The sequence below is a fragment of the Leucoraja erinacea genome, chromosome 7 (assembly GCF_028641065.1).
Source record: "Leucoraja erinacea ecotype New England chromosome 7, Leri_hhj_1, whole genome shotgun sequence".
In the NCBI taxonomy this organism is placed as follows: Eukaryota; Metazoa; Chordata; class Chondrichthyes; order Rajiformes; family Rajidae; genus Leucoraja; species Leucoraja erinaceus.
Window position 1 is genome coordinate 33,640,471 of NC_073383.1, and position 121,621 is coordinate 33,762,091.

At 44.1% G+C, this 121,621-nt stretch overlaps 3 protein-coding genes across 3 annotated transcripts; all 3 read right to left on the bottom strand.

Moving 5' to 3' along the window:
- Positions 1 to 3,437: 3,437 nt before the first annotated feature.
- On the bottom strand, positions 3,438 to 33,630 carry ftcd (formimidoyltransferase cyclodeaminase). Its single transcript, XM_055638185.1, has 14 exons — positions 33,378 to 33,630; positions 30,612 to 30,795; positions 29,878 to 30,006; positions 27,785 to 27,873; positions 26,543 to 26,722; positions 21,127 to 21,264; positions 19,287 to 19,418; positions 17,586 to 17,647; positions 16,804 to 16,933; positions 15,036 to 15,197; positions 12,012 to 12,055; positions 10,552 to 10,690; positions 5,596 to 5,691; positions 3,438 to 3,696 (listed from the first exon to the last, which is right to left on the bottom strand). The coding sequence occupies exons 1-14, from the start codon at positions 33,429 to 33,431 to the stop codon at positions 3,598 to 3,600; spliced, it is 1,638 nt and encodes a 545-aa protein (XP_055494160.1). The 5' UTR covers positions 33,432 to 33,630; the 3' UTR covers positions 3,438 to 3,597.
- Positions 33,631 to 36,920: 3,290 nt separating this feature from the next.
- Positions 36,921 to 49,178, bottom strand: LOC129698859 (speriolin-like protein). Its single transcript, XM_055638188.1, has 4 exons — positions 46,841 to 49,178; positions 42,320 to 42,694; positions 39,267 to 39,418; positions 36,921 to 38,202 (listed from the first exon to the last, which is right to left on the bottom strand). The coding sequence occupies exons 1-4, from the start codon at positions 47,031 to 47,033 to the stop codon at positions 37,879 to 37,881; spliced, it is 1,044 nt and encodes a 347-aa protein (XP_055494163.1). The 5' UTR covers positions 47,034 to 49,178; the 3' UTR covers positions 36,921 to 37,878.
- Positions 49,179 to 50,748: 1,570 nt separating this feature from the next.
- Positions 50,749 to 121,108, bottom strand: lss (lanosterol synthase (2,3-oxidosqualene-lanosterol cyclase)). The gene is made up of 22 exons (XM_055638189.1): positions 120,955 to 121,108; positions 110,413 to 110,581; positions 108,472 to 108,610; positions 107,072 to 107,180; positions 100,089 to 100,210; positions 95,491 to 95,587; positions 91,210 to 91,345; positions 90,446 to 90,554; positions 86,940 to 87,058; positions 83,865 to 83,962; positions 82,738 to 82,765; positions 80,450 to 80,506; positions 76,128 to 76,199; positions 72,922 to 72,972; positions 71,677 to 71,826; positions 69,201 to 69,297; positions 63,937 to 64,042; positions 63,742 to 63,807; positions 58,050 to 58,130; positions 57,214 to 57,384; positions 56,322 to 56,400; positions 50,749 to 52,839 (listed from the first exon to the last, which is right to left on the bottom strand). Exons 1-22 carry the CDS (start codon positions 120,972 to 120,974, stop codon positions 52,702 to 52,704), a joined length of 2,214 nt encoding a protein of 737 aa, XP_055494164.1. The 5' UTR covers positions 120,975 to 121,108; the 3' UTR covers positions 50,749 to 52,701.
- Between the last annotated feature and the right edge of the window lie 513 nt (positions 121,109 to 121,621).

The window sequence follows — 121,621 nt, forward strand, 5'->3', positions numbered from 1 at the left end:
TGAAAGAAATTATCAGTTATTTTAGATTGAAGCATTCTGAAACAAATATGAAACAATCTTACTTGGATGACCTGAAATTAAAGCATATAATTAGTTAGTTACCCAATTGTAGCTAATTACGCAATTCAATTACTAGATCTAAACATCTATCCATTTCTTAAGAAAAGATCAACATTTTTAAATAGCCTAAGTGTCCAAATAACATACACACAAGAATTCACAATATAACATGATTTTTAAATCTCATTGTCATGGATTTATAGGTCAAATGGAAGCAATTTAATGTTTAATACCTGCAAATTAATGGCCATTTAAATCATCTTGCGAGTGGGTTTTTCTGGAACGCGATCATTTGGAAGGTTGCGGTTGCAGTGGATTTGAACCCCATGTCGGCATGAAAAATACTGCCGGTTCGGATGGGCTCCAAGTCAACTTCTCGCAACTTAAAATTTTAATTAAAGGGATCTTAAGAAGCACTTTTTAATGTAAAAATAAACAGCGTACCTTGCCTTGTCCCCTACGCGAGATCCATCCCGTTGTCGGCGTTCGCGGCTTAGAAGATGATTTTTAATTTACTATAGCAATTAAATGATCCAACTTAGTTTAAAAATAACTGCAGAGAACGAATGTCGCAACGATTTTTCGTCAGCAACTAAACATCGATTTCAACGGCCTGGAGGAAACGCCGTTTTAAACCCGCCCCCCTCTCAAAGGCGCCAAAGTCGCGCACATGGGCAGTGACAGAACTGCAGCGCCGCTGAAGATAAGTTTTGCAACATACCTAGATTTAGCTAGACAAAAGTGCTGGAGAAACACAGCGGGTGCAGCAGCATCTGGAGTTTCTCCAGCACTTTTGTCTACCTTTGATTTTTCAGCATCTGCAGTTCCTTCTTAAACAGTTAGATTTAGCTCGCGGCTACGGAATCAAGGGATATAGGGAAAAAGCAGGAACGGGGCACTGATTTTCGATGATCAGACATGATCATATTGAATGGTGCTGGCTCCATTCAAGGGCCGAATGGTCTACTCCTGCACCTATTTTCTATGTTTCTATGTAAACCATTGAAACATTAGCTGGGCATCTGTGTGTGTGGATCTACGACAAATGGATTGTAACAAGCTTCTCAGTTGTACTAATAATCATCCAGGCAAATGGAAAGTATTCAAACATACTATTAACTTAAGACACACAAAAAGCTGGAATAATGCAGCGGGTCAGGCAGCATCTCTGGAGAAAAGGAATAGGTACATTTCAGGTCAAGACCCTTCTTCAGACTGAGAGTCAGGGGAGAGGGGAACAAGAGATATAAGACAGAACTTAGGAGAAATTAATGGAAGATATGCAAAAACCATAGGTGCAGGATATCCACTAGGTGGCGCTTCGATGGCAGTCGGTCCTTTTCGTCTTTTTTTGTTATTTTAAATGTTTAAAATGTATGTGTTAATGTTCTCTGGTGTGTTTTATGTGGGCGGGGGAGGGGGGGGGAAACGCTTTTCCAACTTTGCCGGAGATGCGATTGTTTTCCGGATCGTATCTCTGGTCGCTCTGCGGCCTAACATCGAGACCGACGTCAGGAAGCTCCAAAAGCCGCACGACGTTCGACTAGCCCTGACCCGAGGTAGATCGCCCGGTGCAGGGAGCTGAGATTTCCCCCCGGTGCAGGAGCTTGATCGCCCCGATGCAGAGTCCCACCGCCGGCTATGGGAGTAAGATCGTCCCGTCAATGGAAGGTTAGAGGCCCCCGACCTCAAGAGGACAAATAAGGGAGAGATTGAACTTTTGTTCGCCTTCCATCACAGAGGAATATGGAGGAGTCACTGTGATGAAGTTTATGTTAAAATGTATTTTGTGTGTTCTGTTGCTTTTTATTGGTATGACTGTATGGCAAATCAAATTCCTTGTATCTTGCAAAACATACTTGGCTAATAAAGTGTGATTATGATTATGAAATGTGGGACTTTTAGTTTTAAAGATACAAACAGATCATTCAGCCCACCGTCCACGACATCCAACGGTCTGAAGAAGGGTTTCGGCCCGAAACGTTGCCTATTTCCTTCGCTCCATAGATGCTGCTGCACCCGCTGAGTTTCTCCAGCACTTTTGTCAACCAACGATCATCATGCACTAGTTCTATCCAACACCCTGGGGACAATTTACAGAAGCCAATTAACCTACAAACTATCAAGTATTTGGAATGTGGGAAGAGCCCCTGGAGAAAACTCATGTGGTCACAGGGATCGAACTTGGGTCTCTGGTGCCTTAAGGCAGCAACTCTACCGCTGTGACACTTCCTCATCCTTCTGTCCATTGCTTCAAATTTACATCCCCGAGAATGAAGTTCCTGCTCTGGTAATATGTAGTGGCTTTACCAGCCGCACCACTGTGCCACCCATAATTATGGGCCTGCCACATCCCCTAAGATCCAGGCTTTAGATTCCATGACTAATCTACATTAGCACTTTGACAATTGCCTGGCTGAAATCCACATAAATACCGCAAACACTCCACCCTCGTGGGTACACCTTTATTTATCTTCAAAACTTAAAGGTGCTCCCTTAACAAATCCCTGCTTTCTTACACTTCATACACTTGAGTAATCCTTGGTTTTTGAAGGGTAGATTTTTGGCCACCATCCAGGGGCAGAGGACTGTTAAGAGTTTGAATGTAAACAACCAAGAGCATTTATTTTTGGCAACATGAATTTGAGGGACTTGAGAAAGGCCCATGAAGAAGATGGGCAGAAGTCATTTTACACAATTAGTGATTTCCATCTAAATTGCAGTGCTTGTGAATGCAATTGGGGAAGATTCATGGGTGATTTTCCAGAGGGAATAGAAAGTGAAAAATGACAAAGCTATGAGGACTGATTGGATAGCTCTACTGAAGAGACAGCACAGGTACAACAAGGTGGAGTTTCCTATGATATTGCATTAATCTACCTGATGGAAGTGTATGAAATTACGAGGGACCGTGATAGGATGGATATCATATTTCTCCCAGGGCAGAAATGCCAAAAATTAGACGGCATTGATTAAAGGCAAGCGGGGAAAGTAAAGGAGATTTGCAAGGCAATTTTGTTTTTGCAGAGCTGTGGTCAGGAAAGGAGGTAGAAGCAGATATGAAAGCAATGTTTAAGAGATGTTTAGACAAACATTTGAACATTAGAGAATGGCGGGATATAGACCATGTGAAAGCAGATGGGATTAATTTAAACTAGTGTGATTGGTAAATCCTTTTCCTATGTGTGTGCTATGAATGTGTGACCATGATTAGTGGAGCAGGTTATTGAGGATGTATGGACGCTCTAACACTGTGCCTCAGCAAAGAATCAAACCTTTTGAGTAAGTAGAGTATGTACGTACAAAAAGGAAGCTTCTTTGGACCCCTCCTGCATATTCTGCAGAATATTTTAAGTTGATCAATTTTTCAAGGCCAAGCACAATTCACACATGTAATGAACAATATTATTCTTTATTCACCTCTGCTGATGCACATAAACACTTGAATTGGGGACACATCCCTGACGAGCTTCCGAAGAAAGCTGTAAAGGAGTATCTGTCATCAGTAGTGTCAGTCAGTAGCAGCTGTCTGGTTCCTCACTCTTTTCCTGATTCTTGCCGTTTATCGATCAGATCCAAAATCTGCACTGTGTTCAATTTAGCCTGTTCCAGGAGGTCACAAGCCCTCTTCCGAGTCTGTGAACCAGCAGAGAGAAACTTAACTCCTGACCTGTAAGGAAATGTAATTGCCCTAGATTTGTATATACGTGGTCTTCAAGGCTGAGAGAGCTTCAAGAGCTGAGAGAGCATGGTTTGTAAGCCCACAAGGAAATTAAATAGCATGAAAGATCCATTCAGCTTCCTTCACAATGATTCTATTTATGAAACAGCAGATTATCACATCTAACTAAAAAAGACACAGTGTGAGAGTAACTCAGTGTGAGTCAGACAGCATTTCTGGAGAACATGAATAAGTAACGGAGGTACACAAAAATGCTGGAGAAACTCAGCGGGTGCAGCAGCATCTATGGAGCGAAGGAAATAGGTAACGTTTCGGGCCGAAATCCTTCTTCATAGATGCTGCTGCACCCGCTGAGTTTCTCCAGCATTTTTATGTACCTTCGATTTTCCAGCATCTGCAGTTCCTTCTTGAACACATGAATAAGTAACGTTTTGGGTTGGGATCTTTCCCCATTCTCCAGGGGATGTTGTCTGACTTGCTGAGTTATTCCAGCACTCTGCGTCTGTGTCTTTGTTTTGTAAACCAGCATCAGCAGTTTCTTATTTCTAGAGAGGCAGAACAAAGCCTGGCAAGTATTAGGTGAATACAAGTGGGGGGGGGGGGGGGGGGGGGGGGGGGGGGGGGGACTTGATAGGCAGACAAAGACCAGAGATGTGGACTAGAGATGGCGACAGAAGGTATGGGACAAGAGTTGCAAATTGTGAAGCTTGAGCAAAGGATGTGGGTGTAAGGGGAGGGAGAAGGGAAAAATAGGTGCAAGTCCAAGTGGGTCAGGAGAATTGGGGAGGGGGGGGGGGGAGGAGGGGTTTATTACCTAAAATTTGAGAATTTAGTGTTCATACCCGTTGGGTTGCAAGCTGAATAAGAGGTGTTGTTACTCCAGTTTGCGTGTGACCTCACTCTGATAATGGAGGAGGTCCAGGACAGATAGGTCAGTCTGGGAATGGGAAGAGGAGGAAGATGTAGTAGGCCTTGGCAGTCGCCTGTGCCAATGCTCTGCCACGCTGATGTACAACAGGCCACATCGGGAACACCGGATGCATATAATTGTTGGGTATCCTACATGAGAACACATCATTGCTGTACCTGTGTAGTGTATCATATTAATCCTTGGTGCAGAAGAAGACAATTTTTTCTTGGGTGCGGTACAGGAGCCCAACCATCAAGAATACATGCAATCCTTTTTGAGTGTTACTATTGAAACTGCTGTCCCTATTCTTCCACATAATGTATTCAGACCGCAACTCATTAGTAAAACACAAGATCAAGTTCAATCTGGTAGTTGGCAACTGTCTCATATGTGATTTGTGTATTTACAACATTTTAGCCATTGGAAATAGTCATATTATTGATATAAAATCATGCATAATTTTTGAACATTTGAATCTCCTGACCTCTAGTCCAGGAAGATCTTGTGTCCCAGATCCTTGGTACATTCTGCTTTGAGGTTTTAGACCTCCAGAAATATTTTCCTTCCCTCCGTCTATCATCTGCTCAGCACCACCACTGTCTAATGCTGGACTTTTGTTAATATGTGCTCCATAGTGATGACCCAGTCTCAGTTTCCAATGTCACAAGCTCAGGAAATCCCTGTGTGAATCCTTCCATCTCTCTCTACCTCTTTCTCCTAATTCAAGACACTCCTTAAATCCTACAACTTTCACCATTTTTTTTTGTTCGATGCCCTCGTGTGGATTCGTTAATTTAGTTAATGTACTTGTTGCAATTCACTTTGGGATGATGTTAAAGGTGAAAAACAGACAGACTGTCCATGTTCTCTTGCACTCCTTGTTTTCCTCCACCCTTCTCAAACAGCTCACATGCCAGACCTGTAACCTCAGCTTAGTCAATACCTTGGTATTGAAGTCTTCCTCTTTGATGTCCTTCAGGTTTGTGATTATGTTGTAAAACGCCCCAAATATGCCCAGTTCCAAAGCTTTGGCAGCAACCTAGAAACAGACAGTCCTCTTAGAATGGAGCAGTACCAAATCTGATTCAAATGGTCCGAATGAGTAACATTTGTTACTGGTAACTAAATTTTCACAATAGCCAACCAAATTAAAAGTAAGTAGCCCAGCCAGGGAAGGGACCAAACTAGATCTTCTGCTGTGAAATAAACCTGACCAGGTCTTTCAGTGGGAGAGCATTTTGGGAATAGTGACATAACCCACTAAGTTTTCAGATAGTTATGGATGAGGGTAAGACTGGTCCTGGGGTAAAAGTATTAAATGGATGAAGGCTAGTTGCAACAGTATTAGGCAGAAACTGGGTAAAGTTGTTTGGGAGCAGCTGTTTGATTGGGAACATCTGACATGTGGAACTCTTAAAGGCCAGCTGATTTGAGTTCAGGACCAGCATGTTCCTGTGAGGAGGAAGATAAGGATGGAAAGGTTCAAGAACAAGAGATAAAGGAAGCATGACAGGTATAGGAAGCTGAAATTGGAGAAGGCTCTAAGAATATGAATTGTGCTGGAAAGAAATTAACAAACAATTAGGATGACTAAAAGGGGATATGAATGTCTTTAGTAAGTAGGATTAAGGAGAATCTCAAAGCAAGTATACGTATATTAAAAACAAGGGGGTTGCTGGGGAAAGGGTCAACTGCAGGACACGAGAAGGAATCGAGGTCTGGAGCCAGAGGAAGGGGGCAAGGTCCTAAATGAATATTTTGTATCAGTATTAACCAAGGAAAAGGGCATGGATAATGGTGAGATGTGGGAGTATGTTGATATTCTTGGACATATGTTGATATTCTTGGGCATTAAGGAGGAGATGGTGAATGATAGCCTGAAAAACATTAAAGTGGATGAATCCCCAGAGCCTGACAGAATCCAGCTCAGGATTTTGAGGATAGCAATGGATGAGATTGCAGGGGGCCTGACTAAGATCTTTGTATGTTGTTTAGGCAGTGTCCCAGATGAGTGGAGCAGAACCAATGTGGTTCATTTGTTTACCAAATCCTGGAAATTATACGCCAGTGAGCATCTGTGGTATGGAAATCATTGGAGAACATTTTTAGGGATAGGATTTATGTTCATTATTTCATCCATACAAGAAGGCATCACACCACCACCTTCTCAATTTCCCATGAGAAGGTGCTTTGCTGCCTTACTGAACTACTGCAGTTCTTGTGGTGTGGGGAAGTAGTTGGAGAATCTTGACCTGGCTGAGGTTTATTATTGTCGCAAGTACTGAAGCACAGTGTTTTGCATGTTATACAACAAATCAAATACACTATAAATGAATATAATCGTCAAACTCAAGGACAATAGTTAGAGCAAAGGGGAAGATACAGAGTGCAGAATATAGTTCACAGCATTGTAGTACACCAGTTCCAGAGAGCAAAGTCCGATGTCCACAATGGATAAAGGTGAATTGTACAGTACCCTAGCTTATGGAAAGACCATTCAGAAGCCTGATAACAGAGGGACGGAAGCTGTTCCTTAGTCTAGTAGTGCGCACTTTCAAGCTTCTGTACCTTCTGCAGGACAGGAGCAGGGAGAGGAAGGAATGACATGGGTGGGAAAGAACTGCAGATGCTGGTTTAAATCGAAGGTAGACACAAAATGCTGGAGTAACTCAGTGGGACAGGCAGCATCTCTGGAGAGAATGATTGGATGACATTTTGGATCAAGACACTTCTTCAGACATGGGTGGGATTATGTTGGCTGCTTTTCCGTGGCAGTGTGAAATGTAGATGGAGTCAATGATGGGTTGTCAGGTTTGGTCTGTGTGATGGACTGGGCTACATATATAACTCCGTGCAATTTCTTGCAATCTTGGGCAGAGCTGTTCCCAAACCAAGCTCTGATGCCACCCAACAGAATGTTTTCTAAGGTGCATCTGTAACCTGGTGACAGTGAAAGAACAGCAATATATTTACAAGGCAAGATGGTATGCAGATGGCAGGGCAACCTTCAGGTGGTGGTGTTCCCACACTTTTGCTGCCCTTATAGTTGTTAGTGGGGAAATAGCCCTATAGATGATATAATTTGCTGCTGTAGTGCATTGGTGATAGTGGATGGGATGCTGATTATCTGGGCTGCAATGTCCTGTATGGTGTTCAGCAACTTGAATGTAGTTAAAGCTGCAGTGATCCAGGGAAGTGGAGAAAATTCAATCACACCGTTGAGTTGAACATTATAGATGGTAGACAAGCTTTCAGGCATCAGGGGGCGAGTTACTTGCTGCAACTTCCCCATCCTGAGACCTGCTCTTGTAGCACATTGTTTATATGCTTATCCTATTCAGTTTCTAGTCAATGGTAACACCCATGACATTGATAGTGGGGGATTCAGTGATTGTAATGTCATTGAATGTCAGGGAGTGAAAGCCATATTTTCTCTTGTTGGATATTGTCATTGCCTAGCCCTTCTCTGATGTGAATGTTACTTGCTGCTTATCTGCCCTGCCCTGGATATTTAGAAAAACATAGATTTAGAATCATAGTCATACAGCATGGAAATAGGCCCTTCGGTACAACTTGTTCAATGAATAACAAGATATCCAATCTAAGCTAGTCCCATGTAGCCCATTTCCCTTTAAACCTTTCCTATCCATGTACCTGTAATCGTGGCTCTGTGCAGAGGAAATCCTATCCCAGAAATGTGTGAATGTTTTGGAGGATAGGCCAATGATGTTGTCTACATGGACTTTGATCATGGATAACATAACAAGGTCCCTCATGGTAGGATGGTCAAGAACATTAAATTACCAGGTGAGTTAGTAGGTTGGATGCAAAATTGGCTTGTTGTAATCGGCGGATGGAGGGATATTTGCTAAGCGGAAGTCTGAGACAAGTGGTGCTCCTCAAGGATCAATGTTGGCATCTCTGTTGTTTGTAACGTATTAATGATTTGGATGTAGGTAATCTGATTTGCAGACAACTATGTTTGGAGCCAACACAAAAATTGATGGAATTACAGATAGTGAGGAAGATTGTAAAAGGATATATATCAATAGTTGTAAATGCAGGCAAAGATAGAGCAAATAGAGTTTAATGAAAACAAATGTGAGGTGTTACATTTTGGAAGATTAAATGCAAGAGGAAAGTATACAGTAAATGGTGGGACTCTCAGACAAATTTATATACAGTTAAATCTCGGGGTGCAATTCCATGGTTTCTTGAAAATGACAACATGGTTGGATAGAGTGGTAAATAGTCTTCATTGGTCAGGGACTTCAGTATAATCTTTGGGAAGTCAGGTTACAACTCCGTAAAACTTTAGTTGGCCATATTTAGATTATTATATGCAGTCTTGTTCACCAACTACAGGAAGAATGTGAAGTTTTGCAGAAGAGGATATAGCCTAGATTGGAGAATATTAGCTCTAAGAAGAAGTTGGACAAGTTGGATCATTTTTTTCTGCAGCATTAGAGGTTGAAGGAACTATATAACACTTGAGAGGCATAGATAGAAATCTTTTTCCCCTAGAGTAGAAATGTCAAAGACAAGTGGGCAGAGCTTTAAGGTCAGAGGAGCAAAGTTTAAGGAAATATGTGGGGTAAGTTTTATTTACACAGTGTAATGGGTACCTTGAATGCACTGCCAGAGAAGTGGTGGCCGCAGATATCATTGTGGCGTTTAAGAGGCTTTCAGATAGGTACACAAATATGCAGGGAATTAAGAGATATGGATCACTAGCAGACAGAATAAATTAGTTTCATCATGTCTGGCCTAGACACGACAGACGGAATAGCTGTTCCTGTACTATATTGTACAATGTTCTATGGAAGACATAGATAGGGAGATGGTCTTTTTCCCAGGGTGGAAATGTCAAATAGTAGAAGGAATCGATTTAAGGTGAGAGGGGAAAAGTTTAAAGGAGATGTGTAAGGCAAGTATTTTTTTGGTAGATGAGATGGTAGATTGACATCATGGTCAGCACAAGTTGGACCGAAGGGTCTGTTCCTATGCTGTACTGCTTGCTCTATGTTCCACATTCTAAAACGTCATAGAATTGGTTCTCCCAGTTGTAGTTGCTCTACTCGACAGCCAAAAATCTGTAACTTCCCTTTGATCTGGTATTTTGTTGGTTCACATGCTTGATCAATGGTGTTTTATCATTTATGTTTTATTATTATTAATGTTTAATGTTTTCTGAGTCATTAGTAACTGTCACTGTATGACATGTTGTTACTTGTGGGCGGAGCACCAAGGCAAATTCCTTGTATGTGAATACTTGGCCAATAAACTTACTTACTTACAGTACATTTTATGCATGTTTCAAGAATGTGAACACTAACTGCTTTAGACTTTAGAGATTCAGCACAGAAACAGGCCCTTCGGCTCACCAAGTCCACTATTTGACCAGCGATCACCCCGTCCACTATTTCTATCCTACACACTAGGGACAATTTCCAATTTTTACCAAAGCCAATTACCCTACAAACCTGTTCAAGAAGGAACTGCAGATGCTGGAAAATCGAAGGTACACAAAAATGCTGGAGAAACTCAGCAGGTGCAGCAGCATCTATGGAGCGAAGGAAATAGGTGACGTTTCGGCCCGAAACCCTTCTTCAGCTACAAACCTGTCTGTCTTTGGAATGTGGTAGGAAACCGGAGCACCCGGAGAAAACCCATGTGGTCACGGGGAGAACGTACAAACTCCGTACAGACGGCAGCCATAGTCAGGATCGAACCCAGGTCTCTGGCAGTGTAAGACAGCAACTCTACCGTTGCGCCACTATGCAAAGGGGCATGGGACACAAGTCGTGAATAGCAGCTCTAGCTGCTATCCATTACCTGCTGAGAAATAATGCTCCATTCATAGTTTTGGTCCGCTGTGCCCACCCAAGACCACATCTACCTGCAGATCAGATTTGCAACCAAAATTTCCAAACATTGCCATCTCTCGTAGGAATGGCCATAGGCTGGTTACTCTCTCTGCCAAGGCCAGTGGAACCAGGACAGCCTTTTTCAAACCATCCTGCATTGCTGCTTCACGCCTGCAATAGGGAAAAAAAAAAGATGAAGTTCTTATCACTTGGAATTGTGTTGAACAACCAGAATACCTAAATTATTAACTTTCAGCACAGTGGTGGTGGATGTGGGTAGTGGACATTGTCTGGGTGTTTAGCCCTGGTTGCTATCTCAACATTTCTCACCCATCTGACTCAATTAACACCTCTTCAGCGCGTCGTCCATAGAGCGCAGAAGATTATTGGGACATAGCTACCAGCCTTGGAGGGCAACTATTACACACGGTGCCTCAGGAAGGCCATCAGCATCCACACCCTTGTAATGGACTGTTCGAACTACTTCCCTCCGGCAGACGTTAGAAGGCCTTCTACGCCCGAACCTCCAGACTCAGGAATAGCTTCATCCCCAGAGCTATCGCTGCTTTGAACCGGCCCTGCTGGGTGTCCCCCACCCCCATGAACTGTCTCCCTCGGATGGTCACGTCGCACATCGACCCGGCACAGACACATTTGCACTTTAGACTGTTTTGACTGTTTTGATTGTTTTACTGTTCTTTTTATAAATCATGTTTCTTGGGGTATCTAAATCTAAATTTTATTAGTTGTTTAAGTTATGACATCGGATGGAAGCTGCATACCAAATCATGTTGCGCAATGACAATAAAAGATATTATTATTATTATTATTACCTCCTCACCTGGATCCACCTCTCACTTGCCAGCATTTTCTCACCTCTTTCTATCTTCCCTCCACGATTTCAGTCCAAATAAGCAAAGTGTTCCAACCTGAAACAGCCTGAGCTGCTGAGTATTTTGCTTCAGGTTCCAGCCTCTTTCTTGCATTTCTCTTTTCCTTATTCCTCTGCCGAACATTTGCACTTCCACTATTTGTATTAAATTCTACTTGCATGTGGGCTCCCTCCACCAGTTTATGTCCCCCCCCACCCCCGTTCCAATACCATATTTTTCACAGCTGACCACAGCCAAAGCAAGCAGCCTGCTGCGAAGGTGCAGCAATGCAAGGCACCATGAGGGCACAAAGGTGCAGAATGCTGCGAAGGCAACAATGCATAGCCCCAAAATACTGAGGCACAGAGTGTTGTAGCACCAATGTCCAGGATACCACAGGAAAACAATGCAGCTCCGCACAAGCATCACTACAATGTGTCCTTGTTGGCTTTCCCGTGCCGTTCACCTCACGTTTCATTGTCAGTTAAGGGACCACAAAGTCAACAGTGTAGGAAAATGCAAGGGCAATACGACAGAACACAAATAAGCAAGAGCCAGGGCTGTTGGGAGCACTAATAGTCAGGACTGTATGTAGTGTGACACTGGCAGCTAAAGATCACCTTTCTCTTTCCACTGATGTCAATTTGGGCATCTTGAGGGCAGCCTGAAGGAAATATAGAAAAAACACGTCTGAGAATGACAACATATTTTTTCAGTGGATGAAAGCCCAGCATATGGAGAGATGCAGTAGTAATCCATCAACAATACAATGAGGTCAAACATTTTTTGAAAGTTTTAAGAATGTAGTTTCAGCTCCAACACTCTGTTCGTCCTTCCATTCCCTCTTACACCTATTAATGTTCAGCCCATGCTGTGAAAGATGCTACTTGCACAAAGATTGCCTCTCATTTTATAGCATGGAGTGACATAGGTTAGAGCAAAGAGATAGGCCATTGCCTGCTGATGGTCTCTGACCCTGTCTGTGCTCCATCCCAACTTGTCTCTTCAGAGCTGAACAGCATATCCTCTGTCCTTCGTCAGATGTCTGTAAATAATTCCTTGCTGGATTTATTCATGATTGCCTTATATTTATAGCAACTAAATTTACTGGCAACTTTCCCTCTGGACAGGAAGGCCGTCAGCATCCACACCCTTGTAATGGACTGTTCAAACTACTTCCCTCCGGCAGACGTTACAAGGCCTTCTACGCCCGAACCTCCAGACTCAGGAACAGCTTCATTCCCAGAGCTATAGCGGCTCTGAACCGGCCCGACTGAGTGCCCCCCCATCCCCCTGGACTGTCTCCCTCGGATGGTCACGTCGCACAGACACATCTGCACTTTAGTCTGTTTGAACTATTTTGACTATTTTACTGTTCTTTTTACAATCCATGTTCTCGGGGTATCTAAATCTAAATGTTATTAGTTATTTATGTTATGACATCGGATGAAAGTTGCATACCAAATCTCGTTGCGCTTATGTGCAATGACAATAAAATATATTATTATTATTATTAATAATTATAATTATTAATAGATTATTATAATATGATAATTATAATTATAAAATGATAATTATAATTAGAAAGTGGCGAGCATTGCCACTTTCATTTCACTGCACATCTCGTATGTGTATGTGACAAATAAACTTGACTTGACTTGACTTGACTTATTATTATTTTGGTCATCCCCTCAGAGTAAAGACCTTTAAGACTACTCATCCTTTCCTGATACCTTTCAATTCCAATGTTATCTCATATTTTTTGTATCTTCTCCAATGTTTCTATCCATTGTATGATAAATCACAACTGTTCGCTATTGCTTGTAAAAATAGTAAGATTGAGCAGGTTGGCTCAACATTCCTTTGAATTGAGAAGAATGAGAGGTGATCTTATTGAAACATCAATTGTTTTATAATTCTTCTCGGAGGGTGCAGAGTTGAAAGAGAGTGGTAGATTCTCAATAAATAAGTGAGTGAAAGATCTCATACCTTATCTACTTCTACTGCTGCCTTCAGGGATCCTTGGACATTAATAGCAAGGTCTCTCTGTCCTCAGTACTTTAGAGGGTTCTGCCATATCTCCTAGACCACCGTTTCTCAACCGGGATTCCACGGAACGCTAGGGGTTCCGAGAGAAATAGTGATAAATAGACTAATTATATGTAAATGCATTTTTGAGTCATTTTTGTGTTTAATTTCATGTTTGTAATTTTATTATACACGTACGGAATATTTAGCGACGTCTATTTAGCGATGTCATATTTAGCAACGTCTATACAGCGCCAGTGTGAAATGGCCTTTAGTGGTCAGTGGACAGGAGCTGCACGTGATGGATGTGTGTATCATCAAGTGACTCACTCGAGTACAGACGCATGCACGGTCTCCATCAGTCCTGTCTGTGCCTCCTGGCGTGCAGGTACAGTCCCTCATTCACCCACGTTATTTAGTCATTTTTACCCATCATTTAGGGATGTTATATGAATTTTTAAAATGTAAGTATGTTTATGTTTATTTGTGTTAGTTTATCAAAAGTTTATTCATGTATGTTTTTGTTAGTTTATGAAAAGTTTGTGTGTTGTTCTCTCTCTCTCTTCCAAGGTTAGTTCTGTTTGCCTTTATTTGCTTCAGTTTTGAACAAGCAGTTTGATTTCAGTTTTTTTTTGCATTGTCAATAAACTTGAGAAAAACGTAAGTTATTTTTTGTTTAAACCAGTTATCGGAATAATATATTATGTTTGCCTTATGAATAAGTTTATGAAAGAGAAAGAGATTAATAAAGATATATAATAATTTTTATGCAGGGGTTCCCTGAGACATGAAAATTATTTCAAGGGTTGTGGAAGGGTAAAAAGGTTGAGAAACGCTGTCCTTGACTAACTATTTCTCCCAAAATTAATCGCCGTACGTTTAGCAGGATTAAATTCCCGATGAATTTTGTTTGCCCATCATACCAATTCATCAATGTTGTTTTGTAGCTGAAGACAACTCTTTCCACCAGAAACAAAACCACCAATTATCTTGTCACCCGAGAACTTATGAATCATATCTTCTACATTCACATTCAGATCGTCATGTACTTTATATGAACAAACAGTAAGGATCTTAGTTAGTCACAAAAGGTTGGAATAACTCAGCGGGTCAGACAGCATCTATGGAGAAAAGGAATAGGTGACGTTTCAGTCTGAAGAAGGGTCTCGACCCGAAATGCCACCTTTTCCTTTTCTCTAGAGATGCTGTCTCTGACTCGCTGAGTTACTCCAGCTTTTCGTGTCTATTTTAAGTTTAAACCAGCATCTGCAGTTCCTTCCTACACAGTAAGAATCTTAGTGATCCCGGAGATAGACTAGGATCAAAGGCTTCCAAAAAAACATCTACAATCACAATCTGCCTCTCATCATCATGCCCATTTTGGATCTTATGGCTTAATTTGGACCAATCTCCCAAGTGGAATCTCAACCGCACTGCTCTGATAAATACACCTGATTACCTTTTAAAAAATATTCAGTCAAATTGTCAGATAGGATTTCTCCTTCAGAAACTATGCTGACTATTCGGGCTTAATCCCTGGCTTTCCAAATTCAAATTAACCATGTCCTGAGGTTGTGAAATTGACAAATTTTTCATCACTTTACTGACTCACTCACCATGTAGCTGTTAAAAGCGTTGGAGTCATCATCCACCATAGCAATAAGGTCATTCATGACCTGATGGAATGGAGTAATCAGCCTCCTCATTGTTCCATCCAGATGTTCATATTGTCGTTTCCCGTAGGACATCAGCCCAACCATTGAGCCTAATGCTGCACCCTGGTGAACCAGATGACATCAAGGAGTAGGGAGTGAAGGACATACACATGCAGACATGCCGCTGTCACAGGGAATCTCTGGGGTCATACAGCTGGTCAGGTATTTTCACAGCCTGGCACTGGTGCGGAACAGAGACCCTCATTTGCAGTGAGGAAGGTTGGTAAGGGTTGTCTGAAGAAGGGTCACAACCTGAAACGTCACCCACTCCTCTCCAGAGATGCTGCCTGTCCCGCTGAGCTACTCCAGCTTTTTGTGTCTATCTTTGTTGTTAAGTATTCTTGTGCAATGGAATGACAGCACCAGAAAAAGGCAGAAAGCAGCTATTCTGGTTGAATCAAGTAATTTGAAGGGAATATTGGTTCATGATTTAACATCACAGAAGGTTCCAGAACCAGGGGCCACAGTCTTAGAATAAAGGGCAGGCCATTTAGGACTGAGGTGAGAAAACACTTTTTCACCCAGAGAGTTGTGAATTTGTGGAATTCCCTGCCACAGAGGGCAGTGGAGGCCAAATCACTGGATGGATTTAAGAGAGAGTTAGATAGAGCTCTAGGGGCTGGTGGAATCAAGGGATATGGGGCGAAGGCAGGCACGGGTTATTGATAGGGGATGATCAGCCATGATCACAATGAATAGCGGTGCTGGCTCGAAGGGCCGAATGGCCTCCTCCTGCACCTATTTTCTATGTTTCTATGTCTCTATGTATCTAAGGTAACGTTCGCAGGCATGATCTCAGTTACTCAGTGAAATTAGCTTTAGAATTAAAAACACTTAGTCTAAAAATTGGATCTTTTGGGGGTTTTTTAATGCAGAAATCACATATGGGTTGGATCTAACTATTACTTTCGGATGAAATCACACTCATTCAGCCACTGTCCCAGGCACTTCCATGTACGATTCACCTGAGAATGCCGGACATTTGTCTTGTGTAATTGCACCTCATGTTATCACACATTAGGCAGCATTACTGGAGCCTTTGAGTACAACTGACAAACCACCGAATACCCATGAGAAAACCACGAGCACATTGTGCTAAAATTTGCTATGATCAACAATTCTGGGTCTCTGTCTGGCACACACTATCCACCACCATCATCACTGGATGCTCTGCCACTGATTACAGTCTTTCCATGCTGCACAGTAACGTGCGGCATGGCACTCCAGCAGAATAATCACCTGGGGGTCTTCCGCACATTAAGGCATTCTGTCCCTTCCCCAACCTTCAGCCACCCTGATTCCCCGTAACTCTGGACACTTTAAGGTCCAATATCCTTCCCAGGGACCAAGGTGGAAAAATATCAGCAACTAGGAACTGCTGTCCCATTCCAGCACATTACTTGGGATGTGAACCACCATCAGGATGTGTTCAATGTATTTTTGGTCTGTTTCATGACTTTTCCTCTCTATAGGGGTGCTGACTGGGGCTAAACACTGTTCACAGCCCATTCATTAATGGAACAGCTAAACTCTCATCAAATAAATAGGTCATAAAAATTACATTGCCATTTGGAGGCACATAACCAAAAATTATAATCCGGGACCAAGAACATGAGCCACTGGATTATGATGTTGATTCTCAGCCCTTCTCAAACTTTGCTATACAAACCATGGCAGCCACGGCAGCAGCAACGGAACCTCCCCCTGGGGCTGCGGTCCGTGCTCCAACGCTCTGGATAAATTTCCGCAAGGGTAAAGAAATTAGGCAGCCCTCTTCCTTCTCATCCCTGATCATGTACCTGATAAAGATAAGATAAATAACAAAACAGAAACTGCAGGAAAGACAGCAGTTCAGGCAGTAACTGGGGAAAGAGAAACAGGGTTAACGTTTCAGCTCATTTTTCTGTCTCTGTCCCTTAGCTGCCAAATATTTTGAACATTCTCTTTCTTTTTGCTTTCCATCAGAACTAGAAACAGGCATTCAGCCCCTTGCATGCTGCTGTTCAAGATCAAAGGTGATATTTTCCCTAGGCACCACTTTCCTGCCCTAACCTCATATCCCATGATCTCCTTAATATTTAAAAATCTCTCAATCTTGAATATACTTGGCAAATGAGATCCCACAGACTTCCCACTGGAAGATTCCAACAATTCCCCACTCTCTGGATTAAAACAATTCTTATCATCTCTGCCCTGAATGGCCAGCCCCTTATTTTGACAGTAAACAACGTACATGGAGATGGAGATATACAAGTGTCATGGAGATATACAGCACAGAAACAGGTCCTTCGGCCCAACTCAACCCTGCAAATCAATTTGACTATCTGAGTTAGACCCATTTACCTGCATTTGTTCCCTCCACTTCTTTTCTATAAATGTCTTTTACACATTGAATTCGTGAAGAAACCTGAGAATCAGAAGTATATCAATGATTTTCTGTTCAATACTTACTCAATTATTCTTTCTTTAGCATTGAAAGGAGCAAGAGAATCCAGCCCCAGGCGATTTACTACCTACAGTAAAGTAGATGAAGCAATATTAATATATCACAGGCATTCAGTCCAAACCTATTCTGACTATTAAGTAAATCATAGCTCTTCCATACTTGACCTCAATCTTACTGCCGTAATGGTGTGACCTTTAATACTTTGGTCTAATAACAAATTTCTGTAAATTTTAAATAGTTCCTAGTGTGTAGGATAGTCTTAGTGTAAGGGGTGATCAATACAATAACGTTTATTTGTCATTTGAACCTCACATGAAGTTCGCTGATCTATGCGGATTCAGTGAGCCAAATGGTCTGTTTCCATGCTGTATCTCTAAAGTTTGAAATCAAGGCTAGATATTGGAAGTGCTGATGTCACCTCTATTACAAGTTACAAACTGATTTAAGGCCATCATGGAGTAAATTAGTTGACTATTGCGTGTGACACTCTAGATATTTTCTGGAAGACAGGCATTGGATAATTAAAAAATCTGAAAAAAGGTTTCGGCCCGAAACGTTGCCCATTTCCTTCGCTCCATGGATGCTGCTGCACCCGCTGAATTTCTCCAGCATTTTTGTGTACCATCAGATAATTAAAGTCATACAGTGTAGGACCAGGCCTTTGAGCCCATCCTACCCATGCTGGCCATTATGAACATCCAATCTAATCCCATTTTCTACGCAATCAGCCCATAACTAACTACGCCTTGGTGCTGCAAGTCAAAATATTACATGGAACATAGTACAGTTCAACACAGGACAAGCGCTTCGACTCACAATGTTTGTACCAAACATGATGCCAAAGTTAAACTGACATCATCTGCCTCTACATAATCCATAGCTCTCTATTCCTTGCACTACCATGTGTCCACCTAAAACCTCGTAAATGCCACTATTGTATCAGTCCAGCACCTCCCCTGACCATGTGCTCCAGGCCCCCATCACTCTATTAAAAAACATCTTCCGCACATCTCCATGAAACTTTCTCCCTCTCACCGTATAGTGATGCCTTCTAGTGTTGAACATTTTCACCCTAGGGAAAAGGGTTCTGACTGCCTACCCTATCTATGCCTTTCATGGTTTTATATACTTCTATCCTTTATCTCTCCTCAACCTCTGACATTCCAGAGAAAACAATCTAAGTTTATCCAACCTTTTCATGTAGCTGATACCCTCTAATCCAGGCAGAATTCTGGTAAACCTCCTCTGCACCCTCTCCAAAGCCTCACAGAGATCTTTGCTAAGAAGTAAATGTTCACACTTTCTATGCCCTCATAACTTTCTATATTCAATTAGGCTCCCCTAAATGCTCTCCGCTCCAAGGAAGCCAACCCAGCCTATGTCTCTCCGCGTAGAGGAAAGCTTCATTCCAGGTTCTACCTCCACCCCCACCTCTGACACGGGCGGCCACTGCTCTCTCTGTAAAATAACTTGCCCCACGCATTTTCATTAAACTTTCATCCTCTTACCTCATAGCCATGCCATCTAGAGAGGGACACTTCCACCCTGGGAAAAAGGTTTGGACTGTCTACACTACCTATGCCTCTCATCATTGTATACACTTCTATCAAGTCTCCCCTCATGCTCTGATGATCCCGAGAGGAGTAGATATGTGGTAAACTGGTAAGAATTTACTACATTTTATAAGGAATTGTTATGACACAAACCAATCGGATTTTGTGCTCCTCTTCGAGAAGAAACAAGTTTTCCTTCTTCATGTAAAATTCTGCAGCATCGATCATGGCTTCCAATGGGATGAGGCCTACAATTTGAGAACCCACCACCGGCAAGTCCAAATCCTACAGAGCAAACAGCATTTGTTCAATGTGAAAATCCATCAAGAGCATTTCATTAGCAAATAGCTTAAATAAATCCGAGATCTGCATTGAAACTGAAGTATGTTTCTAGTTAAAGGAAATAACACAGAGCTCTATAGACCGCAGTTACATTATCTAATAGATATCGAATATGTCATCTGAGAAGATGTGATTAAGCTTGAGAGGGTGAAGAACAGATTTATAAGCATATTGGACCAGAGGGCTTTGGTCATAAAGAGAGACTGGATAGGATGGGGCTGGTTCTTCTGGAATGAAAGAGGTGCAGAGATGACCTGGAAGAGCTTTATAAAATCAGGTGAGGCATAGATAAAATGGATGCTCAGTCTTTTTCCATGGGTAAGCACTCTAAAACTAAAAAGTACAGGTTTAAGGTGAATGGATTTAAAATAGACCTGAGGGACAGGCTTTTCACACCGGTGGGTATATGGAAGAGCAGCCAGAGGAGGTGGTATAGGCGGGCTACAATTATGTTTAAGACATTCAGATAGGTACATGGTTGGGAAAGATTTTAGGTGAAATTAGACTAAGTGGGACAAGTTGGGTCCCTGTCACACGGGAGGCCTGGTCTCCCAACGCAACCCGTTCCCCAACGCAATATTCCTCCACTCACCCGTTCCCCCTATGCAACCCGTCCCCCCAACGCAATATTGCACCACTCACTTATAGCCCCCAACTGCGCAGGCACGGCTCATTTTCCCTCGTCCCCCAGCACTCCCCCTCTTCTTCACCCTCCCTCTTCTTTCCCCTCTCCTCCTCCCCTCCCCAACCCTTCCCCCCAACTCTCCCTTCCTCCCTCTGCCCACTCTGGCTCAGCTGCCGCTTGGCCCGTCCCTGTACTGTCCGACCGCCCGCTGCTATCACTCGGCTCATCCCCGACCTGCCCACCCGCCTGCCTGCTCGTTGTGCCGCCGGGCTGCAGGGGGGGGATGGAGTCGATGATCGTCACAGTGGGCACCACGGGTTTCGGTGAGCTGGTGGAGAAGATCTCCTCCGAGAAGGCCGTGAGGGTCAGTTACCGCAATGGCGGTATCAGGGGGGGACGGGACCGCCATTGCCACAGAGGGTAGGTGGGGGAGAGGGGTGAGTGATGAGGGAGAGAGAGACAGGACCAGGACTTCTACTGGGCCTCCACTGAACCCCCCCACCCCACCCCCGCGGCTGCCGCCGGTGTAGGAAAGCCGATAGACAAGTTACTGTGAGGAGGGGAGAGAGGAGTTTGTGAGTGAGGTGGGACAGGATGCTGCCGGTGGGGCAGGAAGGGGCGTAGCCATCCTGGTCATGGAATTGACTGACAGGAGAAGAGACCAATCTGAGTGGCGCTGACTGAAGGAATCTGCGCATGTGCGGTTTTTAAGATTTTTAAACCTCGATAACTTTTACAATATACCATCGATCAGAACAAAACTTGTTGCATTCTCAGCACAGAAGAACGGTGAGTAATCTAGCGAAATATTGTAGCGCTATTGCGTACCATCTTTGCGCAAATAGAAAAGCACAGGAGTTTCAGTTATGTATAGATTGGACAAATTTTCCTCCAAAAGGGACTAGCTCAGAATTCATCTTTGTCGGCATGGGCAAATTGGGCTGGAGGGCCTGTTTCCCTGCAGTATAACACAATAACTCCAGCAAAAGAGTTTACATTACAATACTTATGTTAAGTTAATATTACCCCAGCATCCTTACGAACTTCTTCAAATACTGCATGCAGTGCAGTCACTTCAAAATCAAGCAGGTTAGTAGACACCTGGGCAATATTGGCCTCCTCCAAGTACCAGCCAATAGCCTGCACTTTGTTCAGACGTCCTGGCTACACAAAGAAAGGAAGTGTCATGGAGATAACGTCAAAATTGGTCCATGATAAACTTTAGCAGACAGCTTCCATCTAAATGTGATTTGGGTTCAGAATTATCAAGGCCACCACATGGATTTTACCAGTACTTGCATTCCCTTTACATCTAGGATATTAGTTATTGCTGAGTAATTTGGTATCAGATAGTTAAGGTGGTATAGTGTAATAGTGAACTTGATGGTTCCAAAGCAAAGTAATTGGGCATCTGTTAGTTATAGTGCAAGGCTTCCTTTTTTTCTGATGATTATAGTTTAGTGTAGCTGGGTATTTATGAGGAGCAGTGAAACTGGGTTTTTAATTAATATAGAACAGAGTAACCATGCATCAGATAGTTATAGAACAGTGTAACTACTCATTCTCTAGTTACAGAGAGGTTGAAGCAGCAAACTGATGGTTATACTAATGTATTACTGAATATCACTTGGTTGGCAGAGCAATTATTTTATGAAGAAATAACACTGGAAAGCAGTGAGGGCATCAGTCAAAGTCAGCAGGGATTTATGAAGGAGAAATCATGCTTGACTAATCTTTTGGAATTTTTTGAGGATGTAACAAGTAGAATGGATAAGGGAGAGCCAGTGGATGTGGTGTATCTGGACTTTCAAAAAGCCTTTGACAAGGTCCCACACAAGAGATTAGTGTGCAAAATTAGAGCACATGGTATTGGGGGTAGGGTATTGACATGGATAGAGAACTGGTTGGCAGACAGGAAGCAAAGAGGATGAATTAGCTGGTCCTTTTCAGAATGTCAGGCAGTGACTAGTGGGGTGCCGCAAGGCTCGTTGCTGGAACCCCCCCCCCCCCGTCGTTGTTTACAATATGTATTAAGGATTTAGATGAGGGAAATAAATGCTCGGTGGCAGTGTGGCACAGTGTGGCACTGCCACTCAACAAAGCTGCAAGGAGAATTCTATAAGGCTGCAGGGTGACTTGGATAAGTTGGGTGAGTGGGCAGATGTAGTATAATGTGGATAAATGTGAGGTTATCCACTTTGGTGGCAAGAACAGGAAGGCAGATTATTATCTGAATGGTGTCAGATTGGGAGAAGGGGAGGTGCAACAAGACCTGGGTGTGCTTGTACATCAGTCACTGAAAGTTATCATGCAGGTACAGCAGGCAGGTACAGCAGGCAGTGAAGAAAGCTAATGGTATGTTGGCCTTCATTGAGAGAGGATTTGAGAGAGGATTTGAGTTTAGGAGCAAGGCGGTCCTTACTGCAGTTGTACAGAGCCCTGGTAAGACCGCACCTGGAGTATTGAGTGCAATTTTGGTCTCCTATTTTGAGGAAGGACATTATTGCAATTGAAGGACTGCCATATGTCAAAAGAATGGGTCAACTGGGCTTGTATTCGCTAGAATTTAGAAGGATGAGAGGCTATCTTATAGATATATATAAAATTCCTGGAGGATTAGACAGGGTAGATGCAGGAAAAAAATTCTCAATGTTGGGGGAGTCCAGAACCAAGGGTCACAGTTTAAGAATAAAGGGTATGCCATTTAGGACTGAGATGAGGAAATACTTTTTCACCCAGAGAGTGAAATTCCACCCTTCTGTGGAATTCTCTGCCACAGAAGGCAGTGGAGGCCAATTCACTGGATGTTTTCAAGATTTAGATTTAGCTCTTAGGGCTAAGGGAATCAAGGGATATGGGGAAAAAGCCAGAACGGGGTACTGATTTTGGATGATCAGCCATGATCATATTGAATGGTGGTGCTGGCACAAAGGGCAGAATGGCCTCGTCCTGCACCTATTTTCTAAGTGTACATGTTTCTAACACAAAATTTGCAAGATGTTTTGGAGAATCAAGTGTCTATTGAAAATGAGCTTGATGACCTAATTGATGTTGATTGTGGTCAGGGCATTTCCAGTGCCCCTGAGGCCAATACCTGCAATATGTGCTTTCAGTTGCAGTTCCTTCAGGACTGGGTTAAGGAATTGGAGTTGCAGCTGATGATCTCAGGTTTATCTGGGGGTGTGAGAGTGTCATAGATAAGAGTTCCGGTCAGGTGGTCGCACCTAAGGTACAAGCAGGAAGTAGATCTTTGACCACCAGGAAAGGGGGTAGGAAGAAAGTGCAGGATCCCCTTGGGGTCGTTCCCCTCCACACTGTGGACGGCACAGCTATTGACTCCATCTACACCTCACGTTGCCTCGGCAAGGCCAGCAGCATAATCAAGGATGAGTCGCACCCTGGCCACTCCCTCCTCCTCTCTCCCATCAAGCAAAGGGTATAGAAGTGTGAAAACACACACCACCAGATTCAGTGACAGTTTCTTCCCAGCTGTTATCAGGCAACTGAATCATCCTACCACAACCAGAGAGCAGCACTGACCCTCAGATTATCCTTGATCAGACTTTGCTGGCTTTATCTTGCACTAAACGTTATTCCCATATCATGTATCTATACACTGTAAATCGATCGATTGTAATCATGCATTGTGTTTCTGTTGACTGGTTAGTACACAACAAAAGCTTTTCACTGTACCTTGATACTCGTGACAATAGACTAAACTGAGTGGCTCAGTGGTAGAGTCTCAGCCTTACAGAGCCTGGGTTTGAACCCGACAACGGTGCGTCTGTATGAAGTTGGTACATTCACTCTGTGACAGTGTGGGTTTTCTCCAGATGCCCTGGTTTCCTCCCACATTTCAAAGACATACAGGTTTGTAGGTTAATTGGCTTCTGTAAATTGTCCCCAGTGTGTAGGTTAGAACTAGTGTACATGGTGATCATTGGTCAGTGCAGACTCGGCAAGGGCCTGTTCCCATGTTATATTTTTCTAAAACTAAAAGCAAACTAAAGCAGGTACTCTCCTTTGGATACCATTGTAAGAGAGGACCAATTAGGGGAAAGCAGCAGCAGCGGGCTAACCTGTGGTGTTGAGCCTGACTCTGAGGCACAGCTAGGAAAGGAAAAGTCATACAAAGGCCTAATGACAGGAGACTCGTTAAAGGCACAGGCAGGAGATTCTGTGGCTGAAAATGAAGGTGTATTGCCTCCCTTGTGCCAGGGTCCAGGATGCCTCCAAGCTGTTGCAGAACATTCTCACAGGGGAGGCGCTTTAGCCGGAAGTCGTTGTGCATATTGACGTAATTGACATGGGTAGGAAAAGGGATGAGGTCTTGCAAAGTGAATATTGGGAGACAGACAGAAGATTACAACTCAGAACTCTGAGTGTAGCAATATCTGTGCCACGTGCAAATGAGGGTAGAAATAGGAAGATAGGACATATGAAAGTGTGGCTCAGGAGTTGATGTAGGGGGCAGGATTTCAGATTTAGAGACCACTGGGAAATCTTCTGGGGCCGAGGTGACCCGTACAGATGGATGAGTTGCATCTGAACTGGGGGGGGGAACAAGTATCCTTGCAGGTTGGCTAGTGCTAATCTGGAGGGTTTCATCTAGAGAGGCAGGGTGGTGGGAACCAGAGTAGAAGGCCAGAAATTCTAAAGAGTGATGGGCTGGTAGTGGTTAGGGCAAATGTCAAAGAAGGAAGGACAAATAGGGAGATGTGAAGCAATATGATGGCACTGATGGGTTGAAGTGTGTCTTTATTTCCATGCAAGGAGTATTGTGGTGAAAGTAGAACTTAAGTTAACTTAAAGCTTGGATTGAGACTTGGGACTATGATGTTGTGGCCATTGTGGAAACATGGATGTGGGAAGGACATGACTGGCAGCTCAATGTTATGGAGTTTGATGTTTCAGACGTGATCGAGAGGAAGGTGAGGAGTTGCATTACTGATCAGAGATTCTGTCGTGGTGGCACTACGAGGAATTATTGGAGGGTTCGTCCACTAATGCAGTATGGGTAGAGCTAAGAAATAAGAAAGGTGCAAGCTCTCTAATGGGATTGCACTATAGGCCCCCAGAACAACCCTCACCAACAGTCAGTTCTTGTGACCCCCCTTCCCCTCACGTTTTACTCACTGCTACTTCCCCAACATCAGTCTTGACAAAGGGTCCTGCCTAAAAATGTAATTTGTCTATTTCTCTCTTTCAAGGAACTATGTACCACTACAGATGCTGCCTGACCTGGATGAAAATGCACAAGGCATGATAAGCAGGATTGCAGATGACCTAAAGTGGGTGGCATCGTAGATAGTGAAGAAGGTTAGCAACAATTGCAGCAGGATCATGATCAATTGGACAGGCGGGCTGAGGATTGGTTAATGGAGTTTCATACATTTTGGGAAATTAAACCAGGGTGGGACCTTCACAGTGAACGGCAGGGTTCTGGGGAGTGTTATAGAGCAGAGGGATCTAGGAGTGCCGGTACGTGGTTCCTTGGAAATGGCAGGTAGATAGTGTGGTCAAAAAGGTTTTCAGCACATTAGCCTTCATCAGTCAGAGTATTGAGCATTGATGATGGGAGGTTATGTTACAGTTGTATAAGACATTGTTGAGGTCACATTTGGAGTATTGAGTTCAGTTTTAGTCACCCTGTTATTAGAAAGATGTTGTTAAGCTGGAAAGTGTACAGAGAAGATGAGATAATTAGATAAGGTACATGCACAGTCCTTTGCCCAGAGTAGGGTAATCAAGAATCAAAATAGGCTTAAGGTGAGAGGGGGGAATGATTTAATCGGAAGCCGAGGGGCAACTTTTTGTTTTACACACAAAGGGTGGTGAATATATGGAACGATTTCAAGAGGAGATAGTTGAGGCAGGTACGATCACAATGTTTAAAAGACATTTGGATAGGTACATGGATAGGATAAGCTTAGAGGGATATGGGCCAAATGCAGGCAGGTGGAACTAGTGTAGATGGGGTATGTTGGTCGGCAATGGCAAGTTAGTACGAAGGGGTTGGGTCATAGAAACCAGTGACTTTTCTGAAACTGCATGTGCCTATATCAGTTTCCACGCTGTATGATTCTATGATTTTTATGAGCTGCTGCGTTCTCCAGCAGTTTCCTTTTTTGCATCGTGTAAAATATTGATTGATGTCACTTGCTATTGCTTTCCTTTAATGTTTAGGGACGACAAAATAAAGCACTGGAGAATTGGTGTTTCTGCCAATAGCATCGGCCTCCCTCACTGTAGGTTAGTGTGAAATTGATTTGGGTAATCTGTTCCAGATCGATTGACAGGTAGACTTGTTAGGCAATCCTTTTTGCTGTGGAGCATTTGGTTGGTTTCTCAACAGCAAGATGGATCTTCCCAGATATAGAGTGGAGGAAACTGCATAGGCTTGTCTTACAGATGCCCTAATGCAGCACTGAAGAGCACTGACCTGGTCCTTCCCACGCCCCTGTTCTCGGATGTTCAGTGCGAGACGGTGAGCTTGCTCCTTCGTGCTCAAGAGATTAACATTGTACGCGATCAGGAAATTCCGTGCTCCGGTTACTGTGGCTCCCCAACGTGGAACAAAGGTTGCCGTGCCAAAATCAGGAGCCCAGTCAGAATTCTGCAACTGGATGCAACAGGTGGATTATTGCACAAAAACTGCTGGGTCATAGAAACCAGTGATTTTTCTGGAACTGCATGTGCCTATATAAGCTAACCTGGTCTGTTTAAGGACCATCTCCAAAACACAAACATCACCCTGCCCACTCCCACACCACCCCATTTGTAAAGAGAGCCACAAACTTTAACTCATTGCAGAATGAAAGGGTTATTCTGAGGTTACTGCAGAGGAAGTGGCCATGGCATTAGAGTGAAGTCAACGCAGGAACAGCATGTGCTATGATTCCTAATACAGTATTATGCCTATACCTCTGTAGATACTAGAGCTATACTCTCACTGTAGGCAGTGCACACAAATAACTTGAATGAAGGGAGTAAGAAGTTTGCAAAACTGACAGTTGTTTGATTGTGCCGGAGAGGTCCCTCTGCATGAAGGACTGGTCAGGTGGGCACAATGTAGACAAAGAAGTCTGAGATGATGGGGGTAAACACGGCAGTGAATACACAATAATAAAACGCACTAAAATGAACAATAATTTCATCTCCTCTTCTCCAGATGAAGGTAGGACATCCGAGAGTGCAGAATAGGCTGATTGATCTATCTGTTGTTTCGAAAAGGCTGGCTATCTCCTCAATTCTCTTTTGAATTGTTTCAGTTTTCCTCCTAGTTCGTCTCTGCCCAATCCAATCCACACATTCACCACAAGTTGACTTCCCTCAAAGCATGGATTCCAGATTTTGTTGCTATTGTAAATATATTATCAGAATTGAATTTGCTTATTCCTTTTTGTCTTAAATATCTGTAAAATGTTGGTTTCCTCCAAATTATGACAGAATCTCTGACACCAGCCCATGTCTTCAGAAGAGGAAAGTCCAACCTCAATTTCGAGTTCCAGCTTGAGAGAAAGGATGACTACATGCCACCCATAATCAGTAACATAGGATGGAGAAAAACAACCCAAATTATCCTGTATTTTGAACTAAAAGTCTTCGTAATGCCTGGGAATGGGATTGAATGATTTTTCCCTCCTTACTATACTCTGGATAATGTCAGCCCTCCTTTGTGTACCTTTGCCTTTAGGCCCTCGTATTCACCAGCACGTATGCTGGGCAGTGCTCTGCGCCGTTCATCACGAGCTGCTTCTCCATACAAATAAACTGTAGGAAGAGTAAATGTGTTAATCAGTCCGACAGAACTCAGCATGGCAAACTTACAGAGAGTAAGAGCTTGATTTTTAGTGGTGCTATTCCCAAGTCTAGCAAGTAAAATTTGACCTCCTCCATAAAGGGTAAACATGAATGCTTAATAACTAATGGTGAACTAAGAAATAGTGAGACACAATGAGGTATTGCTGTTTGTGGGCAAATTACAATGTTTTAATGCCTTAAAAGCTGATGCAATACTGCATGAGTCAAGAGGATTAGAAGACTTGGACCAAAGTGATGAAGTGATGCTTCAGTGACACAGAGCCACTGCCACATCCTTCTGGGGAAGCAGGTTTAAATTTGGTGCAGAAACTGAGAAAAGAGATATTCACTCTGGTGCAAAAAAGCACCCAAAGTAAAGAATTTGAGTGACCTAGTCATATGACCTCGACAAGTAGTATAGTCATAGAGTCAGGGGGGTGTTCTGCTGCACCCACTGAGTTTCTCCAGCATTTTTATGTACCTTTAGTCATAGAGTCATATCATACAGAAACAAGCCCTTCAGCCCAACTTACCCATGCCAACTTAGATGCCCTATCTAAACTAGTCCCACCTGTTCATGTTTGGCCCAGATCCCTCTAAACCTTTCTTATCCATGTACCTGTTCAAATATCTTTTAAATGTTGTTATAGTACCTGCCTCAATTACCTATTCTGGCAGCTCAATCCATATACCCACCACCCTGTGTGTGAAAAAGTTACCCCTCGGGTTCTAATTAAATCTTTCCCCTTTCACCTTAAACCTATATCCTCTGGATCTGGATTCCCATACTCTGGGTAAAAGACTGCGTTCATCCTGTTTAATTCCCTCTTGATTTTATACACCTCTCTAAGATCATCCCTCAGCCTCTTGTGCGCTCCAAAGACTAAAGTCCTAAAGTCCTCACCTGTCCAACCTCCCTCTATAGTTCAGGCCCCCGAGTCCTGGCAACATCCTCCTAAATCCTCTACATTTGTTCCAGCTTAATGACATTATGATAGCAGAAGATGAACAATCAGAGTGAGGTCTATTTTAATTGATGGCATTGAAGCCATTTCATTTTATTGATGACTTAATATAAGGACCCTTAATCTCAAAGGCCATTGAGAAGAGAAGTTACTTATTCACCAGGATGTTATATGAATTGGAGAACTTCAGTAATGTGGAGAGATTGGATAGGTTTGGCTCGTTTTCCCTGGAGCAAAAGGAGGTTGTGGGGTGATCTGAAATAAACATTATAAGATTATGAGAGGTAAAGTTAGTCAAACATGTCTCCCCCAATGCTTGGGTTATCAAAAACAGGAGGACAAACAAGAGAAAGGAGTTTTAAAGGGAATGTGAGACACAATTTTATTTTCAGAGTATGGTTGATATCTGGACCTTGCAGCCAAAGGCAGTGTTGGATACAATTACTCTGTTTAGGTGTCATTTAGACAGGCCCCAAAATAAGCAACACAAAGTGGATCCAGAACTAAGTGGGACATTGATCATTCTTTTAATCTGGATTTTTAACTTATGTATTGTGTTTAAAAAATATATAATTTATGATGCTTTTATTAATGATATACTAAGAATTTATATGTACTTTATGATATTTAATATGCAATGCATATTTTAATGTTGCCCCTTGTCTGGACCTCGAGTCCGTAATTATTATTATTATATTATAAATGGGATTACAATAGTTGGGCAAAAATGGTGGAGGGAAGGATTGTTTGTGTGCAATACAATTCTATGACTGTTTAAATTCTTGTAGATGGAAATGGGAGCTATTTGTTAGGCAAGGGTAAAGAGCGTTACTGATCAGTCATTGAATGGCCTTGCTCCTACAGGTCACAGACAAAGATACGGAGTGAATGGGTCAGCAGCTGTAGAATAAACACAGTTCTCAGACATACACACAAATCTGGTAGTGTGATTTAACTGACTGGGTCCTAAAGCTTTCCCTTATGGTTTGGCTGGGCTTTACTCACTCACCAGGTACTTCCAGCATTTCCGCAAGCCGTTTCCCAAACTCATTTGCGCACTGAACACATTCCTCCATGCAGACGTTACGCACTGGGATGAAGGGACACACATCCAAAGCACCCAATCTGGGATGTTCACCTGCCAGTAAAATTCATCAGACTAAGACCAGAGCTGATCATCATCCCACGATGGAAAATAACAATCAACTTTGTGAAAAAATATCCAAAATAGCACAGTTTTATATCCAGCATTTTAAGTTAGAGGAAGGAAAATTCAACCGCTCCGACCCCAATCATGATGCTCATTAGAGGTGAAGATGATTTTTCCACAGATGCTGGACACCTTGCATACAAGAAGCAAAATTCCAGCATGACTCTGCATCTTCAGAAGAGGCAAGCGGAAAAGTGAGGGGGATGTCCACTCATCTCCACCTAATAAGTTAACTTGGCTATAAACTGCTTCCAACTTCAGCCAATACGTGGAGAAAGAGAAGCAAGGGGAGGCTAATGTCAGCCTGCTCCTTCATCAGGGCCCCAACTTGGCCTTTAGCCCAATCCCCTACAGACCAAAAAGCTATCTGCACATTCTCAATGTCCCCAGTTTCCAAGGAAATAATGATGAAAACAAATAGAAGGGTCAATTATTTCTGTAAAGGAATTTTTGGGACTATGCACCATCCTCATCAATATACTGATTTTATAAGGTTGTTTGATCTCTTCCGGATATGCCTGCTGCCAGCTCACCTTTGTGTGTTGCCATATCAATGAGTTGAAAGGCCACCTGAGCGGCATTCAGTGCCCCATTCACTGCAGCCTCTGGAGAGCCAACAAACGTGTAAACCGTCCGATTAGTGGACTGGCCAGGGTCCACGTCCAGCAGCGAGCAGCCTTTAGATTGTGAAATGGCGTCAGCAATGGCATCAATAACCTACCAGGAAAAAATTCATAAAGCCATCTGAATTCATAATTTGCATCAGCATTCATCAAAATAAGGACATAGATGGTGAGTTTAGAAACATTAAAACATAGAATATAGGTGTAGGAGTAGGCCATTTGGCCCTTCGACCCTGCACTGCCAATCAATATGATCATGGCTGATCATCCAACTCAGTATCCTGTACCTGCCTTCTCTCCATACCCCCTGATCCCTTTAGCCACAAGGGCTACATCTAACTCCCTCTTAAATATAGCCAATGAACTGGCCTCAACTACCACAGATTCACCACTCTCTGTGTGAATTTTTTTTTTTCTCATCTCAGTCCTAAAAGACTTCCCCCTTATCCTTAAACTGTGACTTGTTCTGGACTTCCCCAACATCGGGAACAATCTTCTTGCATCTAGCCTGTCCAACCCCTTAAGAATTTTGTAGGTTCTATTAGGGAAACTAATCCTTCGCCCTCGGATGCTACGCCATGGGTTTGGGCTCCCTGATCACGTCGGGGTCACCATGTAGTGCGTGGGTCTCTAAATGAGACAGTATTCCGCAGTTTGATGAAGCATATAGGGAAAGTTTAGGGAAAGGTATGTTGATATTCAAGGGCATTTTGATATTAAAAAGGAAAATATTTTGTAAACATTGAGAAACATTAAAGTGGATATCTCAGCCAAGGCCTGATGACATCTATCCAGGAAACTGAGTGAGGCAAGGGAGGAGAGTGAGAGGATCTTGACAGAGATCTTTGTCCCCTCTCTGTCTCAAAATAACAAAATAGCAGAGTTTTATTTCCAGCATTTTAAGTTAGAGGAAGGAAAATTCAACCACCTCGATCCCAATCATAACCTCGCGATGCTCATTACAGGTGAAGATGATTTTTCTGCAGATGCTGGACACCTTGCCTAAGTTCGTTGCTTCAGCTTGTAACTAAAAAATGGCCAGGTACGCATACAAGAAACAAAATTCCAGCATGACTCCGCTCACCACAGGCAAAATCCCAGAAGACAGGATGATAGACAATGCCGTTCCTTTGTTTAAGGGAAACAAGGACAAATAGAAGGAAATAATAAACAGGTGAACCTTACATCAGTAGTAGGGAAATTGCTGCCGAAGGTTCTTAGGGACACAATTTATTCATATTTGGACAAGCATTGACTTGTTAGGGATCATCAATATGGCTCTGTGTGGGAGAAGTCTGGAGTCATACACCACTGTCCTTCCAGGGACACTGGTCCTTCAGCCCAAAGTTTGTCCCATTTGCCCATATTCTTCTAAACTTTCCCTATCAATGTACCTATCCAAATATCTTTGAAATGTTGTTGTACTTGCCTGAACTACTTCCTCTGGCAGTTCGTTCCATAGAGCCAGCATCCGCTGTGAGCAAGTTGCTCCTCAGGTTCTTATTAAATATTTCCCCTCTCATCTTAAACCTATGTATGCCCTTTAGTTCAAGATTCTTCAACCCAGGGAAATAAACTGTACATTCTTCCCATCTATTCTCCTCATGATTTTATACACCTCTATAATATCACCCCTCAGCCTCCTGTGTACCAAGGAATAAAGTCCTAGCCTGCCTAACCTCTCCCTATAGCTTGAAGGGAACAGTTTTAAGGTGAAATGTACGGATCTGCGGATTCATATTCATAAAGGGTGGCAGCTATCTGGAATGTGCTGCCAGAAGTGGTGGGAGAGGCAGTTATAATTACAACATTGAAAAGGCATTGGACAAGTATATGGATAGGAACGGTGTATAAGAATCTGGGCCGAATACAGGCAAATGGGATTATAGTAGAATGGCATCACTGTGTGGATGAGGTGGGCTGAAAGGGCTCATTTCTATGCTTTGTGAATTTATGATTCAGCAACTTTAATAAGGCTTGGTTAGCTTTCTGCTGGCCAGGGTGAAGGCACTTCCTCTTGCCAAAGGGCCACATGAAAGGCTTTGCTTTACAATCAGAAGTAGAGTCACAACCCCTGGTATAACTCTCCCTTTTCCATACAGGTGCTCTCCCCTTTGCCCAGATTAACTTAAAAAAAATACTATCAACCAGGGTGGGTGTGACAGATAGATTCCCATAACTACTCCATCCTCTCTGGTGATGAGACCTCCCAGTTATACAGCTGTAGCTGCTGCAACTATTCCTGTGACCCTGTCTCCTTTCGACTTCACAATTTCTTGATCCTTTCTTGAAACTCATACAATTCAGGAGATAAAGCCACCTGGCTCCTGGAACGATGAGAGATTCTTACACGAGTCATTTCAGTTCAATGTCTTGAACTGAATGCCCCAACTTTTCAGTCGGAGATCTTGAGAGACAAGGGGTTAGTGCCAGACCACTTGCTCCACCTTGACACATGCCTGGATTGCGGCCATTAAACTTTGTGGACATCGAACATCGTTAAACTTTCCTAAACATCATTCACATGCCTGGACTTCATGCTGGCTGCCACATCCAGTTCAGGTCCATTCAGGGCAACACCCATTTGGTCAGTTCTCTGCTGCTTAAACTGCTCTAAACTGTGAATATATTGTAGGTTACTCCCCACCGTTAGTTCCAGCCCATTGACAGCCTTACCTTTTGACTTTGCCCATTGGAAAAATTTGGAACACACTCCACAAGTCTCGACATGATTCTTCAAACAACAGTCAGTCACTGCAAATAAATAAATTGTAAAAACAATCTCTTTAGTACTGCAGATACAGTGGGTTCGAAGTTGATCGCAACTGTAGATTGTAATTGCAGAGAGCTTGCGCCCTGACCCTTGCCTCAATGGACTTTCCAAAATCTATCAATCATTTACTCGAGAGGACAGGACCCTGCTGCATCAGCTGACCCAAGATAATACAGGACAACATTTCTTAAAGGCAAATGGGCATCAAACACATCAGAAAAAATGAAGCAAAAATAGTGATTTATTTATTTCTGAGTTCACCAACATGAGGCAAAGCCATAGCACTGGAAAATTCTCCAAAGGTATAGTTTGGACATACAGTGTGGAAACAGGCCCTTCGGCCCATCATGTCCCTGCTGACCAGCAATCACCAATATACTAGTTCTATCCTACACATTAGCAACAATTCCTCGCATGTTACAAAACGTACTTGGCTAATAAACTAAGTACTATTATGATTATGAGAAGCCAATTAACTTACACAGCTGCACATCTTCAATGGTTCTTTACTATCACATGTAGCAAGGTATGGTGACATCCTCTTTTTGCACACAGATCAATAAAATTATTGCCATAAAATAAGTACAATCCCCGGCTAAGTACAGAATGTGCAGAAACAGCCCACAGAATCCACGTGTAAGAGCCGCCAGGTTTTGGTGTTATCAAAGTCCCAGCTACAACTGGTCATGAAGGCCCGTTGCAGCCACCTGATTGTCCCGTGAACCCTCGTCCCACTCCTTGCCTGGCCACCTTCAGCCTTTGTGCCCCGGGGGGCGCCTCCCACAGCTGACCTTGAGGGTGCGAATGGTAAGCCCCCCAGTTATTTTTATTGGCCATTTGTCCTGGCATCCGCCTCCGCCATCACCGACTCCCTCCACCCGCCTCTCCAGTTCCCGGTCCTCAGGGGCGAGCAGCAGTCAGAATCTTTGGAATGTGGAAGGAAACGGGAGCTCCTGGAGAAAACCCATGCAGGAAGAATGTACTAACTCTTTACAGGCAGCACCTGTAGTTTGGAACAAACCTAGATTTCTGGCGCTGTAAGGCAGCTGCTCTGCTGCTGCGCCACTGTGCCACCTGTCTGTCTTTTAACTTCACCGCCTAGTTTCACAGAATATAGAGCATGGCACATTTACTGTCTTGGCAGTCAAACTCCGTACATCGTTCACAATGTCCAATTAACATTCAGCTCGTGCATTGCTTGTTTCATTATGTCTGTTCTGTCCTCTCCCAATCCTTAGGTAAAGTGATCCTATTCGTGCAACTCAATTAATTGTACACATACAGTGGCTTGCAAAAGTATTCATACCCCTTGAACTTTTCCACATTTTGTCACGTTACAACCACAAACGTAAATGTATTTTATTGGGATTTTATGTGATAGGCCAACACAAAGTGGGGCATAATTGTGAAGTGGAAGGAAAATGATACATGGTTTTCAAATTTTTTTACAAATAAAAAACTGAAAAGTGTGGCGTGCAAAAGTATTCGGCCCCCTTTACTCTGATATCCCTAAATAAAATCCAGTGCAACCAATTGCCTTCAAAAGTCACCTAATTAGTAAATAGAGTCCACGTGTGTAATCTAATCTCAGTATAAATACAGCTGTTCTGTGAAGGCCTCAGAGGTTTGTTAGAGAATATTATTGGCAAACAGCATCATGAAGCCCAAGGAACACACCAGACAGGTCAGGGATAAAGTTGTCGAGAAGTTTTAAAGCAGGGTTAGGTTATAAAAAAATATCCCATGCTTTGAACATCTCACGGAGCACTGTTCAATCCTTATCCGAAAATGGAAAGAGTATGGCACAACTGTAAACCTACCAAGACATGGCCGTCCACCTAAACTGACAGGCCGGGCAAGGAGAGCATTGATCAGAGATGCAGCCAAGAGACCCATGGTAACTCTGGAGGAGCTGCAGAGATCCACAGCTCAGGTGGGAGAATCTGTCCACAGGACAACAATTAGTCGTGCACTCCACAAATCGGGCCTTTCAGGAAGAGTGGCAAGAAGAAAGCCATTGTTGAAAAAAAGCCATAAGAAGTCCTGTTTGCAGTTTGCCACAAGCCATGTGGGAGACACAGCAAACATGTGGAGGAAGGTGCTCTGTTCAGATGAGACCAAAATTGAACTACAAAAGCACTCTTCGACCAGAACTACAAAAGCAGTCTAACTAAAGTTTTATAAGCTACGACTTTACTTCCTCTAATATTCAATGCCACCCTGGTGAAGGCAAACACACGATACATCACCTTCTTTCTGGAGAAGGGTCTTGATACAAAACATCCATATCACTTTTATATGTTTGGTCTGTAGTCATCTGATATTAGGACCTTTGTTCTCATATATGCAGGAATCAATACAATTAAAGAAAAGGCTGCAATTCAATAAATAAATACTTTAAACAATGGCTGGTGGTATTTCACTGAGATGTTGAAATGAATACCTGCCTAAACCAGTGGTTGATACACTTCCTCCTCCTTCCATTGCTGCTCCAAGGTGCCGTAGCTGATGGAGTGGTGGCAAGGCTCTCCTAGCATCAAATGGTTGATTGTCTGCAACTATCTCAGAGGTCAGAGTAGGAATCCATGTTTAAATCACAATGTGTACAGCATGCTGAAGAGCTGAAGAGAAAAACTTTTATAGTTCTATATGAATTCATACATAGGTGTTTACAACATCTATAAATATATTTTGCACAGCTGCATCACTTCCCGTCCTACTTGGCATCCTGAATTTTCATTCGAGCATTTTCACCTGCTGGTGGAACTCAGGCAATCAGGCAGCATGTGGATGGAAATGAAAAGACAATGTTTCGGGTCAGGACCCTCTGTCAGTTTCCCTCCACGGATGCTGCCTGATCTATTGAGTTCTTCCAGCAGTTTCGTTTTTGCTCAATGTCAAGCATCTGCAGACTTGTGTGTCTCCGTGAATCTCCACTTATTTCAGGCTGCAGATTTAAGGGGCTGTCCCACTTGAAGAGTTTAGAAGAGTTTAAAAAAATCACATGTTGAAGACCTCCTTCGACTATGTAGAAGACCTCCTTCAACCTCCTACGACTATGTTGAAGACTAGTTTCTACTAGCTAGGACTAGCTACGACTAACTTCGGGATAATTGGACACCGAATAGTGGAGAGTGAAGACGACCTCCTTCGATCTCCTTCAATCTTCTTCGACTATTATGAAGACTATCTACGACTACCTTTGACTACCGTCGATTACCTACAACTAACATGCCCGACCTCCTACTACCTCCTACTACCTGCCTTTGACACCATCTCCCACCCAATTCTTCTGGAACGTCTATCTGCCACTGGCATCAACAATGCACTACTTTGGTTCAGGTCCTATCTACATGACAGAAAACAGTTCATCCAGGGAAATAAAGTCACATCCATAACTGCCACAGTATCGATTTTTTCCATGGCGACCTTTTTTTACTCGTGGGCATTTTTTAACATATTGAAAAAAAACGCCGTGACCTAGCTGAGGCCTCAAGTATGCGGAGATCACTCTCGAGCATGAAGGAGAGTTACGAATTACCTCCTACGACCTCATGTCGACCATGCTGCGAGTATGAGTCGAGGGCAAACTCGCCAGAACTCGCGGATTAGGTCGCCCAAGTGGGACAGGCCCTTTAATTGCCCACAGTGAAACGGCATCCGTTACAAAATGCTGGAGTAACTCAGTGGGTCAGTTAACCTTTCGTATAAACCAACATCTGAAGTTCCTTCCTACATACCTGTGACAAGCTGGATGGTTAAAAATTGGAAACGGCAAAGGTTGGGGAGCAGGCAAAGGGAAGTGGTAACTTTTAGGTGCAAAGTGTAAGACAACTCTTGAGCAGTTGTGCGACTGACTGCCTGATCCGAGTGTCCCCACTTCGTTGATTCTGCAGGTATTTTCAGAATGAAGAGTGTTGGCTTCCTCCCCCTCCCACCACACTACTAACGCCAAATTTCATTGGATAAAGCAAGCCACAATTATTCTGAAGACATTCTGCAGAAGCTGCAGACAAATTATGTATTACCATTTCAGCAAGCATGGGACAGAGTTAAATAAGAATGGGCCAAGTGTAAGATCACTTTCAATTTGTCAGCAAAAGCTTCAGAACGAAACAAATCCAGAAATAGTGGCCGAGATTGTTGAATTAAATGCATCGCAAGAGCTAATAGTCATACAAAGTTACATGCCCTCAAGATTTCAATACAATTTGGCAAAAACTTTTCTTTCCAAAATCATGGGTTTATTTATAACTCTTCTGCACTTTGAATGCTAAGTGTACATATAATAGAATAAAATGGGACATCAATATTTTCTGTAATCTATTTTGATAGGATTTTTTAAAAAGAGGGAAATAGAAATGTCTTTATCTTATGCATAATGTCAGCTGCTGCATCCCCTGGTCACCATGGAAACAGAGGTTTCTTGTCATTACGAGACAGCTCACATAGACAATTCAGCAAGACCAGGGTGTCCCGTAGGAACTTGGCAGGAACCATGTCGATGACCAGCTTGCGCAGGATTATAGGATTGTACGTGATGTTGGTGTAGGCATTTGGACGCTGCTTAAGAATTCCATAGGAGTTGACCAGGAATTCACTGAAGCCAGTGTGGATATCGGTTTTATAATTGAGTTTTTCCAATTTTGATAGTAAAGCTGCATAACACTGTGACATTTCTTTCCATTTCTGCTTATCCACTGTTCCATCGATGGCATTAACCGAATTCTGTGGGAAATACCAAAAACATGGGAATAATGAGTCAGAAATGTGTTATCCTATAACTAATTTGAACACCAGAGCACAACAGCTGACAAGAATTAAAAACTTCTGACATATGTTATTACCATGTACAAACTGCCATGTACAAACTGATTTCCAATTTTTTCAACCGGATCTAATTTTTTCTGCAGGATATTACACGGCAAGATAGCACATACAACAGTACAACACAGGAACAGGCCCTTCGGCCCTTAAACTATGTGCCAAACATGATCTCAACTGCCTGTACATGATCCATACCCCTCTATATCAGCCATGAGCCTCTTAAACTGCACAATCGTTTCTGCCTCCACCAGCACCCTTGGTAATGCATCCCAGGCCCCTAACCCCCCTTCACACATCTCCATTAAACCCCCCTTCACACATCTCCATTAAACTTTCCATCCCATCCGCCAATCTGATGAGCCAGCATCCTTTGTTAATGCCCTCTAGTGTTGGACATTACCAATATCTACTCTCGCTATGCCTCTTTAATATGCAATATTATGCTTCCATATAATATGCAATTTAATATGCTTCCATCAAGTCTCTCCTCAACCACTGACATTCCAGAGAAAACAAACCAAATCTATCCAACCTCTCCCTATAGTTCAAACCCTCTCAATCAGGCAGCATCCTGGTAAACCTCCTCTGCACTCTGTCCAAAGCCTCCACATCTTTCCTTTAATGGGGTGACCAGAACTGCATGCAATACTCCAAATGTGGCCCTAACCAAAGCTCTATAGAGCTGCATCTTGACTTCTTGACTCTAACAGTCAATGCTCCTAACAATTAAGGCAAGCGTACCGTATGCCTTCTTTACCACCCTATCTATTTGCGCTGCCACCTTTAGTGAGCTGTTAAATTGGACTCCAAGTTCAATCTGCATATTAATGCTATTAAGGCACATGCCATTAACTGTATACTCTCTCCTTACATTCAACTTCTTAAGTGCAATACCTCGCACTTGCTCGGGTTAAACTCCATCTGCCATTTCTCTGCCCATTTCTCCAAGTTTACTCATCAAGTACCTGTTTGATTTTTGATGGAATGTTGGATACTGTGTATCCGTACAACCTGGTTAGTCCTGGGAACACGTGTGCGAGGAGCCTCCGGTCCAGTTGGAACGCTATCTCTCCAATCACTCGACTGTTCTTTGCCAGGTTTGAGAAGGAGTCCATCTCTGCAAGAATTGCAAGTTAAAAATATGGTTTCAATAGCAGGAAGGACAGTGGTGGGTTTTGGAGGACACAACCATATTGGTGACCTAGATATAAACATGGCCGTGAAGCTCAAATATAAAAGCATAAGAAACATAAGCAGGAATGAGCCATTCAAACCCTCCTGACCACTCTGCCATTCGGTAATGTCCTAGTCTAACCACAGCACCATTTTCCTTCACACGCCACGGTTCCCTTAATTTAAATAAATCTATCGAGCTCTGTCTTGAACACATTCAGCAACCAAGTCTCCACAACCCCTTTAGGGTAGAGAATTCCATATGTTTACCCCCTTTTGAGAATGGGTAGCCCCTTTATTTTAAACCTGCGATGCTTGGTCGTAGACATCGTCAGAATGGGGAATCCACAAACTCTTATAGACACTCTCAAGTCACATAAGAATATTCTGTATTTCAATGAGATTATCTTTCATTCTTCTAAATTAAGTGTGGATATGCCTTATCTGTTTAACCTCTCCTCGTATGACATACATTCCATCCCATCCGCCAATCTGATGAGCCAGCATCCTTCGTTAATAGCAGGTAATGTGTAATGTGTTTTGGTGGGAAACATGAGGCACAGCAGTATACATTTAAGGTTCAATTATGAGAGGGACCTGGTGTATGTAAGAAATTCCCATGGTTAACTACTGTATGTTGGAAAGACTGAAACAAGGCTCAGTCCATCTGGACCTACCTGATCTCCCAGTTGTTAAACACTTTAATTCTCCTTCCCATTCCCACACTGACCTTTCTGTCCTAGGCCTCCTCCATTGACAGAGTGAGGCTAACCCCAAATTGGAGGAACAGCTTCTCATATTTCACTTGGGCAGCTTACAACCCAGTGATATGAATATTGATTGTTTTAACTGCAAGTAACCCCGGCATTTACTTGCTCTCTATTCCTCCCCCACCCAAGTCACACCAGGTTCTCGTTTTCACCCAACAAACAGCAAACAATGGCCTGTTCACTTTATCATCGATACTTTTTTTGCATATCTTTCATTCATTGTTCTATATCTCTCTACATCATCGTCTAAATCTCTCGTTTCTGTTTCCCGTGACTTTCAGTCTGAAGAAGGGTCTCGACCCGAAACGTCATCCATTCCTTCTCTCCGGAGATGCTGCCTGTCCCAGCTTTTTGTATCTATCTTCGGTTTAAATCAGCATCTGCAGTTCCTTCCTACACAAAAGCATTCCTGTTCCTGGCTTTATAGAAACATGGAAACTGCGGCAAAACCTGGCGACTCATGCATGCGGTCTCAATAGACAATGTCTGTACACTTAGCTAATCGGGGATCGCACTTGGGTATGGCAATACTTTACTGAACTGTATGCAGAAAAAAGAATTTCACTGTGCGTTTGTAAATGTGAGAATAAAGCATCACTGACCACTGATTAACATGAATCCCCACAGCAATCCTGCCCTCAACCTGTCGGAGATTATCCCCACACCTTCTAGAATCATAGTTATAGAGCCATACACTACAGAGACAGGCCCTTTGGCCACTATCAAAATGCCAGCATCAGGGGCATTGAATGTATGAGTCAGGAACTCATGATGCAGCTCTACAGAACTTTGATAGGCCGCATTTGGAGTGTTGCGTGCAGTTTTGGTTGCCCTATTACAGGAAAGATATGGAGGCTTTGGCGAGCTTGCAGAAAAGATGCTGCCTAGCTTAGAGAGTTTCAGTTATAGGGAGAATTTGGGTAGACTTGGATTGTCTTCTATGGAATATCAGAGGTTGACGGGAGACTCGATTATGACAGGCATAGCTAAATTATGACAGGCATAGCTAGTGTAGAGAGTAAGAAACTTTTTCCCAGGGTAGAAATGTCAAACACTGGAGGGCATAGCTATAAGGTGAGGGGAGGAAAGCAGGGAATAGAGGGATATAGATCTTATACAGGGAGATGAGGTCAGTTTAATTTGTGATGATGTGCAGCACAATCATTCCTGTGCCATGCTGTTCTATGTTCTATTGACACCATGTCCTTCTTGATTTGAAACTGGCCCTACACCTCCATATCATTCTCCTTGTGAATACAGATTCAAAGTATTATATTCTCTGACTCGAAGAACAAATTACCTTCTTTAACCTTCAGCAGTCCTACATTCTACTTGGTTTCCCTCTTGTTTTTGATGTAATAACCAATGCAACACACTAGATTGGAAGAAGTACAAGTGAAATGTTGCTTTGCCTGGTTTAAAGCTCTCACCTTGCACTTGCAAACCAGCCTGCCATGATAATGGCCTTCTCCACTTCAGGTGCAACACATGCCTCTTGTACAAGAGATACCAATAATCCAGAAATCTGAAACCCAGCTCCCTGTACCAACCTCACACATGCAATAATCCGTCCTATCTTCCTATTCCTACCCTCACTAGCACCTGGCACCGGGTATAATTTAGTTTAGTTTCGAGTTACAGTCCGGAAACAGGCCCTCACCCATCTACAACTCTGCCTGTATCTTAAGTGTGACTACCGCTTGTTAAGGCCTCAATGACACTCTTATACCCCTAGATGAGCCTCAGCTCACCCAGCCACAGCTCAGGTTGCCTCATTTGGTCAGTTAGGAGCTGCAGCTCGATGCACTTCCCACAGGTGTAGTCCTCAGGGATACAGGGAGTCTCCTTGACTTGCCACATCCTGTAGGATGAGCATACCACTGCCTTAGCTACCATCCTCACTGTGCCAACACTAGAGGTACTTGCAAAAAGAAAAATGTCACCACATGTTACGTTTACCTCCCCTCAGCCTCTTCGACGAAGCCCCTTCAGGCATAAATCACTGCATTTACCCTCAAAAACACAACACTTCACCTCTGCCACAAGCTAGCCATATAAAAGAAAGAAAGCCTTACCATTCACATAAAACACCCGTGTTTTGTTTCCTTCCTCAAGGAACAGCTTTTTAGATTCATCAGATGTGGCCGATTCTGAAAACCAGATCTTCTTGTTGGTGGGCCGGGCCTCAGAGTCGGAAAGCTGACTGTTCATGATTTCATCACACGAGCTGTTCGTGACATCAGGATTACTGGCTTCAAACAGTTCAGTGCTGCGGCAGTAAGTGGGGACCTGAGCTGGCTGCAGTCCACTGAGAGCACTGTTGCAGCTCAGTGCGTGGGAATCATCAGACAGCGAAAGGGTAAGAAGGTTCTCCAAGGTTGGACTTGGCTGCCGATTGTCCTGGAAGTCGTTGGGGCTGATCCGTTCTGTGGAACAGCACAACGAGGCACCTACAAATTAAAATAAAACAGAATGTGAATGGACAAATGTGTTCTGCATGATCCCTACAAAAAATGGACTCTCTCTGGTGCCATCTTTAAAGGGTAATTTATCTATAATTTATATTTTGTGCATTGTCTGAGTATATGTGCTTTAACGCTGCTGCATGCAAGATATTCATTGTAGCCCAAGTTCAAGTCACATTTATTATCACGTGTACCAATTGGTACAGTGAGATTTGAGTTACCACACAGCCATACAAATAAAAAGAACACAATACACGATAGAGTCGCTTACATTCCGTCAACACCTGACAAGGTCATGACACGTAGCGGCCTCATCCGACGCCTGGCAGGAACAAGTTGGGGAGCCAGTCCATCAACTCTTCGCATCTCTGCCTTAGCTCTTGTGTATGCTCCAGCAGAGTACTGCGCACCCGTATGGAGTAGAGGTAGACATACTAGTCTGATAGATACGAGCCTGAACAGCACCTTGTGAACCATCACTGGGTGCCTTCAACCTATCCCCAGTCGAGCAGCTCCCTATACTTGCAGGCATTCCGCCTGCAGGGATCCGAAGGCAAGCAGCAACTCTGGCACTATCTCGTCGTGCCATGGACCAAGATCACCTCCTCCATCAGGCTATCAGCAGAGAGCAGAGGCCACCCCGACTGAAGTACCATCACCCGTTTGCTCCTCATTGAAAACAGCTCCTAGCATCCATCCAGCCAACCGAGACAAAAGCACATTGGATAGCTACCGAGTGGTCACAGGAGTGGAAGGCAACCTCATCTCCATTACACAGCTACATCTCTTCACCAGATAAAAGCTGTCCAGGGTCTGATCTCCCCAGAGGAGCATGGGTGAAGCTCAACAGACTTCGGACTGGAGTTGGGCGTTTCAATGCCAGCTTGTGGAGATGAGGACTCCGCCAGAGCCCAGCCTGTGAATGTGGAGCAGAACAATAGACAGCCAACCATGTCATCTCTGGGTGCCCACTCTACCACCCACCAAATGGAGCTCAGGGCCTGGCAGACATTGACGCAGGGACAACAACCTGGCTGCTCAACACCCGGCTTGAGATCTAACTATTCCTTTGGTTTATGTTTTATTCTGCAAGAAGAAGAAGGAAATATGAGGGTACAGGTACATTATTGGGGAATGGATTGTTCTACAACCACTGGAGCTCATATAGAACCCTGGCTGCTGGAACTGTGAGGCAGCAGCTCTACCAGCAGTGCCACAATGCTACCCAACTCCCATGACAATCTTCCTCACTTCTAACTATCAAACCTTCACTACTTAATGTTTGCATTCTCTTTATCACATCACTGAAGAGGTTTCCTCTTTAGTCACCAAGATAGTTCCTTTCCCTCTGCCATTTGCTTAACTTTCCTGTGAACCTGATAAACTTGGCCATACTTGACTTGAGGTGGCAAGTTATACCTCATTAATGGTTAGTTATAATATCCTTCATCCATGTTGTATTGAAGCTTGCAATTTATTTGATTTGTTTTTTAACGTCTATACATCTGTATAAAATATGTTCACCCTTCTCTTTTTTGTGGACCTGTTGTGTTATTGACTTTTTTCTCCTAGTTTAATAATTTTACATTTGTTAGTTCCTACATACATTTTCCAATTTTCCACATGCAAGTTTGTTCAGAACCATTTTCCTTTTGCTGTAGTTCTCCAACTCCCATTCGACTGGTTTAAAGTCTTGGTGAGGATTTCATTTATATTTTCCACTGGATGCTTGTTCCCAGTCTTTGGTTTACAGTTCAATTTAGAATTAAGAGATACAGCATGGGAAAGGGGCCGTCGCCAGACCAACGACCACCCGTACACTTGTCCTACATTATCCCACCTTTGCACCCTACGCACTGGGCAATTTATAGAAGCAAATTAACCTACAAACTTGCAAATCTTTGCAAAGTGGGAGGAAACCGGAGCACCCAGAGACAACCCACGTGGTCACAGGGAGAACATACAAACCCCATACTGAAAGCACTCATAGTCAGGATTGAACCTGGTTTTCTGCGAACTACTGGGTGACACTGTGTCTTGTTTCACATGCTAGAGTGCTTAAAACTCAATATTTTTGAGATAGATAGATTCCATACAAGCACAGCAACTGAAGATGTGTTCCCTTGGCATGGTCTGGCTGTCACAACCTCCCATACATTCCAGGCCCAAACACTGTCACATCGCAGACTATTCCTTACATCTATATTTTTCAGTCATAAGCTCTTCTTTTAAAAACCCACAAATGTGCACTAAAATGCTAGAACATATTTTTATATTTCCTCAAGCTTGCAGTTATGACTACAAACATTAAAGGCAAATTGCAGCACTTCCTTTCCCCTGCACTGAATTTTTGTACTATCCTTCTGCACTCTCAACTTTACATTCAATATTGAGTTATTCAAACATCAAAATGTTTCATTCCTGTCAGCATTTTGACCAATAGTTTGTGTCTGTGTTTCTCTATTCATTCTGTAGCTAGGGATGTGGAGTCCTCCTCACTGTTGTTCTCTGAATCTTCTACAAAATATCCCTTGGCTAAATTTGATTACAGAATTCCACATTAGGTTAGAACCACATTGAATCACAATCATTGAATCAAACCAAGATTACTTTATTGTCATATACACCTATGGTGAGGTGGAAGCACAATGAAAATCCTGCTATCAGCAGCATCAAAGCACAGACTCAGATACACAAAAATAAATTATACATAAATGACACATACAATTTATAAAAGAAAGAGGAATCCTAAACAAGCCATTAGTGAAAAAACATAATTAGAAAATAAAACCAGTCCATAGTTGTGCAAGAGATGGACCACGGTGTTCTGTCGTCAAGGTAGGATTAGTGTTGTGCAGATTGGTTCAGGGAGATTATAGTTGTAAGAAAATAGCTGTTCTTGAACCTGGAGGTGTGGGACTTCAGGCTTCTGTACCTGTTGCCCAATGATAGTAACAAGGACATGACCCAGATGGTTTGGATCCTTGATTATAGAAGCAATTTTCCTGAGTCAACCACTCGTTGCAGCCTTTTATGTTCCTGCGCTTTGGAATTGCCACACCAGGCTATAATGCAACCAATCAGCATAGTTTCTACAGCATGTATGTAGATGACAGACAGTCTGTGTTTTTTCTAAATTAACATGGACCAGGGAAGATTACATATTTCAGGATATGTAGTCATACAACATTTATATGTATGCAATTTCTTGATGTGCTTGACAATAACAATTGACATGGGACCAAACAAAATGTCTTCCAATTAATGCTCCACTGGCAGTGGAGGTGAAACAAAAGAATGCAAGCTCTCCTGAACACCATCTGGTTAATCTGCAATTAGCTGAAACATACACTTTAAGATCAGAGGAACTCCTTCCTCCATAATATTGGAGCAACACTTTCACCAGGACTGCAGCAGCTCAATAAGTAGCTCACAACCACCATCTCAATGCCATTGCGGAATGGCCAATAAATGCTGGCTTAGCCATTGATGCCTAAATCCATAACTGAATGGAAAAATACCTACTTGTAGCGGCACCTGCTGGAGGCCGCGGGTAATCGAACCCTGCGGTCGGTTACTTCGGTCACGTGACTGTGGGGAGGGGCTGTTGTGCTCGCGGGCTTTCTGGGCAACACCCTTTCATTAGGCTTTGATCACCGTTGTGGTTAGATTGTTTTTGTTGGCTGTTGTTTTGCACCGTTGTTTTCACCGCTTCAACAATAAAGCTCTTTTGAAACCAACCCTCGTCTCAGCCCGCCGAATACTCCTCATTGATAATTTAAATTGGGACAGTGCTGGAGTACTGAAAGTAGCTATAATTGTACAAGACATTGGTGAGGCCACATTTAGAGTACTGTGTTCAGTTTTAGTTACCCTGTTCTAGGAAAGATGTTGTTAAGATGGAAAGGGTACAGAGAAGATTTACAAGGAAGCTGCCAAGACTCTAGGGCCTGCACCTTTGGGCAGGCTAGGGCTTAATTCCTTGGGGAGCAAGAGGATGAGGGGTGATCTTCCAACTCTTGGATAAATTTATCTCAGATTTGAGCTTCACGATTGAACTAGGAAACATCTTGGTCAAAGTCAAGATCCCAAATAATTTTACAGGCCAACCACATAGTCAAATTTAATTACCTCGTGCTGCGGTGGGATGACTGAAGGCTGGGAAACATTTTGGGTTCTGTCCAAGTGCCGGTGCACTGTTGGATGACAGGAGATTACGTAGCTCCTCGTTTTCTTTTAGGAGGGTAATCTGGTGCTTTAATGCTTTGTTTTCAGCAGTGAGCTTCACATTATCTCGGCGAATCTTTTCAGCATCATCGCACATGATTACAAATCGGGGTGAAACGCAGGAGCGAGTGCCTCATGAGCCCAAGAGGATGCTGGTGATCATGGCAGAGGTGGTCCGAGCAGCCGCATTGTGATGTCACAACACTGGGACATGTCACAAGTGTAACTGTGACCCTGAGCAGAATCAAAGACCCAATGCAGCCCAACATTGCCGACACATCAGTCATTGCTTGGCAGAATGGCACAATAATCACTCAATCCTATCCATATAACCATATAACAATTACAGCATGGAAACAGGCCATCTTTGCCCTACAAGTCCATGCCGAACAATTATTTTTCCTGTTTCCACGGAGGGACAATTATGTCCCCCCATGTTCTCCAGGGATGCTGTCTGACCCGATGAGTTACTCCAGCACTTCGTTTAAAAAATATATATAAATCAGCAGCTGCAGTTCCTTGTTTATACTATTTACAGATGTTTACATATCTGCTGTGTTGCTGCAAGTAAGAATTTCATTGTTCAATTTCGGGACATATGACAATAAAACACATGTAGGGAAGAACTGCAGATGCTGGTTTAAATCGAGGGTAGACACAAAATGCTGGAGTAACACAGCGGGACAGACAGCATCTCTAGAGAGAAGGAATGGGTGATGTTTCGAGTCGAGCCCTTCTTCAGACAGACAACAAAACACTCTTGACTCTTGGTGATTACATATACGAGAAGTATTCATTTAAGACATTCCCCTTTCCCTAGTAATCTTCTTGCTCCTAATACACTTATAGAACATCCTGACCTTCTCTTACTTTTCTGCCAAAGCCATTTCATGGCCTCTTTTTGTCCTCCTACCTTCAGCTAACATCTTACATATTATTTAAGAAGGGTTAAATATATTATAAACCACTCATTGCCTTTTAATTTTCAGAATTTCCTACATCAATCACTCACACCTGGTAATTTTCCCTTCTTTTCAAAAGCTTGAAAGCATGTCTGTCTAGATTCAAGAACAGTAACTTCTCCATTGTTATTAGACTCTAGAGCGGACCTCTCATCTTATAGTTATCAATTTTTAATTTTCCAACCTATCTCTTTGCGGCCCTTGCGCTTTTTTTCATCAGCACTTTAGCTGTAGCTGTTTTTATACTCAGCACACTATTTATTTTCTATTGCATTAGCTCATATACTGATTTATGGTACAACTTGCCTGGATAGCATGCAAAACAACATTTTTCCACTGTATCTTGTGCACATGACAACAATAAATAAAAAAAGCACAGATGCAGTGATCAGTGTACCAGAAAAAGTAATGTGGAGGGCAACTGAACCAGACTGAAACAAGGATTACCCTTCATATACAATGAAAATACAAGCATGGCTTGGACCCATCAAAGTTCCTGTGGAGGTTACTTGTTTGATCTAAATGAAATTTAAGTAGTTGAACAATGCGAGAATTAGTTCAATAGCACATTGACTATCCCTCTTTTCCATTAGTCATATTGGGAGAGTCTGATGTGAATTGAAGTAGAGAGGGATAGTCAATTCATGCCCCTCACCTTTAGCCTATGCCCTCTGGTTACTAATTCCCCTACCCTGGGTAAAATACTCTGTGCATTCAAACTATCTATTGCAGTCATGATTTTGTCAATATTGATATTGAGGGAAGGTGTTGGCTTGAAACCACACTAGTAAGCCTTATCTCCTATTTATACCCTGTCTCGTAATTGTTTGAGCTGTGGCCTATTATAGTGATATCGTCATCATTGCTGCCAATTTTCCATATAGTCCATCTCTTTCTCCATCAAGATCCTGCTGTAATTTCTGATAACCATCTTCGATATATATGATACCATGCACTTTGGTGTTATCTGCAAACCTACGAATCATGCCGTCTACATTCTTATCCAAATCGTTGATATAAGCCACAAACAGCAATTGGCCCAGCACTAATCCCTGAAGCACGCAAGGCACAGGTCTTCAGTCTGAAAAACAACCTTCACCATTACCCTGTTTCCTTCCATGAAGCCAATTCTCTATCCAGTCAGCTAGCCTAGATCCCATGTAATCTAACCTCCAGAACAGCCTACCATGAGGAACCAGCAAATGCCTTGAAGTTCATATAGACAACGTCTATGACTTAGCCCTCATCAACCTTTGTGGTTACTTATTCAAAATACAAAAAAATTACAGGTGCACAACCTTTTATCCGGTGTTCCAGAAACCGAAAAGCTCCGAAAACCGCCATTTTTTCCTTCTGCGCACCAACCAGGTCTGTACTACTGTTCCTCATCCCTGGAGACCGGGAGACGCTTAAACATCTGTAAATCATTGCTTAAATGTTAGGCAGTTAGTTTATAAACTTTAATTCTTAGTCCCCTCAGCGGTCAAGCCTTAGATCCCATGTCCGACCCCCGGCAACTCTAACCTCCAGAACAGCCTACCATGAGGAACCAGCAAATGCCTTGAAGATTTCATATAGCTACAACGTCTATCCAGCGACTTAGAAGAAGGCCTCAGCTTGCCGCACGGCGACCCGGTAAGGCATTGCCCGCTCCCCGCTGGTATAGCGCTACGACGCCGCCGACTATCCCGACATCTCGGAGCTGGGACTTCCACGGCCGCGTGCCGCGCTGGATTTGGAGCGCCTCGCAGCCAGGGGTAAAGTTTTACAACCGGCGCCGCCCCGCGGCCGGACGGATAGCTCCGCGAGGTTAGTCGCCGATAGGGGATAAAGTTTCCCCCTTCATCACCCACCACCAGACATAAACTCCCTCTAGAAGACTAACATTTATGCAATGATTCTCCCCTACCACAGATGTTAGGCTACCTACCTAATCTACGCTAAAAATCTTCCATTCTGAAATCTAGTCCGAAATCCGAGTGTCTGGTTCCCAAGGCCCAGGTTGTGCCTGTATATCCTGCAGCCGTGTCTCACCGGTCTAAATAGAGATACATTAGCCGCCCTCCAATCATCCGGCACCACACCCATATCTAATGATGATTCATTTATCTCAGCCAGGGTGCTTGTAATTTCTTCTCTAGCTTCCCACAATGTCCTCGAATGTATCTAATCAGGCCTGGGAGATTTGTCTACTTTCATATGCCTTTGGATGTTCAGACAGGTTTCAGAACAGGAGGTGGATGATGATTAGTATTCAAAGGACTCCACTTAACAAAACCATATAAATATTCCGCATCTGTTCTTGAACGTTATCAAACCAAATCCTGCTCACTGCTTCCCCACCTTCACATGGTGCAGCAAAATGTACACATGCTGTATCCTCACAGGTCAACATTCTTGAACATAGAGAAATTTGGGCAATTGGCCAGCCCTACACACTGGTTCAGTTTGCCCAGTTGGCAGTTCATCATTGATGAATTCTGAGTTCCCACCCTACCTATTGAGTAAATTGTTTCAGAGATGGGAAACATCTTACTCCAAGAAAACAATGACAGACATTTGGCATTAGCTGTGGATTGAGAGAGATAGCTCTATCATTAAAAGTAGCAACTGCAGATGGCAGATTATTGAATGTGTAAATGAGCAACTTCCTCGGGATTGATGGCCTCAAATGAAATGTTGCTTGGCAATAAATACCAGTGCACCAGCCTGAATGCATGGCAATTACTTAGTTTCACATTAACCCAGAACAGGGGTAAATTGTTATAGAGAGTTAAAAAAGTTATTGTTTAATTAATTAATCCGATCTTAAATGAATAAATCAATAATTGTGAGTTAGGTGAACCACAATACCTTTCCTTCATTTAATATATTTAGAGGTTGAAGTGAATTCCAAAGCTGACACAAAACTATGATGGTTCACGCACTGATACATACAGCTTAAATAAACCCAACTTGCAAATACATGATCAGTATGAACGCACGTATAAAACAACACATTGTGAACCATGTCCTTATTGTTCTCTTGCTCCAAGAATTTCCTTTTCACCCCATCTTCCAGAATGGCTGGCCATTTGCCATGAAATAAATGGAAAAAAGGTCTTGAAGGTCAATATCCACTGAACTTTTTCATCCTTGGACATATAATACAATACAGTCAATAGAATGTAATCAAGATTCATCTATATGCACCTGGTAAAGCCCATAGCGCTCCAGCTGGTGGCGTTAATTTTAGAACCTATAGCGCTGTAGTCGACAGCTCTTTGTTTAAATTCCCACGCGTTAAACTGACAGCGCTCTGTTTAAACCTGGAGCAGGACAGGCAGCCTGGAGAGAAGGAATGGATGACGTTTCTGGTCGAGACCCTTTTTCAGACTGAACTGCTCCGTGTATAAAATCCGTATTTAACAACCCAAAACCGTACATCCGTATTTTAATCACATTTCCGTACAGAATACGGAAAATCCATACTACTTGGCAGCTCTGGGGAACAGTTGTTATTGGGTACGTCAACAGATGACATGTGGAAGAGGTTTAAAGGCCAGCTGATCAAAGTGCAGTATCAGCATATTCCAGTAAGAAGGTTGGATAAAGATGGGAAGGTAGGGAACCGTGGATGACCAAGGTTGGTAAGGAAGAAAAAGGAAGCGTATGTCATGTTTAAGGAGGTAGCATTACACGGGGCTTATGAGGAATATTCAGTGAGTAGGAAAGAGCTCAAGCGGGCAATTAGAAGGGCCAAAAAAGGCCATGAAATGTCAGATGCATTGAGGAAAATCCCTAAGCTTTTAACTTCTCCTCACCTTCTCAACTCACCCTCAGCCCACTGTCTCCACCTCTTCCTTTCTTCTTCCCGCACCCCCGCCCAACCTCACATCAGAAGAAGGGTCTCAACCCGAAACGTTGCCTATTTCCTTCACTCCATAGATGCTGCCTCACCCGCTGAGTTTCTCCAGCATTTCTGTCTACCTTCGATTTTCCAGCATCTGCAGTTCCTTCTTAAACATTTAGGCATAAATGTAGAGGGGTTGGTGTGTAAGTTTGCTGACAACACCAAAATTGGAGGAGTTGCAGACAGTGAGGAATGCTGTCAGAAGGTATAGTGCAATATAGGTCAGCTGCAGAAATGGGTGAATATAAGAAGAGAGTATACAGTTAATGGCAAGATCCGTAACATCATTGGGATCTTGGATTTCAAATTCATAGCTCACTGAAGGTCACATCTGGAATAATATGTGCAGTTTTGGTCACTCCATTTCAGGAAAGATGTGGAAGCTTTGGAGAGCATGCAGAGGAGGTTTACCGGATGCTGGCTGGATTAGAGGGTCTGAGCTACAGAGTTGGGTGGCCTTGGATTGTTTTCTCTATAATATCAGAGCTTGATAGCTATATAAAATTATTTGGAATAGATAGGGTAGTTAGATCCTTTTCTCAGGGTGTAAATGTCCAACATTAGAGTGCAAGACAATAAGGTGAGAGGGTGAAAGTTTAGTGGAGATGTGAAAGGCATGTATTTTTACACAGAATGTAGTGGGAGCCTGGAATGCATTGTCAGGGGTGGTGGTGGAGGCAACACAATAGATACTTTTAGGAAGACACATGGAAGTGCAGGTAATAGAGAAATATGGATTATGTATACCCACATGTGATCACTTTAATTAGGCATCATATTCTTCACAAACATTGGGGGCCAAAGCACTGATTCCACTGTTCTATGTTCTAAAGTTAATCTGACCGCATAATTCTGTTTTCTGTGTTCCACCATCACAGTGGCTTTAGACACACTTATTGACACTTGTATCCTCAGAGGTCCAGCCTGCCGATCTCAGCACAGCCTGGGAAAATCCTAGCAAAGCGGCCGAGAGTCCATATAGGGAAGATGTTTCTGTAAGAAGTATAACTGATCGCGCAGGTCTTATTAAAAACACCGGCAATGTTCTCCTGCAGCAAAGCAAAAACAGGAGAGTAAAAGAACAAGTCTCCAAGTCAGGAAAAAAATATTTGAAATGCGAGTAGTCTTTTCAACCACCAATACCAGTAATAAAACAGATTATTTAAACGTGGAGAAGTTTGTTGCAAAAACAAATAGTGTTAATGAGACTTCAATATTCAAACTTTCTCATCAGAGCAGATAAGATGTAGATAGTCATAGCATGGAAACAGGCCCTTTGGCTCACCTTCTCCATACCACATTGGCATTCCGGACTAGTTCTATTTGTCCACAACTGGCCAATATCAATATCTAAATGCTTTCTATCCATTTATCTGTCCAAATGTATAAAGGGATGGAAAACCTGGGAGAATGAAATGGAGTACAGAAGCAAAGTGGAGATGGATGTGGGAATCTATGGGCTTGAATTGGACATTTATCGATAATCAATCTCATCTTCTGAGATGGAGGGGTCCTGAAAGGAAAAGTCAGAGACATAGAAACATAGAAAATAGGTGCAGGAGTAGGCCATTCGGCCCTTCGAGCCTGCACCGCCATTCAATATGATCATGGCTGATCATCCAACTCAGTATCCTGTACCTGCCTTCTCTCCATACCCCCCTGATTCTATCCCTTTAGCCACAAGGGCCACATCTAACTCCCTCTTAAATATAGCCAATGAACTGGCCTCAACTACCTTCTGTGGCAGAGAATTCCAGAGATTCACCATTCTCTGTGTGAAAAATGTTTTCCTCATCTCGGTCCTAAAAGATTTCCCACTTATCCTTAAACTGTGACCCCTTGTTCTGGACTTCTCCAACATCGGGAACAATCTTCCTGCATCTAGCCTGTCCAACCCTTTAAGAATTGTGTACGTTTCTATAAGATCCCCCCTCAATCTTCTAAATTCTAGCGAGTACAAACCGAGTCTATCCAGTCTTTCTTCATATGAAAGTCCTGACATCCCAGGAATCAGACCGGTGAACCTTCTCTGTACTCCCTCTATGACAAGAATGTCTTTCCTCAGATTAGGAGACCAAAACTGTACGCAATACTCCAGGTGTGGTCTCACCAAGACCCTGTACAACTGCAGTAGAACCTCCCTGCTCCTATACTCAAATCCTTTTGCTATGAATGCTAACATACCATTCGCTTTCTTCACTGCCTGCTGCACCTGAGACTTTTGTATGCGTAGGAAATTGCCAGCAAGATTTAATGATATTTTTGAGTTCTGCACAAATCCAGCAGATTAATGCAATCAATTGTATAAGGTGTGTACAAGTTCTGAAACTAGTTAACCTTTGGAATGACTCACTGAGTGACTGAGCAGATTTGAGGTATCAAATTTCCAATCTTGGCAAGCAGACTCTCAAAGTGTATGACGTTGACTAAACATTTACGTTATTCCATTAACAACAACATGCAACGGTGCACATGGCTTGCTGTGGCGATGGACTGCTGTTCAGAGATTTAGAGGAGCTGTAGGTGGGGGGTCTTTCACCCAGAGAGATTGCCTGAGTGAATGGTTGAAGCTGGGTCACGGATGTATTTAAAAATGAATTGAGGCGCGCTTAAATTGCTTGGGCATAGAAGGCTGTGCATCAAGTGTTGTGAATTGGGATTAATACATAAGGCTGCCCAATGGTCATGTTGATGAGTTGGGCTGAGAGCTCTGCTTTCATGCTCTAAAGTTCCCTGTCCCACGATGTGAGTTTACCCAAGAGCTCTCCCGAGTTTTAAAAAAATCAAACTCGTTGTAAGTACGTAGAATGTACGTGGCGGGTACTCGTGGATTGGAGCTCGTGGATGTCTCGTAGCGGCTCGTAATGCTAACGGCAGATACTCGGGAAACGCGGAAACTCTACAGTGTGAAAAATTTCCACGAGTAAAAAAATACTCGTGATGTAGCACCACGAGTTTGATTTTTTTTTAAACTCTGGAGAGCTCATGGGTAAACTCGCTTTGTGGGACAGGGGCTTTTGATTCCATGATTTATTTTTGAAGCCACCAAGTTGTGCTTTACAACTTTAAAAAGACAAAGATCTTTGGGCACTGCTGGAAGAAATATTTCGAAGAACTCCTCCATTAATACTTTCCTTGACACAGATGTTCGTGACTCCAACCCACAACATGCTATCTGCTCCCGTCTATCCACCATGACAGGGTGTTTAGATGTTATAAGGCCAAGCAAAAACTACAAGATCTCTAGACCAATTGTTTTCCCTGCTAAAGTTTTCAAACTTGGTGGTGAGATGCTTCAGTCATGAATTCATGGCTTCATATCCCACATCTCGGAAGAAAACAGAGGTCCTGCACATGAGAACCATCTTTAAGAAAGGAGACACCTGGAAACTACAGAGTGGTCACTCTGTCACCTGTCACAGGGCCTTCTTCAATCACTTCCCAAGTCAGTGTGGACCCTGTCTCACCAGGAGGTAAAATGGACATGATCTTTACTGCGTGGTAACTCGGAGAAACACCGGAAGCAACACTATGACCATTATCCACCTTATAAAAGTGTGAAGGCACACAAAAATGCTGGAGAAACTCAGCGGGTGCAGCAGCATCTATGGAGCGAAGGAAATAGGCGACGTTTCGGGCCGAAACCCTATAAAAGTGTGAGTCTGTCAATCAATCAAGGAACAACCTTTGCAAACTTATCAGTGCTCAGAAATTTGCTTCCTACTGTGTCTGTCACACAACATATCATGATCTAACTAACAGAAGTACCACAGATCCAATCCCAAAGTAGAGTTCAAAGGACTCGCAAAAACGTCAATATATCCAGATGACTGGACATCGACTGGAAATAAAGAAAATCATATCATATAACTATTAAAAGTCTGATCTTGTATGTGGATGTATTTATTTGTGTGTGTATTTGTTTGTGTATAATCACATCTTCTCGAAAAAACGATGCCCTAACAGTAACATATTTACATATTCTGATAGAGATTTATCTGAATCGCCATCTGAAAATGTTTACAAATCTCAAATAACGCAATCGTGCTGTGATTCCACGCGCTGCGAGTGATGCACACCCCCCCCCCCCCCGCTCTGTGACGCCCCGAAGCTGGATTGAACTGCCCCCTCGCCCCCCCGCCTCCCTCCTCCACTCCCCCTCCTCCCTCTCCCACCCTCTATCCCCCCCTTCCCTTCGCCCCCCCCTCCTCGCCCTCCCTTCCCCCCCCCCCCTTTTCCCATCTTTCCCCCCCCCTCTGTTTTGCCCCCCCCCCCCAACTCTCTCCATCCCCTCCCCCCCCTCCCTCTCCCTCCCCCCTCCTCCCTCCAGTTGACGCCCACCCCCCGCCTCCCTACTCCCCCCCTCCTCCCTCCCCGCTCCCTCTCCCCATCTTTCTCCGTTTTTTTCCCCCCTCTCTCTCTCTTCCCCCCCCCCCTCCCTCTCCCCCCCCCCCCTCCCTCCCCGCACGCACGTTCAGGGATGGGACCCAACGGGTCCCACTTGGTATAGTGTATCCTGAAAGTATCTCACCTGAGGCCAATCCCCATTTGGCAACTGCTGTTCCATCAGCAATTTAATCCCTCGGTCTATTGCTCGTGTGCCAGGGTACCTAGACAGAATTGCAGAAAAAACAACCAAACGGAGATCAATGAGGCATGCAGAAATTAGTGTAAAACGGTTAGTATGTGGTTATTTCTGAGCCAGTATGATGCAGCATGCATGTAACTGGAGATTGCAGGGCAGCATCCAAATGGCAGTTTGCATAGCACTGTTACTGGCAATGTATTCTGAAGTTTAGACACAAAATGCTGGAGTAACTCAGAGGGCGAGGTAGCATCTCTGGAAAAAGGAATAGGTGACGTTTCAGGACGGCGCCCTTCCACAGACTGAATGGTCTAAGGTTTTTGCTGAAGATAACAGCATTTACAGTTTTGTGTCACTATTTCAGAACGAATAGCCATTACATAGAGCATCCTGTGATGTAATTAAAGTGAAGGGGGAGATGTGATGTATTGTAATGTACTATCATTGAATGTATTAGAATGGAATTTGTGATGTATATGTAATGTAATATCTAATGTAAATGCCAGTGCCCCTTGAGGCCAAAAGCAGAAGCTGGCAAATGTACCTGGGCCTCGTGCCTGAGGTCAAGTGACCTTCTGGAAGTTTCAGTCATACTAGATTAAACTTATTTTACAGGACCTTACGTAGAACATTACACATCCTAAAGTGAATTACAATGATCAGTAGTATACAAACGCAAGTGTCTTAAATGTGTCTTATTTTAGGCCACAACTTCTGATGGTGTAATGAAATTGAATGAACGTTGCTCATTTCAAAGTAACTCATATTCATGATTAATGGGACATTGTTACGATTATTTGACATTTTGTTAAATAATTTGACTAATCACCTGTCTCACCTGGCTGCCATTAATCCCAACACAGCCCAACAGGTATTATGAACCTGGGACCTTGCACTCTGCACATACTTCCTTTGCTTGCATGATTCAAAATCTTCACCCCAACCTCCATCTTCCATCTGTTTGGAGAGCAGGAACTCGCAGGCCCGTGTCACAGCCTTGCATGCAGCCCTTGGTCAGAAATAAAATACAGAATAAGAAATGGGGAAGTGTCACTGATGTATTAACTAAAATCAGAGAATTCACCGTTCATACCACTAGGTTGTAGGATACCCGTGAAATATGAGATGCATTTGCTCAAATTTACATTTGGCCTCACTCTGGCAATGGAGGACAGAAAGGTCAGTATGGGAATGGGGAGTAAAAGTGATTAATAACTGGAAGATCATTGGAGGACTGAGCGTGTGTTCTGTTCTCGCTCCTTCTCACCCCAGAACTGAGACACAAAGTTCTGCTATCACTCCCTCTCTCCTGGTCCTCACCTTTCATCCCACCAGCCTCTGCATCCGACACATCATCCTCCGACATTTCCATCACTAGTAGTGATCCGACCACTACTTCTTACTACTTTCCATGCAGGGTATTCGCTTGGGTAGCTTACAACACAACCGTATGAACGTTGAATTATCTAATTTTAGGTAACTTCTATAAACACTTCCCTCATGCAATCCGCTCACGGTTATGTTTTTGCATTAATGGGCCTGTAAAACTGTGGCGTAAGAATTTCATCATTCTAATGCTGGTACATATGACAACAAAGCACTTTTAACTCGATCTAATGCTTACAATTCTCTTTTAACACTGAACAAATCAGGATGCCTTAGCTTGAAACTCACCCTTTCTGATAAGTATGCCCCATGCAGGCAAAGGCCTCCAGGGCAAACCATGTCCCATAAGTGAAACACACTCCCCAGCTCCTGTGAAAGAAAGGAAGGTTTTATTTCTGTAGCATCTTAACAATGTCAGGACATTCCATTGAACTTTCAACCAATCAAACACTTCTGAAAATCCAATCGGTGCCCAAATGTAGCAAACGTGCCCAATTGAGCTGCCAATTTTCACACAGCAACAACTAGCACTGACATGCGCAACCAGGCTATCACATTCAGTAAGTAAACGTGAAAATGAAAGTCTCTTTTATGAACAACTTCTCTTTTGACTCCTCTCATTTCCTTCGTTAAAAATGCAGCCATGGGCACTCGCATTGGCCCCAGTTATGCCTGCCTCTTTGTTGGTTATGTCGAACAGTCCTTGTTCCAAACATACCCCAGCATCCCCTAACACATTCTCTGCTACATCAACAACTGTATTGGGGCTGCCTCCATGTAGAACTCTTTGATTTTATTACTACCTACTTCCACCCTGCCCAAAAACAAAATCTGTCATGACACCAAGTAAACTGTCTTCATCTACTATGGAGTCTTTAATCATTGTAAAATGGGAAATAACATATCTCCAACAGTGCAATGCTCAATTAATGCTTCAATGCAGGTCAAACATGGGACAGGAAGCTCTCTTTGTTTGATTGCTTACAATGCCATTTTGGTTTATAAATAGTACATGGTATGTGTGCACACTTACCACAACACATTTTAAAAACATTAATATTCATAACATTTGCCAGATTACATCTATTCTGTACAGTATGTGGCACACAGGAATAGCAAATAGCCCAAGGATATTTATCATGGGTTCCTGCCTGCAGTGTGCAATAGCAGGACTGTCACTGAAGGATTTACACAGCTTGTGTGGCAGCTGCACCACGTGCCAGTCTGTCCTTCACCGCATGTTCCTGCACCCTAGAATGTGTCAGGCTACAACAATCGTCTATGCAGAGAAATAGCAAGTGGCTATCTGGCGCCTTCTGCCTGCTCCACCATTCAAAAATGATCATGCCTGATTTACTGTTACAGGTGCACAACCTTTTATCCGGTGTTCCACAAACCGAAATACTCCGAAAACCGGCCATTTTTTCCAGGATGTCCTCTGCACACCAAAGCTCGCGTTTGGCGCCAAACTTGACCCGAAACGACCCCACGGTCAACCCAGGTCTGTACTACTGTAGCGGCTGCCTCCTCCCCGGAGACCGGGGTGACACTTAAACATCTGTAAATCATTGCTTAAATGTTAGTCAGTTAGTTTGGAGGGCTTTTATGTGAAGGGGGGGTTGAAGGGGTAAACTTTAATTCTTAGTCCCCTACCTGGTCGAAGAGTCCTTGTTCCAAACATAGTCAATGCCTTACCGGGTCGCCGTGCAGTAAGCTCCGCAGCGCTGTGACCGGTGGGGCTGCGGGCGGCGCCGGTTGTAGCTCTGACCCCGGCAACTCTACCCCTGGCTGCGAGGCGCTCCAAATACAGCGCGGCCCACGGCCGGAAGCCCCCACCCCAGCTCCGCAAATGTTGGGAGTCGGCGGCGTCGCAGCGCTGGGATACCAGCGGGAAGCGGGCAATGCCTTACCGGGTCGCTGTGCGGTAAGCTCCAGGGCGCGGAGGCCGCCTTCTCCCAACGTTCGCGGACTGGGGTGGGGGGCGTCCGACCGCGGGCGGCGCTGGATTTGGAGCGCCTCGCAGCCAGGGGTCGAGTTGCCGGGGTCGGAGCTCCAACCGGCGCCGCCCGCGGCCGGACAGAGCCCCCAGCTCCGCGATGTTGGGAGTCGCCGACCAGGTAGGGGACTAAGAATTAAAGTTTCCCCCTTCACCCACCCACCATATAAAATCCCTCCAAACTAACTGACTAACATTTATGCAATGATTCCCCGGTCTCCGGGGAGGAGGCAGCCGCTCCAGACTTTTCAAGCCGCCCGCGCTATATACCTAATCTACGCTAAAAATCTTCCATTCGGAAATCCGAAAATGTCCGAAATCCGACAAGTGTCTGGTCCCAAGGCTTTCGGATAAAAGGTTGTGCACCTGTACCTTAGCATCACTTTCCTGCACTAACCTCATATCCCTCGATTTCCTTAACATCCAAATAACTCTCAATCTGCATCTTTAAATACCTAATATCTGAGCCTCAGCCCGCTTGGGTGGAGCATTCCAAAGATGCCTGACCCTCTGATGGAGATGGTCCTCCCCATCTCGATCCTGATTGGCTGAGCCCTCATTTATAAAACTTGCAAATATTTAATACAATACAAACATGCTTCTAGTTATCTTGGCCAAAGCAAACATGAACTCTTCATCTACCTGCTCATGCCCTATCTTATTTTTGTATGTTTTACTAAGAAACTGGAAAAGCAAGTTCAGGGAGAGCAAGTTGATAATTTTCCAGCAGCACCGGCGTTTGCCAGAGTGTCCCTGAGAACAGTCCATAATGTGCAGACCTGTGTTTATGCAGCTGTAATGTGATGAATGTCGACAAAGACCATTGCTTTACTTTCCGCACCATTTTGGCAACTGCATATTATAAAAATATTATAAGGGCGGCACAATGGCATAGTGGTAGAATTGCTGCCTTACAACGCCAGGGTTATGGGTTCGATCCCGTCTACGGGTGCTGTATGTACGGAATTTGTACGTTCTCCCCATGACCTTCATGGGTTTTCTTCGAGATCTTCGATTTCCTCCCACACTCCAAAGATGTACAGGTATGTAAGTAAATTGGCTTGTGTAGGATTGTGTTAATATGCGAGGATTGTTGGTCTGCGCGGACCAGGTGGGCCGAAGGGCTTGTTTCCGCGCTGTATCTCTAAACTAAACTAAATATCAATGATGGTCTAGTCCTCTTCACCGCCATTAAGGACAGAATGTCAGGCTTCACTGTGCAATGATGGATCAGACTGTGAGGGCCTCGCAACAAGGGAAGCTTTGGTGTTTTAGGAACATCATATAATCTGGAATACTGAGCATCTTGTCCTGGTCACCCTGGCGTCATGTATTCATAATAGCCACAAGATTATACTCGTATGGTGCGAGATGTACTACCAATGCATCCATTTTATTGCAAATGCTATGCGCTTTCAAATATAGACCATTGTTGCAAATTTCTTCCTACAGTATTTACTGAGTCCACACGGAATATTGGTAACCCGAGTTGTCGGTCAGACTAGTTCTATGTTATCCCACTATCCCATCCACTCCCTACACACTAGGGACAATTTTCCAGATGCCAAGTATCCTACAAACCCACACGTCTTTGGGATATGGGAGGAAACCAAAGCACCCAGAGGAAACATATAGTCATTGGGAGAACATGCAAATTCCACACAGACAGCACCCGAGGTCAGGATCGAACCTGGGTCTCTGGCCCTGTGACGCAGCAGCTCTACCAGTTGTGCCACTGTGCCGTCCTAATGGGTGGAATGGAACTCCTGAGGGGAAAATGGGGATGAAAGAGGAATGGGGACGGGAAGGGGAGATAGGTGTAAGAAGGAGATGAAAGGAACAGGATGATGACGAAATAAATGTGTGACCACCAGGGCTGGAAGAGAAGATGGAGTAGTGAGGGAGGGGTGGGGGATGTGAATTGAAGTTGGAAAATTTAATGTTCGCACCATTGGGTTGTAGGCTAGCTAAGCAGAATATACAGTTCTCATTTCTTTCTTATAAATACCTGATAACCAGGTTTGTGTCCACATTGAAGAGAGATCACTGCATCCACATTTTCATTTTAAGTCTGCGCTCCACCCAAGTTTTTGTACAATACTCCACAACTCTTCTAAACCATACTCCCCGCACCTCTGGATGATCCGTCCCAATGAAGAATGGGACGAAGAACCCTTGGGCCAAGTAACATAGCCTCACCTTTGCTGCGATTAACTCTGCTCCTGAGGTAAGCTCAAATCTGTCACAGCTGCTCATCAATGTGCAGATTGATAATGAGTCCAAAGGGGAAATGGTGACATTGTCCATAAACGTGGAGGCTTTGAACAGACATGACTTGCTGCCAATAACGTTGGACAGAATCTTCCACTTGATGTTAAATAATGGGATGGGGTGTCAATTTCTGATCTCTTCTATATGCTGGAACACAAGGACAGTTATGCCCTTTCTCATGGATTTTGACGTCTGATGTTCAATGTCTGCCACACACTTTCCAACAAGACTAAACCCATCAAACTTAAATGTCATTTTTTCTGCCAGATTCCGTGTCCTTCCAGCATTTGTCAACTGTGCTTCCCATGTTCCATCTAATTATGTCTCTAAATGTTATACAGCTTATGGATAACAACAGGCTGGTCCACGTTAAAGTTCTAAATTGGGATAAGGTCAACTTTGAAAATAATTGAAAAGAGCTTGCAAAAGTTGATTGGAGCAGTTTGTTTGCTGGCAAAATAACACCCAGAAAGTGGGAATCAAAATAGTGAAAGTTCTAGATATGCATGTCCCTATTACAGTGAAAGGCAAGACAAGTAGGAGTATGAAACCTTGGATGAGAATAGAAATTGAGGATCTGGTCAGGCAAAAGGAGGCATGGGTCAGCTATAGGCAGCTGGGATCAAAAGTGTGATAGGGGATTGCAGGGCATTAGATATCTTTGGATTAAAGAGTGATTAAAGATAATTCAAAGAGATTTTGTAAGTATATTAAGGGTAAAAGGAAAACTAAGAGAAAAGGATCCATTAGAAACAAAAATGTGTGAAACCGTTTTACTGTGGAGAAAAACATGAAGACTAGGGAACGGTGTTAGAACCTGAAGTCGTATGAAGGTAGATTAAACTCTCAGGGCTGATCAGATATATTCAAGGACATTGTGTGAAACTAGAAAATAAATTGCAAGAGTCCTGACTGAGATCTATGAATAAAGATAGCGGAGTCAGGGGATATGGGGAGAAGGCAGGAACGGGGTACTGATTGGGGATGATTAGCGATGATCACATTGAATGGCGGTGCTGGCTCGAAGGGCCGAATGGCCTAATCCTGCACCTATTGTCTATTCATTGGACACAGGTTGAGGTGTTGGAAGACTAGAGGGTGGCTAATGTAGTGCCTCTATTTAAGAAAGGCTGCAAAGAAAAACCTGAACTATAGACTTTTATATAGGCTAGGTAATTTGCAAAAGAAAAGCTTAAGGTTTTCCTGAACTGAAATAAAGTGCAAACAGCCACATACACACAGGCAAAGATGCTGGCCTTCGTCTGTCAGGGAACTGAATATTGAAGTTGGTACATTATGTTACAGCGGTCACATAATGACTTTGCTGAGACTGCACTTGCAGTATTGTGTGCATTTTGCTCACCCTGTTAAAGGAAAGGTGCCATTAAGCGAGTGAGTGCAACGATTTGTGAGGATATTGCCCAAATCGAGAACCTGAGAACCCATAGGGAGAGACTGGGCATGCTTGGACATTAATCCTTGGAGCGCAGGGGGCTGTGGAGTGATCTTATAGAGGTGCATAAAATCATGAGGGGAATCAAGAAATAGGGGGCAATGCTTTAAGGTGAGATGGGAAAGCTTTAATAGGAACCTCGAGTGTAACAGTAACACAGAGGGTGGTGCGTATAGGAATCTCGAGTGTAACAGTAACACAGAGGGTGGTGGGTATAGGGAATGAGCTGTCAGATGAAGATGACACACAGGATAACTTACCCTTCCCATGATCCATCCGAGTTCTGCATCTTGCGGCAGTATTTCAGACCCTTTTCCAATGTATCTCTAAAAGGACAAGATTAACCTATTATAGAAACATCAGTTTCATTTCTGTTATCTAGTTCACGTCAATGAACTGTGATACTGTCCAAACTGAGGGTCATCCTGCGAGTACTAGCTGTCTAATGTACTCACTGGATCTCACTCGCTCTGTGATGTGAGAATTTCTCTTGGAAATGCTTCAGTGCCTGCATTACTGCAGATGTGCATTCAACATATGTGTAGTCAATCATTATGTCACCTGCATAGAGGAAAAGAAAAACTGTGAATAATGGAGACTTTCAATCATGTTTCAACACTCTTGACTGCAACAGCCATGATCAGCAAAATAAAGTGCTGGAGAAACTCAGCAGGTCAGGAGAGAATAGTCGAATGATAATCAGGCTGGACTATACATCTTCAAAATGAAGAAAGATTCCAACCTGAAACCCAACCCTTATCGAAGGCCTTGCTAAAGTCTACATAGACTATGTCTACCTGACATCCATCTTGTTTATTTCTTTAAAAAAATCAAAATCGTGAGACACCATCTCCCATGTACAAAACCATGCTAGGCATCCCAAATCAACCCCTGTTATAGAAGAGATTCAATATCCTGGCAAATGAATAATTGTGGGACCTGCTGGTTTCCTCACAGGGCATTAAAACAGGTAGTAAGTAATTGCAGGTATTCAAATCACCATTAACTAAAACTCTTCTGAATCAGGAATTGTTCCATTGAAAACTGTAACAAGGACTCGTAATGTCAGTCTATTTGCTTAATGTCATCTAAGGCCCACTACCAGAATCAGTACAGGCTGATTATCTTATTAAAATATGACCAGTTTTCATGGATTTATAAATGGCCTGAACGTACATAGATCACTGGGCTCTTTTCTAGGGCAGACAGGATCTGTACAAGGAGGATGGGGATCACATAAACTGGTAGAGCACTAATATCCTCACAGGGAAGTGTGCTCATGTTACATGGGAGGATATGAACTGGAAATGGCAGGTGGTTGAGAATCAGAGTAATACGTCAGCAAATGGAGGAATTGTGGCAATGGTAGAAGTTAGGCCATGTAAGTTGAAAGGAAAGACAGGCAGGGCCAGATCAATTAACATAGTGGGGTGAATAGACTGAAGTGTATTTATTTTAATGCAAGGATTATTACGAGTAAGACAGATGGACGTAGAATCTGGATTCGTATTGGCTATAACCTTACAGTACGGCTACAATGTTTTAGCCATTAGAAAAATTATTCAGAGAAGGACAGGAATGGCAGCTCAAAATTCCAGGGTGTAACTTTTTTCACACACAACAATGAAGGATGTAGAGAAGATAGGGGAACAAGACTACTAACCAGGGAGAATGTCACAGCTGCATTTAAAAATGACATTTTCCATGATTGCAGCTAAGTAAGATTGATTAGAAAGATGGAGGCTGAATATATTCTTATATATATAGACCCTCATCCAGATCATTCTATTAATGATCTGGATGAGGGAATTGAAGGCAATATCTCCAAGTTTGCGGATGACACTAAGTTGGGGGGCAGTGTTAGCTGCCAGGAGGATGCTAGGAGACTGCAAGGTGACTTGGATAGGCTGGGTGAGTGGGCAAATGTTTGGCAGATGCAGTATAATGTGAATAAATGTGAGGTTATCCATTTTGGTGGCAAAAACGGGAAGGCAGACTATTATCTAAATGGTGGCCGATTGGGAAAGGGGGAGATGCAGCGAGACCTGGGTGTCATGGTACACCAGTCATTGAAGGTAGGCATGCAGGTGCAGCAGGCAGTAAAGAAAGCGAATGGTATGTTAGCTTTCATTGCAAAAGGATTTGAGTATAGGAGCAGGGAGGTTCTACTGCAGTTGTACAGGGTCTTGGTGAGACCACACCTGGAGTATTGCGTACAGTTTTGGTCTCCAAATCTGAGGAAGGACATTATTGCCATAGAGGGAGTGCAGAGACGGTTCACCAGACTGATTCCTGGGATGTCAGGACTGTCTTATGAAGAAAGACTGGATAGACTTGGTTTATACTATCTAGAATTTAGAAGATTGAGAGGGGATCTTATAGAAACTTACAAAATTCTTAAGGGGTTGGACAGGCTAGATGCAGGAAGATTGTTCCCGATGTTGGGGAAGTCCAGGACAAGGGGTCACAGCTTAAGGATAAGGGGGAAATCCTTTAAAACCGAGATGAGAAGAACTTTTTTCACACAGAGAGTGGTGAATCTCTGGAACTCTCTGCCGCAGAGGGTAGTTGAGGCCAGTTCTTTGGCTATATTTAAGAGGGAGTTAGATGTGGCCCTTGTGGCTCAGGGGATCAGGGGGTATGGAGAGAAGGCAGGTAGGTACGGGATACTGAGTTGGATGATCAGCCATGATCATATTGAATGGCGGTGCAGGCTCGAAGGGCCGAATGGCCTACTCCTGCACCTAATTTCTATGTTTCTATGTTTCTATATATAATTGAGCTGCATGGCCTACTCAAAGCACGCCACAATTCCCTTCCCCCATAACAGAGCAGTCAAAAGCAGTGTGAATATATTTAAAGCAATTGGCAATAAGAGGAGAGATGAGATTTTATTCCACCCACCTAGAGAATGTGGGGTCTTGAACTTGCACCTTGCAAGGTAGGTAGAGGTATAAACATAAACCATATTTAAACAGTACTTGGATGAGCTTTTGAAGGGCTGTGACGTGCGGGATTAGCTCTAACATGTTAGCAACACCCATGATAATTTTATATGGAAAAGAGGGAAACCATCCTTCTGTGGGTGACAATGACCATAAACCTTCATAACGGCAAATCATGCAAATGGATTATAACCCCTCAAGTCCACCAATAACTAACCAATATATAATGGAGTGTAAACAAGTTTTCAAGTGCAGCTTATGAAAATTTCAACAAGGTCCCTTCAAACTTTTAAATGGAGGACCACAGCCATGGGGTTAAAGGCAGGGGGCATTTTAAACATTCAGAACACACTTCCAGGAGGGTAGTGGAGTCCAGAGCCCAGACTGAAAAAACTTTGAATCTCAGCTGGGATGAGACTACTTCAGTTATTTCAAGCCACAGGTAAGGGCAAGAAGATCTTTACGCATCCACATGAGACTTAGAAGAGCTAGGGGTTAGGAACATAAAGTATTTTTTATCTATCTTTTTCTCTCTCTAAAATTTCAGATATAGGCGATGGTGATAAATGAAGGTTATGAATATAGGCTCCAGTTGATAGAAAGAGGATCTCAATATCTCTTACATCATGTCAGCTATACAGCGTAGAATAGCCTTTCTGCTAACAAGCCACTTTATTCTCCCATATACCCATCAACTCCCCCTCAGATTCTACGACTCGCACACCTGGGCAATTAATGTATTAACCTGCATGATTTGTGGAATAAGCTTTCATGGGCAGTCAAGGAAGTATTGCGGGGATTTCTCCACCATGGGGATGAGTGGCTGATTAACTTTGCTGGATGAGACAGACCAAAGTTTAAAGTTGGTAAGTGATCTTCAGTTTTACTTTAACAGAATGCTACATTCCTCTTCTCCTGCTCTTTTCTCAGAGAAGAATAACACTGGATTAACACTCACGCTACAAACCAAAGCCTGCTTTGTTTGAAGTCATTAGTGACTCAATAGGTCTGGTTATTTTGAAATAACGCGATGTGAAATAAAAATCTGGGCCAGCAGCTCTACCAGCTATTGAGCAATTTTTCTTCTGTGCTGCCTTTCTTAAACTGTTTCTAGTGGGGACATGCAAGGTACTGATTACCAACAGTGGTTGACAAAAAATGTCAACCACCCCAGACAACAATCCCGCGAAGGTCGCACTCGATTTCATGCGCACACACAGCCGTCTGGAGCGCGTGACGTCATTTGAAGATGGACACAAAATGCAGGAGTAACTCAGTGGGACCAGCAGCATCTCTGGAGAGAAACAATGGGTGCTGTTTCGTGTCGAGACTCTTCTTCAGTCTGAAAGAAGGGTCTTGACCCGAAACGTCACCCATTGCTTCTCTCCAGAGATGCTGCCAGTCCCGCTGAGTTACTACAGCATTTTGTGTCTATCTTCAATTTTCTTGGCCCGGCTCTGGGAGTAGGAGTGGGGGCGGATCCGGACCGCAACGGCCGTGAGCGCCAGGCCGAGTTTGACGATCGTTTACCTGCTTCAGCTGCTGCTGGAGGTGAGACGCTGCGTCGCACCAGAGTCTTGGGCCTGTCCCACTTTGGCCGTCAGTTACGCGACAGGCCGTTGGTGCACAAAGATTTTGTTCGCTACAAAAATTGTCGCGCACAACTCCATACCCCCTCCGTGCTTCTCAGTGGGACCGGCCCCGCACGGCCACACGATGCCCGTGCGCCTCAACGCGACGAGGGCGTGTAATTTAGGTGCCAAGGACACATAAGTGGGACAGGCCCTTTACCATTAGTTACACACAAGGAAAAGGTCCTCTGCTGTGAGGAAAGTAGTTCCTAAATGTCCTCTAAAAAGTATAGATTGAAGAAAGCTGTGTCTTTACTGATACCATAGATTTAGAGCAGATTCTTAACTGAATTCAGTGTGCACATATTCAATTTAACTGATTACACAGCGCTTATATGATGTTTAATATATAGTTTATAACTGGATCAATTAGGACATTTCAGTACATTCTGGGTGTAGTGCAAGCCCTTATCCTCAATGGAACATATTGCAACACTTCTTCATTGGACTCCAATCCAAAATCAAATTACTCCAGTTAGACATGACGAGATCAGTTTTATGCGACAGGTCTAGCAGAGGTTAGGTCTCAGGTGATGTCCTGGTGCGGCCTGCCCTGCCTTTGGAATGTCCCATCAAATTTTGACTGAATTTGGAGCCAGAGCTATGCTCTCTAGTCCTGATAATATTTTTAACAGTTTAAATGCCCTTGAATTCCAGACACCATAGAAAAATATTAAAAGCGAAATCAATGACTGAAAAATTAAAAATGTTTAAAATACTTAAATAGTAAACTTAAATACTCAATTTAAAACAGTAAAATAAAATAATTGAGGAAAATTATTATTTTCGTTGCCTGCTATCTGGAATTCCCAGTGAAATTAGTGGCGTATCGAAAATCAGGTCAAGTACTGCTGGATAAATTCAGAGCGACTGAGCAGAACCATTCAACTCCATGTGCAGTGGCGATGCAGTGCATGTTACTTCACCTACTTCCGTCTGCCATGAGTGACAACACATGTGCCCAGAACTGAGACTTCCTGAAAAGTTAAACTGCAGAACAACCACAACATTTACTTCCTCAATTTGAAGCGCACAATATTCAAAGACAAAATAAGGTGCAACAACCAAGATGAAAATGAGGAAATATTAGTTAATATATTTTATATATAAAAGCAATGGGCTTTTAAAGAATTGGAAATTTACCAAAAACCTGTGATGGGTTCAGGAGCTCCAAGAGACGCCCTCCACGCTTCGTTTCGTAGGTGGCAAATCCTCCATCTGGATTTCTCATGTTGAGCAGCTACAATGGAAGGAGAGGTATTCAGTGAGGTGCAGTTTGTTCCTCAACTTTTCTGGAACAAAAGCTAAAGCTGAAAATGTATTTATGCCTTTTTGGATGGAATGTGGGGAGGGAGTCAAAAATCAATTGAGAATACAGTACAATAAACTCCACTAATCCTACTGATAATGGCATCAAGATCCCAACAATAATTTTGCAAGGATAATGGTGAACGTTCAGAGGACAGGCAAGTCAGTAGGATGGGCGATGGAAGACACATTTAACAAAGGTATAAGTAAGGAGCATGATGGAACATACTCCATTTGCCTGGATGAGTGAAACTCCAATCATAATTCAGAAGCTCCAAGATTCGTAACGACCCACTTGAATGGCACCATATCCATTACCCGAACCTTTGCAGTTTTACTAACTTCAAAAGTGCACCGCAGTTATTCATTTAGGTTACTCTGACAGCATCGCATTTGGAAAGCAGTGACAGGGTTGGTCAAAGTCAGCATGGATATATGAAGGGGAAATCTTGTGGAATTTTTTGAGGATGGATAAGGGATAACCTGTGGATGTGTTGTGTCTGGACTTTCAAACAGCCTTTGACAAGAGATTAGTATGCAAAATTAGAGCACATAGTATTGGGGGTAGGGTATTGACATGGATAGAGAACTGGTTGGCAGACAGGAAGCAAAGAGATGGAATTAATTAGTCCTTTTCAGTGACTAGTGGGGTGCAACAAAGTTCGGTGCTGGGACCCCAGTTATTTACAATGTATATTAACAATTTAGACGAGGGAATTAAATGTAACATCTCTAAGTTTGCGGATGACACAAAGCTGGATGGCAGTGTGAGCTGCGAGGAGAATGCTTTGAGGCTGCAGGGTGACTTGGATAGATTTGGGTGAGTGGGCAGATGCATGGCAGATGCGGTATAATGTGGATAAATGTGAGGTTATCCTCTTTGGTGACAAGAACAGGAAGGCAGATTATCTTCTGAATGGTTAGGAAAAGGGGAGGTGCAACAAGACCTGGGTGTGCTTGTACATCAGTCACTGAAAGTAAGCATGCAGGTACAGCAGGCAGTGAAGAAAGCTAATGGCATGTTGGCCTTCACAGCGCGAGGGCCCTGATGAGACGACACCTGGAGTATTGTGTGCAGTTCTGGTCTCCTAATTTGAGGAAGGACGTTCTTACTATTGAAGGAGTGCAGCGTAGGTTCACCAGGTTAGTTCCAGGGATGGCAGGACTGACCTATGAAATAATCGCCTGACACAATTTATTTTCTCAATGTGGTGCGAGCCTTGCCTCAGAAAGCGGACTTTAAGAAAGTTGGATGAACCATGATCACATTGATAAACAGAGCAGGATTAAGAGGCCGAAGGATCTATTCTTATGGTCTTTTTTTTAACAGATATCAGAAATCGTCAAAACTTTCGACTAAGTGAATAATGAGAGATGTTTTGATGGATTGGTGGATCAATGCCTAAGGAGACAAGGTGGATTGCAAAACATTATCATCACCCAGTAGAAACAAGGAACTGCAGCTGCTAGTTTATATTAAAAGACAGTGCTGGAGTAACTCAGCGGGTCAGGCAGCACGGTGGGAGAGAGAAAACTGGAAAAGAGGAGGGGCAGGACAAAACCTGGCAAGCACTACGTGGATACAGGTGAGGGAGTAGATAGGCAAATGGTTGGACAAAGGCCAGAGATGAAAAGATAAAAGACCTGGCACCAAAGGATTTAAAAGTTGTGGATTGAGAAGCTTGAGGAAGGAATGTAAATGGAAGGAGAGGGATGAGAACTAGGTACAAGTCCAGGTGGGGCACAGGGGAGGGGGTTGGTAGTTACCTAAAATTGGCAATTTCAATGCTTTTACCATTGCACTATTAGGGGAATATGTGATGCTGTTCCTCTAGTTTGCATGTGGCCTCACCCTGGCAATGGAGGAGGCCAGAACAGAAAGGTAAGTATGGGAAGAAGAGTTAAACTGGTTAGCAATTGGGAGATCCCGTATGCTTTGGCGCACCCAGCGCAAGTGTTCAGCGAAACGGTCAGTCTATCCTCGGTCTTGCTGATGTACAGGAGGCCATTAAATGATCTCAATCAGAAAGTCGCTACTTGAAATGTTTGCGAAATTGGATTCAATCATTTCTTTCAACTGGAAAATTGTAATGAATGTCGATTTTCAAAAATCCTGGGGTCTGGAAAGGAGCTGAAAAAACGGAGTTACTCCAGGACTGTGTGTCCTTCTGTGTATAACCAGCATATGCAGTTCTGTTTCTACAAAGTAGATCAGACTGGCATACAGCTGACACAGCCTCAATGGGCCAAACGGTCTCTTTCTGTAAAGAGATCATTATGATCCTCTGATGGCATTACATCTGTAACTTACCACATTGACAGCGTCAAATAGTCGCTCGTCAGAAATGTTCTCAGTTATGAAGGGACACTTTTCCTGCAGCAACATTATTGACTTCAAGCCTTCTGCTGTACAATCCGCAACAATCCAGCCACAGTCACGGGTACTAAACGAGAAACCACCCTGCAAAATCCAGCACCAGTAAAATTACAGTGTGTACTCATTCTGAAGTGGGATTAGTATAGACTGGCATGATGGTTTGCTTTGCTTCTAAGCTATACAACTCAAGGACCATTTCCCCCCTCAGGTTCCATCTGTCCTTCATTTTTCCATGTTTCCCATTATTACTGTATTTATTTATCAGATTCTAGCCGTACCATCATTTATCATCCACCTTTTATCATCCTCTCGGAGCTGTGTCCACGTTCAACCCCCCCACTTCATCTGTCCTTCATTCCTCATACCTACCTGGTCCACCCATCTACCTATTATCCCCTTTCATCTGTCGCCCTCTCCTCTTCAAACCGGTAATCTTCCCTTTCTACTCTCAGTCCTGATGCAGGGTCTTGACCTGATGCATCAACAGTTCCTCTCCTGCACAGATGTTGCTTGATCAACTGAGTTCCTCTAGCAGTTTGTTTTTTTGCTCTATGACTCCAAATACCCCCTTCATAAAGCTAATGCAAACCATAAAAAAGCACTGGAGGCACAAGTAGCAACTCATTCCCCTCCCCCCACCCCCTCTCCACTACTAGCGGCATATTTTATTTCTGCAACTTGCTGGCTTTGTCCCTCAGCTGCAACACTTGTGCTCGATCCGCCATGATCAACTGGATCTCACCATTTTAACCATTAACCAGTTGCTAACCATTTTAACTCCCCTTCCTATAACGAATGTTCTGTCCTGAGCCTCCTCCATTGCCAGTGAGGCCACACGCAAACTGGAGGGACAGCACCTCGTATTCCGTTTAGGCAGCCTACAACCCACCAGTTTTGTCCACATCTTTAGCACTATCTCCAGCAAGCCTTCAAATATTCCCTTTGCAATCTCTAGCTCTCTCCTAGAAAAACACCTGGATAATTCCTTACACGAAGTGTCCTGTAAAAATACAAATTCTTCTTCACTGCCAGTGCTTAGACTTCTGAGAGAGAAGGTGCACAATATTTTTAAGTGGGGGTAAACTAAAACCATTATCCATCTCAACTTAAGTACAAATCATATGAGAATGAGTCTTGGCCAGAAAGAACATGGCAATGTTTGTGAATCAACATTCTCACCTTATTCATCTGACGGTAATACTTGTCATAATCAGGAGGATTGTCACGGACCTGAAAGAAAACAGCAGCAAATTTAGGCTGGAAGTCTCCTCTACTTTTATCGTTCTCTTCTCTTAGCTTGGGTTCTTTCTCCCCTTTTAAAGGGCAGAGTTCATCAGAAATCGCAATTCATATTTACGTTTTCATATAGCTGTACACCAACAGTTGAGGTAAGGCAGTTGCCAGCAGGGAGGGGGGATACAGGCGATTGGACTGAGGAAGGGGCAGGGGATTAGGAGAAATCTGGGAAGGAAGTGAGGATTGGGATAGGAGAAAGCAACAGAATTTGACTCTAATTTGGCTCCAACTCCATTGACAAGTTTGCAGATGACACCACTGTGGTGGGTTGGATCATGAACGACGAGACGGAATACAGGAAGGATATAGAGAACTTAATAACATGGTATCGGGACAATATGTTCTCCCGCAATGTTAGCAAGATGAAGGAGTTAATTATTGACTTTAGGAAGTGTGGTAGAATATCTGCCCCAATCAGCATCAAAGGCGTCGAAGTAGAAATAGCTGAGTGCTTCAAATTCAATAGACAATAGACAATATGTGCAGGAGTAGGCCATTCGGCCCTTCGAGCCAGCACCACCATTCAATGAGATCATGGCTGATCATCCCCAATCAGTACCCCGTTCCTGCCTTCTCCCCATATCCCCTGACTCCGCTATCTTTAAGAGCCCTATCTAGCTCTCTCTTGAAAGTATCCAGAGAACCGGCCTCCACTGCCCTCTGAAGCAGAGAATTCCAGACTCACAACTCTCTGTGAGAAAAAGTGTTTCCTCGTCTCCGTTCTAAATGGCTTACCCCTTATTCTTAAGCTGTGGCCCCTGGTTCTGGATGCCCCCAACATCGGGAACATGCTTCCTGCCTCTAGCATGTCCAAACCCTTAACAATCTTATATGTTTCAATAAGATATCCTCTCATCCTTCTAAACTCCAGAGTGTACAAGCCCAGCCGCTCCATTCTCTCAGCATATGACAGTCCCGCCATCCCGGGAATTAACCTTGTAAACCTACGCTGCACTCCCTCAATAGCAAGAATATCCTTCCTCAAATTAGGGAACCAAAACTGCGCACAATACTCCAGGTGTAGTCTCACTAGGGCTCTGTACTCAGAACCCTAATTCCTCAGCGTCAACATTACCAACGATCTATCGTGGATCAACCACACTGAAGCAACAGCCAAGAAGGCACACCAACAAAAGACACAAAATGCTGGTGTAACTTGGCGGGTCAGGTAGAATCCCTGGAGAACACGGATAGGTGACGTTTTGGGTTGGGATCTTTCTTCAGACACAGAGTCCAAAGGATATTTCTGAAGTGTGTTCTTCAAGAAATAAAGTAGGGTCGTTAACAGAAACGTTAACCAACCAGGTTCTCCAGAGATGCTGTCTAACCTGCTGAGTTACTCCAGCATTTTGTGTCTTTCCTTGGTAAGTAAGCATCTGCAGTTCCATGTTTCTACAAGACACACCACGTTTTTACTTTCTCAGGAGACTGAGGAAATTCATCCAAGGACTCTTTACACAATACACAATACAATTTATTTGTCACTTGAACCTCATAGAGGCTCAAGTGAAATGTTGTTTCTGCAGTCATACATACAAGAAAAAAAGACCCAAGACACAACACAATTTACACAGACATCCATCACAGCGCATCTCCTCCTCGCTGTGATGGAAGGCAAAAAAAACTTATCTCTCCCCAGCACTTCCCTCTCCTCCCCCATGTCAAAGTCAAAGTCAGAGCCCCTGGCGGGCGATGACAATTGTCCCGCGGCCATTAACGCCGCGCCGGGCGAAGCAAGACCACGCTCCGGGTCTTGTTGTTGAAGCCCCCGGGAGGGCGCTGGCAAAGTCCCGCAGCCGTTGAAGCCACGCCGGGCAATGATGTAAGGCCCCGCTCCAGGTCATCCTCGACCCCGCTACTCGGGCGGGAGAAGTCGCCGTTGCGGAAGCCCCGAAAAGCGGTCTCCCAGCAGGGACCCGCGGGCTCCCGATATCACCGTCCACAAGACCTGCGGCAAGCCTCCGAATCACCGAGGATCGGGTCGCAGCAGCTCGCCACCACCGCTCCTCCCGCTCCGGACTCGGCCATCTCTACGATGGTGAGTAGCTCCCCAGTTCCGTGACTGGAGCCCCAGGTCATTCCTGCTGGAGGCCACTCCACGTTGCAGCCCCAACGGCAACGGAGACCCGACAGGGAAAAGGTCGGGTTCTCCGTGCAGGGGATAGATTTTAAAAGTCCACCCCCCCCCCCACACATACCCCATCAAGAAAAATAAAAACTACATTAAAACAGGACAAAAAATAACAAAAAGACAGACGGACTGCAGAGGCCAAACTTCTACAGATCCACCATAGAAAGCTTACCATTGAGTTACATCAGAGCTTGGTTTGGGAACAGTTCTGCCCAATACCAGAAGAAATAGCAGAGTTGTGAATGTAGCCCAGTCCATCACATAAACCAGACCTCGCATCATTGACTACCGCAACATTTTACTCTGCCCCAGTAAAGCAGCCAACATAATCGAAAACCTTTCCCACATTGGTCATTCCTTTGTCTCCTTACTCCAATTGGGAAAATGATACAGAAGTTTGAAAGCAACCACCACCAAACTCGGAAGCAGCTTCTTCCCCTCTTATCAGTATTCTCAACAGTACTTACATGAGCTCAGGTACAACCTGATCCACCTCTACCCCATTGTGGACATTGGAACTTGTCTATGGAATGGATGTGTACAATGCTGGGAACAATATTCTGCAATCTGTATCTTTCCATTAGCTCTAACAATTGTACTTGAGTTTGCCTTGATAGTATTTATTTATAGTATTATCTAATTTGATTGGACCGCATGCAAAACAAAGCTTTTCACCATACCTCAGTACACGTGACAATTATAAACCTAAACACCAACATCCTAATCATGTAGAAAATATTAAATAAATGCAACCTGCTGGCCTTAATTTCTGAGTTTCTGAATTAACAATATCTTGCTTTTCTATTGGAAGTGAGTTACATACAAAACACTGATTCCAGATGTACAAAAAATCCCATAAAAGATGAAAAAAGCACAATATCAACCGTAAAGGGTATATCAATCAGATTTTTACATGTAATGTAGCCATGTTTATTTTTCATCCAATACCTGACTTTACCTGTGTGATGTTGAAGTAGTTGTGGGCATTTTTAAGGCAAGCAGTGAATTCTGGGATATTCTGTGCATCTGCCTGCATCAAAGAAACATTGGAAGTTATCAAATCACTTACAGAGTAATAAAAACACAACTATGTTTGCACCAGTGTGAAATTAGCCCGAGGTACTCGGGTTCTCATTGGTCATGTTTTGGGTCTTCAGATAAAAGCTGCCAAATATGTTCCATGTGCTGATACTGGCGGATAGAACTGGTCGTTATAATTGGAGGAGACTTCAACTGTGTTTTAGACCCTTATTTAGATAAATCGATGCAAAAACAAAAAGGTAATATGAAATCTAAAACCAGTGAACTCTTACATACATATATGGAAAACACAAATATAGCAGATGTATGGAGGATTGCAAATCCGACGGGAAGGGACTATTCGTTCTATTCAACGGTGCATAAAACATATTCACGGATAGACTATTTTCTTGTGGATACAAAATTAATTACACACACCATGAATCCTAAATACCACATTAATGCGATTTCAGACCACTCTCCTTTAACCTTTGTTTTAAAATTAGAAGGAATGTCTATGAATAAATCGTTCTGGAGGTTTAATTCGCAACTTTTAAAAGACCCACAAGGGAGTATATATCTAAAAAAACAGATGGACTTATTCTTTGAGATAAATGATACACCAGATATATCCCCCACGCTATTATGGGAATCCTTTAAAGCATTTATTAGAGGAGTCATTATTTCATTTCAAGCTTATCAAAATAAAAAGAATAAGAAAGAACAAAGACATTTAGAAGAACAAATAAAACAATTAGATATAGATAATGCTAAAGATCCAACTATGGATAAACATAATAAAATCTTATTATTGAAATTCAAGCTGAATAAATTATTGTCAGAGAAAGTTATAACATTATTTCAAGTTACAAAACAAGAACACTTTGAATTCGGGGACAAACCCCACAAACTCTTAGCACGCCAGTTGAAAAAACGGGAAAAAGAGAATGCAATACTAAAGATTAAATCAGATAGTGGGGAATTATTAACACTACCCAAGGATATCAATAAAAGATTCGCTCAATTTTACGAAAATCTATATACATCTAAAACGTCAATAGATAATAATAAAGTTTCAGAATTTCTGGAAAATTGTAACCTCCCAAAATTAGAATTGAGGGAACAAGAGGAACTGGGAGCAACAATTACTTCTAAAGAGATAGAAGACACAATAAAAACACTAAAGAATGGCAAAACACCAGGACCAGACGGATTCAGTAATGAATTCTATAAAGCCTTTTACGATATAGTTACCCCACGATTACAGAAAATGTATACATACGCTTTTAAAGAGCAAAGCTTACCCGAAACATTAGCAGAATCAACGATCACATTAATACTTAAAAAAGATAAAAACATAGAAGAACCAGGCTCATATAGAGCTATTGCTTTGTTAAATACGGATCAAAAAATAATAGCGAAAACACTAGCCAGTAGACTAAGCAGGTACATTAGTAGATTAATAAATGGAGATCAAACAGGATTTATACCTAAGAGACACTCATTCAATAATCTGAGACGTTTGCTTAACATAATGCACTCACATAAATCTCACGACCAAGAGTTATCTATTATCTCATTGGACGCAGAAAAAGCGTTTGATCAAGTAGAATGGGATTATATGATTAAAGTATTGCAAAAATTCCAATTGGGAGAAAACTTTATCGCATGGATAAAACTATTATATAACAAACCTACGGCTAGAATATTAACTAATAATATTTTATCCTCGAAATTTGAACTATCAAGGGGCAATAGACAAGGATGCTCATTATCACCGCTTTTATTTGCTTTGATAATTGAACCCCTTGCTGAAAAAATAAGAACACATCCGGATATTTATGGTTATAATACAAAATACTCAAAGAATAAAATATCCCTATATGCTGATGATGTACTACTGTACATCACAAAACCGCAAATTAGTATACCAAACATATTAAATTTAATTGAGGACTTTGGATCCTTTTCGGGATATAGAATAAATTGGAACAAAAGTGAAATTATGTCGATAAAACCAAAAGACTCAACACATCTTCGGAAATTTCCCTTTAAAATAGCTACAGAAAAATTCAAATATTTGGGAATTGAAATTACTAGAAATTACCAAGATATGTTTAAAGCCAATTATAATCCCCTACTCAAGAAATTGAATAATCTGATTAAATTTTGGAAAACACTTCCGATGTCCTTAATAGGCAGAATAAATGCTATTAAAATGGTTTTCTTACCACAAATTCTATACCTATTTCAATCAATACCTATATATCTCCCAAAAAAGTTTTTCAAAAAATTGGACTCAGACATTACAAATTTTATATGGGATTATAAATCCCATAGAATACAAATAGCACACCTTAATAAACGAAAAGAGCTGGGGGGTCTAGCGCTCCCTAATTTTATGTATTATAATTGGGCAGTAAATATTAAAAATATGATTCACCTGCTGGACAATTCTGCACAGCAGGCGGACTGGATGGTAATGGAAAAAGGGGACTGCTTCCCGAGTAATATAGGAGCGACCATCCTCTCACCAATAAATTTGAATAATAAAAATTACAATAAAAATCCAATTATACATAACACAATAAGAACATGGAAACAAATAAAACAGAATTTAAAATTAAGAAACCTATCTCTTTTAATACCAATAGTCAATAATCCATCGTTTAAACCATCAATCATAGACAAATCATTTATACAATGGGAAAGAACGGGAATTAAAACGCTCGAAGATCTGTATGAATTGGGGAATTTACTATCATTTCAACAACTACAACTGAAATATAATTTGAAAAATAACCAATATTTTAAATATCTTCAAATTTGTGATTATCTGAAAAAACACACAAAAGACTATCATAATATGCCTTCCGACTTATTGGATGAAGCAATGAAGACCAAGGCGGAATCAGCTAATTTAATATCGTACCTATATAATATCATTTTAAACATAGAAATACCCACAACAGATGGAATTAGAAAAGATTGGGAACAAGAATTAGCTATAAAAATCTCAAAAGAGACCTGGGATAATCATTTACTACAGGTGCATAAATGTTCGATCAACGTACGACATACGCTCATTCAATTTAAAACATTACATAGATTATACTATTCAAAAACTAAATTAAATAAAATCTTCCCTAATGTTTCACCAATCTGTGATAAATGCCTGTGTCAAGAAGCTACCATAGCGCACTCTTTTGTTTTTTGTATAAAAATCAAAAAATTCTGGTATGAAATATTTGATATTTTTTCAAAATTGATCAAAATAAAACTGGTACCAAAACCAGAATGGATTATCTTCGGAATATCGGAAGGTAACCCTGAATTAAATGTGTTTCAGAAGAATTTATTTAATTACGGGCTAATAATGGGAAAAAAGCTTATACTTAAATTCTGGAAAAATGCGCCGACACCAACAATAAAAATGTGGATATCAAATATGTTTGAAACATTACATCTGGAAGAGATGAGATTCCTCCTAGCCGGTAAAGCAGACCAATTCCAAAAGACGTGGTCTATGTTTCTGGACCTATTACAAGTATGAGGTGCAATAGTCAGGACCTGGTAACGGGAGGTAAAACAACAAAAACAGACTTGGTTGGTAGTCCCCTTTCTGCGGAGTTTAATGTTATAATAGAGCGATTGTTTCTATTTTCTTTTTCTTTCTTTTCTAGGGTCTATTTTCTCACTTCACTTCCTTCTCTAACTTCCTTCCTAAGGGGCTTTCTTTTCCCAACACTCTTGCACTTCACGACTCTCTTGCACTTTCTTTACTTTTCTTACTTCTACCTTTTTCTTAAAGCTCGAAAAAATGAAGCGGTACAAAAAATGTATTAAGATATATGTGTTATGCAGGATTGTAATTTACCGTACTTCTAATAAAAATTAAATTAAAAAAAAAAAGAACTGAAAAATAATCTGGAAACACAAGTGCCCATTAGATTATAATATCTCAATCTTTTGAATTCCTCTCAATCAGCAAGTACTGGTTCACTCTTGCAACATGAAGGTGATCCAGGGCAGGATTTAGAGCATTGAAAAATGAGTAAACAAATACAGGGCAGGAGGAGAACAACCAATTGTTTGCAAGGGGCAGTACAACAATGTAGTGGGCTGAAGGATCCGTTTTTGTGTGTTGTAAGATTTTATTACTTCAAACTCAACAAAGTGATGAATCTGCAGGGACAAGTTTTCTGTGCTCAACCCACCATTCACAATTGTCTCTGGTCTGCAGTAGCTTTGGTTACTCACCTCAAGGAAGGCCTGGACTGTAAATGCTGTATCCCACAACTGGGATCCGTTGGTACCCTGAACACAGATACAGAGATTTCAGTGCGAGTGCATGAATACCCAATGCCCCTTTCATTGACTGCATGTCACTATAAACAGCTGATCTTGTCACACCAATCAGTATTGAATTGGCCAGTAGGCTGCAAACTATAGTTTGAATGTTGTGGGTCAGCTTGGACTGCATTCACCAATCAAAATATAATATCTGCCTTTTGTTTTGCATAATATATGCTCAACGTATAAAACAATTTAAAGTTTTGACAACTTTATGAGAAGCAGATGCTACAAGGTGTTCAGATATCCACTTATTCTTGTAAAGTGATCAGACCCAGGGAAGTGGTAACTAACTCCATTATGATCCAACTAAACTCAGTGAATAACCATTACCGCTGTTGAGCTTCACTGCCCTCCAAGCTGCTTGAAACCTCATGTCACTTTTGCGGGCTGGAAGAGTCTGTGTACCACATGTATATGGAGTGTGTGAGGCTGCAGCCACTGTTTGAATACCTAAAGGGGCTGCTCCTTGCCTTCTGGCTGCATTTTTCACCCACCATCCTCATCTTTGGACACCCTGTGCGTAGGGGTGAAGATGTCCTGGTTGGGTTGCTCCTGGGCCTGGCCAAGCTGGCCATCTGCGAGTCACGGCGCCAGGCGGTGGAGGACTTTACCCGAGCCGGCTGCCTGCCCCTTTTCCGGGGTTACGTCCGTGCCCGGGTGGGGTAAGAAAGGGAATACACCCAGTCCACGGGCACCGAGGGAGTTCCGGGACCGCTGGGCTCCGCAGGGTGTTGAATGTATCCTCAATAAGGATTATAACAATAAAATACAATACAATACGGTTTATTTGTCACATTGCACATAAAGTGCAAGTGAAATGAATATGTCAGCAGCGGTACAATGATAAAGAACACACACAAAAACACAATAAAAATTTAACATAAACATCCACCACAGCATTCATCACTGTGGTGGAAGGCACACAATTTGGCCAGTCCTCCTCCATTTTCCCCCGTGGTCGGGACCTCAACCCTCCGCAGCCGTTGCTGCAGGCGTCCAGATGGTAAAAGGACAAGGTACAAGTCCAGGTAAGTCCAGGATCGGCTCTTCCCCACCGGAGACCGCGGCTTTAAGTTGGTGTAGGCCGCAGGCCGGCGGTCGAGATTTAAAGTTTAAAGTTCCCGCCGCGCCGCAGCCAGAAGCACCGCAGACCGCAGGGCCGGCGGTCGAAGCTCCCCTCCAGGGGTGATGGTAAGTCGCCACCGCGCCCGCGGTAGAAGTTGGCCGCGGGCCAGCAGTGATGGCTTCTTCTTCCCCCGGGTCCCCCATGAGGGGTCCCGGGCTGTAGACGCTGCGCCAGCTGGAGCTGTGCAGACTTCACGCGCGGCTTCAGGCTGCCGGCTGCCCCGGGCCAGCGAAACGGAGCGCTCCCCTCCAGCGAGCTCCACGCCGAGAGCCCACGCTGCGCCCGCCACTGAAGCCCCGGGCGCGTCTCCGGGAAAGGCCGCGCCGATCCAATCCTTGCTGTTAGGCCACCGGGGAGGCTTCCTGGAAAAAGTCGCCTCTCCATGGATGAGGCGGCCGAAACGGTTTCCCCCTCACCCCCCCCCACACAAAACACACAAAGAAACATTAAAAACATACTTTAAAAAACTAAAAAAAATTAAAAAAGTTAAAAAACTGCTGAACAACGCCGCCATTGCAGCGCCCCCACCGATACAACATAGTTGTATAGTAGTTTATTATGGATATATGTTTGTATTGTATTATGGTGGTGGGTTCTGGCTTGTTTTATTGGAGTGTAAATATTATTTTTTAATAATTGAAAAAAAATGTTGATTAAAAAAAAAATGCTGGTTTGAAATCTGGTGCTTTCAGCTATCCATCTAGGTCCACCTTCTGATCACAAAGCATGATTCATGGCTGGTAGTTGGACAACAGCAAGAGATAGCAAATAAAATATCATCAGTCATTTCATGTGAACTGTGCGAGTATATACTCTGCGATGGAAAGAAGTCTTAAAACTTGACAGAAATGACTGTCAGTAGTACTCAACTCTGTGTGGAACAAATGAGTTAAAAGGCAAAATAGAAAGGCACTGTTATGCCACAGATGGGAAACAGCAGTACTAGTTTAATTTGTTTTCACATTCTAAACAAACACAGTAATGTAATCCAAAAAGGCAATGGTGCAATTACTGAATACCCAAAAGGCAATAACGTAGTAAGAAATTGAAAAAGGAAATTCTTTACCTGCATTTTCAGTCCATCAAGGCCAAGCCTGTGAATTGAATTTGAAGCTGGAATTACAAGATGCTGTTTGGATGCCATTTGGCAGTGCATCAACATTGTCTGTACAATGCTCCAAACTCACCGTGTTAATCTGAACACATCATTGATGTCACAGTAATAATTAGTCAACAGATTAACAATGTTGTACTTCCTGCCCCATCAGACCTTCACACTTCCAACACCAGCAGATCACGCCAGGTGAGTTTGGACTGAAGGCTGCAAGGGAATGAACTTGCAGGTGTAAGTATAAATTGCTGAGACAGCCCTTACAACAAGGTAACACAAGACACTATCTTCCACACCAATCCACCAGCATGAACTCAGCACATTCTGGACATTTAACTTGTCAAGAGGTTGTTTTCAGCTTTGGCTGGGGTTGCCAACACTAGTTGACAAGTGATGATGTTCCCTTGATGTGCGTCATTGCAACAGCAATTCCACATTAGTGTTAAAGAGGGAACTGCAGATGCTGGAGAATCGAAGGTTACACAGAAAAGCTGGAGAAACTCAGCGGGTGCAGCAGCATCTATGGAGCGAAGGAAATAGGCAACGTTTCGGGCCGAAACCCTTCTTCAGACGGATCCACATTAGTATTTGATTCAGTTGCTCAATGGTTCCAGTAAAGTCAATCCAGTAAATTTGGCCTCTGCGCAGTGTTGGGTTTCTATGCATCTCAAAGTGAATACCACAAACAGAACAATGTTGCTGTAGGTCCACGCTCTACTAAAAATGAATTTGCAGCGTTAAACACTAATGCCTTTTGAGAGAGGCGAGAAAGTGCAAGGACATTGCCAGGGCTGAAGAGTTAAAGGTATTTAAGAGAACCCATCTCCACTGAGGTATTTACTTTTGAACGAAGGAGGCCTAGGCTAGATTTACTTAACGCAAAATTATAAGGGGTACGGAGAGACTGAACAAGTCGGACAGGACAATGGGTTTAAGTTAATTGGCAAAAAGGATGAGGGGGAATTTGATGTCAAGCAAATTCACTCAAATGTTAGTAAGAGTTTCAACTTCACTTTCTCAACTCAAACTACTTTCTTTTTTTCCCCGCCATCTCTCCCCAAAGCAGTCACAAGAGGACTTACCAGAGATAATCTGGGATGCGAGAAACATGTTCCTGGAAACCAGAGGACTTGGACCCCTCCATGTGCCAGCGAACTAACATATTGATTGTCTTGGAAATCTAGAGGACAGGAAATCATGAAAAACATGAAATCAAAAAGATTCCCAAAGAAAGTGATACAATTTCAAGGGGCCTCCTCTGGACTTCATAATCTCCATTTTATTGTTCCATGAAGTCTCTTCAAGACATGCCATTTTGAAGAAGTTTTGCTCCTCTCTTTTTCTGCAACTTTCGGATTTATGCAACAGGCTCGCTCACTACTCCCTCTACGTGGTCAGTCCTGCTCTTTGACCACTTTCTCACTCTGACTCACTATGACAGCCATGTCCTTTTTCAGTTCTTTTCTTTGCTGCTCTCTTGACCACATGGCTTACAGCTCCATTTCAAGGCTTCCTAGTTCAGTCGCATTCAGGATATCAGGTATGTATGTTCCATTCAGGTATATGCCTGACTGGAATGTACACCCATCGATTCTCCCAACAGTTTTCCCTCTATGTTTTATGCTCTACCCTCTCTGCCATGCACGTTCCTCCAGCAGCACGTTTTTTTTGTTCCAGATTCCAGCATACACAGTCTCTTCTATTTCAAAATTAAGGAATGTCTTTCCTTCTTGCAGAATACCAACATACAATCGCAAAATTCAATTTACAAGGTGCTTGTTAAAGTACAGCAGATTGCCCATGATAATTAAAGTTAAACCAATATTTGTCTTTCATTGTGTAGATGTTTATAGAGTTATTGCAAGACTTTCCTGAACTTCCTTTCACTGCACAGTAATGCATCATTTGCATGTTTCTGGACTTAGTTGTGATAATTCAATTACATTATTCATGATCATTATTCATCTGGATCATTTAATGCTCATTAGGCTGTGGGCTGAGCTTTTTCGTTCAAGTTCGTGACCCAACTCACAGAACTACCTGAATTTTTAACATATTGTGTAAAAATATTACATAAATCATACCTGAAACTCGTCAAGACCAAAACCTGCACATTTTTTTAAAATGTGGGGAAAACCTCAAATTTTCCGAGTAGTATTTGCCCAATCAATGCACGTTTGACATTGAGGTCGGACGCAAATTGACCAATCCCACTCTTTATTTTATGGTCGCTAGGCAGCAAGGACCCTGGGATCATGGCTGCCTCCTAATTACATCAAAACAATAGCAAGGTTTCCAAGGAATAAAGGTAATGCTCACCTTGCTGATCATTTTGTTTTTCAATTGATTTATCTTTATAAAGTTACGATGTGAACTGTTCAATAAAAATGATAAACAACAAATGTAGAGCTAGGGTTAGGATTAGGGTCAGTCAGTCATTCAGTCATTCAGTCAATCGGTCAGTCAGTCGGTCGGGCTTGTCGGTAGGCCGATGGATGCTGTGGAGAATCGGTCGAGCTGTCAGGCGGCCGGTAGGTGGTGAGAGTTGGGCCGGGCCTCCGGTGCGTGGTGAGAGCGGTCGGTCGGTCGGGCCAGGCCGCCAGTGGGTGGTGTGAGCAGTTGGTCGTGCCAGGCCTCCGGTGGGTGCTGAACGTTGGGCCGTGCCTCCAGTGGGTGCGGCGAGTGGTCAGTCGGGCTGTCGGTAGGCCGGTGTTGCAGCGAGCGAGCAGGTGGACTGACGGCGCCGGCGCTATGAGGCTGCTGAAGGCGGCCCGGGCGGCGTGCATGTGTGTGGGTTGGTGTACGGGGTGATCGCTGGTTAGCGTGGACTAGATAGGCCGAAGGGATTGTTGCCTGAAAAAGGAAATGGCTGTCATGGCGAGTCAGAGTGAGAAAGTGATCTCTAATGTAAAGAAGGCAGAGTGTTGTGGTGGATAGGAATGGTTCTGGCTGGAGGTTTGTGACCAAGGGAGTTCCCGAAGGATCTGTGCTGGGACCTATGTTTGTAATATATATAAATGACTTGGATGTAAATGTAGATGGGTAGTCAGTACGTTTGCAGATGACACCAGGATTGCTGGAGTTGCAGACAGTGAAGAAGGCTGTCAAAGTTTACAGCAGGACATAGATCAACTACAGGAAAGGGCGGAGAAATGGCAGATAGAGTCTAATCCGAGCAAGTGTGCAGTGTTGCATCTTGGGAGGTCAAATGTATGCAAAGGTATACAGTTGATGGCAAGACCCATAACAGCATTAATTGCAGAGGTATCTTGGGGTCCAGCTCCCCGAAAGTGGCAATACAAATTGATAAAGTGGTAAAGAAGGCCTATGGTCACCTTCATTGGTCTGGACATTGAGTATAAGAGTCAGCAAGTCATGTTGCAGTTCTATAAGACTTTGGGTAGGCCATATTAGTATTATTGCCTGCAGTTCTGGTTGTCCCATTACAGGAAGCATACGAGGGTTTTGGAGAGGATGCGGAAGAGGTTTACCAAAATGTTGTCTGGATGAGGAAGTGTTACCTACAAGAAGAGGTTGGACAAACTTGGATTGTTTTCTCTCAAATGCCAGAGGTTGTGGGGAGTCCTGATAGAAGTAGATAAAATTATCAAAATAGTTACATTAGAAAGTCAGAACCTTTTTCTCAGGGTGGAAACGTTAAAGTCTAGAGCGCATAGCTTTAAGATGAGAGGGGCAAAGTCTAAAGGAGATATGCTTTGCAAGCTCTTTTTTACTCAATGGGTGGTGGGTGCCTGGAAAGCACTGTCAGGTGTGGTGGTGGAAGCAGATACAATAGAGGCAATTTAAGAGGCTTTTAGATAGGCACAGGGATATGCAGGGAAGGATATAGATAATGTGCAGGCAGATGAGATTAGTTTATATTGTAATTCTGTTCGTCAAATACATTGTGGGCCAACGTTCCTGTTCATTGTGCTGTGTCTTTCATGTTCTATGTTCTTTATTTGCATTTTGCACATTATCTTACAATTATTTCACCTTTGCTGACACAACAACAAATATTTAAAAGATAAACATACAAGACATCTGTCCAGCACCGACAAGGACGAAAGAGGCACAAACTTTCTAAACTACTACCGCGAGCAATTGTACCAATACCAATACTACACATCAAAAATAATTTACAAGATAACACATACCGGCCCAATACTAATGCACTTAGTGAATCTGTCATCAGCCACGATGTGGTCATAGAGTTCTTCGACTGCCCGCTTCCTCAAGCTTGTGCTGTGCAAATCCTCGTACACATTTAGTATAGCTGCAAAAGACCAAAATTAGAAACACATCATCTCAGATGCAACACAATGAAAGCCTGGAGTACATCAGCATGATTCATCTACATCTTGGTCTGAGTCATCTATATTACTAAAACTCTGTTCTTGACCGGTTTTGGCGATCTGTGCTGCGATTTCAGAGAGAACGCAGCCACCTGTGTGCCGAGGATTTTTCCCGTCGATGAAATATGACAGAGATATTAATGATTTTACAAAATTCCCCATTCTCTCTGCTGCCCCTGCTGGCAGCAGGGGGGAGGGACTATAAAACCAGGAAGTGGTGTGCCTCAATTAGTCTGCAAGCTGGAGGAAGGCAGAGGGTCACGTTTCTCTGAGCTGTGAATAAAACTGAACACATGTCCACACAACTATGAGTAAGTACCCTTAATGTGGTTTGAAAATGAAAATATGGTTAAAGTAAAAAAGCACTGCCTGCAAATGGTTGTTTGGGTTGAAATAAAAAGGCACTCTCTCTCTCTCCCTCCTCCTCTCCCCCCCCCCCCTCACCTCACCCCCCTCACTCCCCCCCCCTCTCCTCTCCCCCCCCCTCTCCTCTCTTCCTCTTCTTCCTTCCCCCCTTCCTCTCCCCCTCTCTTCTCTCCCCTCTCCCCTCTTTTTCTCTCCCTCTATCCCCCCTCCCCCACAGTCCCACCCCTAAACCCCCCTCACTCCACACACCCCATACCCCCTTCCCTCCACCCTCCCTGCTCCCCACCTCTCCCCCACCCCCCTCACCTCACTCCCCCCCTCTCAGCCCCCTCCCTCTCCCCCCCTCCCCCCTCTCCCCCCCTCTCCCCCCCTCCTCTCCCCTCCTCCGCTCCCCCTCTCCCCCCTCCCCCTCCTCCCCTCTCCCCCCTCCCCTCTCTCCCCCCCTCTCTCTCCCATCTCTCTCTCACCCCCACTCCCCCAATCTCTCTCTCTCCCCCCTCTCCTCTCCCCCCTCTCTCCACTCCTCCCTCTCCTCTCCCCCCTAACCCCCCTCCCTCTCCACACTTTTTCTACCCCCCCTCCCCCCTCCTGCTCCCCACCCTCCCCGTCCCCCACCCTCCCCCCCCTCTCCCACACACCTACCCCCCTCTCTCCCCCCACCCTCCACAACCCCCCTACCCCCACCCTCCCTCCCTGTCCCCCACCTCCCCCCCCCCTCTCAGCACCCCTCTCTCCCCCCTCTCTCTCCTCCCCCCCTCACCCATCCACTCCCCTCCACCCCCCCTACCTGTCTCTCTCTCTCTCTGCCCCCTCCCTGCCCTCCCCACCCCCCCCCCCCCTCTCAGCAAGTTGGGGGCTATGCCCGATGGTTCTCTCTCCCCCCTCACTCTCAGTGCCTCTCTCGCTCTCCCCCCCCCCTCACGCCCATCCACTCTCTGCACTTGGTCTAGTAAGGAATAGAATTAGGCCGTTCTACTCCGCCCTCCTCCTCCCACTACCCCTCTCTCTCTCTTGCCCCTCTCTCTGTGTTTCTGTCTCTCTCTCTCTGTGGCTCTGCCCCTTCTCTCTCTCTGCCCTATGACCTCTACTCTCACTCTCCCCCCCCCCCCCCCCTCTAGATGTGACTGCAAGTTGTGGGGCGATGCGTCAGTAGATACGATGGTTATGGGGTAAAAGGAGCAAATTAATAATATTAATATTATATCAAGGGGGGTAATTAGCGTGAGTGCGGGGGGGGGGGAGGGGGTGGGAGATAGTTAGTGTGTGTGATGCTGCATGCCCCCCCCCCCCACAACCGCACGTTGGGGGAACAGACCCAACGGGTCTGCACTTGGTCTAGTAAGGAATAGAATTAGGCCGTTCGACACATCAAGTTTACTCCGCCATTCACTCATGGCTGATCTAGCTCTCCCTCCTAACCCCATTCTCCTGCCTTCTCCCCATGGGGGAGGGGGAGAGGGGAGAGGGGGAGGAGAGGGAGGGGGAGAGGGCGGGGGAGAGGTGGGGGGGGGGAGAGGGAGGGTGAAGGGGGAGGGGGGGAGGGGAGGGACGGGGGGGGGGGGGGGAGAAAAAGAGGGGAGAGAGGGGGGAGAGAGAGGGGGAGAGGAGAGGGGGGGAGAGGAGAGGGGGGGGGGAGAGGAGGGGGGTGGGGGAGAGGAGGGGAGGGGAGAGGGGGGAGAGGGGGGGGGGAGAGGAGGGGGAGAGGAGGAGGGGGGGGAGGGGGAGAGGAGGGGGGGGGGGGGGGGGGGGGGGGGAGAGAGAGAGATTGCCTTTTTACTTCAAATCAAACAACCATTTGCAGGCAGTGCTTTTTTACAACTAACCATATTTTCATTTTCAAACCAAATTAAGGGTACTCACAGTGCTGTAGACATTTGTCAGTGTCATTCAGAGCTCTGATTGAGGCACACCACTTGCAGAGACTGATTGAGGCACACCACTTGCAGAGACTGATTGAGGCACACCACTTCCTGGTTTTATAGTCCCTCCCCCTCCCTCCAGCAGGGGCAGCAGAGAGAATGGGGAATTTTGTAAAAACATTAATATCTCTGTCAATTTTCATCGACGGGAAAAATCATCGGCACATGCGGCGGAGGGGGGCTCTGAGCGAGGTGGCCAAAAATGACGACCGTAGGTGGCGGCGTACTCTCGGAAATCGCAGCACAGAAAGCCAAAACCGGTCAAGAACAGACTTTTAGTAATATAGATAGAAGGTAGATTATCTCCCTTTCTCACCTTTAATCTCATTGTTCAATTTTCTCTACAACTTTATACCAACAATTTGGGTGAGAATGTACAAGGCAGGATTAGCATGTTGCAGATGACACTAATATAGGTGGTATTGTTTACAGTGAAGATGGTTATCGAGAATCTTGAGCAACTGGGCCGGAAAATAGAACATTTATTCAGATATGTGTAAGGTGTTACATTTGAAGAAGTTAAACCACGGCAGACCTTCACAGTGAATAGGAGGGACCTGGGAGTGTTGTGGAACATCAGGATCTAGGGATACAAATAAATAGTTCCTTGGAAATGGCATCACAGGTGAAGGTGGCACACTGGCTTTCTCTGAAATGAAGACAGTGTTTTAAGTGAGGCTCATCATAGGTTTCTGTAACATTTTAACCTGCACCCCTGCTGCCTTACTGAAATAAAAGTCAATCTAATTAGCTCCTGAGATAACTCAGCCTTAGTGAATTGCTCTGTGGCCAAGTTAAGACACTCAAATCATAATATCGATCATTTCTATTCCTGATCAAGAATAATCAAAGGCTAAGCTACTGAAGGAGATTACCCCCTTCGAAGAAAAAATGGCAAGATTAGAACAAAATTTCTTTTCGTAGTGAACTTTGGAATACAAACTCAACACCAGTGGACTTCTCTCCAAATACTGATAAGCACAAAACACTTTCATGTCACAAAATTGAAGGGCTTCTCTGTACCGTATGCAACAGTGAGGAGCTTGCTTTGAGGTGTGTACAGGTCACAGGCTGCCACATTGTTTCGCTGGGCAGGCCAGTCGATGGATTTATAATCCTTAACATAGAGCTCCTGGAATAAAACAAGATAAAACATTTAAATTCAGCATCAATGTAAATATTTCTGATGCACTAGAAGTATCAACACAACAATTCTCAATGTGCAACGTGTGACTATCATTGCTCAAAGCATCAAAAGGTAGCACAGCCAGCAGTTCTCGAGGATGTAACTATGCTCCACCTACACTCGGGTTTAGATTTACAGAAATACCCAACCAGATTTACATTAACAGCACATGCTTGAAACACTCAGGTCCGGCAGCATCTACATAAAAACAAACAAAATTAACATTTCTGATCTAAGATTCTTGATCAGAACTGGGTACAATGTGTATTTTGCACACACTTCACTGAAAGAGGAATAGAAAGTGGGAACTGCAACAAGGAATTGCTGAAAGGAATGCTTGCTCCTTGTGTGAAATTCAATTCAATACAAGCTTCACAGGTTATTGTTTGGTCTGGCAATCCTGTCAATATATCAGGGGGATATTGTGCCTCCAATCTTACATTCACAATTTAATAACTTATTCCCACTCAGTGTAACCACAGTCACTCCGGTTCTACGTTTTAAGTTCGATACAGAAAACATTCAAAGCTGGACATTAAAATCCGCCCATAGCAGGAATATAAACAGCGCTCATGAGGAAGGTTGTAGTGTCTGATCATACCTGGCGCAAACTGAGGATTAGGTCGTCCTCCTGTGCTGTGAGACGTTCGGCGTAGCAGTAACTCATGGGGAGGTAGACTTGACGACAGTGACACCACAGGGCGGAGGGGTGAGCCGGAACCCATCGCGGGAAGAGCCTGCAATGTTAAAATACAGAATAGTACAATATAGGAAAGGCCCTCCAGCCCCATTGTGACAGTGTCAACCATGATGACAAAGTAAGCTAATCCCATCTGCCTATATATGGTCTGTATTCCTCTCTTCCTTGCCTGTTCATGTGTCTGTCTAAATGCCTCTTAAATGTTATATACAGACACTCCCCCACTTATACAATAGGTGACTTACGTAAAGAATTCTGTACTCAGTCCCTAGAGCAATCAAGACTGTTTGCAGTTGGAACCCAAGCTTCCTTTTTCTTTTGGACTCAACTTACAATATCTCTTCTATCCCAAGCAGCACCAGCAAACCTCCCTGCAAGGATGTTGGTGCCCATCAAGTTTAGGTGAAACATATCCTGAAGATAGACACAAAATGCTGGAGTAACTCAGCAGGACAGGTAGCATCTCTGTATAGAAGGAATGGGTGACGTTTCAAGTCGAGACCCTTCCTCAGACTGAAGTCAGGGGAGATGGAGATATAGATAAGGACGTGTAAGGGGACAAAACAGGATGATGATCAAGGAAAATGTTGAATTGATCATTGTTAGCTGGGAGAAGGTAGCAACAAAGCAAAGATATAATGTAGTCGGACACAGTCGGACTGTTCAGAGAACTGGGAAGGGGGAGGGATGAAGAGAGAAGGAAAGCAAGGTTACTTGAAGTTAGAGAAGTCAATATTCATTGACTTCTCTGGGGTGTAAGGTGCCACTAGCGAAATATGAGCTGTTCCTCCAATTTGCGCTGGGCCTCACTCTGACAATGGGGGAGCCCCAGGACAGAAAAGTCAGTGTGGGAATGAGAGGGGTAGTTAAAATGGTTGACAACCGGGAGATCAGGTAAGTTTAGGCAGACTGAGCAGAGGTGTTCAGCAAAACAATCGCCGAGCCTGCGCTTGGTCTCACATATATACTGGAAAAGCAGACACAGTAGATGAGGTTGGAGGTGGTGCAAGTGAACTTCTACCTCACCTGAAAAGACTGCCAGGCTCCTTGGACGGAGTAGAGGGGGGAGATATAGTGACAGGTGTTGCATCTCCTGCGGTAACAGGGGAAAGTACCTGGGGAGGGGGTGGTTTGGGTGGGAAGGGACGCGTTGACCAGGGAGTTGTGGAGGGAACAGTCTCTGCGGAGTGCAGTGGAGATGGGAAGATGTGGCGAAAATGTCGGAGGATTATGTGCTGCATGCGATGGCTGATGGGGTGGAAGGTGAGGACTAGGGGGACTATCCCTGTTGCAACTGGGGAGGTGATCTTCCATCATAGATGAGGCCCTCACTAGGGTCTCCTCGATATCCTGCAGCTCCGCTCTTGCTCCACCTCCCCCCAGTCGCAACAGGAACAGTGTCCCCCTAATTCTCACCTTCCACCACATCAGCCGTCGCATACAGCACATAATCCTCCTCAATCCTGTCCCATTTAGCAAATAGTACATGCCTTTATTCCTACCGACAACCAAACAGAAAAAGCTCCCTTTATTACCACTCTTTGCCTTCTGCCATTCAGCCAATCTTCTATCCATGCTAGCATCTTCCCTCAAATACCATGGGCTCTCATCTTGATTAGCAGCCTTACGGATGGCACCTTATCAAAAGGCTTCTGAAAATCCGAGTAAACAACATCCATTGACATGTCTATCCGGCTATTTACTTCCTCAAAGAATCCTAACAAATTTGTTAGGCAAGATTTCCCCTTCACAAAACCGTGCTGACCAGCCTAGTTTATTGTGTGCTTCTAAGTACTCAGAGGCCTCATCCTTAATAATGGACAGTAAAATCTTACCAACCACCAAAGTTTCCACTCTTTTGCCTCACTCCCTTATTGAACAGTGGAGTAACATTTGAGTTTTTCCAGTCCTGTGGGACCACTCGACTAGAGATTCTTGAAAGATTACTACTAATGCTAATGTTCCCCACAATATTTAAAGCTACCACTTTTTAGATGGGGTGTAATCCATCTGGTCCAAGTGACTTTCCACCTTCAGACCTTTCAGCTTCCCAAGCATCTTCTCCTTAGTATATAGCCACTCCGTCTAACCTCTGCCCCCTGACTCTCTTGAATTTCTGACACGTTGCTAGTGTCTTCTGTGTTCTGCTGAGAAGACTGACACAAAAATAATTCAATTCGTCTGCCATTTCTTTATTCTCCTTTACTACTTCACCAGCAATATTTTCCAGGGGTCCAATGACCACTCTTGCCTCTTTTTTAAATATTATTAGCTGGTTTACCTTCATATTTCATCCATTCTCCCCCTATTGCCTTTTTAGTTGCCCTGTTGTTTTTTTAAAGCCCCTAGCTTCCTGCTAATTTTTGCAATATTATATGCCTACTTTACTTTTATACTGTCTTTGATTTATTTTGTCCGCCACAGTCGCCTCATTCTCCCCTTAGAATCTTTCTTCCTATTTGGGTTGAAAAGATCCTGCATCTTCCAAATTACTCCCAGATATTCCTGCTAGGGTCCCTTTCTAATCAACTTTAACCTGCTCTTCCCCATGCCTCTGTAGTTACCTTTACTCAACAGTAATACTAAGACATCTGATTTCATCTTCTCCCTCTCAAACTGCAGGTTGAATTTTATCCTTTTACCCAAACTCTACCCCAAGGATTGTACATCTTCTGATCCTATGTCATCCCTTGTTATGGATTGAATTTCATTCCTTACCAGCAGAGCCACCGCACCCCCTCTGCCAACCTGTCTGCCATTTCAATAGGATATGTAATCTTGGATATTTGGCTCCCAGCTCAGATTCGCTTTCAGCCACATCTCCGTGATGTCCATAATATCGTACCAACCATTTCTAACGGCACTATAAGCTCATCGACCTTGTTCCATACGCTACGTGCATTCAAATACAGCGCCTTTAGTTCAGTATTCATCAACCCTCATCTCAAATTGACCCCCATTTTAACTGATCTCAGACTCTTTTCCTTTCTTAAACTTTCTGTCCTACTACTTCGGGAAACTTCAGTAACCTGCACTCTCCTTCCCTTTAACTTCATCCATATATTTCAAATCTGTTTACCCCATTCCCCCACTATTTAATTTATAGCCCTATCGACGGCCCTGGTTATGCGGTTTGCCAGGACTCTGGTCCCAGCGGGGAACACGTGGCGTCTGTAGCATCGGAACAACTCCCTCCTTCCTCAATACTCAGACCACTGTCCCACAATTCAAATCCACTTCTCCCACACAAATCTTTGAGCCACGCGTTCAACTCTTTAATCGTCTCAATCCTATGCCAATTTACTAGTGGCTCAGGTAGCAATCCAAAGATTACCATCTTTTTGGTTCTGCTTTTCAGTTTAGTCCCTAGCAGCTCAAATGTCATTGGTACCCACATGTCTATGTCTATGTCATTGGTACCCACATGGAGCAAAATGACTGAATCTTTTCCCTCCCATTCCAAATTCCTCTGCAGGTCAGATAAGATGACTCAAACCTGGACATCGGGCAGGCAACACAGCCTTCGGAACACTCGATCCTCGTGACAGAGAATTGTGTCCCATCTAGCACTGCACCCAATAACAACAACTTGCATCTACACATCATATTTAAGGTAACAGAATATACCAAGATTGTTAATAGGAACATTACTTAAGGGCATGCAAGGGAATGCCACCAAATGTTTGGGTTATGAGGCAGGCTTTTAAGTAGACAAAAGAGTGAGAGACGCTGAAGTTTATTGAGAGGGGGAGTCCCAAACTCTATAGCTTTGGAGTTGAAAGCACGGCGTCAATGGTAGTGATCAAATCTTTTGAAAAAGGAGGCCAGGATGAGAAGAATGTAGATATCAGATGACTGTAGAGCTGAACAAGATTACAGGGAGCAAAGACCATGAAAGTATTTGAAAATGTTACCCATTGTATGAACTACAAAAATAAATCTAGGTTACAACACACGTTGAGGTGCGGTAGGAAGATGCAAGTTAGGATGTGGACAGGGTTTTAAAAGACCTCAACTGGAATGTCAGTAGAAGTGCAACATGCAGTCTAAATAATCTCAGTGAAGTTACAATGAAATTTGTTCTTTACATAGCTTTTGTTACAAAACAAATTACTCTATTTTTTGCATTTCATTGTAACTCTAGGATCCAGAAACATTCAATGGCTGAGTTAAACGACTCACCACATCTCAGGAAACAGAGTATTCATCCCCTCCCAGCTGTAGACATTAAGGATAGCCAACCAGAACTTGCCCCAAGATGGAATTCCAGTTGCACCACCTGAAATCATCGGAAGATCGTTATAGAACATGTTTAACACAGTGCACAAAAAACTCTCAATGACACATGACAATTTAAAATTCTATTGACAGGAACCAGCACAACCTCATCCTGAAAACAACGATAGATAGTAAATATACAGAGAAAGCAATGTAGCAGAAAAATGGAGACCAAGGGAATTATGCATGCCTAATCTTGAAATAGTGTAGCTCTGTAGTTTGTAATGCATTATTATAATATTAATAACCTATTTATAATAACATTTAAAAGACATTTAGACAGGTACACAAATAGAAAGATTTTAGAGTGATATTTGGTCAAATACAAATGAGACTAGCATAGATGTGCATCTTGGCTGGAGTGGAAGTTGGGCCAAAAGCCTGTTTCCTTGCTGCATGACTCTAAACTGACAAAAACAACATTAAGCCACACTGCCAAAATTCTGCAGCAACACACACCTTTGCAAAATGCTGCTAGACATTCCCCAGGATGGAGTCACTGGGGCAGACAAAGAATCTTTCTTTTTCCTTAATGTTCACCTGAAGGAAAGTTTAGCCCATCTGCAATTTAAGCCCAGGCAGATGGTCTAACAGCAGAGTTGACCAGGGGAAGAGGTGGAAAGGTGACTGCTGCTGTAGTCAGTATATGATTGTACGCTGGTCTTGCATTTGTACAGAAAGTCACCTGGCATCAGAGATGAACAAAGGGAAAAAGATAGGGAATAATTGATGATGAATGTCACTGATGATCACGCATGGTCCACTGATGACCATGCCCCCTTGTGCTGGGGCAGTGATAAGAATCTAGCTGAACAGATGAATGATGATGGAGAAGATCTGGAAAAGGAACTGAGGGCAGTCTTGTGAAATTTAAAATACTAAACTTTAAAATCACTCGGGATTTAAAAAAAAGTCTTCCTCAGATCCCCTCTAAACTTCCCATTCTAAACCACTCTGGTCATAGACTCTGCTATAGAGACATAGCTACCCTTTCTATGCTCTTCATAATTTTGTTCATCTCTGTCAGGTCCTCCTCAGCTTCCTCCACCTCAATGAAAACAACCTAGCCTCTACTGTCTCTCCTTCTAACTGAAATGTTCCATCTCTGGCAACATCCCAAAGAATCTCCCTTGCATTGATTACTGGCTTTGCTAATAATCTCAGTTTCTAGGATTTAGTCCAATAAAGATTATGATTTGTAGCTTAATTCTAGGTAAATATGTTAATGTATTGCCTATCTCAAAAACAAAGCCATGTCAATCAGGTTTGTGCTAAATTGAGGTCATAGCCAAATCATCCACAGTTGCTTCATCAGTGGCCTTCTGTCCATCATAAGGTCAGAAGTGGGAAAGTTTGTGGATGACAGCACAATGTTCAATTCTATTTGTAAATCAGTGAGTCAAGCACCTCATGTCTACATACAACAAGACAAAGACAGCATACAGGCATGAAGTGACAGGTGGCAAGGAGCATTTGTGTCATAAAAATGCCAGGTAATGATCATCTCCAACAATCCTTGACATTCAACAGTATTGCCACTACCAAGTCATCCACCACCAACATCTTGAGAATTACTCATGACAACAAAACGCAATTGGACCAATCACGCAAAAACTACTGTGACAGGAACTGGTCAGACACTCTCTATGCTGTGGTGAATGGCTCGTCTTTTGCCAAGCTGAGGTCTTTCCGCCATCTTTATAACATAAGCCAGGAGCACAATGGAAGACTGTCTGCTTACCTGCTCAATTACAGCTCCAACAACACTTAACAAGCTCAACATCCTCCAGGACAAAGCAGCACACTACAATGGCACTCCCTCCGCCACCTGGACGTGAAGTTGGAGTGTGCACCATCTACAGCAGGGGTCGGCAACCTACGGCCCCCGGACTGAATGCGACCCGTAACCCAAAATCATCCGGCCCGCAGGCGGATTCTTTTTTCCCGTAATCATCCAGCCCAGCGAGCGCCGAGCTCTGGCTGCACCGCATCCTGCGCAAAGCCGCCGGCACGGCCACGCACCTTCTGTGAACACGTTTGAGAAAGAACTGCAGATGCGGGAAAAATTGAAGGTAGACAAAAATGCTGGAAAAACTCAGCGGGTGAGACATGCAAGGATTGCATGAGGCTGCCTCACCCGCTGAGTTTCTCCGGCATTTTTGTCTACCTTCTGTGAACACGTGATTTGATTCCTGCCATCCCGGGCGGGATCCATGTTCACACGTGATAGATGTGGCCCGCCATCCGCTCGCAGACATGCATCCTGGCCCCTATGCAGAACAAGGTTGCCAACCCCTGATCTTCAGAATGCAGTAGTTACCTATCTAGACCACATCTACAGCACCTGCACTTAGGAGGTCAAAGCCAGGTTACCAAATTGCACACGGTCCTGACTTGGAAACATTATGCTGTCCCTTAATCGCAGTCGTGTCTAAATTCAGGAACTTCCTTCCCAATAGCATCATGAGACCTCAGCAATTCAAGGCGGCAGCTCACTACCACTTTCTCACGAGCAATTATATTGGCATTAAATGCTAGGATAGTCAGATCCCTGAAGAGTGAATAAGACAAGCAACCAGCTTCAATCTTCATATAAATATCCATCATTCTCAATCATACATGATCTATTGAAATATATCAGTGTCTCCAGGTTCAAGAACAGCTTCACCCCATCAACCATCAGACACTAACAACATCCCCAACTCAGCAACAATCTACTATGGGCTTTGTAGTGGTTGCTCTACACTCTTTGGTTTGGACTATTATGGTCTGGTTACCTAGTATCATTTTACAAATATTGTCTTATTGATTATTGTATATTTATTTGTTGTTATTGCATTAATGTTGCTGCAAAATAGTAGCAAAAATATTTTTATTGTTCCATTCCCAGCACGTACAACAAATAAATATTCTGCAATCTTGCCCCTTCATCATCTTCAGTTCAAAATTCTGAACAGCTGTACCAGCATTGGTGTAGGAATCTTTCTGCTCGCCCACCCATCCAGCACTCATGCAATTCTCCCCTCCTAACTTTGAAGTTATTACTGGAACTGTTCCAACCACTTTCAGCCAGTGCTCCCCAGATTGCATAGCACTGGTAGAACATGTTTTCTTCACATCATGTCTGCTAGTGACGTGCAAAGAAAATCAATTCAGTTTTAGGTTAAGGTCACATCCTAGACAGAATGCTAATCGTTTCAATTTGACAGGAAATGTGGTACAGAATTCAAGGCCATGTTGCTACTAGTCAAAGTAACTGGTATCAGGAACTATGAATTTCACAATGGGAGAAGTGATCATGCAGAAACTGCGATTTAATTTGGTTGCAGTTGTGGACGGGGTGCAGGTCACCCGGTCCCAGTTGCCTAGTGAACTGACAATTGATTTAATAGGAACATCAGTTCAATCAAATTGTTGGAGCATCGCGCACGGACACTTTCTGCTTAGTGTCAGATACATCCCCAAAACCTCGTCTTATCTTTTGGCATGTGTTCTGGCCTCATTAAGTCAGCAGCATGGCTGCTGAAAATACATTTTATCTACCACGTTGCATTGGATCAAAGGGAAAAAAATGAAAACTCAGTTGTCTCCTATGTTCCTTCCTTTTGCTCTGTCAAGACACTTTCAATTCCAGTTTCTTTCATCTCAATATTTTACCAATCTGATATTTTCAAACAAAACAATCTATTTTCAAAAATCCCACTTCTGACACCATGTATACATGAGCCAAAGTCAGTGTGCGGTTTAAACACATCTTTAATTAGCACTTTGCAGCGTAGAGGACAACAGGTTATCAATGCATCCTGGCTGCTCGAACTGAAGTGCAGGGAACGGGTGTTAGTATAAGTGTTATGGAGGGGTGGAGTTAGTGATGCTGGCTTGTGTGAGATTGGCCCACATGCACCATCAATCTACAGATATCCCCCTGAAATGCTGTTAACAAACGTGATAACAAAAATAAATATGTATCAGTTTGGGAGAGGAGCTATAAAACCCAAGAAAGGATTTGAGGTTTTCAGCTACATGGAAAGGTTGGATAGAATTGGATTTTTTCTTCTGGAACATTGGAGGTTGAGGAGAGACAAAAGAAATATATGGAATTATGAGAGGCATAGATAGGATAGACAGTCAGGACCTTTTTCCTCAGGGTTGAAAAGTCCAACACTAGAGGCCATAGCTATAAGGTGAGAGGGGGAAGGTTTAGTGGGGTTGTGCAGCGCGTTATTTTTTTACACAGGGTGGAGTGGGCCTGGAACGCACTGCCGGGCGTGGTGGTGGAGGCAGATATGATAGTGGCGCTTAAGATGCTTTTAGATAGCCACTTGGAAATGTGGGTAATAGAGGGATATGGATCATATAGGCAGATTAAATCAGCTTAACTTGGCATCATGCTCGGCACAGATATTGTAGGCAGATAGGTTTGTTCTAATGCTGTACTATTCTATGTTCTAAGATAAAAAGGAAGTTCCTTGCAAAGTGCAGCTCATTACTTAAAATCTAACCTTTATTGTGCAGGTTATTTCTTGCTCGCACCAGGTCAGGGTCATCTGGACCAATTCCCAGGATTCGTAAGGCTGTGTAATTCAGTGCTGTTCCAAACACTGTCGACTTGTCCTCCACATGCCTGATGTACAAATCAGAACAAGTTATATTTGCAGAAACAAGGAACTGCAGATGCTGGTTTACAAACCCTATTAATATTATTATATTTGCATTTGGGGACAGCGAACACAAGGGGTCACTAAACACCTCCAAGACCAAGGAGCTGATTGTCGACTTCAGGAGGTCACAGAATGGGGAATACGCCCCAATCTCCATCTATGGGGAGAGTGTGGAGAGAGTGTCCAGCTTTAAGTTTCTGGGCACTCACATCTCAGAGGACCTCACATGGTCCACCAACACCGCTGCGCTGGTCAAAAAGGCACAGCAACGACTGTTCTTCCTGAGAACATTGACAAGGACTGGTCAGCCCCAACAGCTGCTGACAACCTTCTACCGCTGCACAACAGAGAGCATACTAACGTATGGCATCTCTGTGTGGTATCACAGCTGCATGGAGGTGGAGAGGAGAGCTCTTCAGTGCATCGTCCAGAGCGCATTGGGACACCGTTACCAGCCTTGGAGGGCATCTACCACACACGGTGTCTCAGGAAGGCCGTCAGCATCCATAAAGACTCCTCACACCCTTGTAATGGACTGTTCGAACTACTTCCTTCCGGCAGATGTTACAAGGCCTTCTACGCCCGCACCTCCAGGCTCAGGAACAGCTTTATCTCCAGAGCTATAGCGGCTCTGAACCGGCCCTGCTGAGTGCCCCCCCACCCCCATGGACTGTCTCCCTCGGATGGTCAAGTCGCACGGACACATCTGCACTTTAATCTGTTTTGACTGTTTTAATGTTCTTTTTACAAACCATGTTCTCGGGGTATCTAAATCTAAATTTTATTAGTTACTTAAGTTATGACATCGGATGGAAGCTGCATACCCAAATCTCGTTCCAGTTATGTGCAATGACAATAAAATATATTATTATTATTATTATTATTATTATCTTTCTGGCATTGTACAGAAATCATGTCAGTGGGGAAGCACTTCAGGATCAGTGACAAAAGTACTAAATTAATAGAAATTAATGGATTTCTTCATACAAGAAATAGTGCGGCATGGTTGTGCCGCGGTAGAGTTGCTGCCTTACAGCGTCGGAGACCTGGGTTTGATCCCGACTACGGTTGCTGTCTGTGCGGAGTTTGTATGTTTTATCCGTGACTGCGTGGATTTTCTCCGAGATCTTCGGTTTCCTCCCACACTCCAAAGACATAAGGGTATGTAGGTTAATTGGCTTGGTATATGTGTAAATTGTCCCGAGTGTGTGTAGGACAGTGCTAATGTGCGGGGATCGCTGGTCGGCGCGGACTCGGTGGGGCGAAGGGCCTGTTTCCACGCTGTATCTCTAAACTAAACTAAATGTGTTATCTAAGGAACCTCGGATGTCAAGAGAGGTTGTAAGTTTGGACAAAAAGGAAAATGGAATGGTGTACGATTTAGAAAATGAAAGGACAAGTTCTTTGAAGAATATGAAGAAAGCAGGAAAGAACTCAGCCAGGAAATAGGGCCAGAGGGCCTTGAAATGTCATTGGCAGGTCAGATTAAAGAGATTAAATCCTAAAGCATTTTACACAAACACAACAAGGAGAACATGGAAGATGGTGATGTTTAAGAAAGAACTGCAGATGTTGGAAAATCGAAGGTAGATGAAAATGCTGGAGAAACTCAGTGGGTGCGGCAGCATCTATGGAGCGAAGGAAATAGGCAACGTTTCGGGCCAAAACCCTTCTTCAGACTGATGTAGGGTGGGGGATGGGCGGGAAGAAGACAGGAAGAGGAGGAGCCAGAGGGCTGAGGGAGAGCTGAGAAGGGTAGGAGGCAATGCGGGCTACCTGAAATTGGAGGTCAATGTTCATACCACTGGGGTGTAAACTGCCCAAGCGAAATATGAGGTCCTGCTCCTCCAATTTCCGGAGGGTCCCCACTCTGGCCATGGAGGAGGCTCAGGCCAGAAAGGTCGGATTCGGAATGGGAGGGGGAGTTGAAGTGCTGAACCACCGGGAGATCAGGTTGGTTACTGCGGACCAAGCGGAGGTGTTCGACGAAGAGATCGCCAAGCCTACGCTTGGTCTCACCGATGTAGATCAGCTGACATCTAGAGCAGCGGATGCAATAGATGAGGTTGGAGGAGGTGCAGGTGAACCTCTGTCGCACCTGGAACAACTGCTTGGGTCCTTGAATGGAGTCAAGGGGGGAGGTAAAGTGACAAGTGTAACATTTCTTGCGGTTGCAAGGTAAAGTGCCCGGGGAGGGGGTAGTAACGGGTGGGAAGGGACGAATTGACCAGGGAGTTATGGAGGGAGCGGTCTTTGCGGAAAAAAAACAGGGGAGGAGATGGGAAGATGTGGCCACGTTGGAGGTGGCGAAAATGAAGGAGGATTATTTGTTGTATGTGACGGCTAGTAGGGTGGAAGGTGAGGACAAGGGGGACTCTGCCCTTGTTACAAGTAGGGGGGATGGGGAGAGAGAGCAGTGTTACGGGGTATGGAAGAAACCCTGGTGAGAGCCTCATCTATAGTAGGGGAAGGGAACCCCCGTTCCCTGAAGAATGAGGACATCTCCAATGCGGAACACCTCATCCTGGGAGCAGATGCGGCATAGATGCAGGAATTGGGAGTAGGGGATGGAGTCCTTACAGGAAACAGGGTGGGAAGAAGTGTAGTCTAGATAGCCAAGGGAGTCAGTGGATTTATAGTGGATGTCGGTCAGAGGTCTATCACCTGCGATAGAGATACTGAGGTCAAGAAATGGTAGGGAAATGTCGGAAATAGTCCAGGTGTATTTGAGTGCCGGATGGAATGGTGGTGGTGACTAATAAGACAGGATACTGTCTTAATTAAAAGGATATTAACAAAAAGGAGAGTTGGACAAATTTGGATGTTTTTTCCTGGAGTGATGGCTGAGGAGCGATCAGATAGAGGTGTACAACATTATGAGAGGCATAGATAGGGTAGACAGCCAGAACATGGGTGGAACAAGAGAGCACCATTTTAAGGTGAGAGGGAAAATGATTAAAGGAGCCTGCAAGGTGTTTTAAAAAAAGTGGTGGGTGCCAGGAATGTGCTAACTACTCTACAACTCTAACTTACTATTTTTCCTATTAAAATAAATGTCCTTACATGTTTACCCCATTATATCCCATCTACCATGCCCTTACTTCTTGTGTCAACATCCTCTGAAGCCTACCTCTATTTTACTTCGGAGTCACGTGAGTGACTACGTGAAGAAGCCCGCCACGACGCATGCGTGTCATATCGCTTTCACGCTTGCGAAACGACAGGCGGGGTGGAGCGTTCCCCCGCAGCGGTAAGTTTGAAACCGCGACCTGCAGGTAAGTGATTTACTCTGCGGTAGTGTTTGTCCCCGCGCTGTTTTTACACGGGGGGGGGGGGGGGGGGGGGGGGGGGAAGTTGGACAAAATAGTGTCCACAAGTGCTGCGAGTGAAGCTGGCTGGGAAGGACCGTGAAGTTGCGGGAGCCAGCAGCAGCTGAAGGCACAAGCCCCGTAAGGGATCAGATGTGCCGAATTCTGATCCCGTGCTGGCCAGAACACCACGGCTGGGCGGGAGACTATTCAGAATGGGGCCGTCGACTTTTGACAAGTCGAAAACGGCAGGAGGCGGGGTGGAACGACGTTCCCCCGTGGCGACAATTTAAACCAGGACCTGCAGGTAAGAACTGCGGTCTTTTTGTGTTTTCCCATGCTGATTACAGGTGGAGAAACCAACGGGAAACAAAGAAGACAAGGTCTGCAACAAAGCTGGCGAGGGAGGACCGCGGAGCATCACCGATAGTGGGATCAGCTGTGCCCGATGTCGCCTCCGCACCGGCCAGATCCACGTGGCCAGGCGGTAAGGCTAGACACAAAAACAAACAAGGTCGTGGACTCAGAGGAGTCCGACTTTGAACAACTGAGGGCGGCCAGCAACCGAGAGCGCTGAAGCTGGATGGAGTGGTGTGTGGAGCATTTGCTCCAACGTGACAGACTCCGGGAGATGGAGTCGGGTCACTGTGGGCCCTATGATAAACCCACAGCAGTACCTCTTGAAGGGCTGCACAGTGCTTCTACCTTATTGGTCGGTGGGGGCGCTGCACTGGCGGCAGCCCTGTCAGCAGCGCGTTAGTTTTTTCAACTTTTTTTTTTTTTTTGGTATGTTTTGAAGTGTGTTTTTAATGTTCCTTCGTGTGTTTAGTGTGGGGCGTGGTGCGGGGGGGTGAGGGGGAAACCGTTTCGGTCGCATCCTCCATGGAGAGGCGACTTTTTCCAGGTCGCCTCCCCCGTGGCCTAACAGCGAGGATCGGCGCGGCCTTTCCCGGAGACGCGCCCGGGGCTCGGGGCTCAGGCGGCGGGTGCAGCGTGGACTGTCAGCACGGAGCTGGGGCTCGCTGGAGGGGAGCACTCCGTTTCGTTGGCCCGCAGCAGACGGCAGCCTGAAGCCGCGGTCTGCACAGCTCCAGCTGGCGCGGCGTCTACAGCCCGGGATCCCTCGTGGGGGACCCGGGGGGAAGAAGAAGCTTCCACCGCCGGCCCGCGGCCAACTTCTACCGCGGGTCCGGTATGGACTTAACATCGCCCCTGGAGGGGAGCTTCGACCGCCGGCCCTGCAGACTGCGGTGCTTATGGCTGCGACGTGGAGGGAACTTTAAATCTTCGGCCGCCGGCCTATACCAACTAAAAGCTGCGGTCTCCGGTGGGGATGAGCCGACTCTGGACTTACCTGGACTTGTACCTTGTCCTTACCATCTGGACGCCCGCAGCGACTGCTGCGGAGGGTTGAGGTCCCGACCACGGGGGAAAATGGAGGAGGACTGGCCAAATTGTGTGCCTTCCACCACAGTGATGAATGCTGTGGTGGATGTTTATGTTAAAATTTTATTGTGTTTTTGTGTGTGCCCTTTATCATTGTATCGCTGCTGACATATCATTTCACTTGCACTTTTTGTGCAATGTGACAAATAAACCGTTGTATTGTATTGTATCAGAGGGGAGCACTGCGGGTCAGTTCTGGGCTGACCTGGAAGAGGGGTCCACAGAAGGAAAGACAAGTGTGCAAGGGGTGCAGGAACGAGAGAACCTACTGGACTAATAAAAGGGACTACAACAAAAACCCACTACAGCCAAAGACAGCACCCCTACGCACCCACCAGCAGAACTGGTGAAAGCTCAAAGGCCCGGTACTCAAAACATGAGTCTTTTTTAGGCCATGGCCCAGGCCGGCCTTCTTGGAAGATGCGGAGACCTCCAACGCCAACCAAACCGAAAATCCAGACACCAGCGCAACAACAGCAGCGAAGAACCTACAAAAAGAAGTAAACCTGCCACTGGTAACTATGGAGGTAGGTGGGTCTGGTTCCCTACAAAATACAGGGAGCATGGAGGTTGGGGGGAGATTACACTCTTTTCTGAATGCATGGAGCATGTTAACAACCGATACTTACATCAAAAGCAGAACAGACAGGGATCAGCAGGCCTCAATATACAATTTAGGTCATACCCAACAGATGACCGTCTGTGTATAGTAAGACATCTGTTGTTATACATGGAGAAAACGAAAATCCTAAGAGGCAATGAGAAGGCACTTTTTGGTCAGCCACAAGCAACCACACAAAAGAGTGACGGTCCAGACCATCTCAAGATGGCTGAAACAGGTGCTAACACAGGCTGGGGTGGATACTAATATTTTAAAATCTCATTCCACCAGGGCTGCAGCTACATCGGCAGCGATACAGTTGGATGTACCAATGGACCAAATCCTCAAGGCAGCAGGATGGTCTGGGGAAAAAACATTCCAATTATTTTACAACAAACCAGTAATGAAACCTGGAACGTTTGCAGAAACAATTTTAAGTTCTGTAAATTAATTTAAACCCATAAAAAGGGGTTATAATTTTGTGTTAATAAATTTTATGATTTCAATGTCGAATTCATGTCCAAATTATGTTAACACAATTCCTCCTACAGTCATCAAGGCAGACGTGATGCATGGACTCGTTTCCACGGCATGAAATCACAGAGCTTTAAAATCTTCACGTAGTCACTCACGTGACTCCAAAGTAAAATAGTAAGATTAAACGAGAAATTACCAGTTTGAAGTTTGATCTGTATTTTATGAGGAGTTACGATGAGGGATTACGTGCCCTCCGCTCCCACCCTTGATCATATACTTAACTGGTATCTCTTCTCTAATCTTACTATGTTTAGTCATTACAGTTATCTGTGATTTCACACCGCTGCTTTGAAGAATGACACGCATGCGTCGTGGCGGGCTTCTTCACGTAATCCCTCATCGTAACTCCTCATAAAATACAGATCAAACTTCAAACTGGTAAGTTCTCGTTTAATCTTACTATTCTCCTCCATTCACACTGGCCTCATAGCAGGATATTGGGATTTAAGTATTTTAGAGGAATGTGAATATCTACAGAATGGATGGATATCGCTCATTTGCAGGCAGATGAGATTAGTTCAGCTTGGTATCATGTTTTACCATAGAAATTATGGGCTAACAGGCACTATAGTATTCTATGTTCCAACTCAGGGAGGCAAAATGGGTAGAAGGATTAAAGGAATAAGAAAAGGATAGTCACTGGAAATTCACCCCATCTATTGCCGTCATGATTTTATACACCTTTATTTATAAGATCACCCCTCAGCCTCAAGCAATAATTCAAATCCAGTTTTTGTTCTGCAGGTTTGGCACACTCTTTCCTGTTGGAGCATTAAAAAAAAAATCATAACATTTGGAAATGATCTCTACCTTCCTTTATCCAGACATGCAACTCAAGATACAATAGGCAAAAGGGTGTTTAAAAGTGACATGGGGCAAATGTAGTCTTTCTAAACAATTAGCCGGTTTGCCAACAAGTTATTGGTACTTACAATCCCCAGCCTCCATCCGGGAGCTGCACAGAGCGCAGATATCGGATCATTTCCTTTCTCTGGAAGTCTGACAGTGGTATCTTTGCTGCATGACATGTAATAAGTAGACCTAAAAGATGAAAGGAAAATCTTTTTTTTAATTGGCTTGCAACATGATATTTCACTGGATAAACAAGGAACTGAAGATGCTTTTAAAAAAAAACACAAAGTACTGGTGGAACTCAGCAGGTCAGGCAGCATCACTGAAGGACATAGATTGGAATCTTTCAGGTTGGAACCCCTCTTCAGGCTGATTGCAGTGGGGGGGGGGGGGGGTGAAAAAGAAGTGAAGATGTGGCAAAGCCTGTCAAGTTACAGGTGAGGGGTACGACTGGCAGATGGGTGGACAAAGGGGTACAAGGTAGGGAAAGAAGAGGATTCAATGTTCATACTGTTAAAATGTAAGCTACCCAAAATGAGATGTTGTTCTTCCAGTTTGTATGTGGCCTCACTCTGGCAGTGGAAGGTCAGTATAGGATGGGAAGATTAGTTAGATTGGCTAGCAACTGGGAGATCCGGCAATCCTAGGCAGATCGGGTTTTTGTGCATTTTGCTGTATCTATGCCTGAAGTTAAGTTCACCCTTCTGATATTGACAAGGGCTGATCCTGAGGCATTTGAAAAGTCTGACTGAGCATCTGCAGTTATACGTCATTTCCAATTTTCTTATTTTCCCTGGACAGGATATGATAAATGATGCAAGATACGTAGAACTTGGATTGTCAGAGAATTAACATGGGCTGCAGGACTAGAGATTGCACAAGAACCAACCTGGTCCAGAGCAACCCACATGGCAACCAAAGTGGCCTGTGGACCCGAGCTTTATAATATGATGCACAGAGCAGCGGTAAGGGATCAGACTGCACCAGCTTTAGAGTGAGCAAACTGTTGCGGCTTCACCCTGGGAGACAGCATGCAGCCGATAGCTGGAGATGAGGGTAATGGGCAGGTGGTAAGGTATAAAGGGAATAGGATGTCTGAGGAGGGAGTGTGAGCAAGTTTGTATTTTCATTGATGTGCACTCTAAATCCATGTGACTGAGCCTAATCTCCAGTTGCTTTAGATTGCTGCCATTGGACCAAGACTTCAATCTATCAAATCTGTGGTAACTGATAATTGATAGGCAACAGGGATCAAATCAGATTTCACACCAGGGAATCAAGTCATCTCTTACGAACATCAATACAAAACCATGCACCTGATACTTCCTTTCTCTAGTCTCTTGTAAGATCTCTTTGTTATAAATATTCATTTTGAGACAAACTTATTCTTCCCACTCTTTTCCCTGGTCTCGATGGGATCAGAATCCAGGTGGCCAGAAAGGAAGTGTACCCCCAGTCCATTTCCAGTCCCCTGACTAACCTGGTAGAAGGAAGAGAGGTCCACCATAGTCTCCAGCCCAATGTCCATCCTCAGCCTGTAGTTGTGCATAAAATGTCATTCCATGGTGAGCTGCCTCATGCGGAGAACCAGCAACTCCCAAATCTTTGGCAAATTTACTCTGAAATATTAAACCTGTATTAGCTTATTTCAGAATTGTGTTGCAGTTCCACACCAGAAATTGTGTTAACCAAGTTCAAATTGTGAGATTAAATATACAATTTTGATTTATAACATTTGAAAAACAGGTTTGTGAACTATGTGGAGAGAATGGAAAAAAGCTGGTTTGTGACTTAGATTTTGATAAGGAATATTTCTTACTCTTGTGAGCCTGGAGTTAGAAATTAACTATCTATATAAATGTGGGATTGTAAGCAACCCACTTTGTGAAGATCATTCACATAAGTCTTTGTAATGGCCTGTTTCCGTGCTGTAATTGTTATATGGTTATATGAAGGAACAGTTCAGTTAATCCCAGTTGCACCTTTTTTTTGATACATGCTAACTTGCAACATCCAATTCTCATTGAAACAAGGAACTGCAAATGCTGGTTAATACCAACTATAGACACTAAGTATTGGAGTAACTCAGCGAGTCAGGCAGCATCTCTGGAGAAAAAGGATGAGTGACGTTTTCAGTTGGAACCCTTCTTTAGACTGAAAGTAGAGGTTGGGGTGGAGGTGAAGAACTGGATATGAGAAAAGTCCAGACCCAATAAGATGGAAGTTAGCATGTATTATCATTTCTTAGAGCTATATAGCACAGAAACAGCCCTTCGGCCCAACTCATCCATGGCAACCAAGTTGGTTCCATGTATCTAAACTAGTCCCATTTTCCTGTGTTTGGCCCATAGTCTTCCAAACCTTTCCTATTCTTGTACATATCCAATGGTTGTTTAAATGCCATGATTGTATCCACCTCGACCATACACCTTCCAATTGTTATCTTGTAGTTACCAACCCTGACGTCTTAACTCTCCTAGCCCTGAGGAGATGAGACCCAGTTTCTGCAGACTCTCCATGTAACACTCATTCCCAGTAAAGTTTCTGCACATTGCAAGACCTGCCCAAAAGACGACTCAGGCATTCAGTCTGACAATGTTTTTAAAGCTTCAACTTCGCTGTGTTCTATTTCTCTTGTAAGTAAGTAAAGGAACCCCTGCTTTTTTATTAACTCTTGCCAATTTGCTCTGCCAGCTGTTCCTATGTCCCTTTAAATTTGTAATTTTTATATTTGATGTCCTTAGCATGTATCAAAAAAAAGGTGCAACTGGGATTAACTGAACTGTTCCTTCATATAACCATATAACAATTACAGCACGGAAACAGGCCATCTCGGCCCTACAAGTCCGTGCCGAACAACTTTTTACCCCTTAGTCCCACCTGCCTGCACTCATACCATAACCCTCCATTCCCTTCTCATCCATATGCCTATCCAATTTATTTTAAAATTATACCAATGAACCTGCCTCCACCACTTCCACTGGAAGCTCATTCCACACCGCTACCACTTTCTGAGTAAAGAAGTTCCCCCTCATAATACCCCTAAACTTATGTCCCTTAATTCTGAAGTCATGTCCTCTTGTTTGAATCTTCCTATTCTCAAAGGGAAAAGCTTGTCCACATCAACTCTGTCTATCCCTCTCATCATTTTAAAGACCTCTATCAAGTCCCCCCTTAACCTTCTGCGCTCCAGAGAATAAAGACCTATCTTATTCAACCTATCTCTGTAACTTAGTTGTTGAAGTAGAACTTAGAAGTATAACTGACTCTGGCACGATGAGCCAAATTGTCCTTCCTAAGCAATATCATTCTGCTATTCCCCAAGAGAGCAAATGGCAGACACCAAACGATGCTTTCGTATCCTTAATTAATGGTAAAACTATCTGCGCATATTTGCAAAATGATCAAAATATGTACATACGGTATCGAGTCCCAATGAGTGCAGCTCCAGCATTGTTTGTGATCTGCTTTCCGCTTCTCTATAGTCAATGTAACTCCACGTCTGCCTGCCCTCAACATTAGCCAGTCGCCATTGTGTCAGGTCTGTAGCTGGCTCAGTTTTATAAGGCCCACCTCGTCGGCGCAAACACCTATTGCAGGGTAAAAAACATCAAACAAAGCTGAAAATGTATTTTAAAAAAAAGCAGATTCTAGAAATGCTCAGTCTCACAACTGTGGGAAGAGAAACAGAGCTAATGTTTCAGATCAAAGTGGATGAAGAGTCTCTGACATGAAAAGTTGATTCTGTTTTTCTTCTCACAGGTGCACCTTGATCCGTTGAGTACGAGTCTACTGCGGTCTTTTATCTCCCAATTGCAGAGGGTGGTCAGTCACTGGCGTACAGCTGCACCCTGGCGGCGGCTCTCCACCTCAGGACTCTGCAGAGGTACCTGAACTCTAAGAGTCCTCTGCATTGGCATGCTCTGACAAAGTACCTTCCTCACCGGTGCCATTGCCTTCAGGGGGGCACACAACTCCCAGCAGTGGGCACCAACCGTGCTGTGTTGTGATAGTTGCCTCATTTTTACCAGGACCTACTGGGAATCTGGAATTTGGTCATCTTCAGCCAGTGGGTTGCTCCTCAGGGGGATGAGGGTTTTGTGTCTGTGGGTGCAGCCGGTCCCAATGCAGACACAGTAGATGTCCGGGGGCCTCGTGAGAGTGGAGATAGTCCCACACGCATGAGCTTCTTCTTTTTACGTATGGCGTGCACAGCCTAAAGTTGTAGGACAACTTGTTCTATTTGATCTTATTTGATTGTGCACGCCAGGTTGATTGCATTTGTCAAAACAGGGCGTACCAAGTGAAGGTTGCAATCTTCCACTCCACAAGCATAAGCCATCACCCAGCACTGCATCAATATCCTTTGTGACACTGGGAATTTTTTTTTGAACGGCCTGCTCTTGCACACTCCACTTCCTGCCCCTCTTTTGGGCTGACGTTCCTGCCAGACGTCCCTGGAGAGGGAGCATGCGGTGTCCATGAGCGCCTTAGCCGTGTTCTGGGACCACTGGGCACTGCAGGGGTTTGAGTGCTTCTGAGATGAAAGTAACAACATTTTGGTTTGATATGTATATTTGTTATTTTAGATAGATGTCTCCTCAGTGTATTCACTGTAATTTTGTACTTGTAAATAAACTTATATTTGTAAAAAGAAAGTGCAACCTCAGCAACGCCCTGTAAACCTGCAACATGACGCCACAACTCCTGTGCTCAGTATCTGACTAGACACTGAGTGTGACAAACACCTTCTTCATTATGTTTAAGAGGGAACTGCAGATGCTGGAGAATCGAAGGTTCTCTGAAGAAGGGTTTCATTATTGTGTCTACCTATGGCGCCACCTACAGGGAACTTTATAATTGTACTCATAGATCACTGCTATACAACATTCCTAGAGGCCTACCATTTACTGTGAAAGTCCTACCCTTAAATGACATCCCAAAACACTATTGAACTGAATGCCATCTGCCATTCTTCAGCTCTCTTACCGAGCTATCAAAGCCTTGCTATAAATTTTTAGCCTTCTTCACGATCTATGATGCAGGGCTGCCAACATTGCGTGAGGGTTGAGAGTGAGAAATTGCGAGGGAGCATAGCGACCGGGGGGGGGGGGGGGGGGGGGGGGGGGGGGGGGGGGGGGGGGGGGGGGGGGGGGGGGGGGGGGGGGGGGGGGGGGGGGGGGAGAGGGGGGTGTTCCCCCTCCCACGGTAGGGAGCTTTTGAATTTTTCAGATTGAAATTGTGCAATCTGGTGCAATACTGTAACGAGTTTTTTAACTTGCATTTGAATGCAACATTTATGCTTTAAATTGGATTAAGTATGAATAAGGTAAGGCTAAATTACATTCTTAATTACATTCCACAATAGAGCCAGGCTCTGATCAACAGGTGCAGCACATGAATGACTATATTCATGTATGGAAATCAGATTATATTCATGCTGTCTTGCATATATATAGAGAAAAACATTTCAGAGAAACAAAGCAAAAGTCAGACTTCCATCACTGTTCTGCACAAATAAATCAATCAACCTTGTTCAAGAAGGAACTGCAGATGCTGGAGAATCGAAGGTAGACAAAATTGCTGGAGAAACTCAACGGGTGCGGCAGCATCTATGGAGCGAAGGAAATAGGCAACGTTTCGGGCCGAAACCCTTCTTCAGACGGTTTCAACCTTACCCTTTGAATATAGAAACAAGACGAAAATAATGCCACATATTCAATCATATACGGTTCAATGAAATTAAGATATATATGTAAAAATACATATGGAAACAGGCCCTTCCGCCCACCAAGTCCACACCGACCAGCAATCTATCATACCAATTCCATCCATCACGCCAGGGACAATTTACAGAAGCCAATTAACCTACAAACCTACGCTTCTTTCGGATATGGGAGAAACCGGAATATCCAGAGAAAACCCATGTGGTAGTAAGGCAGCAACTCTACCGCTGCGCCACCGTGCCACACCATTAAATTATTTTTTCTGTAATATATTTATTATGGTGTCACGTGAATAAAGATGAACACATGATTCTGATTTCTGCCCTTAGTTGGATAACACACATATGCAGTCATTGTGTTTCATGGCTGTTTTTCAACCTCTTCAGGCTGAAGGTCTTCTCGAAACATCACCCATTCTTTCTCTCCAGAGATGCTGCCTGCTGAGTTTTTCTAGTTTTTAGTGTCTATCTTCAGTTTAAACCAGCATCTGCAATTCCTTCCTACACTATTTGTTAAGCAAAACAGGTCCTATTCCCATTATATAATTTTGTGATCGGCGTGAGAATTTTGTGAAATGCGTGAGTCTCACGCTCAATGCGTGAGAGTTGGCAGCCCTGCTAATAATGCAAACATTTTAAGCAAGTTCCAATTGTTTGGACACAAATCACTTATTACTGCTTTATAAGTTAAGTTACTTTAAGACCATTTCAGAAATAATGGCAGTCAACAAAAAATCAACTAACAAATTAAAGCAAACTAAAAAAAAAATAACATGTTCCCTTTCCTGACCTTACCTCATAAGTACTTTAACGCTGCTAACAGAGCAAAGGGATATTAATCAGCCAACATGAAGTAGCCGGAGATAAAACTAACCAGGTGAATCAGTTGTAAAACATGGGTAGGACCACAATGTGGCCAAACATCTAGGCCAGGGTTCGGCAACCTACGGCACACGGGCTGAATCCGGCCCGTAACCCGAAAAACCAAGTTTCTTTTCAATTCGTTTTCACAGGGTCGGGGCAGGCGAGCCTACCTGATAACTGCAGCCAGTCCCTGGGACGCAAGCTGATCTGGGAATGGCAGCCATTCCCTGGGCACGCAGAATGCCAACTTGATCATTATGGACAAATTGGGCCAGCCACGTACATGTTGTATAACTCTGACTCGATGAAGATCTGAATGGGCTTAGAATGACCATTTAAGCACAATTGCCCCCACTCTCCCCATTTTGATTCTTGAGATTAATATCCCTTTGGTCTGTTAACAGCGTTAAAGTACTTATGAGGTCGAGTCAGAAAAGGGAACATTAGTTTGCTTTAATTTGCTAGTTGATTGTTTGTTCAGTGCCATCATTTCTGAAATGGTCTTAAAGTAACAACTGTTATAAAGCAGTAATAAGTGATTTTTGTCCAAACAATTGGAACTTGCATAAAATGTTTGCATTATTAGCAGGACTGCCAACTCTCACGCATTGAGCGTGAGACACGCATTTCACAAAATTCTCATGTTCTCACGCTGATCACAAAATTTCTCACGCTCAAATATCTGCGGGTACTGAAAGTTCAAAATAAAGCAAAAATTGTTTTAGACTTGAGTAAAAACCATGAGGGGAATATCAGGTGAATGCATAGTCTTTTTCCCAGGATATGTGATTCCAGCAATAGAGGGGATTGGTTTAAAGCAGGGCTATCAAACTACCGGCCTGCGGAATGAATTTGGGGTAAAAAAAAGTAGTTTTGTTTCTCCCATGCAGATGGTGTGATAGGTGAGACACGGCGGCGGTGGTCCCAGCACCAACCCCCCTCCCCCTTCCCCCCTGAGGCACGACACACACCTCCCACCCTCACCTCCGGCGGCTCTAAGTCCGTCGACCGCTCTGTCCACACCCCATGGAGTTTTAACCCTGGCCCGAAGCCAGGAGCAGACCGGGTGAGTGGGGGCGTTGGTGCCGCCTCCGGAGCCTACTATGGGAGGGGGAACACCCCCTATAGGGAAGGGCACCCTGCAGAAGAAAATTATACTGATAGCGACTCAGAAACTGAAATGGGAGATGAAAGGAAAGGGCTGAGGCAGAAAAGGAAGAGCACTAATTGTTTAACTCCCTCACTAATCCAGCAGTGAGGGAGTTAAACAATGCAGCGAGTGGTGAATCTGTGGAATTCTCTGCCACAGAAGGTAGTTGAGGCCAGTTCATTGGCTATATTTAAGAAGGAGTTAGATATGGTCCTTGTGGATCAGAGGGTCCTGCACAGACCCTCTGATCCACACTGTACTGACCCCCCCCCCATTCATCCTGTACTGATCCCCCCCATTGATCCCGCTCTGATCCCCCCCCCATCCATCCTCTACTGATCCCCCCCATTCAAGAAGAATGGGAGGAACAGTCTGAAGAAGGGTCTCGACCCGAAACGTTGCCCATTTCCTTCGTTTCCATAGATGCTGCCTCACCCGCTGAATTTCTCCAGCATTTTTGTCTACCCCCATTCATCCTGTACTGACCCCCCCCCACCCCATTCATCCTGTACTGAACTCCCCATTCATCCTGTACTGATCACCCCATTCATCTTGTATTGATCCCACTTTCATCCAGCACAGCCCATCCGATCTACGCTGTACTGACCCGTCCCATCCATCCTATACTGATCCCCCCCCCATTCATCCTACGCTGATCCCCCCCCCCATCCATCCTGTACTGATCCCCCCCCCCCCCATTCAAGAAGAATGGGGGCAACAGTCTGAAGAAGGGTCTTGAACCGAAACATTGCCTATTTCCTTTGCTCCATAGATGCTGCCTCACCCGCTGATTTTCACCAGCATTTTTGTCTCCCCCATTCCTCCTGCAGTGATCCCCCCATTCATCCTGTACTGATCCCCCCCCATCCATCCTGTACTGATCCCCCCATACCACTGACATCCCCCGTGCTCGCCCCTCACAATTTTACATACTCCAACCAACACGTACTAATTCACCTGCCTCAATCCATCCATTCCCGCACCGATTGCCTTCTCACTGATCCCCCCCCCCCCCCCCCCCCCCCCCCCCCACCATCTATCCGCCCCATACTGATTCAACACACACCATCTATCCGCCCCATACCCCCCCCCCCCCCCCCCGACGACCCTATTGTGCTGGAAATGTCTTCAGAGCAAACATTGACTAGGTTTGATAACGGAATGCAATGAAATGTGTTTTAATTCCCAATGTTATTATTTGTTTTAGTCCATAAAGATGGATTAATTAAATTGTGAACACGTGAAACATTAAAACCGCAGTTTTCGATTGTTACTGCTACCGTTGACACGTTATAACAGAATTCATTTTAACGGCAAATCAATGCTCTTAATATGGAGTATCAGTACTGTAGTTATTTAATGAGCAACATTCACAACTGTACGTTGGATTTATCCAGGTTTTACTTCTACAGTCTGTCATATACATCACAAATTTGGTCAGGAGATATTACAGTTGAAATTTTAACGTTAATTCTGAAGTGGGAATTATGGAAACAGCGTTTATCAATCTTTTTTTAAAATCTGGTGCGTACAAACTGGGTATCTTTATTGCTGTTCACAACACGTACATCTAATCTGAATGTCTGGTAATGTGGCGTGTTGACACCTTTAAACATATTACCAAAAGAACATTTGCTGCAGTTATGTCCTTTGGCCATCTCTTGTCAGTTAGTGTAATGTTTAACCTGTCAGTTGGTTTTAACAGCTATTATCATAAAATGCCTTTAGAAATTTCCATGCAACCTGTATATTTTGTTATGGATAAATTATGTGGGAAGCGAGAGTGTTTCTGTGCCAATAGCAATAACGACCCATGCTATATGTCATGTTATTTTCAGTCCTTCACAGAAAACATGCTTGCATCAATCTGTAGTGTGCATGGTTAAGCATATACCATGGTCCAGGATTTATTGACACAGGTTGATCATACGCTGAATAATCCAACCACATTTTTGTTTGGAAGTGGAAAGAACTAAAAGAAATTGCATAAATTGCAATGTGTAAAAAGAGTTGGGATACTGCACTATAATTTTGTTGCATGTCATTGTGGTATATATCATGTCTTGATTGGTGAATATGTTTAGTTTGTGACTTTATTTGAAGCAGAAATAATATGTGAATGCTTCATTGAGCATAATTCCGACTGGTAACTACACACTTCGTCCGAGCACATTATCGCACGCGTCATGCAAACCGTCTTAAATGACCACCTAAACTGTCATTTGGCAACCTAAAAAGCTGCCTAGGTTGCCCGGCTGGCAACAGGGGAAAAAAAGTTGAGTGAGAGCCCTGATAAGTACGATGTCTGTCCTTTGTTTCAGTGAGTGGGGCCACGAGGAGCAGTGGGAATGTAATCTATTATCCCAAGCTGCCTCCCACTCCCGCTAGCGAATAAAGGACTCTTGTTTTACTTGATTTGTGTCTGTTTGTCTGTGGAAGGAAAAACTAACTTTAACACCACAACCCCTCTCCCCTCCCTAACCCCCCCTGTCCCTCTATCTGGTTTAAATAATATTAAAGAACAATCCGCTCCTCGTCCCCTCCCCCACTCCCTCCTCACGACAATGTTACAAATCTCTCATTGGACTGAGAGTTTTCCCCGCAAACGCCATTGGGGAAACAGACCCAACGGGTCTGCACTTGGTCTAGTTAATATATAAAACTGTGTGCCTGTCGCCTGCCGTCCGTCCGTCCGGCTGCCGGCTGCCTTTCTTCGTTTTGATTCGTTCCATCGTGTGATGTCACAATGCCCAATGTTCACATATGTCCAATCGGAATGGATCCATTTACATATGCCTTTGCAGGAGCCCCAGCCCATGGTGAATGTTCCATCGTGTGATGTCACAATGCCCAATGCTCAAAGACATTCTTGCCATAGAGGGAGTACAGAGAAGGTTCACCAGACTGATTCCTGAGATGTCAGGACTTTCATATGAAGAAAGACTGGATAGACTCGGCTTGTACTCGCTAGATTTTAGAAGATTGAGGGGGGATCTTATAGAAACCGATGTTGGGGAAGTCCAGAACAAGGGGTCACAGTTTAAGGATAAGGGGGAAATCTTCTAGGACCGAGATGAGAAAAACATTTTACACACAGAGAGTGGTGAATCTCTGGAATTCACTGCCACAGAAGGTAGTTGAGGCCTGTTCATTGGCTATATTTAAGAGGGAGTTAGATGTGGCCCTTGTGGCTAAAGGGATCAGGGGGTGTGGAGAGAAGGCAGGTACAGGATACTGAGTTGGATGATCAGCCATGATCATATTGACTGGAGGTGCAGGCTCGAAGGGCCGAATGGCCTACTCCTGCACCTGATTTCTATGTTTCTAAGTTTCCCTCTTCTCACCCCTCTCCCTCTCCCACCCATCCCTCTCTCCTCCACTCCCCTTCACTCTTTACCCTATCCCCTTCCCTCTCTCCCCCCGCCCCCTTCCCCCCTGTCCCTCTTCGACCACTCCCCCTACCCCTCCCTCCCCACTCTTCCACTTCTCTCCCTCACCCCACCCCTTTCCCTCCTCCACCCCCTCTCCCCCCCTTCCCTCTCCCCTCCCCCCACCCCTACCCCTCTGACCATCCCCACTCTTCCACCTCTCCCCCCTCCCACTATCCCTCCCCACTCTTTCCCCCTTCTCCCCCCACCTCTCTTCCCCTCCCTCCACACTCTTCCTCCTCCCTTCTTACCCTTACCCCTCCTCCTCCTCTCCGTCCCCACCCTCCCCCCCACATCTCTCTCCCTCCCCATCCCTCTCTCCTCCTCTCTCTTCCACTTCACTTCTCTCCCCCCTTTCCCCCTCCACTCTCCCTCCCCACTCTTTTCCCCTCTCTCCATCCACCCCTCTTCCCTTCCCTCCTCCCCTCTCTCCTCCCCTCCCCCCATCCCTCCCCTCACCCACATCTCTCTCCCATCCCCCTCTCTCACCCCCCCCCCCCCGCTCTCCTTCCCCTCCCAAATCTGTCCCGTTTCCATCCTCCTCCTCTCCCCTCCCTCCCCTCTCCTCATCCCCCCTCCCCCCCACCTGTGTGTTTGGGGGGTGGTTAATGTGAGTGTGATGCCTCAGCCCCCCCCCCCCCCCCCTCCGCAAACGCCGTTGGGGAAACAGACCCAACGGGTCTGCACTTGGTCTAGTTATTATATAAAAGTCTGTGGCTGCCGCCTGCCGTCCGTCCGTCCGTCCAGCTGCCGGCTGCCTTTCTTCCTTTTGATTCGCTGCTCCTTCCTATCAGCTTCCGACACACTTCAAAACAAAGTTGCAAGACCAGAACATTCTGAACTTTTCACCTCAATGGGATATCACAGCAAGTGCTTCAACAGGAGGGGGAGGGCCAATTGGTATTGCAAATGGAACTGCTGCAGCAGGCAGGGTAGGTGCAATTGGAATTTTTTTTCAATCCACTGCTGAGGGAGGCAGGGGAGTGCTGGAATCTTACATTTGGGAACGGGTTCAGTTCCGTTGGAGGAGACGGGTGCATGGTGGAATATTGGGTTGGGGGATCACGCCATTGGGGGAGCAGACCCAACGGGTCTGCACTTGGTCTAGTACATCACTAAAACTCTCTTGTCTGTTTCTATGTCTGCATGTGAGGGGTGAGGGCTGTGCTTCTGAAATTACGCCAAAATGGTACACGATAGCACTACAACCTTTGGCCTACGTTACTCACCATTGTCCTGGTGTGTGGTGTATCAAGTTTTGTTCAGATTGATGTTATATTTTACAAGTTATTCACATTTTTAACTTTACAAAACCTCACTTTGAGAAAAATCACTTGAAGTTGCAGTGGCAGTTACAGGTATGACGTTACTACGGTATCTCATTTACATAAACTGCACATCAGCAGTGCTCCACCCGACAATGACATCACAATGGGATCTCATTTACATAAAATAAAAGGCAGCAGTGGGGGAGGGGACGAGGAGAGAATTATTGTTTCATGTTATTTAAACAGAGAGGGAGATAGGGGGGTAGGGAGGGGAGATGGGTTATGGAGGGAGAGAGTTACAGTGTAGGGGAAAGGAGAGGGAGAGAGAGGGGAGGGAGGGAGTGGAGGAGGAGAGGGGAGAGAAGAGGGAGGGTGAAGAGGAGGGGGTGGGAGTGTTGGGAGATGAGGGGAAATGAGCCGCGCCTGCGCAGTTGGGGTGAGTTTGGAATATTGCGTTGGGAGAACGGGTTGCGTTGGGGGAACGGGTGTGGTGGAAACGGGTTGTGTTGGGGGGACGCATGAGTGTTGGAATATTGCGTTGGGGCCCAACGGGTCCCACTTGGTCTAGTGACTCATAAATCTCAGCAAAGACTCTTGCAATTTCCTCTCTAGCTTCCCATAGTGTCCTTGGATATATCTGATACGGCCTGAGAGATTTGTCTATCTTCATGTGTTTACATAACTTATGTTACAATTACACAAAAGCCAGAGGGGATTGAGCTGCTCCTGACACCTTACGATGGACACAAACGGAACTGTAACTGACAGGTGAATAGAAATTTCTGCAGTTCAGGTTTCAGGAATATTTTCTCATATCTCATTATTTGGCCTGCTGAAACTATGCAGGCTCTTGGGAAAATTTCATCCCAATCGCACTAATTTCCCTGTAACCTATACTCTATTAGATATAAGAACCAGTTCATTTTTAACTATTAAGACAATGTATAATTGCACTCAGGCTGTGCACAACTTTCAAAACGTAATACGTCCCCTAATCATTTATCCAGCTCGTGTACGAGACTCCCAACACAGTTAAATTTTGTTCAATGTAAACAAAACTGGAACAGTAGAGCATAACACAAAGCACTCAAAGGGTCGGCAATATTTGTGAAGGGGCGACGTTTAGGGTCGGGAGCTTTCTTCAGACTGATAGACCAAATGTTTACACAGGATTAAAACACGCCATCAGAACCTTTTCTATTTCATGTCAAGAGCGACATTCAATCTGCCCCCCTTTCTGCTCCATGCACTGAGACACCAAGACCCCTTTTGCAAAGCTGCAGGATCCACTGAATGAAGTCTTCCCTCCCGTTGCCAAACACCGGAGTGCCGTGCCCACCATCGTTGGCAGGGCATTGGGGAGAGGTGGGCTCGCAGGAGCGAGGGTATCCGCGATAGGCAAGAGGTGGGAAGGCTGAGCGGGGCAAGGGACGGAGAGCGCGCGGAGCCGATCGCCAACCGTCGCGTCCCTCGAGGCGGGCAGCGCGTGGAGCGGATGGCCAACGGTCGGGGCAGCGGAACAACTCACCCCCGCTCGGCAGCCTCCATCGTTGCGCGCAAAGATTATAGAGGAGCTAGTATCTTTGGTCGCGTGTCTCCAGCTGATGGAGCGGTCGCGCGCAGACCAGCTGATCATGAGCCGATGAGCCGGGGCCAATCTGACAGCGAGCCTGTCGGGCTTCAACCAATCGGCGTGGAGATAGGAGGCGGTGCGTCGGACGGGAGACCAATCATAGAGGGAATAGATGGACGGGTTGCCGTCCGAGTACTGAGGTGTTGCCGGGCCGGGACGAGTCGCTTAGCAACCGCTGCCGCCGGCGAAGGGCTGGGAGACGCCCCTGGCAAGGGGGCAGCGGCAGCGGCGAAGGGCTGGGCAGCGGCGAAGGGCTGCCCCTGGTAAGGGGCAGCGGCTCTTGGGAAAATCTCATCCCTAGGATCTCGATACTATGGTTTAGTGGTCACAACAATGGGGCATGCAGTTCAACCCTTCCAAATGTGAAACTATGCGTGTCACCAGAAAAGAGGAATCCAGGCAAAACATTTTACTCTATACTTGGTGCTACCCTTGAAGAATCCAAACAAACCAAGTATCTTGGCATCAAATTGCAGAATGATCTGCGTTGGAATGGTCAGACTCATCATGCAACGGTGAAAGCAACAGGTGCCCTAAACTTTCTGAGGCGCAACTTTCATCG

What these genes read in the sequence shown, in the direction of transcription:
- lss (XM_055638189.1), bottom strand. Translation starts at nt 120,974, where the DNA reads ATGGAGGCTGCCGAGCGGGG. An exon ending in AGTGCATTAGTATTGGGCCG is followed by an intron (nt 83,963 to 86,939) that starts GTATGTGTTATC and finishes CCTGTCCTCTAG; the next exon opens with ATTTCCAAGACAATCAATAT. An exon ending in ATTACCGTCAGATGAATAAG is followed by an intron (nt 71,827 to 72,921) that starts GTGAGAATGTTG and finishes TGGATTTTGCAG; the next exon opens with GGTGGTTTCTCGTTTAGTAC.
- LOC129698859 (XM_055638188.1), bottom strand. Translation starts at nt 47,033, where the DNA reads ATGTGCGATGATGCTGAAAAGATTCGCCGAGATAATGTGAAGCTCACT. An exon ending in ACGGGTGTTTTATGTGAATG is followed by an intron (nt 39,419 to 42,319) that starts GTAAGGCTTTCT and finishes CAATTCTTGCAG; the next exon opens with AGATGGACTCCTTCTCAAAC. An exon ending in TTCCATCAAAAATCAAACAG is followed by an intron (nt 38,203 to 39,266) that starts GTACTTGATGAG and finishes TATTTCCCACAG; the next exon opens with AATTCGGTTAATGCCATCGA.
- ftcd (XM_055638185.1), bottom strand. Translation starts at nt 33,431, where the DNA reads ATGTCGAGACTTGTGGAGTGTGTTCCAAATTTTTCCAATGGGCAAAGT. An exon ending in AGGGGCGTGGGAAGGACCAG is followed by an intron (nt 21,265 to 26,542) that starts GTCAGTGCTCTT and finishes TTCTTTGTGTAG; the next exon opens with CCAGGACGTCTGAACAAAGT. An exon ending in CTGCTGCCGTGGCTGCCATG is followed by an intron (nt 15,198 to 16,803) that starts GTTTGTATAGCA and finishes CTGGTTCACCAG; the next exon opens with GGTGCAGCATTAGGCTCAAT.